Source organism: Hypanus sabinus, chromosome 10 (assembly GCF_030144855.1).
Source record: "Hypanus sabinus isolate sHypSab1 chromosome 10, sHypSab1.hap1, whole genome shotgun sequence".
Lineage (NCBI taxonomy): Eukaryota > Metazoa > Chordata > Chondrichthyes > Myliobatiformes > Dasyatidae > Hypanus > Hypanus sabinus.
In genome coordinates this window covers 63,111,247-63,255,425 of record NC_082715.1, presented here as the reverse complement: position 1 = coordinate 63,255,425, position 144,179 = coordinate 63,111,247, and the positions used below count along the sequence as shown (strand labels likewise).

The window sequence follows — 144,179 nt, the reverse complement described above, 5'->3', positions numbered from 1 at the left end:
ATTCTTTATTCTGGACATTTTGGCAACGTGCTACAATCTGGGTCATATCGGACAGGAGCGAAAGACACGGACGAAGAGCTGTTTCCTTATCCCCTCACTGATGGACAGGAACAGAGACGCACGGCGCGTAGTTGCCATGGCAACACTCTCAGGCTACTTCCTATGACGCTTTGCCGCGCGAGAGCAGTGGTGTGCTATTAAAGCCAAGTCTCGCGATACCTGACCCTCTTCCTCGGCCGCTGTTCGCTCAGGTTGGTGTCAGCATTTGTGGCGGTTCGATCTTTTTGTCAAATTGTGGCGTCTTTTCGCCTGATATCAGCGGCAATGTGGCGGGCATCAGGCGATGGGGTTGAGATGGTTCGGATTCGAGTGGTCGGGCCGCCGGATGGCGGCTATGACGGGGGAAGAAAGGTTGTTTAATACCAGGCGGGGAGGAGGCTGCGCGGGCTGGGTTAACCCTGGGGGTTCAAGCTGGCGATTCCGGGCCGTGTTCTGTTGCGTGCAGGTTGCAGCTCTTGCCCACGACCGGGTGTCAGGCTTGCAGCTCCTGTTATCGCGACCGACCCCGGGAAGTGCCCCGGAACCATGTAGGCCGTTAATGTGATGGGGCGGTAGTGCCAATTCCAGCAGCAGCTCTACTAGTCACGATTTGCTGCAACACGTTTTGTTCCAGACTTGCAAGCGCTGTGTCTCGCACTCTTCCCATCACTGCGTGTATATCTGCGGTATTCTGTCCTTTAGCTAATTTGCTGATCATGGGCACGAAATAGTAGTTAATTGTTACTTTTTTTCTCTCAAGTAATAGGCCATGTTTAGCAGCAGCGCCAAGATAGTGAAGCCTAATGGCGAAAAGCCAGATGAATTCGAGTCTGGCATTTCTCAGGTAAGTCGGTAGGCATGTCCATCATCGTTCATATGTTGAATTTTCAATGAAGATATAAGTATTCTGGTAATGGTCTTTCACAGACTTATGAACTGTAACATGGTGGTGATGGTTTCTCTTTGTAAACAATTTTAACTTACAAGTGAACAGATTTGTCACTATATGCTTTTGCTTCCCTTCCCATACTCAGTAACTTGGCATGGCTAACTTCAATGTTTAACAAAAAAAACCTGATGATCCCTTAGTCCCAAAGTTGCACTGTTTTCCAATTTTTGTCTAACTCTGTTGTATGCTTGTCAAGTTCATGAAATGCATGTAATGCCTAGATTTTGCTCCCCTTACCTAGCTCTTAAACTTATTTTTAAATTCTGATAATTTTGAATGGGTCTGGATTGTAATCATTAGCTACCTTCAGAAAAGTGAAGTTGAGCTGTGTAAATGATGCAGCACTCCTACCTCCCTCTATTGGCATCCTTGAGGACCTATACTCCCAAGTATTTTTGCCCACCTTATCTAAATTTATTGCTTTTCTTTCCTTTCAGCAACTGGTTACAGTAGAGAGACTTATAATAATTCATTGCTAATGCTTAATGTGATTTTGGCAAAGCTTTTGGGTGCAGAATAGATCGTCAGATGTTGACACCCACAAATTTGAAGCTGTCACACATTGTACTGCTGACCCCTTAATGAGGACTGGTGTGTTGTGAATTTTCCTTTCTGTGAAGTCCACAATCAACTCCTAGATCTTGCTGACATTAAGTACAAGATGGTTGTTGAGGCACTACTCAGCCAGATGTCTGTATATTTCCTCTGTGCCATATGAGATTCTACCACATGGTGTTAGTGAATTTGTAGATGGTGCTTAGCCACATGGTCGTGAGTGTGGAGAGCAGACCATGCATCCTTGAGATTCACTTGTGTGGATTGTTCAGGATCCATTTGCAGAGGGAGCTACAGAAGTCCAGTTTGAAGTTTTATTAGTTTTGAGAGGTTGATGGTATAGAATGCTGAGCTGAAATGTTAAAACATGTCTTGGGTATCACTGAAAGCTTTGTGCTTGTTGGTCAGGAGGAAAGAATATTGGAGGATATTCCCACAAGAAGACTAATTGCACAGTTCACAATTTGTCTCTATCTGTTATGTGATGGAAATGAGATGTTGGCTACAAACTGGCTTGCATATGTAACCAGTGAAAAATTTGGTGTCTTTGGAGACCTGGAAATTAAGTGGTCATGTGCAAAATATAAGGTGTACATCCAGTACCTACACACTTGGTCTGCTATTCAATAAGGTTGTAATTGATCCTCGCCTAAATTCCAGGTTCCTGCAACTTTCATGTAACTAATGATTTCTCTGCAGTCCAAAAAAATCTAATTTCAGCCTTGAATAAGATCAGTGTCTTAGTATCCTACTTGGGTTGAAAAAAGAAATGCCACCTCATTTACACCTTGAATAGGTTAGGTCTGACAATCAATCTGGAAATCTGCCTTCAGAATCTGCAACAAAAACTGCAGGTGCTGGAAATCTGAAACAAGAACAGAAATGCTGCTAACATTCATCAGGACAAGTAGCATTAGAGGGAGAGAAGCAGAACAGATGAAATGCCAGTATTTAATGCATTTGGTGTTCATGATGTGATGACAACGTTGGTGAGGTTGAAGGCAGATTTGGTACTCAGTTTGCAGAACACTGCTTTTCAGTGGACAATCACATTTTCACATCACATCACAATCAATTCAATATCCCATTCTCATTTGATTCTATTTCATCGGTGCCTAGCATAAGTTCCAAGAGTAGGACCAATCCTTCTGGGTGTATTTTAATCCTTAAGAATTGATATTTAATTGAATAGTTTTACATAACTGCTCTTTTTTTTTGCTCTTTTCTCCACAGATGTGGCTTTAGATTTGTTTCAATTTGTTGTTTTTCAGAAGTATATTGTTTACATATCACAGCCATTACCTCTGGTCTCACCACTTTCTTATTTTCTGCAACTTAGAACTCATTAGTTCTGCCACTTTGGACCTTTTGTTTCCCTCCCCATTGGTGCTTTTGACATGATTTTGTTCTTCACCTCAGAATTTTGTCTCCATAAGATTCTGAGGGAGTTTTATATAAATTCTCAGAGGATGCTTCCTCCAAAGGTGCCTGGACTATTTGCTTAAAGTTTATCAGGTTTGCCCCTCAAGCGTGAATATTTCATGGACTTTGATTAAATATAGCTTAGTTAAATAGTATATAATTTAAAAAAAATTAAGGTCAGGGATTTGGTTTCATTGCCAAGTCCTTTGCTTCCTTTGGAGCATTTAAGAAACTCTTGAATGGGCACATGGATGATAGAAATGGAGGGTTATGACAGAGGGAGGGGTTTTTAGATTGATCTGGGAGTAATCTGGCACATTGTGGGATGAAGTGCCTGCACTTGGTTCTGTTCTATATATAATTTGCAGTCTTTAAGATGGTTGGCCTTTTTATCCTGCTACAGAGCCTGTATCCTTTAATTTGGATGGGACTGTATTTGCTTGGCTCCATTACTGGTTATAGCTATGGTCAAAGAATTGCTAATCGAGGCTTTTGTTAAACAGGCGTTGCAGATTGAAGCCTTGCTTCAGAACCTGATATGTTGCCCAACCTTTGTCCCTATGGGATGTTCCAGCTGTTTTACTCCCGATTCTGACATCTGCAGTCTTTTGTCCTTGGGTCTTTTGCATTCCTAGACTGTTCTTCTAAGTCCTGGTTTGTTCTCTTTCACAAGCATTTTTTTTTCTCGGTAATGTGAACTGAGAATACTGCTGTAAGTTCCAGATGTTTTAATGGTGCCTAGTTTAATCACCCCTGCATCAGAAGGAATTTTCTCAAATTACCTTAAGATAGTCTGCTTTCCTTGAAATAATATCCTACCTTGGGACCGATTTGGATGTGGGTAGAAAGTGCTTTTTTAACCAAAGTCAGGGCTGTGTATGACTGGAAGTGGTGTTGATGTGGAGCTGTTTTTAATTAAAATGCCTTTTCTTTTATATTGGGTAGTTAATGACTTGCCAAAATATTGGAAATTTAACTTTGATTTATCTTCTGTCCCTAGGCTCTTTTGGAGCTAGAAATGAACTCTGACCTAAAGGCACAGTTAAGGGAATTGAACATTACAGCTGCCAAGGTGAGCTTTCTACAATCTCTATAGTTGGTGTTTTACTCATGGAGAAAGAATCATACCCTCCATTATAGTGCAAAGTTATGGTAATTTCTAGTATGCAAGTTTTTTAATTTGTAGTTTTCCTGTTCACTATCCCTGCTGACAGAACTCCGTCACATTTTTTTAAAAGGTACACAATTCTGGTTAGTTGCCCTATGGGAATAGGGGAATTGTCTTAATTGGTCTTTCAAAGCCCTTCATCAGTGCTGCATCTGAATACATATTCCTAATATCTTGGTAAATTTGTTATGTCCTTGTCTGTAAGGTGGTCAAAACTTCATAACTTCTAACTGAAAGTGTTCTGTGGGTTTGATATGAAACTTGTTATAATAAGCTTGTGTTTCACCTTGAAAGAAAGAGTTGTGATTTTTTCCCCCCCTCATGGTAACAAAAATGCTTGTTCAAATTACTCTAATATAAATGATGGATTCTTGAAGTTGGGTTGTTGGGTTCCCAACCTGGGCAAGTTGGTTGCAGTCTGATGGTAGATGGCCAGTTGCATTACTTTTTCCAATCTTACTGGGTTTCTATAATTTAGTCTTCTCAGTAGATGGGATGGTAAGTTGTAACTGAAAGGTTGAACTACTGAGAGATATGGAATATCACCGGCCCATCATGCATCATTAATAGATTTCATTAAAGACACGACTCAGTGTTGTAATGGGGAGTACCACATGGATGATACTTCACATCTGTTTAGGATGAGTTGTTTCTCTTGTGTCTGGAAAATTGCCATAGTTTTGGATGTGTTCACTGTTGATTGAAGCCCTTGTGAAGTGCTTAGAATGGTTTTACTTGAAATGCAGATTGTATATTCTGAAAATAGAAAAACCTTTTTTCCTTAGATCAAGTGTTTGTAACCAGTCTTCTAAAAGGATGCACATTGAATTTTTTGAATGCATCTTAACACAAAGTAGATTATTTAAGGGCTGCCTTGCTTTCATTTTAGGAAATTGAAGTTGGCAGTGGCAGAAAGGCAATCATCATCTTTGTGCCTGTGCCCCAACTGAAATCCTTTCAAAAGATCCAAGTGCGACTTGTGCGTGAACTTGAAAAGAAATTCAGTGGTAAACACGTTGTCTTCATTGCACAGGTAAAACCTGATTCTTTTGAATATGACAGATCCTTTGATTATAATACTTAGTATATCATGTGTTGTTTTAAAATGTGAAATTTGTTTCTGTACACAGAGGAGAATTCTACCAAAGCCAACCAGAAAAAGCAGAAACAAGAATAAGCAGAAGCGTCCCAGGAGGTAAATGACTTTGTATATACTGTATAGTGAAATCAGATTTGCTTTTGTTGTTCCACATCTATGGCTTAATGTGGAAGATTTAAAGCTGTTATTACTTACTGCCCGTTTCGCCGCTGGCACTTGGGCAGCAATGAAGATCCTCATTTCTGTCTCTACAGTATGTTGCCAAGTTTTTTTTGTATTTCGTATTTCCTCTGCCCTTTGGGGTCCAGTGAAGTACTGTCTTGATAGAATTGGCTTCTCCTCATCACGTACCCAATCCATCTCCCAGCGTTTCCTCATGGTTAAGGCCATGTCCTCTTGATCACACTGAAGGAGTAGGGTTGAGATGGTTGGAGATCTTTATTGGCTAGAAAATACTGGTATTTATGATTACCTACTGGTTAGGAATGATGACAGCAAGGTTGCTCTCTTGTCGTGTGCCAGCATTCTGCTCAATGCAAGAGTGTGGCCAGAACTCAGCTCTGGCACAGTGAGGGTGCTATACTCGGTTAATCCCCGTATGTTGCTCATTTGACTCCTAGTCCAATTTATCCATCAAAGGTATGTGCTTTCATGCATGTATGTGCTGGTGTGTTTGTGATAATAATGAGGTCATCCACAAAGTCAAGTAGAGTATAGAGTCCACCTAATGTCTCTGCTTTGTAACCCAATCAATCACTGGATTAAACAATATTGCCAACATCACATAGCCTTGCCTGACACTTGACTTCAAAGCTCAAATTGGAGTCCCCAAGTGTGCAGGTAAATTTAGCATAGAAACTCTGGACAAGCTGGATAATTTTGGAAGGGATCTCAAATTTCTGAGATGGTGAAGGCAGATCTTGCACTGGTATCCTTAAGCTTCTCAACGATAAAAGGTCTTTGTACACATGTTATGGTCGCAGTGTTCCTAGCTTGAGTTTCATCACTGCTACAACAAGGTGGTGATCATTTCCTTTCTGTGCTCCTCTCTTCACTTTTACATCCTGCAAGGATTGTCTCCACATATCGTTGATCATCACATGGGCAATCTGGTATTTGTCACGTTCATTGGGTAAGCACCGTGCCAGTTTGTGGATTTCAGTGTGTGGAAAGTGTTCTTCCTATGACCAGATTGTTCGTGGTACAGAATTCCACCAGTCTTTCACTCTTGTTATTCATCATTCCCATCCATGTGTGCTCATGACCCTAGTGAAATGTGCATTATTTCCCACTTTAGTGTTTAGATTCCCATGACTATAATATAGTGTTAACTCTACCTCTGATTGTAGCTGTTCATAGAAGACATCCTTTTCTTCAAAGTCACTATCATTAGTTGGAGTGCAGTATCGGATCACTGATGTTCACTTGCTTTCCATTGGATTCCACTTTAGTAAGCACTTCTCAATGCTTTTCTAAAAAATGTCAGCTACACCATGATGCTTGACAGTCTTTCCTTCCTGAGTATAAAACTGTTTCACCAGTTGCTGCCTTTAGACTGCCAGGCCCTATCCATCTGCTTTCATTGATGTTCAAAATATGAAGGTTGTAATGAGGCATTTCTGCATTTATTTGTGCTAGCTTACCAGTGTTGCACATGGTTTGTACATTCAAAAAAGCTATTTTGGTCTTGGGTTCAGGGTTTCCTTCATTGTGCCAGTAGTTTCCTCATAGTTTTCATTACTGTCAGCCATGTAAGTCCTAGTGGAAGCTTAGGAATACAATCACACTCAGGTCTGGAAGGATTTTTCATTGCTGTTTCCATAACAATTTATTTGACCAGATGGATTGTAGGTCCTGAGCTGAACCCCCAAACCTGAAGGACTAGTGGGCCACTCTTAATCTGGCGTATACCCTTTGAACCTACCAAGAATCAAAGCATAAGACCCTTACTTCAGCCAACATGGCTCTCTGGGTCATTAAGGCATGCTGGCCTCCAAACCGAGTGACAAGTTTGTCCTCCTGGTCGAAACCTCTAGTAAGGAGAGAGAGAAATCAACATACTGGATCAGGGTAGAAAGCTTGCTAGGTCTCAGTATAGTACAAAACACTGACATGGGTTTGCATTCAATTAGTATTCCACTCAATCTTTTCAGTAAGGATTTTAGTTTGAAACTTTTGTAGAAATTTTATTTATTTGTGATTGTTAAACAGTTGATTTTATTGTCATTCTCAAGTACTGAGAGGCTTGGGGACAGTGGAAAAACTTGCTTACTGTAGCATCACAGTAACAGATTCAGACAGTATACACAGCAAAGCCAGTGAAGAAGAGAAACAATGCATTAATTGGAGACAAGTTTATAGTTTTGCAAGAAGGTGGTCTATGGTGTTTCATTGCTGAGGTGGAATAGTGTTGTGTAATTCAGTTCAAAATCTGATTGATGAAGGAAAGTAGCTGTTCCTGAACTTAGTGGTGTAGGACTTGAGACATCTGTACTACTTGGTAGCAGTGAAGAGGGTATGGATGGTGGGTATCATTGATAATAGATTCAACTGCTTGAGGCAGCGACTCGTGTAGAAACTAGGGAGGGCTGTGCCTGTGATGGACTATGCTGCCCTGTGCACACTCAGCAGGTGCTTGTGTTCCTATGTGTTCAAATTGTTCTTCTGGACAATGATACAGCCAGCTGGAATACTTCCAACAGTGCATATGAATAAGTTTGTAGAGTACTTGGTGATATGTGAAGTCTCTAGTTTCTAAAAATAACTACTGGAGTGCCATGATTACACCTCTGCTTGACTGTAGCAGCCTGGGACTGTAGGGGAAGAGAAAATTAATGGTGTCATTTTGAATAGCATAGAGCTGAAAGAGAAGTGGCTGACCAATCTTGCATAATGTCTTCAAAATCATCTTAAATATTGGTGTATGCAGAGATTTGAAAACTTTGGACAGCAGTTGTGTCAATGTTTAGGAATATTTCGGTTGGAAAAGTGAAGTTCACATTTACTGGTTTTAGATTCCAGTAGCTGAAGTAATTTTATTTTCTACAGTTTTTAGGTGCAGTAAGTAGAAATGGTGGACCTTTTCGGGTATCCACTGAAATTTCTGTCAAATAGAGACAGAGAAAATGTATTTGTTGCATTAGTTACTCTTGCAATATTGGGCACGGATAGAATTCTCAAAATAGAACTTCTGCACGCTTGGGTCAATGAATTTAAAGTTGTTTTAAAATCTGTGCAGTGATCTGTTTGAGCTCATACCTTTGTTATTATACTTTGCCTGCACCAAGAAGCGACAGAGCTCCTGTATTAATGAGCAGTACGCTGTGCATTAATAAACAGTGTACTTACTGAAGATCTAGTTTTTAAGTTTGTTCAAATGAGCCAAATTTGTATACAAACTGATCTAAAATAAAGTCGTTCTAAACACTTTAACGTTCACTTTCAGCCGTACATTGACTGCAGTACATGATGCAATTCTTGAAGACCTGGTATTCCCTAGTGAAATTGTGGGCAAAAGAATTCGTGTGAAACTGGATGGAACAAGGCTCATCAAAGTCCACTTGGACAAGGCACAACAGAACAATGTAGAACATAAAGTGAGTTTAATGTGTGCCCTTGCATGGCAAAATATACCTATATTACCATGGATCTCAGCAATGTCGCAAATTAACATAGGATTTGGGAGCAGTCCCTTTGCCACACCATATCTGCCCAAATTATAATGCCAATCTAATCCTATCTACATGCACGTGGTCTGTATCCCTTTCTTTCCTTCCTGTTTGTGCTTAATGTTATTTTTAATGTTGCTATTGTGTCTGCTTCCACTACCACTCTGGCAGCACATTCCAGGCAGTTAATGCTCTATATAATAAAAACTTAACTTCACCTTCAAACTTGTACCCTCCCTTGAATCTAGCATCCTGTAGTATCTGATGGTTGACATTTTCTCCTTGGGATAAATACTGACCACCTGCCCTATATATGCCTAATAGTCTTGTGTTTGTATGCTTCTGTCTGGTTACTGCTCTTCCTCTGATGCTCCAGAGAAAACAATCCAACCTTGTGCAACTTGTAGCAATTGCTTTCCAACGCAGGCAACATCCTCCTGCTTTTGACCTCTCAAAACATACCTCCTCTCACTTGTCCAGATTAAACTCCATCTAAAGATAAAAATTAGCTATGTCACATGTACATCAAAGCATGCAGTGAAATACTTCGTTTCTGTTAATCAACAACTCAGTCCAAAGATGTGCTGGAGGCAGCCCTCAAGTGTCACCATGCGCACAACTTACTAACCCGAATATCTTTGGAATGTGGGACAAAACTCACTGATCTAAATTCTACTGTATCCTTTGACAACCTTACTCATTATCCACAATTCTAGTTTTTGTGTAGTCTGCAAACTTGCTAGTCAGCCAGTTTGTCAGAAAGGTTCCTCTGTCTTGATGTTCATGTGATTAATCAGCCATATTACAATCTTTTGCATTAGCCATGTAGGACTTTGTAAAATGCTACAATCCACACAGTTAGCATTCACCTGCCCTATCCTCATCAATCATCTTTGTCACTTTCTCAGATATTTCAGTTTGAGACAGCATCTGCCCTGTGGACTTCCCTTAATGAATCTATAATGTTCTAAACAACGGGGAGCCTTTGATATTGAATTGTTGGTTGCCGTATTGTGAAAAATACATTTAATTCTAGAGTAAAATGTGATCTGAAGACCAATATTTTTGTACTACAGAGCGTTTGCAATGTGATGTTTTTGCTGCAGAACTGGTGTTAAATTTTAATCTTTTTACTTTCTTCCACTCAAAGGTGGCAGCTACTAGATATTAGTAGGTGATAATTGGGAGACTTTTTGTACTGTAATGTGCGGTACTGTGAACAAGTATTGGAAGGGTTTGAAACATCTTTTTTTTCCTCTTCCCACAGGTGGATACATTTTCTGCTGTATACAAGAAACTAACAGGCAAAGATGTTATATATGAATTCCCAGAGTTCCAGCTGTAAATGCTGCAGAATGATTTAAATAAAACAATTTGGACATAACTGAATGGAGATTGACCTCTTTATTTAATTGCTGTTCTTTTATGGAGATGGCGGCTAAATAAATTGGGTGAATAATTCTGTTGATCTTAACACTGATTTTATTAAGTTTTGTTGGGAATTGTTATGTATGGTATATGACTTTCCTGTTTATACAGCAGCTACTTGTTTGATGCATTGTTGCTGTTCAGCCCCCAGAAGATTGCACTTGCTATTGAATAGCTTTCCCTTCATTCTGAGAGCTTTGTTTGCTTCTCTTTCCAGTGTCAATGAAGCTTTGTAAGCATTCTCTAGTCCGAAATTGAGGAACTTTAAATCACGATCATTAAATCAGAATTTTCCAGTTTGCTGATTAACACTAGCAACAATTTGCACCTCTACCACCAATTTTGCTACCTGTTTCAAGGCGTGGTGATACTTGGCAAATAAATTTGAAGCAGCTTAATCAGACGCTTTGTAACTTACCCTCACGAATCCTCACCACTGAAGATCAAGCCAACATTTCCTGAAACATACCAACTTTGCTTCGAGATGTTTGTTTCTTGACCTCATGGCCCTAATTTAACAGAGCCTTCTCTTCCTCATGCAAAAATGTTAGAGATTCATTGTTTCCATTTTGTTCTTTTTTCATGGAAGGCAATTCTTCCCATTGACTTGTTTTTGCCCATCTTCTGATTGCGTTGGCATGCAGAGCCACAAAACTGACTTTAAAGGTTTTCATTCTGACAAACCTCAACCTCACCCTAGGTCTTTGTGCTTGTTAAAAAGACCTAACTGGAATGGAGGACCATTTCATCTGTCTTGCTTGATTGAAGATGTTTTTGCATTGAAGAAATGCACCTGCATGAAATGTAAATATTGAGAGGCTAATTTTGTGTGAATTTTTTTGTGGGGTATGCATGTTATTTCTGAATCTAGTTTTGATTGACGTTATTCTGATCTTGCTCCTGATATCCTTGCTGCTTACTGCTGCCTGGAAATGGGAGATTATGTCAACTTTGCCTCAAACTTCCATTTGTCATTGGCATGGTACATGTCTGACTTTTCATTCCAAGATTTTTATATTTTTAGCAATGGGTAATTAGTTACGTTAGCATATATTGCGCTTGCCATCCTGCTTTCTTGAAGGACCATGTTCTCTCAATTCTTGTTCCAATTGTCATGCACTTTGGTGGTAGAGATAAACACAGACTACTTTATAAATGGAGAGAAAATCCAAAAATCTGAGATGCAAAGGGACTTGAGTCCTGCAGAATACCCTAAATGTTAACTTGTGGGTAGAATTGATGGTGAGGAAGGCAAATGCAATGTTAGTTTTCAAGAAGTCTAGCGAACAAGGACAGGGATGTGATGCTGAGGCTTTATAAGGCTCTTCAAGTATTTTTATTATTTTTTTCTCTGCTAGATTATGTTAAAGATTTTTCAACAGTTTTGGTCTTACCGAAGGAAAGATGCTGGCATTGGAGAGAATTTAGAGGTTCACAAGGATGATTTCTGGAATGAAAGTTATATGAGAAATGTTCGGCTCTGGGTGTGTACTCTGGAATTCAGAAAGGTTGAGAACGAGATCTCATTGAAACCTTTCGCATGTTGAAAGGCCTAGACAGATATGGAAAGGATGGGGGAAGTCTCAGACAAGAAGGCACAGCCTCAGGATAGAGGGATGTCCATTTAAAACATGCTGGAGGCTGGTGAATTTGAGGAATTTGTTACAACAGGTAGCTGTGGAGGCCAGGTCACTGGGTGTATTTAAAGCAGAGATTGGTGGTTCTTGACTGGCCACAGCATCAAAGGTTATAGGGAGTGGGACTGAGGAAGGGGGACAAAAAGAATCAGCCATGATTGAATGAATGGCCTAATTCTCCTATGCCTTATGAAGTGTCATATCTTCCCATCTTTACTATTTTCCTAGAAAAGCAACTGAGCAAGATCTACCCAATCTGTCCTCCATGTGATTTTCTTCCCCCCAATCATATACATAGATTGTTCTTATAACATTAAATGTAATACAATTGGTAGTAGTGGTCCTAATTGTAGGAATACCAAATTTGGAATACATTATATGCTTATACCCAGATAACAAAACACAACCAAATAGTTCAACCTTGTGAAAATATAGGGCTTTGTAGGCCACAGAGGCTCCTGGATTACACCACTGTTTCTGAAAGGCGCAATAAAATAGTTTTTAAAAAAAGGGTTATCGGAAGTATAACATTCCTAGGGATAACAACCTTTCTCCTGGTTAAGTCTACCATAGTTTAATGTAACAGACGAGATACAATAAGAAAATTTGGTTTGAATATAAAAGACGCAAATTGTAAACCATGTTAACATCAATAATGGTGATGACTGTATTTATAGTCTTAAGTACTATATTGTGTAAGTTACCCAGTTAGCAAGTAAATACATAATACAGTATTCAAATAGGCGAATGAAAAATATTTGTTTGCTTGTCTTTCTGTGGAATTATCCATAAGGGACTCACCCCGGAGCCCCCTTAAAATGAGTTAAACGTATATCTATAAACAAAATTAGTGATCATGAATAGGAAAATTGAATTAAATTGATGTTATTATACCCTCAATCAGGTTTATTATCACCGGCATCTGATGTGAAATTTGTTTCACAGCAGCAATTCAATGCAATACATAATCCAGCAGAGAGAAAGAAATAATAAAATAAAACATAATAACAAGTAAATCAATTAGGTAGCGTACAAAGTTTCAAAGTCCGTTCAAGAATCGGATGGCAGAGGGGAAGAAGCTGTTCCTGAATTGCTGAGTGTGTGCCTTCAGGTTTCTGTATCTCCTACCTGATGGTAACAGTGAGAAAAGGGCATGCCCTGGGTGCTGGAGGTCTTTAATAATGGACACTACCTTTCTGAGATACTGCTCCCTAAAGATGTCATGGGTACTTTGTAGGCTAGTGCCCAAAGTGGAGCTGATTAGATTTACAACCTTTTGCAGCTTCTTTCGGTCCTGTGTAGTAGCCCCTCCATACCAGACGGTGATGCAGCCTGTCAGAATGCTCTCCACGGTGCAACTATAGAAGTTTTTGAGTGTATTTGTTAACATGCCAAATCGCTTCAAACTCCTAATAAAGTATAGTTGCTGTCTTGCCTTTGACTACATCAATGTGTTGGGACCAGGTTAGATCCTCCAATCTTGACACCCAGGAACTTTAAGCTGCTCACTTTCTCCACTTCTGATCCCTCTGAGGATTGGTATGTGTTCCTTTATCTTACCCTTCCTGAAGGCCACAATCAGCTCCTTTGTCTTACTGACATTGAGTGCCAGGTTGTTGCTGCGGCACCATTCCACTAGTTGGCATATCTCCTTCCTGTACACCCTCTTGTCACCACCTGAGATTCTACCAACAATAGTTGTATCATCAGCAAATCTGTAGATGGCATTTGAGCTAAGCCTAGCCACACAGTCATGCGTACCTAGAGAGTAAAGCAGTGGGCTAAGCACCCACCCCTGAGGTGCGCCAGTGTTGATCATCAGTGAAGAGGATATGTTATCACCAATCTGCACAGACCGTGGTCTTCCGGTTAGGAAGTTGATCCAATTACAGAGGGAGGTCCAGAGGCCCAGATTCGGCAACTTCTCAAGATTGTAGGAATGATGGTGTTAAATGCTGAGCTATAGTTGATGAACAGCATTCTGACATAAGTGTGTTGTCTAGGTAGTCTAAAGCTGTGTGAAAAGCCACGGAGGTTGCGTCCGCCGTTGACCTATTGTGAAGGTAGGCAAATTGCAATGGGTCCAAATCCTTGCTGAGGCAGGAGTTCAGTCTAGTCATGACCAACCTCCCAAAGCATTTCATCACTCAATGTGAGTGAAACCGGGTGATAGTCATTAAGGCAGCCCACATTTTTCTTCTTTGGCACTGGTATAATTGTTGCCTTTTTGAAGCAAGTGGGAGCTTCTGCCGGTAGCAATGAGAGTTTGAAAATGTCCTTGAATATTCCTGCTAGTTAGTTGGCACAGGTTTTCAGAGCCTTACCAGGTACTCCATCTGGAGCTTCTGCCTTGCGATGGGTTCACTCTCTTTAGACAGTCTAACATCGGCTTCTGAGACACAGATCACAGGGTCTTCAGGTGCAGCAGGGATCTTCACAACTCTAGTTGTATTCTCTCTTTTAAAGCGTGCGTAGAAGGTATTGAGTTCATTCGGTAGTGAAACATCGCTGCCATTCATACTGCTGGGATTCGCTTTGGAGGAAGTAATGTCTTGCAGGCCCTGCCAGAGTTGCCATGCATCTGATATCACCTCCAACCTCATTCAAAATCGTCCCTTCGCCCTTGAAATAGCCCTCTGCAAATCATACCTTGTTTTCCGGTACAGGTCTGGGTTGCCAGACTCGAATGCCACAGATCTAGTCTTCAGCAAACGACGTACTTCCTGGTTCATCCATGGCTTTTGGTTTGGGAATGTCTTTGTAGGCAGACACTCGTCTACACAGATTTTAATGAAGTCAGTAACAACTGCAGCATACTCATCCAGATTCAAAGATGAATCCCTGAATGCAGTCCAGTCCACCGATTCAATATGCATGAGTAAAAATCTTTATGTTGCATCTTCATTCAATTATAGTAATTTATAATATGTACAATAGGATGTTATGTATAACATAGAAATAGTTTCGTCAGCATGAATTAATCAGTCTGATGGCCTGATGGAAGAAGCTGTCCCGGAGCCTGTTGGTCCTGGCTTTTATGCTGCGGTACAGATTCCTGGATGATAGCAGCTGGAACAGTTTGTGGTTGGGGTGATTCACGTCTCCAATGATCCTTCAGGCCTTTTTTACACATCTGTCTTTGTAAATGTCCCGAATAGTAAGAACTTCACATCTACAGATGTGCTGGGCTGTCGCACCGCTCTGCAGAGTCCTGCAATTGAAGCAAGTGCAGTTCCCATAAGAGGCAGTGAAGCAGCCAGTCAGGATGCTTTCAATCGTGCTCCTATACAAAGTTATTAGGATTTGGGGGCCCACACCAAACTTCTTCAATTGAGATGAAAGATAGGCTGTTGTGCCTTTTTCACCACACAGCCTGTATGCACAGACTATGTGAGATCCTCGGTGATATTTCTGCAGAGGAACTTAAAGCTGTTCACCCTCTCAAACCCAGATCTGATGTCTATAGGGGTTAGCCTGTCTCCATTCCTCCTGTAGTCCACAGTCATTGTCTTTGTTTTTGCGACATTGTGGGAGAGGTTGTTTTCTGGACACCACTGTGTGAGGGTGTTGACTTCCTCTCTAGGCTGCCACATTATTATTTGAGATTAGGCCAATCAGTATTGTGTTGTCAGCAAGTTTAATTAGCAGATTGGAGCTGTGGGTGGCGACAGTCATGGGCATTTAGAGAGTAAATCAAGGGACTTTGTACACAGCCCTGAGGGGCAGAGGTGAGGGAGCCTACTCTTACTACCTGCTGGTGATCTGACAGGAAGTCCAGAATCCAGCTGCACAAAGCAGGGTGAAGGCTGAGGTCACTGAGCCTGGAGGGAATTGTGGTGTTGAATGCTAAATTGTAGTCCAAGAACAGAATTCTCACATAAGCATCCCATTTCTCCATATGTGTGAGGATGGCGTGTAAAGCTTTGGCTATTGTGTCGCCTGTCGATCAGTTATGTCAGTAGGCGAATTGTAAGAGGTCCAGCATGAGTGGCAACAAGCTGCAGATGTATTCCTTGAGTAGCCTCTTGGAGCATTTGCTTATTATTGAGCTGAGTGCGATAGGACACTAGTCATTCAGACACGTTACCAGATAATATGATAATAGTACTCCCTGCTATTCATTCTTCCAGAGTCAAGGACAAACTGGAAGAATTGGCAAAAGACTAGTACAAGGCACTGTATATTAAAAGGAAACATGCAAGAAATAAATCCAATGTAATGCAGGTAGATTTAGTCTTACATCTTTAAAAAACATGAAAAAATTTTTAAGGCTGAATAGTTATTTTCCCCATTGATGATAATACCAACTAATTGAATACATAGCAATTATTGAAGATTTGTCTTTGTGTGTAATGTTAGCCACTTGTGTGTAATGATATCAACGCAACCCCAAAGATTTGGTATTATCAATTGGCACCCAACAGTAAGACTTGTCTTCTAGTTTTACAATTTGTGGTCGTAATGTATCTGAAATATAATTGGACTCATAAGGACACCAATAGTTTGGAAGTAATTTTTGTTGTAAGCAATGATCCACGCCAAGGCACAAACTATTTGCTCATGTCTGATTAAGGGCAAATGGGAAACCTAGGTAGATACACCAGTCCATGGGAGTAAAATCATGGGAGTAAAAGTTTTATTGGAGTTGTCAGTTCCATTTGACTAGGGAGTAAAGCATTTCCATTTTATCTTACCTTCTGCTTCAGTGCCTCTTTCCATCTTATCTTCCCATGCATAAAACTGGATCAAGGGTTCCTTTAAGCCTTTTAGAATGTAAACCAGTAGTGCAGAAAATTGTCATGTTACCCTTAACATTTGACAAAGGAGTAGAATAGTAGGAATAGTCTGCAAAATGGAATCATCTAAAATCTTTGCAAAAATTTTTTCGCAATGTTCTAGTCTAATTGTCTAAATGTCATGTTTCAATGAGTGAGACCATTCAATGACATAAGTGTCTATACTTTTCTTCAACTGTTGAGGGATCCATGTTATAGGATTTCTCTATTAGTTTATCTTCAATATTTAGGCTGGAATCTTACCGTTTATTAAGTGCTTCTTGAGTGCTTCTTTGCCTTCCCATGATTCTATGTTCATTTCTTCTGCGATACAGTCAGAGTCGATGTTTAATTGGACAGGACCAATCATTTTGTCAGAGGTAAGAATTAAGGGTTCTAGTGTATTACTACACATGGCCAAGGGGTAAGGGCCATTTGATGATATTTACATTGGAATCATCATTGTTTGCAGATCTCCTTACTCTAACATTTTCTGAATCATTAAGTTCAGGGATGCCCAAGCCAGATAAAACAATTACTGTTGCAAGTATGAGCAAACACGAGGAAATCTGCAGATGTATTCCTTGAGTAGCCTCTCAGAGCTGCATTAAAGCAACACACACAAAATGCTGGTGGAACGCAGCTTTGGCTGCTAAAATGTAAGACAGCGCTGCAAAATATTTTAATAAATATAAAACGTATAGCTAGAGCAGCATTTGTTTGTAGTTTGCGTCTTTCTTACTCCGAAAGCAACAACACTTTGTACCTGCATTGGTAAATTTGGTATTGTCTTTTAACTGCTCCTTTAGGCAAACCTCACAAAACCTTCACCATCCGCTTCATACTTGCACTGTGTTGGAAATCTTTTGAGATTGGGTTTAGTAGTATCTAGAAGAATTCTGAAAACATCATTCTCGTTATTTGCTATTTGTTGCTTAGTAACTACCAAAACCCTGGCCTCCTTTACTGCATAAAGTCAATCCCAGCAGCTTTTTGCCTGTTTATCAGCGAGCCTGTTACCATAGCTGTGTAAGTGGCCTGTAGTATATCCTGTGATGTGTAACACCTGCACTAATGGTAGAGTCAATAATAATCCATAAATATTCTTCCACGTGAACAAAGGTAGAAGTAGATTGGCTATCCAGCGGTTGACCAGAAGGGAAGATCTTTCTACTGCATTCCTAGCATAATTAGATTTGGTACATATTAGGACTGGTTCTGTTGTTTTAATCATAATTAGCCTCTGTACATTGAGCAGTATGATTTCCTAAAGGATGAGCTTATAACTCATGAGTTTCAAGTTCTATTTCTGATTTAAAATCCCTGCTATCTGTAATTGAGTGGATTCATTTCTCTGCATTTTTATTGCTGGCCCATCTTAGTACCATATTTCAGCATAGTGTTTTAAAGGTTGTTGTGCTACATTGTTGGGTCTGGTACAAATTGTGATTGTCTGACTCCAGTAGGTCATAGAGTGAGGTTTGGTCAGACTAATTTACATCCTACTCTATGTTCTATCCTTTCAGAATTCGTTGTATTATCAGCAGCATGTGTCCATAATTTGCAAACATCATCATTCCAATCCCTGACTTGAAGAATAAAATATTCAATATATTCCTGGCATTGTACCAGATGACTGGAAAATTGCAAAGTTACTCTGCTATGTAAGAAGGTTGGGAGGCAGCAGAAAGGAAACTATAGACCTCTCAGCCTGACATCAATGGTTAGAAAGTTGTTGGAATTGATTGTTAGGGATGAGATTACGGAATACCTGGAGGCACATGACAAGACAGGCCAAAGCCAGCATGGTTTCCTGAAAGGAAAATCCGCCTGACTAACTTACTGCAATTTTTTGAGGAAATTACAAGTAGGGTAGATAAAGGAGATGTAGTAGATGTGGTGTACTTGGATTTTCAGAAGGCCTTTGACAAGGTGCCACACATGAGGCTGCTTAGCAAGATAAGAGCCCATGGAATTACAGGGAAGTTACTAGCATGGTTGATCGGTAGAAAACAGAGTAGGAATAAAGGGATCCTATTCTGGCTGGCTGTTGGTTACCAGTAGAGTTCCACAGGGGTCGATGTTGCGACCACTGCTTTTTACGATGTATGTCAATGATGCAGACGATGGGATTAATGGATTTGTGACTAAAATTGCCGGTGGAAGAATGGGTAGTGTTGAGGAAACAGAGGGCCTGCAGAAACACTTAGATAGTTTAGGGGAATGGGCAAAGAAGTGACAAATGAAATACAATGTTGGAAAGTGTATCGTTGTGCACTTTGGTGGAAGAAATAAATGGACAGACTATTATTTAGATGGGGAGAGAATTTAAAAATTCAGAGATGCAAAGGTCCTTAGGAGTCTTTGTGCAGGATACCCTAAAGGTTAACCTCCAGGTTAAGTCAGTGATGAAGAAGGCTAATGCAATGTTGGCATTCATTTCTAGAGGTATAGAATATAAGGGCAGGAATGTGATGTTGAGGCTCTATGCACTTGTGAGAGCACATTTGGAGTACTGTGTGCAGTTTTGGGCTCCTTATTTTAGAAAGGATATAATGACATTGGGAAAGGTTCAGAGAAGATTCACGAGAATGATTCCAGGAATGAAAGGGTTACCGTATGAGGAACAGCTGGCAGCTCTTGGGCTGTGTTCCCTGGAGTTCAGGAGAATGAGGGGGGATCTCATAGAAACATTGCAAATGTTAAAAGGTCTGAACAGATTAGATATGGTGAAGTTATTTCCGATGGTAGGGGATTCTAGGACAAGAGGGCATGAATTTATTATTGAAGGACATCTATTTAGAACAGTGATGCGGAGAAATTACTTTAGTCAGAGGGTGGTAGATCTGTGGAATTTGTTGCCAGAGTGACTGTGGAGGCCAAGTCATTTGGTGTATTTAAGACAGAGATAGATAGGTTCTTGATTAGCCAGGGTATCAAAGGGTATGGGGAGAAGGCAGGAGAGTTGGGATGACTGGAAGAATTGGAGTAGTCCGTGATTGAATGCTGGAGTGGACATAATGGGCTGAATGGCCTACTTCTGCTCCTATATCTTATTGTCTTATGTTCAATTTGAGGAGCCATAAGGGTATTAACTCATATTTCTGTTATGCTATCAAAACAATCATAATATCGACCATCATAATGTCTGACCTTTTTTATACTACGTGCTGCAGCACTTGTCAAGCACGTTCTGAGTTGAACTACCGCTAAATACCAATTCTTTCTGGAATATTTTTGGTAAAATATGACCATGGTGGGTGCCAAAAGTGATGGTATTGGGTTCATCGTCCACAAAGCCTAAACTTAAGAGAAGATTTTAAGCCCTACCTGATATAGATATCTAAGGGTGCCATCCCTACAGGGAGATTATACAGGATCCACCTACTCTTCAAAGCCTAGCTTTCTTCCCTGTGTAGACTCTGTGGTGAAATCAGACTGCCAATATGCAGCATGTGAGTGGTGGGTCTCCCCTCCCTACCAAGGAGGAGATGCAAAGTTGTCCAGTGAACAAAGTTGTTTAAAAACAATTTATTTTACTTTTGATAATGCACATTTGCATTTATACATTGTTCTTAATACACATTTAACACAACAGATGATTTCTGATTTAAAGAATTTACAAAAGATTTACAAATTACAAATGATTTCCAAACACAAGTACAATTTGTATGAACTAGACGAACTTACCAATGAGTTGCAGAGGAGCAAGTTGTCCATCACAGAAGTTGAAGGTTGAGGAATGAATTCTAGCTCTTTCTATTGCTCCATCTCTGTCATTCTCCTAGTCTTTCCTAACAATCCCCAATGTTTTCTAACATTTATACTGTTTTGCTGCTGGTTGACATTAACTGCAAGTGACGTTTTTCAGATACCTTTGCTAGGACAATTCACAATTCACACAGGTGTCCTAAAAGCTCCTGGGGACAAATATTCCAGGCACCAAAAAATAATGTTGTGAGGTTTGACTCTCCGAGCACACAGATCTCCCAACTACGGATTTATCAACTATACACGAGACCACGTTTGATGTGCTAAGTGACAAACTCAGTCTGCTCTATAAGTGTCTTTGAACTCGGTCTCAATGGTGCAAATAACTTAGCCAGTGTTATCTGGTTTTAATGCAGACCAGTCAACATAACTCCATTGTCTTATGTTGATTAAATATAGGCCTACAAGATTTCACTGTTTACTTTGCTTTTAAAAAAAAACAGCTCAGACCTTTTGGAAGGGTCATGTTGCTGTGCTGGTAAGCTGGGATGAGTAATAAACCTCTGGGGCCCTGGAAAGTGTATATGCATCACAGTGAGTGTTTCAGGGTTCTACTGAGCCAGCCGTTCGCTGTCAGACTATTTAGCTCTCTGGTGGAATGGGAAAGCATTGATGTGGTTAGGATAGTTGAGCATGACCACCCCAAACGTACTGTTGGTGGATCACTTGGTAGCAAGTGCTCTGCAGACTGGGAAACAATTGGGATTTCTCTTGCTTCAGAAGACCATTACTTGTTAATAATGTGGTACGAGTGTTAATTGCTTCTCATCAGCTCTCAATATCCAGCTTCTGACGTGCATTAGTAAGGGCAGCTTCATTATCTGTGGTAAGGGAGCTGAACACAAGCAGTGGCAGATCCATTTATGACCTGCTAACAAAGGAAACCTTGAAGAAGCTGAAGATAATTGGGGAAAGTGTGGCACGTCATAGTCTGATGACCTTCCTGCAAGAATTCCATGATGATTGAAACTCAACAACAGCATTTGTTATCTTTTATTTCGCCAGCTGCTGTAACATTGTCTTTTGGTCTCCACTAACCGTAGTTTTGATCAAACACATTTTTACGTATTGATACAGGGTTGACAGAGCTGCACTCTAGTTCCCTCGTCATTCAGCTTTAGCAGTCACAAGTGCAATAGTCTCAGTGCTCTGTATGAACATTACTGTTTGATTAGGATTTGTCTGACTTGGACTTACTGTAAGTTTGTTTTACCATATAGTGAAAAGAAAATCTTGTAATTATGCAGTGCTGTTCTTAACCTGTGGATGCCCCATCATTTTTTTTTTGCAGAAAGTTCTGGAAATAATCACCAGCACTGTGGGATGAGAAACAGAATTAACTTCACTACTGAGTTTTAGAGCTTCAGTTGGAATATCGCCTGCTCTTGAAGCCTTATTTTTTAGTAGGGATATGATCTTTTTGACTTGACAATTAGAAGTGGCAGCAACACACACAACATGCTGGAGGAACTCAGCAGGTTGGGCAGCATCCATGGAGACAAACAGTCAACCTTTCAGGCCGAGACCATTCATCAGGATTGAAGAGAGAGAGGGCAGAGGCCCTATCAAGAAGGTGGATGAGGGTGGGAAGGAGAAGGCTGGTTGGTGCCAGGTGAAAAACCAGTAAGGGGAAAGATCAAGGGGTTGGGGGAGGGGATAGGCAGGAAAGGTGAAGAAGGAATATAAGGGGAAAGCACTATGGGTAGTAGAAGGAGGTGGAACCATGAGGGAGGTGATAGGCAGCTGGAGGAGGAGGTAGAGTGAAACTGGGATGGGGGAAGGGAGAGGGATGGAATTACCGGAAGTTGGAGAATTCAATGTTCATGCCAAGGGGCTGGAGACTACCCAGGTGGTATATGAGGTGTTGCCCCTCCAACCCAAGTTTGGCCTCATCATGACAGTAGAGGAGGCCATGTATGGACATATCCAAATGGGAATGTGAAGCAGAGTTGAAGTGAGTGGCAACCGGGAGATCCTGTCTGTTGTGGCAGACAGAGCAGAGGTGCTCAACAAAACCGTCCCCCAATCTGCGTCAGGTCTCACCGATGTAGAGGAGGATGCATCGGATGCAATAGAAGACCCCAGCAGACTCACAAGTGAAGTGTTACTTTACTTGGAAGGTCTGTTTGGGGCCCTGAATGGTCGTAAGGGCAGTCATTGGGTTTATCTAAAGCAGAGGTTGATAGATTCTTCAAGGAATATGGGGAGCAAGTAGGAGATTGGGGCTGGGGTGGAAATAGATCAGCCATGATGAAATGGAGAAGCAGACTTGACGGGCATATGGCTTAATTCTGCTCCTATGGTGTAACATCTAACATTCATGGATTCAGGGTGTTGGACTATTTTTTTTTGTATGACTGTACTTTGCTGATGTATGTGCAGTGTGTGACTGTTGATACCGTGTTTTGCACCTTTGCCCTGGATTAAAGCTGTTTGGCTGTATTCATGTATGGTTGAATACATGAACTTGTTTTGCACTTTCTATTCTTCAGGTCACTGGATTTCTGCTGAAACTCTGCCTCAGGTGCCTATAGAGCTGTTCCTCTTCTCCAGAAAACTTCCTATTTCCAATGATCTCATTGACCTGGTCATTCTCATAAGAACTATCCTGGATCATCTTGGAGCAGAGCCAGGAGTCCCTTCACATGTAATAAATATGGTGAACAGGCACACCTTATACTGAAAACACTACCTCCTTTGAACTGCGAGTCAACAGTTAACTGCTAAGGTGTTGATTGAGAAGAGGCACCATTGTGGGATTCCTCAGATCTTCAACTTTGATTTTTTTTTTGGGGTAATATACTGATGTTTTGGGATCACAATTGGGGTGCCTCAATAACATAGCAGTTAGTCGGACACTGTTGTATCCCAGGGCTTTCCGGAGTTGGAGTTGAATTCCAACACCTCTCTGTAAGGAGCCTGTGGAATGTGTGGTAATTCCCCAGGTTTCCTCCCACAGTTCAAAGACATACCAGTTAGGTTGTTCGGTCATCGTAAAAATCATCCTATGATTAGGTTTGAGTTTATCAGGGATGTGGTGCTTAGATGATACTTTTCTCAAGGCTGAGTTAAGGTTTTCCTTGAACCCATCTGGACTTCCAGCAAATACACTGATGTGTATATATTCTATGTTAAGTCAAGTACGATGTGGAAATTGACCAGAATTGTTGAGTATCAAAAGTCTGCAGATGTTGGAAATCTGAAATAAAAAAAGAGGAAATTCATTTCTGGAAACAAATGGGGTTTTCAGAGTCGAACCTTTGGTTTCTTTTTCCACAGATGCTGACTGACCTGATGAATGTTAACTGCACTTCCCATTTTTATGACCAGAATTGTTTTTTGGTGATGAAAAACAAGCTGCTGGAGGAAATCAGCAGATCAGGCAGCATTTGGGAAGGGAAATGGACAGACAATGACTTTTTCAGTCAGCCTGAAACATTGATGGTCCATTTCCCTCCACAGATGCTTTGAGCTCCTCCAACATTTTCTTCGAAGCTCCAGATTCTAGCATCTGCAGCCTCTTGTTTGGCAGGACACTAATGATTCAAGTAAACAGGCCCTTCAACACAACCCATGCAGACCACGATGCCTAGCTATGTAGAAAATCCCAGTTGTCTACATTTGGGCCCATATCCCATTAAAACTTTCCTATCCTTGTACTTGCCCAAATATCTTTTAAGCTTTATAATTGTACCCAGCTCTATCACTTCCTCTGGCAGCTCATTCGATATGCCCACCACCCTTTGTATGGAAGCACATTCTCTTCAGATTCCCTTTGAATCTTTCCCCTCTCACCTTAATCCTATGCCCTTGAGTTTCATACTCCACTACATGGGAATAATACTGTGACTATTTAGCCTATCTATGCCCTTTATGATTTTATAAAGTTCTATACTGTCACTCCTCTGCCTTCTTGGCTCTGGGCAAGACAGGCCCAGCCTATCCAGACAAGGCCTCCAGTCCAGGAAACATTTCTATTAATCTTATCTGCAACTTCCTGAGTTAATTAAATCCTTCCTATCAGAAATGCACTCACTATTCCAGGTGTATTTTCCTCAACTCTTGTACTCAATACCTCGTCCCATTTTCATAAAACTATGTAGATTTATAGAGTTATGCAGCACGGAAACCGGTCCTTCAGGCTTTCTTGTCTATGCTAACCAAGATGCCTATCCTAGATCATTCCATTTTCCTGGATTTGTCCCATATCCTCTGAAACTTTTCACTATCCTCTGAATGCAAAGTTTATCCCTCAGATCTCCTTCTAATCTTTCTCCTTTCACCTTAAACTTACAGCTTTGGACTCTCTTACCCTAGAAAAAGACTGACTATTTATGCTTCCAATAATTTCAAAGATTTCATTGAAGCCACCTCTGTCTCCTTAGCTTCAGTGAAAACCGTCTCCAGCCTCTCCTCATAACTCAAGTTCTCCAGTCCAGGCAGCACCTTTGTGAAGCTTTTCTGCACCCGCTCTTGCTTAGCCACATACTTTCTATAGAGTGAACACCCACTCTGCTGTTCAGGCATCATGCCTCAGAGTCTTTTGTGTTCCCCTCAGAATGAATTGAATAATCCATTACTACTCAAAGTGATTACTAATTCAGTTTGATATTTTTGTTTTTCTGAAATGTGACCAAAATTCACTGTCAAATATCTTGAAGTTCTTCCACATGTATTGTGAAAATTAGTTGTGCACGGCCTACCCCCTCCCCTACCCCACCCCCAAAAAAAGAGAAATAAGGGGCCAAAATAAAAGGGAGAGTGGATATCAAGGTCAACATAGATGCAGAATCAAAGCTCCCCCAGGTGAAAGAAAACAAAGGGGTTACAGAAAAAACGTGAAAATCCCTTTAAAATACACCTGAGGTCGTGATGGTTCTTGTGTGCCCTCTGGCGTCCAGTCTTAGTAATGCATGGTTATCTGCATTTCAATTACTTTTGCAGACGGCTAAGTTTAATTGCATTTTTTCCCTTGGAAACCCAGTCACTAAGAGTGCAGTGATTTCAGATTTTCTATTGGTAACCATATGTTTTTTTTTGTGGTGTTGGATTATTTCATGCCTCTCATCATTTCACCACTCCTCGACACACATCAGCAGAAGAATTAAATGAGATGCTGCATGTATTCTCCTGAGCCTGGTTGTGCAAGTTGATCTCCTGAGAACGAAGTTGGAGTAGCTGGAAGCTAAGTAATGTGATTGGCAGTAGGTCAGTCAGGAGGCTGCCTTGGCAGATAAGATGCTTGCCTGTGTTTGAAGCTGATAGGAGTTTGGGCCCCAAGGGAGAGCTCTAATTAAAAAATATAACATATACTTTAAACTCCATTACATAAAATGAATCTACCCATCTGACAGATCTTCACTTTTCAACATTAACAATAGGCACTATATTGTAAAATTATTCCAAATTAGAATTTCCTAATTCTCGATTGAAGCTCATTCACCTTTTGTATATCATATTTGATTTGATTCCTTGACAGTATTTTGGCTTTGTATGAACATGATACTCTGCATTGTTTAGCAGTTCATTCCTGTTGTTAACATTAACATGGGTCTTCACTTGTAACTAGTCTGATTCTTCAAGGATTGTTGTAAAGACTGGGTGTTAGGATGATGATTTGTTTCACCCTACATTTCTTTTCCACTCTACCATTACATTTTCTCATAACTTTTAGCCAAAGTTAACAGGAACCTGGAAATAGTTGTTGTTTAACAGTCTCATGTGAGGTCATGAAGAGAACCTGGAGAAATCAAACCATCTTCTGAATGATGTAGGCAATTTGGTCCCTTCTTTCAATGTCAGTTTTTCTTATAATAACCATGTTGAAATTGCCATGAGAAGTTCTGCGATATCTTGTGGTTTGGAAATTTGATGTAAAAATCAAGCATGCATCCCAAACCATAAAAACCCAGTAAAATGGCAGCCTTAACATAGCCATTAGATTGGGGTAAATTGGAGAACCGCTTCATAAACTGCACCATCCACCACACGTGGGACTTCTTGGAGGCCAAACATTTTAATTCTGTTTCCCATTCCCATTCCAGCATCTTGATCCATGATCTCCTTTTGTGCCAAGATGAAGCCACCCTTAGGGTACAGGAGCAACACCTTATATTCCATCTGGATTGTCTCCAGCCTGATTGCATGAAAATTGATTAAATAAATTTCAGTAAATACATTTCTCTCCCCCCCCACCCCCTTCCTCTATTTCCCACTCTGACTTTTCATTTCTTCTCATTTGCCTATTACTTCCCCTAGTGTCCCCTCCTCCTTCCCTTTCTCCTATGGTCCACTCTCCTCTCATATTGGATTCTTTCTTCTCCAGCTCTTGACGTTCCCCACCCACCTGGCTTCACCCATCACCTTCCAGCCAGCCTCTTTCTTCTCCCTCAACCTTTTTATTCTTGCATCTTCCCCCTTTCCAGTCTGGATGAAGGGTCTCAGCCCTAAATATCGACTGTTTATTCTTTTCCATAGATGCTATCTGACCTGTTAAGTTCCTCCAACATTTTGTGTGTGTTGCTTTGGATTTCCAGCATCTGCAGACTTTCTCATGTTTCGTTATTAGAAAGATGGAAGTAGAAATAGACCAGTGACAGAGCTAGTAAAGGTGCAGTCACTCAGCAACAGCGAGCCTGGTTCGATACCGACCTTGGGTGCTATGTGTGTGGAGATTACTCTTCTCCCTGTGACTACTTGAATACCCTCCAGGTGCTCCAGTCACCTCCCACATCTCAAAGCGTGCAGATGAGTGGTATAATAGGAGGGAGCTGCTGTGAGTTTGGGGAGAATTGAAATAAAAAGTAGGATGAATGTAAAAGGGTGGATGATGGTCAACAGCGAGTTAGCATGCTGAGAGGTCTGTTTCGTGCCATGCCTATGACCATCTGTTTCCTCATGGATGGGAGGGGTATGGAGAGCTATGATCTGGGTTTGAGTCAGTGGGACTAAGCAAAATAACTGTTCAGCATGGACCAAATGGGCCAAAGGGTCTATTGCAAGACTGTAATACTCAATGACATTAATACGTTGAGTTCTCCCAGTGTTCAGCATTTTTTCTGATTCCCTCTGTCCTATCTTGACATTTAATTAGATCCAAGTTGAACTTGTCCTTCAATATTATTTTTGGTCTTTTGGCTTTCGTCATTATCCTTTGATTATTAATTCATATCCCATAGAATACCTAGTTTGAGCAGATAATCAAGCACTCATCTATATATAATCCGATTTTATAGGTCCTGCATTCCCCTCCGATCCTACCAGACTAGAGGGAGCTTGTTCTGATCAATTCATCCACAAGCCCTCATCTTTCTGGCAGTGACACTGGAGTACCCAGGGAGTCTATGCAGTCATAAGGAGAATGTGTGACTACCACACAGATAGCACCATGGGTGATCATTGACCTGGGTCTCTGGCATTCCGAGGTTCTGCTATCTTAGTCGTTTGACAAAATCCACTGATCCAGCTCGTTAATACATTCTCTGACTAAGCAACAACTGCCCTGCTGCTTTAATGGAGAATAGCAAGGAATCTGAGTTACAGAACAGTGGATGAGTATTAGACCAACCCATGATGTGTTACCCTCCCTGTGTAATGGATGAACAAAGGCTGTGATGTTTTAGAGCAAGATAAGAAAAAAGCTTGAGCAAGCACAGTCTGGGATTTTGGACAAAGCTAGGGAACAACTACATCTACTTTCCTGTGGATAGGACACTTTTCTAGGCCAGGTAGGAAATAAACATAGAAACATAGGTGCAGGAGTAGGCCATTCGGCCCTTCGAGCCTGCTCCACCATTCAGTATGATCATGGCTGATCATCCAACTCAAAACCCTGTACCTGCTTTCTCTCCATACCCCCTGATCCCTTTAGCCACAAGGGCCATATCTAACTTCCTCTTAAATATAGCCAATGAACAGGCCTCAACTGTTTCCTGTGGCTGAGAGTTCCACAGATTCACCACTCTCTGTGTGGAGAAGTTTTTCCTCATCTCGGTCCTAAAAGGCTTCCCCTTTATCCTTAAACTGTGACCCCTCATTCTGGACTTTCCCAACATCGGAAACAATCTTCCAGCATCTAGCCTGTCCTATCCCTTTAGAATTTTATATGTTCCAATAAGATCCCCCCTCAATCTTCTAAATTCCAGTGAGTATAACCCTAGTCGATCCAGACTTTCTTCATATGAAAGTCCTGCCATCCCAGGAATCAATTTGGCAAACCTTCTCTGTACTCCCTCTATGGCAAGAATGTCTTTCCTCAGATTAGGGGACCAAAACTGCACACAATATTCTAGGTGTGGTCTCAACAAGGCCTTGTACAACTGCAGTAGAACCTCCCTGCTCCTGTACTCAAATCCTTTTGCTATGAATGCCAACATACCATTTGCCTTTTTCACCGCCTGCTGTACCTGCATGCCCACCTTCAATGACTGGTGTACAATGACACCCAGGTCTCGTTGCATCTCCCCTTTTCCTAATCGGCCACCGTTCAGATAATAATCTGTTTTCCTGCTCTTGCAACCAGAGTGGATAACCTCACATTTATCCACATTAAATTGTATCTGCCATGAATTTGCCCACTCACCTAACCTATCCACGCTGCATCATCTTAACATCCTCCTCACAGCTAACACTGCCGCCCAGCTTCATGTCATCCGCAAACTTGGAGATGCTGCAGTTAATTCCCTCATCTAAATCATTAATATATATTGTAAACAACTGAGGTCCCAGCACTGAGCCTAGCAGAACCCACTAGTCACTGCCTGCCATTCTGAAAAGGTCCCGTTTACTCCCACTCTTTGTTTCCTGTCTGCCAACCAATTCTCTATCCACATCAATACTATACCCCCAATACCATGTGCTTTAAGTTTGCACACTAATCTCCTGTGTGGGACCTTGTCAAAAGCCTTTTGAAAATCTAAATATACCACATCCACTGGCTCTCCCCTATCCACTCTACTAGTTACATCTTCAAAAAATTCTATAAGATTCGTCAGACATGATTTTCCTTTCACAAATCCATGCTGACTTTGTCCGATGATTTCACCTCTTTCCAAATGTGCTGTTATCACATCTTTGATAACCGACTCTAGCATTTTCCCCACCACTGATGTCAGACTAACCGGTCTATAATTCCCTGGTTTCTCTCTCCCTCCTTTTTTAAAAAGTGGGATTACATTAGCCACCCTCCAATCCTCAGGAACTAATCCAGAATCTAAGGAGTTTTGAAAAATTATCACTAATGCATCCACTATTTCTTGGGCTACTTCCTTAAGCACTCTGGGATGCAGACCATCTGGCCCTGGGGATTTATCTGCCTTTAATCCCTTCAATTTACCTAACACTACTTCCCTACTAACATGAATTTCCCTCAGTTCCTCCATCTCACTAGACCCTCGGTCCCTTACTATTTCCAGAAGATTATTTATGTCCTCCTTAGTGAAGATAGAACCAAAGTAGTTATTCAATTGGTCTGCCATGTCTTTGTTCCCTATGATTAATTCACCTGTTCCAGACAGTAAAGGACCTACATTTGTCTTGACCAATCTTTTTCTTTTTGCGTATCTATAAAAGCTTTTACAGTCAGTTTTTATGTTCCCTGCCAGCTTTCTCTCATCATCTTTTTTTCCCTTTCCTAATTAAGCCCTTTGTCCTCCTCTACTGGTCTCTGAATTTCTCCCAGTCCTCAGGTGTGCAGCTTTTATTTTTTTTTGCTAACTTATACGTTTCTTCTTTGGACTTGACATTATCCATAATTTCCCTTGTCAGCCATGGATGCACTACCCTCCCTGGTTTATTCTTTTGCCAAATTGGGATGAACAATTGTTGCAGTTCATCCATGCGATCATTAAATGCTTGCCATTGCATATCCACCATCAACCCTTTAAGTATAATTTGCCAGTCTATCTTAGCTAATTCACGTCTCATACCTTCAAAGTTACCGTTCTTTAAGTTCAGAACCTTTGTTCCTGAATTAACTGTGTCACTCTCCATTTTAATGAAGAATTCCACCATATTATGGTCACTCTTACCCAAGGGGCCACGCACGACAAGATTGCTAACTAACCCTTCCTCATTGCTCAATACCCAATCTAGAATGGTCTGCTATCTAGTTGGTTCCTCGACATGTTGGTACAGAAAACCATCCCGCATACATTCCAAGAAATCCTCTTCCTCAGCACCCTTACCAATTTGGTTCACTCAATCTATATGTAGATTGAAGTCACCCATTATAACTACTGTTCCTTTATTGCACGCATTTCTAATTTCCTGTTTAATGCCATCCCCAACCTCACTACTACTGTTAGGTGGCTTGTACACAACTCCCACCAGTGTTTTCTGCCCCTTAGTATTATGCAGCTCTACCCATATCGATTCCACATCTTCCAGGCTAATGTCCTTCCTTTCTATTGTGTTAATCTCCTCTCTAACCAGCAATGCTACCCCACCTCCTTTTCTTTCCTGTCTATCCCTCCTGAATATTGAATATCCCTGGATGTTGAGCTCCCATCCTTGGTCACCCTGGAGCCATGTCTCTGTGATCCCAACTATATCATATTCATTAATAACTATCTGCACATTCAATTCATCCACCTTGTTACGAATGCTCCTCGCATTGACACACAAAGCCTTCAGGCTTGTTTTTACAACACTCTTAGCCTTTATACAATTATGTTGAAAAGTGGCTCTTTTTGCTTTTTGCCCTTGATTTGCCTGCCTGCCACTTTTACTTTTCACCTTACTACTTTTTGCTTCTACCCTCATTTTACACCCCTCTGTCTCTCTGCACTTGTTCCCATCCCCCTGCCACATTAGTTCAAAGCCTCCTGAACAGCAGTGGCAAACACTCCCACTAGGACATTGGTTCCAGTCCAGCCCTGGTGCAGACTGTCCTGTTTATGCCAGTCCCACCTCCCCCAGAACTGGTTCCAATGCCCCAGAAATTTGAATCCCTCCCCCTTGCACCATTTTTCAAGCCACATATTCATCTGAAATATCCTCCGATTTCTACTCTGACTAGCACATGGCACTGGTCGTAATCCAGAGATTATTACCTTTGTCGTTCTACTTTTTAGTTTATCTCCTAACTCACTAAATTCACCTTGCAGGACCTCATCCCATTTTTAACCTGTATCGTTGGTACCTATGTGCTGTTCACCCTCCCATTCCAGAATGTCCTACAGCCGCTCAGAGACATCCTTGACCCTTGCACCAGAGAGGCAACATACCATCCTGGAGTCTCGTTTGCGGCTGCAGAAACACCTATCTATTCCCCTTACAATCGAATCCCCTGTCACTATTGCTCTCCCACTCCTTTTCCTTCCCTCCTGTGCCGCAGAGCCACCCATGGTGCAATGAACTCAGCTGCTGCTGCCTTCCCCTGATGAGACATCTGCCCCAACAGTATCCAAAACAGTATATCTGTTTAGGAGGGAGATGACCTCAGGGGACTCCTGCACTACCTGCCTACTGCTATGCTGTCTAGTGGCCACCCCTTCCCTTTTTGCCTGTGTAGCCTTTACCTGCCGTGTGGCCAACTCACTGAACGTGCTGTTCACGACTTTCTCAGCATCATGGATGCTCCAGTATGAATCCAATCGCAGCTCCAGATGCTCACTGCGGTCTGCCAGAAGCTGCAGTTGGACACACTTCCTGCACACATGGTTGTCAGGGACACTGGAAGTATCCCTGATTTCCCACATGCTGCAGGATGAACAAACCACAGGGCCGATCTCAGCTGCCATGACCTACCCAATACTTGCCTCAACTTTAGAAACTTTCTCTTTTGAAAGGAACTTACCCAGCCTCACCTCACTTGGAGTGAAGCTCGTCCTCAGCCTCTTCTCGTCAAAGCCTCAAATCTCCACTCCTTCACTGGCCGCTACGCTTGAGGTAACCCTCTATTTATTTGTTTGAGCTTTTCAAACTGCTTGGTCACCTGACCTCAAATGCCCAATCAGCTGTTTTCTGCTGAGTCTGAGCTATTCAATTCTTGATTGTCTGATCAACGGCTTTCTGCTGAGCTATTCAAATCTTGATTGACTTGATTGCACAGTCCAACTGCCAAAACTGCCAGAATCTCTCGAGTCAAAGCCTCAAACCTCCACTCCTTCACTGGCCCACTCACTCACTGGCCGCTTTCCATAAATAGTTATGATTCATGGTACTGAGTGAAGTGTCCAGCGTCAATATCACTATGTTATTGATTTTCCCCTCTCTGAATCTTATTTTGTGCAAGTTATGTTTTAAAAATAAATCTCTAGTATGTGGTCAATTTGCACACACAAAATTAAGGAGTTTACTGATTTGTTAAAATCAATGTTTAAATCAGTCACATCTAAACTATGTTAGTGGGTGTGTTCCAGTGAGAGTGACTACTGACAATGTGCACGTACACAGACTTGTAATATGGAGAAGGGCCTACCAAGGAGCACAATATCCAAAGAAAGAAAATTCTAAAATCTCGCTGAAGGAATAAAAATCTTGAGATTTTCCCCCCTATGGTTAGTCTCAGAACACCTCGGCAATTAGGAGTGTTGTTTGTAACGTCAGACATGTGACCAGATGTCTGTGGAAGCTATGCTTTGAGATGGAGGCTGTTCAGTTTCTATGGTGACTGTTCATTGATTAGTTGTAATGGTGTTCATAGTTACTTCTCCTGTCTCTCACTCTCCTATGGATCTGAAGTGCTTCAGCTGAACGCCTGCGGCCTGACAGCAGGGAAAATTCATCTTCTCTGCTTTCTAAGACAAGGGATATAATAGAAGCAGTCATTACAAGATTGGGTAGATTTTGTACATTTTACCAAGATCATTTGTCTAAAATTAACAGTTTTCTTCTTTCATTATCTGCACAAATAATCGTGAATGATGAAGGTGCCAAACATGCTGGGAAATGTAGTAAAAATATTTGTTTATACACTATATTTATTTTTTTAAAGGGTTGCCTCTTAACTGCCAAAGGACTCCCACTGGATTCTAGTCCTCATCAATGCATAGATAGTTACTGACAGTGGGTTATTTGATTGTGAAAGGCATTCATGGCTGAGTTTTAACAGTACAGTGGCTCTTATTAGTCAATCTCTGTATACAAAAGCCTTCAATTATCTCTCCCAGTCCCAGCGTGAACTGCAGAAATCAATTGTAGGATTTAATTTGGTGTGTATAGCCTGCAGCATAATTGTGCAGCTAGTGGAGCTGCTGGCTCACAGGTCCATTGCCCCGTGTTTAATCCCACACTGTCTACGTGGAGTTTGCACATTCTCTCTCTCTGACTGTGCCAGTTTTCCCTCGACTGCTCTGGTTATCTGCCCCATCCCAGATGCTTTCTGGCTAGTTGGCTACTGTAAATCGTCCCTAGCTCACTGCTGGATGGTAGGATCTGGGGAGAATAAAAAAAAGCAAGGTTAATGTAGGATTGGTGTAAAATGGGTGGCGGATGGTTAGTGTGGCGTTAGTGGGCTGAAGGGCTTGTTTCTCAACCAAATTACAATAAAGTAGGAAGAACCTTGGGGCTGAATGCTTTAATTTTGGACTTTTATGATGTTATAGTCTGTTCAGGGAGCCTAAACGAGTACAATTCTTTTCATCCTTTTACCAAAAAAACTACTTGCAGAATGTGATTGAGATTAGGAGTCTCACATTTTAAAAGTTATGTTATGTGTGTGATTTTCAATTTCCGTGTTATGGAACATTAATTTTACATCAGGAAGGGGTATAGGAAAAGTATGCATTTTTTTCCAGATGCCTTAGGAAGAATAAACTGGCAAATTCTTCAGTAACTTTCTGAAAATGGAATTCTAGAGCCACAGACCTCTTAGAGCCCTCGGTATTTTATTGAGATGAGGCACCGCTCTATTAAAGGTATTTTGTAACAATCTGCCGCAATGTGATTTTCTGAAGCCACACCATACAAACAAGATATTGGCAAAACAATTGTTTCTAGATAATCATAACAGAACGTTGCAAAAAGCCAGAAGGATGTTAAGTAAACCCTCAGTAGTTTGATTACTGAGAGATTAAAAAAAAATCTCAATTCAAAGCCCATATGACTTGGAAAATCTCTGAGAGTTCTCTACTGTTCATATTGCTGGAGATCTTTATGTGTTGCATGCAAAGAAGTTTATTTTATTCTTAAAAAAACAAAAATTAAACAAATATTGAAGATTTTATTTTTGCACTATTCTATCTTGGATTTTCCCATAGTTATCTCTTACAGCTGCAAGTTCCCCAGCTGACATTTGTCAAACAGGATGTTATTTATGGGTCATACTTACAATTTTTCTCTCTTGATTTGCTGAGCCGATTCCTTGGGCAGGCTATATCAACCAGTCAACCTAAAAAAAATCTGTCAAGCATTGGTAAACAAGAACAGCAATAAAGTTCATCTGTGCGATGGGAGAAGAAGCTCAGGATGATTCCTTGCTCACTGTTCCATCTTCCATCATAAGGTAAGGGGAATTTTTCAGTCTGATTTTCATTCCATTCTTAGTTTAAAACCTGCTGTATTACATTCCAAATGACAGTCCTTGCTACCATCTGTTAATAAATGGGGAGAAAGAGTTCAGCAAATGGACTGTATTAGAGTGCATCATTTAACTCTTAAAACGCTTCAGAATTTTGTTCTGTTGAAGCATCAGCTGCTGACCAAGAATTGACTGGTGATGGGCTTACTTTTTTTCAACAACTGTACAAATCATTTAGCAAACTAATGGAATGTGCTAAACTCTAATCAGTAAAATGTAATTCAGATCTGCATCACAAGTAGCGACTGTTAACCATTGAATTTTTAAAGTGAAGTGTGGAGTTTGATTAAGGTATGGCTTCTATTTAGCAATTATCATTAATCTATTAATGCTGTTTGCCAGCCAGCATGAACAGGAATTTCTTTCTGAATTCAAATTGAGGAGTGAAATCCATTGTGCATGGCACTGGTTGATATAAGCTAAGGTCAGAGAAATTCAGAATAACTATTAGCCTCTGGAAATTCCTTACAGATTCTCCTGTGGGACACAGTCTTGGGTGGTGTGGAGCTTCTGTTCATGTTGTACAGACACACATAGCATTGGATAAGGCTGAGTGGGAGGGGTGGGGGAGGGGGGTTTGGTTAGATGTGTGACTAGCGGGAATTCTGGTCGATGACATCATCTTCCCAGCCCTTTCTCATGCTGTCACATCTTCTCTGATGGGGCCAAGCTCAGGGAGAAAATGCCAACATTTATTCTGGAATGTTAATTGAAAGAAATTGGAATAAAGACCCAGCAAAACTGAATCCCATTTCTTCCTTCTCCCACATTTACTTGCATAATCCAGACCTAGGTAACTGCAAACTGGACAAGCAAAAGCTTAGATTAAAAAGAGACTTGAATTTGCTTTGGGTGATAGCTGTGGGTGGTGTGGGGGATGTACATTGAAACAGAAGCTGGAATGGATGGTCTCATTCCTAACACATTGAGGGTGCAGGGAGAAGTAGTTTTGAGCATAATTTTTCACATTGCTTATTTTTAATTTAAGAAATGTTGTTTTGTCTTAATTGTAATAGTTATTTATTAAAGGAATTTCTGTCTTTAGGAGTCAATGAACTTCTTGTGGACATTATGAACAGTGGACTGTTTTTACTGGTGTTGCTAATTGGCCTGCTGTTCCTGTCCTTGCTCCGATCTGGAGAATCTCAACACATAGCAGATGAATCATGCTCAGTACAGATCCTAGTCCCTGGTCTGAAAGGTATACTCAGTTCAAACCTCATCATTTGTGAATTACAGTGGACTGCTTACTATTACTGTTGCACATTTTTGTTACATTAACTTATATTAGTGCTCTCCTTGCAGTTTATTGGGTGCAATATATATATAGTACTTTTAATTAACAATGGTGCAGGATTATTCCATGGTGCAGCAAGATGGATGGAGATTATCAGAGTGCCTGTTTAGTTAATTCAATGCCCATCTGTAAACTAAACACAACAGTTCCTTATCTGTGCTGAATTATTTGATCTTAAACTTACCTCAGTGTAACATGGAGTTAGTTACGTTGCTGCATCCTGTTTCTGCTCACTGCTCAATGATGCTTGTTGGAAGATAGATTCATGTTGGGTGAGGACTAGGATTAGTTCAGCTGCAAGGCCCCCTCGACGTTGAACAGCCTGCTGGTACTTACCTCAGAGCAAAATATTGATGCTCTGTCGGACCATCATACTGTTAAGTCATTAATCTGAGGTAAAAATATCAGGAGAGATGGTAAAAAAAAATTGCAATTCTGCAATGTTTAGTTAAAGTCATATTCGTATAATGATGCTATACCAAACAGGGAATGCAAACTCAACTACTAATAAGGGAAAGGTGAGTTTACTAAGGCATTGCCTTTGTTAAATTAAAGTTACTTGAGACAAGAAACATCTGCTAAAATCAAAACTGAATTTACCGTCATAGAAATAGATTTATGTCTGCATAGATGCAATGAAAAACTGATTTGTATCAGCATCATGGGCTCATGGTATCAGATATACAACATTCACAAGAAGAACATAAATTATAAGACCATAATACAGAGGAGCAGAATTAGGCCATTTGGCCCATCGAGTCTACTCTGCCATTCAATCTTGGCTGATCATTTTTTCCCCTCCTCAGCTCCATTCCCCGGCATTCTCCCCGTAACGTTTGATGTCGTGTCCAATCAAGGATCGATCAATCAACTGATCAAGAACACCCAATGAACTGGCCTCCACAATTCCACAATTTCAATAATCTCTGGCTAAAGAAATGTCTTCACTTCTCTGTTTTAAATGGATGCCCCCTATCCTGAGGCTGTGCCCTCTTGTCCTAGATTCCCCCACCATGGGAAGCATCCTATTCACATCAACTCGATCTAGACCTTTGAAGATTCAAAAGGTTTCAGTGAGACCCCCCCATCTGAAACTCCAGTGAGTACAGAACCAGAGCCATCAAACATTCCCTGTACGATAACCCTTTCACTCCCAAAATCATCCATGTGAACCTTCTCTAAACCCTCTCCAATGCTAACACATCTTTTGTTAGATGAGGAGCTCAAAACTATTCATAATACTCAAGCTGAGACCTCACTAGTGTCTTATAAAGCCTTGGACGTTCCTCTCCCAACTACAACCATCCATCAGCCATGATTCAGTGATGGCCACAACATCATACCCAACAAACTGTAAAAATGCAACAAGATCATCCACCTTTTCCTCTGTGCATTGAGATATAACACTTTGAGTGCTGTATTTGCTACCTTTTTTGATTCTGCATCTCTAATGCACTGATACTCACCCTGCTGGCTGCAATGATATCCTATCTTCTGCCTGCCCTTCCTGAGAGTCTGACTGCCTGTCATCTTTGCTTTTTTACCATCTGTCCTATCCTGGGTCCCTTCACTCCATTTCCCACCCCCCCACCACCAAATTAGTTTAAACCCTTCCCAACCGCTCTAACAAACCTGTCCATGAGAATATTGGCTCCCCTTGGATTCAGGTGCAACCAGTAACTTTTGAACAGATCACACTTCACCAGAAGAGATCCCTGTCCCCCGCACCACGCATTTATCTGCCAGATCATCCCGTTTCTACCCTCACTGGTGTGTGGCACAGGCAGCAATCCAGAAATTACTACCCGGCAAACATGCAAGATTATTCATGATCATGAAGCTTGCAATTTTAAAGTCAAATTTTCAAGTTCCAACTGTGCTCTATGGATTATGTGCTTTGTCACACCGTAGAACTCCGCATGAATGTTGATGGATATGTTGGTGTGTGTTCTGTGATTGCACACGTGCATGACTTGGGATTAATAGTAGTCTTGGTTGAGATGGATATGAAAAGTTTCATTCACTGGCACAACTAGCATACGTCAGATGCAGCCCCAAGTCCTCATCCTCGACATGTCACCTATAGATTGCATTAATTAGTCAAGGACCTATATCACAGTAGTACTTTCACTTTGATACTATTGGAACCGCACCACAGAGGTGACAAAGAACTCCGATGTCCAGTAACTAAACAAAAGGATAGAAACAGCCTCTGGCACTAAATGCACAGCTGATAAAATATTTTTGAAGTCTTACAATTCTGATATGTAAACTAATTTATTTCCTGATTTTCAACTGATTCCTAGCACATTGATTAGAGTATGCTAGATCAGTACAAGGAACTGTAATCTATAATCTTTAAATTTCATTGTTCCAGTGACGATCAACAATTAAATTGAGATTAAAACAAATACGTTTATTGTTTAGTTTTCTCTTACCACATCTCTAGACTCTTCTAGACATCTAGACTCTAGACATCTGTTGACTCTTCTGCTGAAGGTGCATGTACTATCTTCATCTAATACATTCAAAATTACACTGCTAATAGTGAGTGCGTGGAATTATGTTCCTTCTCTTCATCCCTTTTCCATTATCACAATGAAATATGCTGCACCTAGCAAGCTGTGAGATCAGGTGACTAGTGATATGATTGTGGTCCAGATTGTGTTACCTGGAACTATTATACAATAGATGAAGGAAAGGGTGAGAGCCAATTCCACTCACTCTCCATGATGGTCACTCCTCTCTGTGCCGCTGAGGCTATGAAGACTGTCCTGTCTGCGAGGCTTTAGGCCTACTCTAGTTTGCTTTGCGGTTCGGATCTGAGGATGCAATTTGGTTTGGAATGTTGTTGTTCACTTCAATTGTTTGCATGATGTGTATTTTTTTTACCTTTCTCTTGCACATCAGGTGTTGGTCTTTTATTTTATTTTTCTTTAATTAGATTCTTTCGGGTTTCTTGCTTTGTGGCTACCTGTAAGCTAACCAATCCCAACGTTGTATAATATAAATATTCTTTGATAATACATGTATTTTGAATCTGAACATGTATAAATGCTTATTGAAACTCAAGTGTGAAAGTGTATTTCAGCAATGTAGAAATGCCCTGGAAAGATGTTCATTAATCAAAAGATAAAATATCTAACTAATGAAAGTTACTGTATGAATAATTAAGTAATAATTGTATCTTAAGCACAAGTGATTATGAAAAAAATTAGTTTTCACCATATAAGTTTCATGGAAAAGTTTACTATACCCTCAAAGGGAGGAATTGTATTTATGTAGAACATACACAACAAATCTTAAGGAACTTCATTTCCAGATAGTGATGTCTCATGTAGCAATTCTTACATTAGTAAAGCAAAAACAGAAATGAATATTTATACCTTACCTTTGTAGAAGTGAAGCATCCTGAGTCATTCAGAGTAGCATTTGCCACAGAGCAACACATGAAAAAATTAAGGGCAGATCACAAAAACTTGGACAACAGGTACGTTTTGAGGATCATTTTATAAGGGGGGGGGAATTAATGGGGTAGAAAGAATTAGAGAGAAAATTCCAGATCTTAGGTAACTGAAGGCATGGGGACTCTAGAGCAATTAAATTTGTAGTTGATGAAAGGAAGACAGATGTGGAGATGGGTGTCAGTTGTGCATAACCAGGTCCTGTAAAGACTGAAGAGATGAGTTAGCCTGTTATTGGCTGCTTTTTCAGATTGTTTAATGAGGTGTTTCAAATCCCTATTGAATGGGCAAACTGATGTTTCATCTGAAGGATAACACCTCTGAAATTTCTCCTGCAATGACTCAGTAAAGTGTCAGAAACCTTGAGTTGAAGCCCTTAAGCTCAAAGCAAAAAGTGCTACCACTGCATCCAAGTCAAAACATTGTCAAAGCCTTGAAAGGATATAAATGATTTGGTGAACAGTTCAAAGAAATGCAACAGGGATGATATAAAAGAGAGAGTTCAATCTATAGAAAGGTACTGATGGATCTAAATTTGATTCAGGGTATTAACTATCTCTTTAAAAAAGGAACAGCATAAACAACAGATTTAGCAGTAATTATATTTATAATCACCAACGAAGGGAGGAAGTGCTTCCAGGCCAGTCAAATTTGAGCTCCTTGAAAAAGAAAAGAATTAATATCCTGCTCCTCACCAAAGGCATTGTCACTTTGGAGGAAAGAATAAGGAAAACGACAATTGAAGCAAAAATTGCAGCTTGCTTTTATTTAATAAACTCCTGAGACGATTCATGGATGAACAAAAAAAGACATTCAGGCAAAAAGTTAAAGCTATTTTTTATGAGAAGAAGAGGGACATTAATTTTCCAAATGAAATGGAAGTGTTTTTGAAAAATATCATTTTGTTTGGAATTCACTTCACAAGGTTATCATGTTATCTTAATATGTTGTAGGAAGTTTTCTCAAGTGGTTGATTCATTTAAGAGACCATTTTTTAAGCACATTAATCTAAATAAAATAGTTTCCTAGTGAGGAAGTGTTTTTGGAAATGCTTCCCTGTGGTTGGAAGCACTTCCATGGATGTGGAAACTATTGGTGGTGGAAAGGAAGTGTTTAGCATAGACTGCTAACCAGTAGTTGTGTCTGGTGCTGTGAGCTAGGATTTAATGCACAAAGGCAGAGCTGGAGCACTTTTGGAGAATGCCTTTTGCAGCTACACAATTCATCTTTGCAGTTAATCCATACCTTTCAAAATCTTCAATTTTATTCCTTTTCATTGCCTGGAAGTGAAGTAGCCCAACACTAGAGAATGGAGATCTTTCCATTTTTAGGTAGGGTATGCCAGCATCAAGTCCAATCAGAATCAGTCTTTTACCTCAAGATGTAAAGTTCCCCATACTCTTTCCCTGACAATGTACATTTGATTCTGAATCCAACACTCAGCCCAGAAAATAAACAGTAGCATTCTGAATCTTCAGTCAATCATCACGCTAGCTATGCTGCAGCTTGAATTGACACTGAGTGATTGGTAGTCCATCAGGGTTCGAGGTTGAAATAGTTCCATCTACATATGGAAGAACATTATTTCCTTGCAGTGACTCTACAAACAATGGGTACAATCACTATTTACATTCTGTTGCAGGTGAACCAGGAGAAAAGGGGGAGAAAGGAGAACCTGGAAGGATAGGGAAAGTTGGCCCAGTTGGACAACCAGGTAATTATACCAGCTCATCTGCAGCTGGGTGAATAATTAATTCATAAATATTCTCAATACCATTCAGCATGCTGCCTCCATTACATTGGATATCTAGTTAAGAATTACCAGAACCTTTCTGATGCAAGCTATACTTTGCTTTGGAATGAAAAATCATACCAAGCTGATATGGATTCTTGTTTCATTTTAAGCTGCTCTAAAATTAGTAAAAAAAACTTACATTGGAATAAAACAAACAAGAAAGGAAACTGGATGTGATATCAAGCTTGTAATTTTTTTCTTTTGTCATGTTTCCAGTTGGGATCTGGGTGGAGATGGTAACTGGCTTCATGGGTAAATAAAGAAAATTTGGGTGTGCTTTACCCTAAGAATGAATGATAAGTTTGTCTAACTCTATTCTCAAAGAAAGTTCAATTGAATGATCAGAGAGCTAACAAGTGAAGTAGATAAGGAACTTTTAATATTCTTCTGGTATAAGGCATAAATCATTGTCCACATTGACATTCAAATGCGGTGTGGGTAAGATCACTTTCCACCTGGAACCTGGCTAGATTGTAGGTTTTCAAAATGCTTTTCTGATTTCCATTAAGCTGGCTCATTCATTCCAATTTTGCTCAGAAAACTGGATAAGTATGCGACATACATCACTTAAAATGAGTTAAAATTGTCTGCAGTTTTGTAGACACATTGATTTTGTTTTACATATTGACAGGAGGATTTGTTTTGATTGACAGGTGATAAAAATCCAAATATTTGTGAGCAAGTCTTTCTTACTAAGAAAGTTAATTATCCCCATCTGTTGAAAATGAGTTGCCATCAGAATTGTTGATGCAAGTTAATTAATTGAGTTGTAAATTCCTCTGGGCAAATTTTATTTTTTTTAATTAAATTTGTTACTAACTGTAAAAACACAATATAACCCTTTCTGTGCAGAAATGGTTCAAATCAAAGATTCACATAACTAAAAATTAAATCCTTGAGTGTTGATGCCAACTTCAATGGAAGGGTGCATTATTTTCTAGACATAAAATATCACATTCAAATTTCAGTGACTCATGATGAGGTCCTCTCCCTGTTTAAATTAAATACTGATGCATGGACTTCCATTTTTCCAATTTTGGCATAACATACCCAACTACATTGACGGGAAGCTTGTCTGTATAATATAATATAATATGTAACATGTTAATGTATATTCCATGATGTACAATGTATAACTGAGCATGGAAACACTTTAGCACATGAAGGTAGGTCTAATCATTGCATCTATTTGGCCTCAATAAAGTCTATTTTTGGAATTAAAAAAAAAGAGTTAATTTGAGGCATGCAAAAGATTTTGTCAATGCTGGAAATCTTATCTTTTTATTTCTTTCATCAATCAACTTCCCAGCTCTTTACTTCACCCCTCCCCTCTCCTGAATTGGCCTATCACTACCCTGTATGTCTTCCCTTCCTCCCCCATCTTCTTACTCTGACTTCTCATCTCTTTTTTCCCGGTCCTGACGAAGGGTCTTGGCCTGAAATGTCCATTGTTTACTCTTTTCCATGGATGCTTCTTGGCCTGCTGAGTTCCTCCAGCATGTTGTGTGTATTACTTTGATTTCCAGCATCTGCAGAATTTCTCTTGTTTGTCATTAACCTTGTACTTTGCCTTCAAGTTCAGCCTTCCAAAGTGCATCTCTTCACACTTTTTTGTGTTGAACTCCTTCTGTCACTTCTCAGCCCAGTTCTGCATCCCTTTCAATGTCCCACTGTGACCCATGACAACCTTCTACACCATCCACAACACCCCAAGCTTTGTGTCATCTGCAGTCTTACTAACCCACCCTTCCACTTCCTCATCCAAGCCATTTGTAAAAATCAGAGAGAGCAGCAGTTCCAGAGCAGATCCCTGCAGAACAGCACTGGTCACAGCCCTGCAGCCAGAATGCACTCCAGCAGTTAGCACCCTCTGACTTCTGTGGACAAGCCAATTCTGAGTGCATGCAGCCAAGTTTTCCTGGATCCCATGCCTTCTGACTTCAAATGAGCCTTCCATGGGGAGGCTTGTCAAACACCTTACTAAAATTCACATACATCACATCCATTGTACATCAATCAGGTTTTTTAACTTCCTCAAAAATGTGAAAAAAGGCTCGTGAGGTACAACCTGCTCCTCACAAAGCCATGCTATCCCTAATCAGATTATGCTTCTCCAAATGCCTGTAAATCCTGACTCTAACAATCGCTTCCAATATTTTTCCCACCTTTGATGTAACACTTACTGGTTTAGTCAGCAAGGTCTATATTGAAGTAAAGTATTCAGTAAGAACCCCCCGATCCAGGAGGTTTTTTTAAATCCCTGATTGGTCCTACCCTCACTCTAGTCATCCTTCTGTTCTTCATGTATGTGTAGGAACCATTAGGATTTTTCTTAATCCTACTCACAAAACCTTCTTATATCCCTTCTCACTCTCCTTATAAGTTTCAAGATCCCTGTTTCATCTTTGTTTCCTAAATCTTAAGTATGCTTCCTTCTTTCTCTTGAGTTCCACTTCTCTTATTAACCATGGTTCCTTTGTGCTTCCATCTTTTTCCTGCTTCAATGGGGCAACCCTATCCATAACCCCATGCAAGTGCTCTCTAAACAACCTCCACCTTTCCCTGGGAATACTAGCTCCTAACATACAGTCCCAAGTTCCTTGGTTATCAAAGAAGGTTATCACTGATTGCACAGGAACCTTGACCAATTAAGGAAGTGGTCAACAAGTGATTTCATTACAAGTAAGATGATGTGTTTTGGAAAGCTAAACCAATGTACGACTGATGGTATGAATGGTAGGGCACTGGGGAATGTAATGGAAAAGCCGGACCTAGGGATACAAGTGGATGGTTTGTTGAAAGCAGCATCACAGGTAGACAGGCTGGTGCAAGAAGCGTTTTGTATGCTGGCCTTCATCAGTCAGGACATTGAGCATAGGAGCTGAGACATGTTGCATCTGTTTAAGTTACTAAGTAGTGAGGCTGCACTTGGAGCACTGTTTACAGTTTTTGCACCTTGTTAGAGGCAAGATGTGGTTAAACTGGACAGAGTGCAGAAAATATTTATGAGGATGTTGACAGGACTAGAACACTTGGATTATAGGGAGCTGATCCACACTGCTTAGTTCTGGAAAGGGTGTGGATTCCTCTATCTGTGTACTCAGCAGGTGTGTTATAATGCCCAATGATAATGCAGCTCCATTTCCAAAGTCCAGGCACAGTGTATTTTCTTTATTCTCAGGAAGAACACAGTACCAGCTGGATTTCATTTGGCACAACAAACGAAAGGGTTGCTGTTTGGTAACCAGGACTGAAGTGTGCCAGATGAATTTGATTTTCATCTCCTAAGCCCATGGCATATAGCAAAAGCCACAGAGAATGTAGTGAAGTAGATGATTGGCTCACTGAAATTAACTACTATTTGGGCTGTTCAGGAGAAAGGTTTGTGCAACATACACAAATGCTGCAAGAACTCAGCGCATCAGGCAGCATGTATGGAGGGGAATACAGTGTCGACATTTTAGTCTGAGGCCCCTGCTCAGGAGTGGAAAGGAAGGGGGTAGAAGCCAGAATAAGAGGGTGGGGAGAGAGGAAGGAGAACAAGCTGGCAGGTGATGGGAGAGACCAAGTGAAGGGGAAGATGGGTGGGCAGGGGGGAGGTAGAGTAAGAAGCTGGGAGGTGATAGGTGGAAGAAGTAAAGAGCTGAAACAGAAAAAAATCCATTCAGAAAGGATGACATACCATAAAAGAAAGGGAAGGAGGAGGGAAGGGGTGAGACAGTAACCAGAATGGAAAATGGAAAAAAAGTGAGGGGTGGAGTAATTACTAGAAGTTAGAGAATTGATATTCATGCCATTGGGTTGGAGGCTATTCAGACAGAACATGAGGCATTGTTCTTCCAAGCTGAGTGTGGCCTCATCATGGCAGTAGAGGAGGTCATGGACTGACATGTCAGAATGGCAATGGGAAGACAAATCAAAAAAAGCCTTGAAAAATGGGAAGACAAATCGAAAAAAATAGCCTCTTTGAAAAAAGAGGCTATTTTGGATATTCTTGAATTCAAAGCATCATCCTGAGAGCAGATGCAGTGAAGACAGAGGAACAGAAAGAAGGCCAAAGAGGTAGAGTTGACAGTGGAAGTGGTAAGGATAGAATAATGAGCACCATTTGCCTAGGTTATCTTTGAATGACTATTATAAATGTAATACCAGGAACAGCAACCCAATTTCCCTGTCACTAGCAGCCCTGTGATTTACCTCTCTCCAGAATCTGTTTTGTCACAATACAAAAAGAGGTAACCTGAAATAGATATTCCAATGCGAATTTATAACTTAGAATGTGTAAATGAGTGGGGGTGGCACATTGGAAAAGCAAGTAGATCCGCTGTCACATTCTACAGAGAGCTGGGTTCAACTGTGATTTCAGGCACTGTCTCTGTGGAGTTTGCACGCACTTCTTCTAATTGTATGGGTTCCAGCCAGTTGCTTGGATTTCCCCGGCATCTCAAAGACCACTGGTAAACTGGCCACTGTAAATTATGTGTGGGTGAAGGGTAGAGCCAGTGGGGTTGGGGGTGGGTGGGGGGAGTTGGTGGGAATGTGAAGGGAACAAAATATGATGCAGGTGTAGATGTAAACTCCACGAACCAGGGCCTGTTGCTGACTCCATGAAATCATATCATATTGCAGATCAAAGCTGACTATTATTGATCCTTGTAACTATGGCCTTTGGAAGAGCTCGTTTAGGTTGGCCTTAATGAAGTGCAAATATCAAACTCATGTTCTTAGCTGAAGTTTTGGTAATCATGCTGTGTGGTTATGGTTGCTGGTGGAGAATATCTCCCACCTGCCACTTTTTCCTCTGTGCAATTGCTCTGCCTTTCTCTCAGTCATGGGCTTTGCTCAAGTGGGAGCAGTTAATTTCTAGAGAAGCCTTGACGTCCGCGTGAGATGCAGAGCTTTGCAAATCTAAGTATCCCCACAAAAATAGCAAATTTTTCCTGATGCACAGCAAGCTCGACTGTTGCACAGTAGCAACAGCCAGAAGATCCCAACCAACAACTACATAGTAATTTAAACACTGGTGATGCTGTTTTGTCCATCATGGAGTGTTAACAGAAAGTACTTGAGTGCTGAGCTCCAGGATAGAACTGGCATCAGATCAGCGTAATTTCAGGCAGATATTCATGACATACTCATTATCAAAATGGTGCCTGGAACAATTTGTCTTGCAAATGTGGTCATTTGCCAAAGATAACACACAAAATGCTGGTGGATCTCAGTGGGTCAGTCAGTATCTATGGAAATGAATAATCAGTCAATATTTCAGTCAGAAAAGGAAGGGGAAAGACAGCAGAATATAAAGTTGGGGGGGGGGGAGGTGTAGGAAGTTAGCTAGAAGGTGATAGCTGAAGCCATGTGGGTGGGAAAAGTGAAGAGCAGAAGAAGAAAGAACCTGATAGGAGAGGAGAGTGGACCGTAGGAGAAAGGGAAGGAGGAAGGAGATCAAGTAGAAGTGATAAGCAGGAGAGAAGAAGTAAAAAGTCAGAGTAAGGATGAGATGAAGAGCAGAAGGGGAGAGGGAAACTACCAGAAGGAGAAATCGGTGTTCATGCCATTGGGTTGGAGGCCACCCAGACAGAATATAAGACGTTGCTCCTCAACTCTGAGGGTGGCCATTTTTGAGTTAGTAAACTTGATGCAGTAAACTTGATAAACTTTACTAACTTGCCTGTAGTAAAGTATATGATTGTTAACAAAAGTAGAGAAGAAAACCGAGGTTTATTTTAATATTTACCAACCTTAGAATAAACAATAACACAGTTGCCAATTATTTTGTCTGGTGTAGAGCTGGGAATGAGGGATAAATAGGGTTACCCCTATATCACAGGTAGATAGGTTAGTTAAGAAAGCTTATGGGGTGTTAGCTTTCATAAGTCGAGGGATAGAGTTTCAGAGACGCGATGTAATGATGAAGCTCTATAAAACTCTAGTTAGGCCACACTTGGAGTACTGTGTCCAGTTCTGGTTGCCTCAGTATAGGAAGGATGTGGAAGCTTTGGACAGGGTATAGGGGAGATTTACCAGCATGCTGCCTGGTTTAGAGAGTAGGAATAATGATCAGAGATTAAGGGAGCTAGGGCTTTACTCTTTGGAGAGAAGGAGGATGAGAGGAGACATGATAGAGGTGTACAAGATATTAAGAGGAATAGATAGAGTGGACAGCCCGCGCCTCTTCCCCAGGGCACCACTGCTCAGTACAAGAGGACATAGCTTTAAGGTAAGGGGAGGGATGTTCAAGGGGGATATTAGAGGAAGGATTTTCACTCAGAGAGTGGTTGGTGCATGGAATGCACTGCCTGAGTGGAGGCAGATACACTAGTGAAGTTTAAGAGACTACTGGACAGGTATATGGGGGAATTTAAGGTGGGGGATTATATGGGAGGCAGGGTTTGAGGGTCGGCACAACATTGTGGGCCGAAGGGCTTGTAATGTGCTGTACTATTCTATGTTCTATGTAAATTATTAAATTGGAATTAGATCAATAAAGAGAAAGGGATACCTTCTTATGCAAAATTGAATAGAAATTCACAGTTTTGGGCCCTGAAGGCCATGAATGATTATAAGACCTTAAGATATAAGAGCGAGGACATTTGGTTCATCAATTCTGTTCCACTATTCAGTCAAGCCCATTTTTTTTCTAACTCATTCTGCTGCCTTTTCACTATAGCCATTCATCAACCTCTGAAGAAATTCCTCCTCATATCTGTTTTAAAGGGATCTGCCTTTATTCTGAGGTAGTGCCCTCAGATCCTAGTATCTCCAACTAATGGAAACCTTGTCTCCACATCCACTCTATCCATGCCTTTCAATACCCAGTAAGTTTCCATGAGATTTCTCCCTCATTTCTTTGAAATCCATTGAGTACATCCTCAGAAACATCAAATGCTCCACATATTTTGAATTTTTAATTCCTAGGGTTATTCCTGTGAATCTCCACTAGAACCTGTGCAGAGTTGGGTTTGTTGGGATAATTGGGGCCTTCAACGAACGTGTCTGCAGGCCATCAACCACTCATTTGCACTAATTCTACACTAATTCAATTTTTAGGATTGGCACAATTTTTGTTGTTAGGTCCCAGCTATTAGGAAGCATGAATCTATGTTAGGTTGGAGTTGAGATAGGTGTCAGCCATGATCAAACTAGTCAGAAGCAGAGTCAGAAATTCCTTTTTATCTGTTCCTGATTTTTCAGTGCTTGGAAAAGCCTGAGCAGAAAATCATGAGTTTCTTGTTAGTAACTAAAGAAAATATAAAATTAGTTGAGATGGGGGGGGGGGCACTGATTCCATTGTAACTATTCACACTGAATGAGGATGAATCCTTTGTACTTATGGAAGAGTTGGTATATTTAAATCTACTTGCAGCCTGGTTCATTAGTGAATAATTATTTTTCAATGTCTTTTGAATTCTGATATATCAACACATTCCCACAAACTGTGCCTCTTTCTTTTTACCTCCCAAGCAGTCTAACCACCACTGCGTGTCATCTGAACATAAATTAATCTTCAAAGGTCATTAGCCCACCAGCTACAACAAGAGCTTGTTTTAGAAAACACTGCTTGTAAGTGGTCTGGCACTCTGTTTCAAACAAAGGACAGGAAGTTGTCACTAACATAGCCAGAGAATGATTTTTTATGACTAGCTGGCTATTCCATGTGTTTATATGTATTTGTATTTGTGGATCAAATGTCAGTTTTTGAATTATTTCTGTTTAAATCTGTGTGGACCTCCAAAGTTTTGGAACAAAAGTTCAAACCTCAGCTATCGCTACTTTTTAACAGAAGTGGCAAGGCTCTGGCAGAGGGAAGATCATTAACTTAGTTTCTGTAAAGTCCTAAGATACTGTTAGTGAAAGTGTTTAGCCGTTTCAAAGAACTAGGGACCACCATCAACTCCAGTTTCTTCTAAGTCATTGTTCTAAAATTCTCTCTCTGTTATAATTGTACGAACACTTCCAGCACAAGTGTAAGAGCAGTTCGTTGGGTTGTTTTTCCACATTCTGAAGAAAGGGAAATAGAAGTCTGGCTTTGAAAACTTCTTTCATTAGTTCTTAATTGAGTCAGTTAAGATCACCTAAAGCAGGGCTTTCCAACTTTTTATATGTCATGGACCAATACCATTAAGCAAGGGGTCTATGGACCCCAGGTTGGGAAGCCCTGACCTAAAGGATATGGCTTTGACAGGATTTATTGTTAGTAAAATGTCTCGGCACGGACTAGCTGGGTGAAAGGGCCTGTTTCTGTGCTCTACTTTTTAATGACTCTATGACTCTAAAATGAAGTTATATTCATGTACATAATTCACAGAAACCTCCAACTTTAGTTTTGTGATGCACCTATTCTTTGCAAAGACCAGAGTACCTATCTCATTGATTATCCCTGTGTGTACATACCCCAGAAGTTTAGGGTTCTAGTAATCAGAAATGTAGATTTATCCTTCAAATTTACTTCTAGAGCTTGGAGTGGTTTTATGTATGCACATTTCCCCCCAAAAAAACACAAACACACTAAATATGCTAGATCACAATGTATAGGAGCAGAATTAGGTCATTTGGCCCATCGTCTGCTCTGCCATTTCATCATGACTGATCCAATTTTCTTCTCAGCCCCAATCTCCTGCCTTCTCCTTGTATCCCTTCATGCCCTGACCAATCAAGAATCTTAAATATACATCCGTGCCTTAAACATGCATAAAGACTAAAGAAATTCCTCCTCATCTCCTCATGCTCTTGATAAACATCTCTGAAATTTCTGAAGAATGAAGAAATTTAATCCCATGAGTTGGAAAGCTTATATTGAATGACCTATGACTTTTTTTTTCCAGGTCCTGTGGGTGAAAAAGGCTCTAAAGGCATGATGGGTCGCCATGGTAAAATTGGCCCAGCTGGGTTAAAAGGTATTTTATTTATTATGTCGAGGTCAGAGACATGGCATTGGGCTGAACACCGAGTGTGTTATTACCTCTGCTAAGTGATGTGATTCTCTTAGCTATAAGCTTCCTCAAATCATTTTTGCTACATTGGTCATTGATTTATTTCTATCAGTGATGATTTTCACTCTCACAACTGCTATCCATTCTAATGATTAAACCGCTGTCTCACTCATAGCTTGACTAGAGTTGGTGAAAATGAGGTGGAAAAACACATAAACAGAATCTGCTAAGCTTTGTTCCCAGAGTGAAAGTTATGTTGGGATGATACTTGTTGGCAATGTTCACTAACTAGTTTTTACATCATCCTTTTCTCTGCTTGTGTTGAAGTTTTGTTTGAAAGATACCAGCTGTTCTCTGCTATCTCATTCAAATTGCCACTTATGACAAGCCTAACCTCGAGTATATGAGGCTGTTTACCCCATTGTGCCATCAGAGTTCATTCCTCCTTCCACCAGCTGCCACTTTTTCTGTAAGTGTTTTTGCTTTGCATGTCTTGCCATCCTTATAAATGAAACTGATATGATACTGCTGTCAACATTATTACCCCAGAGATTATTAATCTTAATATGAACTAGGAACAGTTCATGACTTCTCTCAATTTATGTGGAATGGTCTGTACTGGGTCATTACTGGAGAGTTTGATAATACTTTGACTACATAGTTTTGCCTCTATATGCAATATTGAACCAATACAGATAAATTTAAGACCCTCTCTGTCCTACTTAGAGGCTTGACCATTAAGCATATTTTCCTTCAAATTTACTGAGATGAAGGAACTTCTCATCCAACATGGGATGATTTCCATCATGTTATGTTTCCCAAGATTTCTCAATCGATTTCTTTTTCAGAAAACCATGAAATGCTTTATGTCAGATTTTAAAGTACACTGTGACTGTTATCCGGAGAACTTTTCTAAAATTGGTAAATTGGTTTATTATTAGTACATACCAAGGTACAGTAAAAAACTGGTCTTGCATACCATCCATACAGATCAATTCATTACAATGTTGCATCTCAGTAATGCAAAGGCAAAACGATAGCAGACTGCAGAATAAGTACAGAGGAATGCAGAGCAGCTGAGCAGTCAGGTACAAGATCACATTAAGGCAGTTCATGAGGTCTAGTGCTACCTTGTAGTACAAGGGAAACATTCAATAGTTCTGTAACAAACAAGAGAAAATCTGCAGCTGCTGGAAAACAAAATGCTGGAGGAACTCAGCATGCTAGGATGGAAAGTATTGTGTCTGTGCACAACTACATTCGAATTAAAGGAAGGCATGCACACAGGAGGTGGCTTTAACTGGTCTATTCACATTGCAGCGAGAGAGAGAGAGAGAGAGAGATACACACACACACACACACACACGCACACGCATGGAGCATTGCTCTAAAAGAAATATATCTGTATATTACACTTCCTTCCCCTTTAGATTAATGAAACATAAAACTGTATATGTATAAAATGTGCAATTTCCCTTTCGTAAACCATATTCCAAATTAACATGCTTTCACAATTACAGTCCATAACTAATTTCACTATACTAAAGATACAGTCTTCTGGGTGGTGCTCTGTTTCTTTCACTCTGGACTTGTGGACTGCCATCAGGTTTGGAAGGTATCTTATCAACAACAACGTTCTTGTAGCGCTTCTGGACCTGTGGAGCAGCCTCAGGTTTAGTAAGTGTCTTGTCTAAGACAATGTTCTCAACTGTCAGAGTCATGTTGTTGTCAGTGACATGGCTATCACTGAGAGGTAAGTCTAGTGGCTATAATGTATCCATCTTGTTGGATGCACTCAACTAAGGTATGTTCTTCGGTTGAGCATTCATGATCTGGTCCACATGAAGTCTCCATGTATGATCTCCAACATCCACTGATTACATCAGTGGGCCAATTCTTACCGTTATCATACCTGGTGTCTATTTATCTTCTCAGTAATCAGATGCTAGGACTTCCTGTCCAACCTCAAAGCTCCTGGCTGATGCACTTGACAACTGGATGAACTGTTTATTCTATACTTCCCTCCATCAGTTTGGTTTCTGGAGGATTGTGCGAGATCTCAGATTTCTGTTCATGAGCAGAAAGGAAGTCAACGCATTAACAGAGTTCTGTATGTCATCGCATTAACCGAGTTGTGATGCACAGAAAGGAAGTTGTCAACCTTGTGCTGTAGAGAAATGTCCTCCATGTCCATAGGTTTAATGGATTTGTTGAAGGTTTGTATAAACCTTTCAGTTAACCCATTCATTGCTGGATGGCGAGAAGATGATTTGATATGTCTGATGTTATTTTTCTTCAAGAGCAGCTGGAATTCTTCTGACTTGTATTGTGGCCCCTTTGTCACTCACAATTTGTTCTGGTAAGCCATTTTTGGTGAAAATGGTCCTCAGGGTTGAACCAATCTTTGCTGATTTATTTGACTTCATTGGTATCGCCTCTGGCCACTTTGAATGAGGGTCCACTGCAACCAGAAACATGAAGTCTGTGAATGGAATAGCAAAGTCAATATGTACTCCTTGCCATGGTGAAGCTGGCCACTTCCATGGGTGTAACGCTGACTGTGGGGGTGCATTTTGAACCTTTTGGCATCCCGTACAGCTTTTGGCTAAGTCTTCAATCTGTTTATCTATTTCCTTCTCAAACACCTTCTCATTAGCATTACACAGCTGTGACAAGTCTCTGGTTAGAGCTAAAATTTGGGCTGAAGTTGCCTGTTGATGCTATACTGAGAGCTTTGACTCAGTGTCAGTCTAGTTGGATTGTTCTCAAACATTCACATTGTCTCTAATGGTATCTTAGAAAACAATCTGTTCTAATCAGCCTTTGGAATTATAGATAAAGCTGACCCAGTACCCATCTCCATTTTCAGTTTTACACCAGACACACCTATTGTGATCCATATTATATTGTGATCTGCTTCAGTAATACTATACAGTTCTAGGCATGACACATCACATTTGTCAGACTCTTTTGTCTGATTCTGTTTCACACTCAGTCATTTTATGCAGTTCTTTAGTTTTGAGTTTCAAACCTTTCACTTGGTTGTGCTTTTTGTCTACCGTGCACACTTACTCTATGTGACCTTGTCTGTTATACTTCCTGCAAACTTTTTCCTTGAACCAACGGTCATTTTCATCAGGGGAAGATTTGCCACATCAATAACATTTTTGGCCTTTTGCACCATTCAGGGACGTTCTGTGCATTTCACATTCTAACCTTTTCTGTAGTTCTGCTGCATCCTTTGCTGCAGTCTCTAACAATATTGCTATAACCAATGCCCATTCTAAAGTTAGGTCTCTTTTTGCCAGTAGCCCCTTCTGAGTGCTTTGACTATGCATGACAAATACAAAGGCTGTTCCTTAATTCATCAGAAAGTCCATCTCTAAAATCACAGTACTGGGAAAGTTTGCACAGTCATATTCAGAAATGCTTTCATCCTTTGACTGGTTTCTTTTGCAAAATCTAAATCTCTCAGCTATTACCAGAGGTCTACCAGTGGTTTAAGGCTCAAGTGATTTTGTAAAACTGTAATAAGTTTGTTGAATGTCTTGCTTGTTGGGTAAGAGTCCATACATCGTAGGACACATTAAGCTAAGGAGTGGGGGGGGGATTTCTTTTGTTCCTCCATGTTGTTCACATTACACTACATTTCCACCCTCTCAATATATAATTCCCAGTCTTCATTAGCACCATCAAATTTGTCAACTTTCTAGACTAAAGCTATCACCACATTATTTTCACTTTAACTTTGCTGGTTGTGTGTCTTTCACTGTCTACTGTGCTGTACTCATGCATCCCTTTGTTGGGATCCGTGACTATTCAACTCTTACCTCTCACTGTATCATCCTGTAACTGTTTGTGATAATTTCTGACATTCAAGTTCATACTTGTTGCCAATTTGTTGTGTCTGTGCAATATTAAATTGAATAAAGGCACACCCGCTGGAGATGGCTTTAACTGATGTATTCACATTGCAGCGAGAGAGAACGCAATACACATGCACAAACAACAGATCAAGACGCATGCATAGCATTGCTCTAAAAGAAATAGATCCATACATTACAGAAACTGTCCTTGAGCATAGTGTTATGTGCTTTCCTGCTTTTGCATCTTCCTCCCAGTGGGTAGAGGGGGAAGAGAAAATGTCCATGGGGGGCAGGATCTTTGATTATGTGTCACACATGGTGTGAAGACAAAATATTATCTTCAAATGGGGCAAGGTTTGAAAACTGTCTACGATATACGGATAAAAGTTAGTCCCGATTAAAATCTATGCAATTTGCCCTTATCTTTGTACAAAGGTTTGAGGTGACATCATAATTTATTGTTAAAGAATAAAAGCAAGAGAAATTTAGAAAACAGAGAAGCCCAGTTGATTAAAGAATGGGCCCCTTGTTGTGTATCTAATATTTAAATAATATTTGGGTAATCTTGTAAATATATATATATATATATATATATATATAGTTTGATTAAGCATTCTTGTTCATTACGGTTATATGTAAAATATGTGAATTGCGAAAAGTAAACTTGAAATTAGACCCGCATTCCCAGACCCCTGTGTCTTCCTTTGAAATAACTTAATGTTTTGTAACTTTGAAACATAACATTGGTGACAAGGTATTTTTAAAATGACCCAGAGACAGCACCGACCTGTTGAAGCACAGTGAGATGCTCAAAAAAAAATTCAGCTAAGAGCTATTTTTGAATGCTTTCTTGTAAGATTCCACAAACTAACCGATCTCTCAAAGCATCATTAAGCCCATTACTGAAGTAATGCTCAGACAATCACTTTAGTTCAGCCACGTACACTGAAGTGGACTGCCCTTTCTTTTGTTTTCACTTTTGAAACCTAAGGCATTCTGCAATCAGCAATGGCTTTGGTTCAAAATGTTTCTGCATTATTTCAACAATATCTTCTAAGCTCATTTCTGCTGATTTGTTGGAGCATTTTCAAAGTTTCAAAGCAAACTATGCCTTTAAACCCAATGCACTCAACAAAAATGGTACTTGTTTCCATTGCCTATTTCATTTGCTTCAAAGTTTTGTTGAATTAGCTTAGTATATATGAGCCAGTTACTCATGTAATCTACCTTGTCAATCTTTCCAATGTAGCCAGCCATTTCTGCTTTAATTTATGATTATTATCACCCAGTAATTAACTCTTTATGAACCCATGAATTCTTCTGTTTACTGCCTTTTTTAACCGTCAGTTCAGTAATGGACTTAATAATACACTAAAAGATTGCTTAGTTTGTGGAACAAACTAGGACATAAACAGAACAAAGAGCATTTCGGGCAGATAAAAATACGTGGACTGCATAGAGAAGGGAACAATATAAAAAGTCAAGTTTCAAAAAGAGCATGCTGTTGATAAAAGATGCAATGATGAGAATGTCACAGAACTGCGCAGCCTCGAAATTTACAGTGGGAATGCTAACAATGGACAAGTTATAAGGCTTACACCAGAAATGAATGGCAAATTAATTAAACAGGAATTGGACACTGGTTCAGTTGCTTCAGTCATTCCACAAAGTGACTAGTGGTTTTCCACAGGGGTCTGTGTTGGAACTGCTTCTTTTTACATCATATGTCAATAACTTTGATGATGGAATAGATGGTTTTATGGCCAAATTTGTGAATGATATGAAGATAGGTGGAGGTGCTGATAGCTTTGAGGAAGTAGAGAGGCTACAGAAGGACTTAGACCGATTAGGAAAATGGGCAAAGAAGTGGCAGGTAGAATACAGTTTTGGGAAGTATATGCTTATGTACTTTAGTAGAAGAAATAAAATGGTACACTACTTTCTAAATGGTGAGAACACTCAAAAATCTGAGGTGATAAAGGACATGGGCATCCTTGTCCAGGATTCCCTGAAGGTTAATTTGCAGGTTGAGTCAGTGGTGAGGAAGGCAAATATGATGTTAGCATTCATTTCAAGAGGACTAGAATATAAAAGCAAGGACGTAATGCTGAGATTCTATAAAGCACTAGTGAGCACTAATGATACTTGAAGTATTGTGAGCATGTCTGGGTCCATTATCTTAGAAAGGATGTTAACTAACATTCACAAAAATGAATCCAGGACTGAAAGGCTTCTCATGTGAGGAGTGTTTGATGGCTTCTACTTACTGGAATTAAGAAAAATAAGAGGTGATCTACTGAAACTGATCAAATAGTGGAAGGCCTTGATAGAGTAGATGTGGAGAGGATGTTTCCTATGGTGGGGGAGTCTAAGAACTGAAGATACAGCCTCAGAATAGAGGGGTATCCTTTTTGAACAGAGATGAGGAGGAATTTCTTTAGCCAGAGAGTGATGAATCTGTGAAATTCACAAATTCAGCTTTGGAGCCCAAGTCATTGAGTATATTTAAGGAAGAGGTTGATAGATACTTGATTAATCAGGGCATGACCAGACAGGGAGAAGGCACAAAATTGGGGCTGAAAAGGAAAAAGGATCAGCCATAATGAAATGGTGGCGGAAACTTGATGGGCTAAATGGCCTAATTCTGTTCCTATATCTTATGGTCTTCTGGATTTCACAGACACTAAACTGAAGCCCGCAGATATCCAACTAAGAACTTATACTGGATAAAAGATAATTCCTTTGGGAATGAGATTTGTAGCAATGAAATATAACAACCAAGAGGCTACAGTGGGCTTGTATGTTCTAAAAACAGGAGGACCAGCATTGTGCAGATGTGAGTGGCTAAGAGAACTACAACTTCACTGGAGATCCATCCTCCATTTGCATGCCATATCCCCAGCAATGAAACCCAATGAAAGTTAATTAAGAAAGGCACTGGATGATGCCACGATTTTCCATGCTGTACACCATCAACTATTCCCCAACAGGTGTTGGTGCCTTTGGATGGAAAGCACGTTGGGCCGAGGAAGGACATGCTGCTGAGAAGAATCATGAAAGTGACAAAAGCAGTGGAGCGGCTACAACAGTTTTTGTCGATAACATATCTGAGAAAGGTTCTGATATGTTAATCAGGCAGTTACTTGCAAAATGTGATTAAGTTTTAAGCTGGAAGAGAATTCAAGGAGCTTACAAAAATTGCAAGCTTTCAGCTTTTGTGAGTATAAAGAACCAGAATCTACTCTGTATGCATGAACTTCAAGTGGGAAACAAAAAGCTGCTTGTAAAGTAGATACAAAGACCAAAGGCCAGCTGGACGAATGGGAGGCTAAAAAGAAAAGAGTCAAAGGAATTCTGAAAGCAGAAGATTTGTCAAAATCGAAATCTAGAAAACCAAGAGGAGAGATTAGATTATAAAGGGAGCAATAGAAGGATTAATAAGAGAATACTCCAGTGAACTAAATGCACAAACCAAGATCAAGATGCACAAACTAAAAGAAAAAGGAAGAAGAAAGGTGTTGAAAGCTCTCAGAATCAGTTCCTGCAATCTCAAGATCAACTCTTACAACTACCATGGAGGAGGCCCAGAATCTGAGATTGTTTTCGCAGCCACAAGTCTTGCCTGTCAAACTCTTGTCAGAGAAGATGTTATCCTAGAAGAGTAAGAAAGCCTCCATAGCCATTAAATCTTTTAGCTCTGAATGGGACAATTTACTATGGATGTCTGTATATAGTAGTTGTACAATATAACATACTGTGTATATATTTGATTTATTTTCTATTGATTTGGAGTTTATAGCTAAATCATTGTGTATTTAATATTTAAGTAATAATCATGTATATATATTGTTTGATTAAGCATTCGTGTTTGTTTAAATAATTCAGTATGGGTTATATGTAAAAATATGTGGATTGCATATATCATCGCGCTACCACATGATACGCGCACCTCACTAAAAGTAAGCTCGATGTTAGGCCCACATTCTCAGATATCCATGCCTTCCTTTGAATAAGTTACAAAACATAACACCTTTCTTTTTTGATTAATGAACTAGAAAATGGAAGTCTCAGGTGGCAAAATATCACTGCTGGTGAGAGAATGTACCCAGTGTCCATTATCAAAGACAGTTCCCATCACAAATGTGGACAAAAACCTTTTATGATGAGATATGTTGACAAAAGGAAATGCAGCTCTTTAGTGATAAAGAGTATGAAGATGTGACATCAAATAAGTAGATCTTTTACCTGTTATATCATCATTTACATTCAACTGTGATTACACCTTAAGTAGTGTGGGCATTAACCTTTGAAGCTATATTATGGCTGAGGAACAGTTGAGAAAAATGTGCTCTTATTGTTGAGAGGTTGTAGTTCTGAATGGAACATTGATAACTTCAGAACGTTATTTTTTAATCAATTATTAGGAAGCAAAGGTGATGCTGGCGATATGGGCTTGAAGGGGGAAGCTGGTGTCCCAGGTAGAGTCATAAATTCTTCTCTTGGCTATAGTCCACATTATTTTAATCTGTGGATTTTATTCTATGCCTGAATGCTTTTTTATATAATATCCTCAGGCTTACCCTGTGAATGTGGCCAACTAAGAAAGGTAATTGGAGAAATGGATATCCTTGTGACAAAGCTAACCAATGAACTCAATTTCATCAAAAATGGTAAGTTTGATCATTTACATTAACAAAGACATCCTTTCATACGATTTGCATTTTCTCTTCCATCAGCTGTAGGTAAATTAATTTTGAATCACTAAAAATGATTTAACAAAAATATTATACAAACACATTTAATAGTTCAATACCTGTTCACTAATTCAGGTCCATTGTAAATCAGGAAAGTATGAATATTTAAGCTACATTAAAATGTGCCTGAGTGACCTAACTCTAGTAACTAAGATTAATTTAAAGAACTTCCTGCAACAGTTTCATACTCATTTATTTAGCCTCAGGTCTTGGCTAGTTTGTGATAGAATCAGCTTCAAATTTATTTTTCTAAGTCAGATTATAGGGTATGGAAATTTGACATGTAGCTATATAATATGTTTAGCATTCCATGTTCCTTTCCATTAATTTGACCATATTCATCACACACTAGTGTATTCTATTGCCAATAAAGTTGAATTTAAGTGTAGAGGTATTTTATTAATTTTCCTTACTGAAGAAAATGAAAGTGACAGCATAGAAAAGGCCATTTGGCCTAATACATTAACACTGGAACTATGAACGAGGTACTTGCTACACTGATTAACCATAGCCTTTTTGCTTGTTTCAATTATTTATCCATCTCACTTTCATAGCTTTGATACCAGAAGCTTCCATTTTAACCATGGTGCTGTATTCAGACCTATATTCCATATCCGTATGTAAAATCAATCTCATCTTTTCTTCACTTTTGGCAATGGAGATTTGTTGATCACTGCAAACAATCTTACCTGATTTTTGCTTTGAGCTGCTGCTGCTAAGTTAACAAATTTCTCCGGCATGTGTCATGAACTCTAACCCTAACCCAATCAGCAGTGAGTCTGATTCTAAATGAAGCTCCATCATTTAAAATATCTCAAACAAATCCTAACTTAAACTTATTTGGTCTGATGAGAAATATATAGTTTCTCTACATATCATGCCTCTTATCTTTTGGCCTTTCTAAGCTATTTCTTCTGAAGAATTACCTCACCTGTTTCTTAAATAAATGTCTTAATTCAGACCTGATCACTTGTCTGAATATGTTTAATGTTTTAACTCTTTATCTTTGTATTCTATGCAGCAATCAAAAAATTGATAATCATTTATAATCTTTGCTTCCTCAATTTTAAAAGGTTTGTGTACACGGTGAATATCAATTTGCAGCCATAAAATATCTTTCACAAATGCAAATATTTATAAAGTGGTTTGATCAGTAAAGCAGTTTTGAAGTGATGGCCTGTAGTAATACCAACATTGCCAAGTCTCTCTGTTTCCCCATTCCTTATGTTAAATACTTGTCTCTTTTTAAATTCTTCTTCAACATAGAACATAGAACAGTACAGCCCAGGACACGAATTGGACTATTGACACACAATGTTGTGTGAAACTATTTTAAGTGGTAATTCAATGGTTTATGAAAATACTCCAGTCTACCTACATAATATGCCTGTCTTTCCAGCCTCTGTACATCCATGTGCCTGTCTAAGAGCCTCTTAGATGCCTCAGTCATATCTATCTCCACAACCACCCACTGGCAGTGCATTCTCTGTATCAAAAAAAGACTTGCTCAGCACAACTCCTTAAAACTTGTCCACTTTCGTCTTAAATGCATGCCCTCTATTATTAGATATTACAATCCTGGGGATAAAGAAACCAGATGTCTATTCTGTCTATGATCTCATAATTTTATAAACTTCCATCCAATCTCCTTCAGCCTCCACAGCTCTCGAGAAAACAACCTAAGTTTGCTTAACTTCTTATAGCACATGTCATCTAATCCAGAAAACATGCTGGTAAATCTCTTCTGAACCTTCTCCAAAGTCCTACAATAGAGTGCCCACAATTGAATGAAATGCTCCAGATGCGGGTTTATAAAGCTGCAACATAACTTCCCACTCTTGAACTCAGTGCTTAGACTAATAAAGGCAAGCATGTCTTCTCTTCCACCTTACCAGTCTTTCAGGATGCTGCTTACAGGGAGCTATGGATCTGGACCCCAAGGATCCCTCTGTACAGTTAAAGTACCATTAACAGTGTATTGTCTTTTTACGTTTCATCTCCCAAAATGCTGCAAGTCATATTTGGATGGGTTGAACTCCATCTGCCATTTCTCCATCCATATATACAATGATCTAATGTTGTTGTATCTTTTGGCAATCTTCTACACTATCCACAATGCCAACAACCCTCTCTTCTTCCTAAAATATTTCATTCATCACATTAATTACCTTTTAATGAAATTTTGTTACTTTGCAAATGTGTATAAATTTAAGTACTGGTGTTTTGGGAAACACTGATTCAAAGAAAACTTTCCAGTAAGCTCATTCCATTAACTTTTATCTATCTATCTACTCTATTAACGTCACATCCCTTCATTTTTTAAAATCAGGATGCCAATGAGACGCATTATCAAATGCTATTTTTAATTTACAGAGGCAATTTAAACAGGCTTTCCTTTATCTCAGTTTCCATTATATATTTTTAAAAAGCTATGTTTTGTTCAATTAATCTGTAATATGCCTGATAATTCTCACTGTACTGAGAAACTTAAGAACGAATGTAAGTATATTCTAAATCTATAAGACCATAAAATATGGGAGCAGAATTAGACAATTCAGCCCATTAAATCTGCTTTAAGATTCCATCATGGTTGATTCATTTTCCCTCTCAACTCCATTCTCCAGTCTTCTCCCTGTAATGTTGATGCCCTGACTAATCAAAAACCTATCAACCTCTGCTTTAAATATACTCAATCACTTTCCCTCCACAGTCATCCATGACAATGAATTGCACAGATTTACCACTCTCTGGCTAAAGAAATTCCTCCTCATCTCTGTTCTAAATGGACATCCCTCTATCCTGAATCTGTGCCTATGATCCTAGACTCACCTACTACAGGAAACAGCCTCTCCACATTCATTCTATCTAGGCCTCTATCACTCCTCGTTCTTCTAAATCAGGGGTGCAGTGCTAGCCGGAGCACACCCGGCACATCTTTAAGAAAAAAAGCTGAACTAAACAAGCTAATTAATTAGGTGCTGCACAGGGTGTCAGAATCTGCTGATCTCCTGGGATTTTTACGCACAACATCCAGCAAGTGGATTTAACAAGATGTTTTCGCTCACAGAACAGCCACTCGCTGCATGTTTTTTTTGTTTTTGGCACCGTTCTTTTGTAAACTCCAGAGTCTGTTGTGCGTAAAAATCCCAGGAGATCAGCAGTTTCTGAGGTACTCAAATCACCCTGGGTGCCACCTTATTTATTAGCTTGTTTAGTTCGGCTTTTTTCTTAAAGATGTGCCGGGTGTGCTCCAGCTAGCACTGTGCCCTGTTCTAAACTCCTGCAAGTACTTGGCCCAGTGCCAGCAAATGAGCCATGACCTGACTAGATGGTGACAGCGAGTTCAGTGATCTCACAGCCTGGGGAAGAAACTGTTTCCCAATCTGACAGTCATTGTCCTAATATAGTGATATGCTTGATTCCTTTCTCCCCCCCCCCCCCCAGAATGCAGCTCTACCCTATTCATCCTTCCAGACATATAGCCTGACATCCACACTGAGTGAACTTTGAGACATTGTGGTCTGGCCTTTTTCCTTTGTACTGAAAATCAATTAACATGATGATTAGGTTCAAGTTCAAGTGTAAGTTTATTGTCATTTCAACAGTATATATACTTACCACCAAACAAAATAATGTTCCTCCAGACTAAGGTGCACAATACAATACAATACATATAAATGACATACAACGCAAGGTAAAATCACAACAAATGAATTAACATATAATAAGGTGCATTTATCACAAGTTAAGAAATAAACAGTATAATGCTACTGATGCTTCATACATGGTGAGTCCTGGGTGGTGGCAGGGAGTTCAGTACTCTCATGGCCTGGGGGAAGATGCTTTTTCCCATCCAAAAAGTCTTTATCCTAATGCTATAGTACCTCCTGCCTGATGGTAAAAGGGCAAAGAGTTAGTTGGACAGATGGGAGGGATGTTTGACAATGCCATGGGCCTTGCCTGAAACGCATCACTCCTGTTAAGTATCTTGGAAGGGTGGAAGAGAGACCCTGATGATCCTCTCAGCAGTACTCACAACCCTTTGTTTGTAGGGTCATCTGGACAGATGCCTTACAATTCCCATTCCAGACAGTGATAGTGATGGTACCGGTCAGTACACTCTCAATAGTGCTCCTGTAAAAATTGGTTAGAACAGAAGGAAGGGAGAGCTTCATTCACTTCTATCTGCTCAGGAAGTAGAGATGCTGCTGTGCTTTCTTGGCCAAAGAGGTGATTTTGAGGGACCAGGTGAGATTATCCATTATGTGCACTCCCAGAAACTTGGTGCTCCTAACTCTCTCCACGTAAGGGGTGAGTGAGGAATGGTCAGCCCGCATATTTCTAAAATCCACAAACATCTTTTTAGAATTGTTCATATTAAGACTCAAGTTGTTGTGCTTCCACCATTCTGCTACCTCTCTGCAAGCTGTCTCATCATTGTTGTTGATAAGGCACTGTTGTGTCATCAGCAAACTTCATTCGGTTTGAACTGGATCTCGTAGTACAGTCATGTGTCAAGCTTTGGGGTTCTGATGTTACTATCATTCGTTCCTTAGTGTTTCTTGTTTTGTGGATAGTAACCATGGAAACATAGAAAACCTACAGCAAATACAGGCCCTTCGGCCCACAAAGCTTTGTGGAACATGTCCTTACCTTAGAAATTACCTAGGGTCAAGGAGAAACCTTTTTCCCCATAGTGTGGTGAATCTGTGGAATTCTCTGACCAGGGAAGCAGTCGAGGCTTCTTCACTAAATATATTTAAGATACAGTTAGTAGATCTTTACATAGTAGGGGAATTAAGGGTTATGGGGAAAAGGCAGATAGATGGAGCTGAGTTTACGGACAGATCAGCCATGATCTTATTGAATGGCGGGGCAGGCCCGATGGGCGAGCTGGTCTACTCCTGCTCCTATTTCTTATGTTCTTACAGGCTATTGATTGAAGTGATCATTTTTGAGAAAAAAATGTGATTAATAAAGTAGGTTATAGTTTTGTTTGCTGCCAGCAAGTCATCGCGCCATCTTAAACTAGAAGTGTGGGCCAGACAGAATGCCTCCCCTTGGGGTGGAGGGGGTCCTGTTCATCAACCTGTGTGTAAAAGACATTCAGCCTATCAGGAAGAGAGGTGTGTCTATCGTTGATGCACTGCCTCGACATAGTCCATAATAGTCTGAATGCCCTGCCACATCACCTCGTATCCTTGGTGTCACAGAAATGGCTGCATATTCTCTGTGAATAATCCTGTTTTGGTTTCCTGATGGCATGGGAAAGTCCAGCTCTTGCTGACCCAAGAGCTGTCTTATCCTCTGATCTGAAGGCAGCATCCCATTGTATCAGCAGTGCCTGGACCTCTGCTCTCAACCCTGTCTTCTGATTTGTCTTCACAAAGATGTGTTCAATAACAGTGCACTTCTCTACATAGCCAGTCACAGATCCTGCATATTCATTGATGCTAATCTGATAATCTTAGGTAGCTATCTCCCTCAACGTGCTCCAGTCCATATATTCAACATAACCCTTCTGGTCAGACCCTTAGTTTCCTTTGAATTAGTTTGACACATTTAATGAGTGGTCTATACACAGGGATTAGCACAAAAGATAAATGGTCAGAATATCCAAGGTGGGGTGAGGAGCTGCATTGTAAACACCGTGGATATTACTTATTCTCTTTACCGAACCAGCAATACTTGTGTATTGCTGCATTTGTGTTTGCTACCTGTTATTGTCCCTTCCTTCTCCAGAACTAATTACTGAGTGAAGTTCATAAACCTGAGGAATTTCAGCAATTCTGAATTTTCAGTCACATCTCTCCAAATACACAGGCACTTTACATCATTTACATTTATTGTAAACTGACAAGAGATGTTTAACTTAGCTTTGATACTGATGCCCATTGAAGGGTTCAACATCAAGCCTAGGATTGCTACACTTCATACGCAAGAGGAGTATTGCCACATTGCTGTTGGACCACAATATTTTTAGGGACCACTAGCAGTTTTGTCCTTTTTAAATGTACAAGGCTGGACCTTGAACTTATTATATACTTCAAACAGGACATTGTCGCTGCACAGTCTAACTAGCTGTCCAAGTCAATATTACTTTCTATTTATTATATAGTCAAAGTGGCTGGAAAAAAAGTATCCTGCTTTTAAAAATTTGTTTATCAAGGAAATGATAAACAGCAACGCTCTTAAAACATGGTTGAAACTGTATGCTGTATTTTAAGACTGCAACATATCTGACAGGTTTGTCACCACATTGGTGAATGTGATAACATGGGGAAGAGTGCAGAGAAAGATATGAAGATATTGGCAAAGCTGATGAACTGTGATGAGTGAAAATCCACCTGTGCTCGGTTTCATTTATTTTTGAAGCAGAGACCTTTTAAGTTTACGACAGCGATACACAAAATAAATAAGAGAAACGTTTTGCAGTAAGCTCAATAACTAGCCTGATCACAGGAGAATTTACAATGACCAATTGAACTACTAACTGGTACCAGATGGCACAGACTCAGAATTGAGGGGCATCCTTTTAGAACGGAGATGAGAATGAATTTCTTTAGCCAGGGAGTGGTGAATCTGTGGACTTCATTGCCACAGGCGGCCATACCAATATTTGGTATATTTAAGGCAAGAGGTTGATAGATTCTCGATTAGTCAGGGCATGAAGGGATATGGGGAGAAGACAGGAGATTGGGCTGAGAAGGAAAATGTTAGAGCAGACTTGATGGGCCAATTTGTCTAATTCTGCTCCTATATCTGATGGGCTTAATGTCTAACTAGCAATTGGTCAAAAAATCCAAGGGGTACTGAGGAAAACTATTTTTACTGCTGAATGGATGGTGAAGACAGAAACTTTCCTTACATTTAAAGGTTACCCAAATCAGCACTTGAAAAGTGATAAGCCTCAAGTTTATGAAGGGAATGCTGGGAAATGTGAATAATCTGGTCCATTTTTTAGGCTTTGTCACAATGTGCTGGATGGCTGCCTCCATTCATGTGATTTTATGCCATGTCACCATCACTATGGAAAAAGATCTTGGCAATTGTAGGGATGATTTACAGTGGATTGAAAAGCTTGAGCATATAGACATTAAGCAAGAGGATGTGCTGGAGCTTTTGGACAGACAAACAGACAGACATACTTTATCTCCGGGACTGGATGAAATGTACCCCAGGCTACTGTGGGAGGTGAGGGAGGAAATTGCTGAGATTCTGGCGATGACCTTTACACCATCAATGGGGACGGTAGAGGTTCCAGAGGATTGGAGGGTTGTAGATGTTGTTCCCTTATTCAAGAAAGGGAGTTGAGATAGCCCAGGAAATTAAAGACCAGTGAATTTTACCTCAATGGTTGGTAAGTTGATGGAGAAGATCCTGAGAGGTAGGATTTATGAGCATTTGGAGAGGCATAAAATTATTAGGAATAGTCAGCATGGCTTTGTCAAAGGCAGGTCGTGTCTTAAGTGCTTGATTGAATTTTTTGCAGATGTGACTAAACACATTGATGAAGGTAAAGCAGTAGGTGTGATGTATATGGATATCAGCAAGGCATTTGATAAGGTACCCCATGCAAGGCTTATTGAGAAAGTAAGGAGGCATGGGATCCAAGGGGACATTGCTTTGTGGATCCAGAACTGGCTTGCCCACAGAAGGCAAAGAGTGGTTGTCGACGGGTCATATTCTGCATGGAGTTCGGTGATCAGTGGTGTGCCTCAGGGATCTGTTCTGGGACCCCTTCTCTTCGTGATTTTTATAAATGACCTGGATGAGGAAGTGAAGGGATGGGTTAGTAAATTTGCTGATGACACATAGGTTGGGGGTGTTGTGGATTGTGTGGAGGGCTGTCAGAGGTTACAGTGGGAGATTGATAGGATGCAAAACTGGGCTGAGAAGTGGCAGATGGAGTTCAACCCAGTTAAGTGTGAGGTGGTTCATTTTGGTAGGTCAAATATTCATAGAAATAAAAAATAGGTGCAGGAGTAGGCCATTCGGCCCTTCGAGCCAGCATTGCCATTCAGTATGATCATGGCTGATCATCCAACTCAGAACCCTGTACCTGCTTTCTCTCCATACCCCCGATCCCTTTAGCCACAAGGGCCATATCTAACTCCCTCTTAAATATAGCCAATGAACTGGCCTCAACTGTTTCCTGTGGCAGAGAATTCCACAGATTCACCACTCTCTGTGTGAAGAAGTTTCTCCTCATCTCGGTCCTAAAAGGCTTCCCCTTTATCCTTAAACTGGGACCCCTCGTTCTGGACTTCCCCAACATTGGGAGCCATCTTCCTGCATCTAGTCTGTCCAATTCCTTTAGAATTTTATACGTTTCAATAATATCCCCCCCAATCTTCTAAATTCCAGCGAGTATAAGCCCAGTCGATCCAGTCTTTCTTCATATGTAAGTCCTGCCATCCCAGAAATCAATCTGGTGAACCTTCTTTGTACTCCCTCTATGGCAAGAATGTCTTTCCTCAGATTAGGGGACCAAAACTGCACACAATATTCTAGGTGCGGTCTCACCAAGGCCTTGAACAACTGTAGTAGAACCTCCCTGCTCCTGTATGCGAATCCTCTTGCTATGAATGCCAACTTACGATTCATCTTTTTCAGCGCCTGCTGTACCTGCATGCCCACTTTCAATGACTGGTGTACAATGATACCCAGGTCTCATTGCACCTCCCCTTTTCCTAATTGGTTACCATTCAGATAACAATCTGTTTTCCGGTTCTTGCCACCAAAGTGGATAACCTCACATTTATCCACATTAAATTGCATCTGCCCTGAATTTGCCCACTCACCTAACCTATCCAAGTCACCCTGCATCCTCTTAGCATCCTCCTCACAGCTAACACTGCCGCCCAGCTTCATGTCATCTGCAAACTTGGAGATGCTGCATTTAATTCCCTCATCTAAATCATTAATATATATTGTAAACAACTGGGGTCCCATCACTGAGCCTTGCGGTACCCCACTAGTCACTGCCTGCAATTCTGAAAAGGTCCTGTTTATTCCCACTCTTTGCTTCCTATCTGCCAACCAATTCTCTATCCACATCAATACCATACCCCCAATACTGTGTGCTTTAAGTTTGCACACTAATCTCCTGATGGCAGAATATAGTATTAATGGTAAGCCTGTTTGACAGTGTGGAGGATCAGAGGGATCTTGGGGTCTGAGTTCATAGGACGCTCAAAACTGCAATGCAGGTTGACTCAGTGGTTAAGAAAGCATACAGTGCATTGGCATTCATCAATTCTGGGACTGAGTTTGAGGGCCGAGAGGTAATGTTACAGCTATATAGGACCCTGGTCAGGCCCCACTTGGAATACTGTGCTCAGTTCTGGTCACCTCACTACAAGAAAGATGTGAAAACTATAGAAAAATGCAGAGGAGATTTACAAGGATGTTGCCTGGATTGACGAGCATGCCTTTTGAGAGTAGGTTGAGTGAACTTGGCCTTTTCTCCTTGGAGCATCAGAGGATGAGAGGTGACCTGATAGAGGTGTATAAGATGATGAGAGGCATTGATCGTGTGGATGGTCAGAGACTTTTTCCCAGGGCTGAAATGGCTAACACAAGAGGGCACAGTTTTAAGGTGCTTGGAAGTAGGTACAGAGGAGGTGTCAGATGTATTTTAACCAGAGATTGGTGAGTGTGTGGAATGGGCTGCCGGCAATGGTGTTGGAGGCAGATACAATAGGGTCTTTATGAGGCTCCTGGATTGGTCATGACGCTTAGAAAAATAGAGGGCTATGGGTAACCCTAGGTAATTTCTAAGGTAAATACATGTTCGGCACAGCTTTGTGGGCTGCATGGCCTCATTGTGCTGTAGGTTTTCTAAGTTTCTAATACCTAATCCTATTCACATTTAAAATTATGCAACATCAAGGTTAAGATTTATTACAGATGAACAAACATCACAACGGTGGTGAAATCTTTTCACATTACCCCTCCAGTAGCATTTGCATAAATGCATTTGAACATGTGAGTAGCCACATTAGGTCACATAATAATTTGTATGGGGGAAGCGTGTCTTTATAAAGCTGTTTATGTCTTATTAAGTATAACAGAAATCAAAGTGCTCACTTTTCAGCACTGCCCTCCCCTGCAGCTGTTGCTGGAGTACGAGAGGTAGAAAATAAGATTTACCTGCTGGTGAAGGAAGAGAAAAGGTACGCTGATGCCCATGTGTACTGTCGTGATCGAGGAGGACTTCTCACAATGCCTAAAGATGAGGCAACCAATAGCCTCATTGCATCTTATATCAGTGAAGCAGGGCTCAGCAGAGTATTCATTGGCGTAAATGATCTGGAGGAGGAAGGCCAGTTCACCTTTTCAGATGGGTCGCCCCTGCTGTCCTTCAACAAGTGGCGGAACGGAGAGCCAAACAATGCCTACGATGAAGAAGATTGTGCAGAAATGGTATCTTCTGGGGGGTGGAATGATGTTGCCTGTCATATTACAATGTATTTTGTCTGTGAATTTGACAAAGATGCACCTTAATTCCTGATGTACAGTAGTATTGCAATGGATGAATTGGTATTAGTTTTATAAGCTATGATACCTCAATGAAGATGGTAAAACCACCAGAGTTTCAGTCTAAATTTTATTTCTCACTATTATTAGATATACAGCACAACTAAGATAAATGTATTAAACTATTAGCAGACCAGATTTCTTCTTTATCTTTACTGAAAAGAATATTGAAGATAATTTGGACTTTACAGAATAGTGTTTAAAGGCAAAGTTTTCTGGAATGTTGAGTAATAAAAAATGAGAGGTGCATATAAGCAGATATAAAATCATTTGTTTCACAACATCGCATCAAGTCAAAATACCACTTTTTATTAAAATTAAATTACATTAAAATAAATAATTGCACTGCTTGTAATACAAATTTAAACACAAATGAAGCCAAAATGGCACTTATTTTGGTACTTAAATTTATATTCCAAATAATGTCAGAAATGAGGGGGTTTAGTTTTGTGAACAGACTGAAGAATCCGTGGTAGTTATCCTTGGAACAGAAGTGGTTGCTTGGAAAGCTGGGAAGGGGATTTAAAATTATGAAGAGTATGGACAGAGTAGATCAGGAAAAACTTCTTCTATTGAGGGTTCAAGAACAGGAGGAACATGGAATGAAGATGGCAGCAAAAAAAAAACATCACAAAGAAGATTTGTTTTACAGCGCAAATAGCTAGGGTCTGCCATGTATTGCCAGATAGTAGTGAAAGCAGTTTCAGCTGTAGCATTGAAAAGAGAACAGATAGATATTAATTCATTGGGGAAAGGCAGGGCAGTGAGACCAATTGGATTAATTCTACCTACAGCTGGTGCAAAATAGGAAGGCTGTGTGGCCTTGTCCTGTGTTGTAACAATTTTGTTATTCAGTGAACTTCTATAGTCTCAGAATGCACAATAAGCAATTAACTTTTTAAAAGGAAATTAAAGGCTTGTCAGTTCTTGTGTCTCCTTCAGTTCAAATCTGTTCCCTCTGAATTTTCTAACATTATGTTTTACCTTCAGAGCTGAGCATACACATGACAATCATGGGCTTGATGCAGATTCATCATTTCCCCTGTAAATTAAATCTCTTATTGAACTTCCCTTCATACACCCACACTCTGCTCCAGTAGGTGTGGATCATGTCAATACTGCAAAAGATTTGGCAGCTTGATATCTCTGCATTTTATCTAAATCTCACTGTGTAGTTGGCTTTCTGTAATCTTGCTTTCATTGTGGCCAGTGCCACTGATTCACTGCTGATCTGCTACACCAACAATACTAACAAATATTTAGTACACAACTGAAACTATTTTTATATTAGATTAGTTGACGTGGCTTAACCACAATGCTCACTGAAACAGCACGATTAAAAATGCTTCTAATTAGAAATGAACTGCAATCCAAACAAATAAATCCTGAAATCAAAAACTAGCACAAACTATGGTGCATTCATAATACACCAAGAGCTGTCCATTGCATGTAATGGGCATGGAATAACAAAAATTGACATCCAACCAAGACTATATCTGTAATGTGCAATAGCATTTGCAAATTGGATAAGACAAAATGTACAAGGTAAGATAAATTCAAAAGAAACGTACTAAATACTATAAATACACTAAACTATTTCTTTATTCTGTATTTATTTCAAAACATGGAAATAAAAGCTGTTCTTTCTTTTATTGTTATACTTTTCAGAAATGTATGATTTATTTTATGTAATATGGAAAAATACTATTATATGCTTTCTGAATGTAAAATTGCCTCAGAACTGTTATACCTTTACACTCCACTGTGTTCCTCAACCAGCTATCGTCACTTTTATTTGATGGACTGATTTTTAATTTTTCATCTTACATTCACTAATATTCTTACTCAAATAAAATGCATATACCCTGCAATTGCTAAAGCTGCCTTCAAGGTCACTTTCCACTTTCTGATGAAATTTCAAATTGCCCACATCAATTTGCTATTTCTGTTTACTGTGATTAAGGGCTGTGTTGACAGGTGAGAGGAAGATGGAATTTGAAGAAGATTCGCAGGCTCTGCTCGAGTTTCTTGGTACAAATTGTTTGCACCTGACTTTGCCCCTTCTTGATTCCTCTGCTTTATTGTTCACATCCCACTCTGAGAGTCCCCATTCCATTCCTTACTCATTTAGCTCTCTTTTCAACCCTCAATTCAGCTCCACAGTTCTAAGTTTGAAAAATCTCTTGTTATTGTTCCAAGAATCTCTAAACTGCATCCCTTTAAGTAGATTGAGCTTTTGTTGACACCTCATAATTCCCAGTTCTTTGAACAGACATTAAGTACTTCACCAAAGTGCTTTGTCATCCTTTGATATTAATTTTAATAGCAATACATATTGTACCATGCTTAAGAAAAAGTACACACAACATTGTTCTTCTTAATTAGCCTCCCAGGACCGAGGATGATTTGCTTCCACTTAGATTTTGTTGCTTCTAAGAGACCAATCTGTGAATGAGTTCCTTCCACATACTGTAAGGAGCAGTACGTTCCAGGTGCATGGCAGGCATCTGTGAACTCCTGATGCATGCATTTTAAATACTCTGTACCATTCCCAAATGACCTTTCTCCACTTTGAGTTGTCAGAGACAAAGGATTCCAGAAATCAAGGATGTGCTTTCTACATTGACGCTTCAAACACTTGAATATTTCCTTAGTCCATGTAGTTCTCTCTTCCTGTGAGATCGTCTGTTTCAGATTCTGGTATCAGGCAAGTAAGCAATGTGGCCGACCCAATGGAACAAACAGAAGATAACTATTGCTTTGATACTGAACGTGATGATCCTAGGGAACCTTATTTAAGATAATGGAAACAGAATGTTTAACAGAGGCATTACTAAACAAAATTGGACATGAAAGTGTATGAGTTACTAGGTTAGATGAAGTTGAAAAAGCACTTCTTAAAGAAGCAGCTTAAAAGAAGAAAGAAAAATTTAGAGAGGATTCCAGAACCTTATTCACAGAGGTGTCTTTAGCTATTGTATAACGCCAAATAGCAATCACTGCCTCCTTTCCTATGCTGAAGGCACGGTTGGTATCTCAACCAGGGTGAGAAAATGTTTTTGAAGTTTCTGTGATAATCTTGCTATTGGGATGAAGCATCACTCTTGTGCTTGAGGAAGCAAAATTTTGTATTTTTTTTGCTATTGGATGTGGGCCAGGCACAAGTTGGCCTCAAATAAAGTGACCTCATCAGTGGAATTTAAAGGTCATACGATACTTGGTAAAGAAGAGCAAAAGAGCTTTGCTGATGCCTTGGCCAGCACTTTTTATTCCCCAACTAATGTCACCAAGAATAGACTTTCTGGATGTTTACATTATTCTGATTCCAGGAGTTTGGTGGGCAAAAGCAGGCTGAAATATTTTCCCACATTACAACAGTACGTGCAGTATATTTAAAATATATGTCATTGACCGTGAATCACTTAGGGACATCCTAGGGTGAGGAAAGGTCAAGCAGGAATTCCATTGTATTATTTTTTTCCACCCTGACCCAGTGGAATGTTCAGCTCTGCACAACCACAATATATGGTTTGCACAATTGTATACTATCTGGTTGTGCAGACAGTATAGTCTAGAGGAGATAGTAAAGGGCAAAAAAAAGTGCAAATATTGTGGCCGACGGAAGGCTCAGGAGCAGCTGTTGCCCTGCATCAGGCTCCTGAATGGGCCTCTCTTAATGCTGAATGGCTTCCACAGCTGCCAACTCTCTTTCAGGGACTCTGCAGTTCATGTCCCAAGTGCTTTGTTCACAATTTTTTCACTATTTGCAGAGTTTGATCAAGGCTGAGGGTAAAGGGTGAACCGGAGTTCAGCTCACTACTTTGCGAGGCACTGAACTGATTTTGGCTGTGCCCTGCAACCATTGGTGCTTGCCTCAGCTCTGAGCTGGCTCTGTGGCTGCGGATTCACGTTTCGGGGCTCCATGGTTAATGTTCGGTGTGTTATTTGTCTACTTTCTTATCGTTAGCACAATTTGTTCTTTTTGACCATTGGGTGTTTGACAGTCTTTGTTGTGTAGGGTTTTTTTATGTGTTCTATTGTGCTTCTTCATTTAGTGGCTGCCTGCAAGAAGATCAATCTCAAGTATGTATACAGTAGACATACTTTGACATTGGATTATAAAGAAAGAAGAGGGGAAACAATGTCAGGCAGGAAATAATGAACAATGAAAGTACAAATTGTGGGAGAGTGGGTGAGAAGGACAGACTGCAAAATGAGTAGATCCAATAGAGGTATTGAAGGATTATAAGTAAATGAAGTATGGACAATGTCAGAGGATGGATGGATACTTTGGGTAACCAACAGCAATGTACACAGGTGAGGAGGATGGAACAAGTTACGCAGAGAACTACAGTCAGCAATTTTTCATCTGTGCACCCTTGATAAACTAGTCTTAGTAGGAATGGGGCGAGACTGAATCTAAGAGAATGAATCTGGGGCCCCTGATTGAAAAGTCAGAGGAATTAAGTAAAAAGGATGGTCTAGAATTTAATGGATCGAAAGTCAGTAAATGTCACTTCACAAATGTAGATGGGGAGCAGTTACTTATTGGTAGATATATTTTTGGAGGTGGGAGTCTTTTGGATTAGGCTTTCCATTGATCAGGGTCAACCAAGGATTTTGCTTCCTAGATGTCTATGAAATTCCGGGCAGTATGATATGGAGAGCAAGCTTTTAGGGAGTCTTTTAAAAGTGAAAGCCAATGTTTTTCCATAAGGACGAAAGGTAAGGACAGTAATTCCAGGGGGTGCTGAATTCAAGCAGCATTGAAGAATTGATTACATGGGCATAGAGTACTAAAACTGGGAGAGATCTTTCAGAAGTACAGACTTGTAGGTGTATCCTTAAGAAAGAAGCTCAGAGAGCAGATAGAGACCATGAAATATCACATGCTGGTAAGATTAAAGAAAATCCCAAGGCACTTTATGTATATTAAGAGCAAGCCAGGGTAAAATTGCAGCTCGTGAGGAGCCAAAGATGTAATCTGTGCATGGAGCCACAAAGAAAGTGGGCAAGGCCTGAAGTGAATATTTCTCTTCTGTATTCACAGAGAATTTGGACATTCCAGCTGGAGGATTTGGAGAGGGAAATGTTGATCTTAGAGCATTAAAGGAAGGGAAGTATCAGATGTCTTCATGAACATAAATCTGGATAAATGCCAGATACTGTTGATATTTAAGAATTTTGAATGCTTGAATCAATAGTGCATAGAAGGCTATAAACCAAAGTCTGGTAAATCGATTAACATAGATGGATAATTGATGGTCAGGGTGTTCAGAAGGGACTGTTTCCTGCTGTATAACTCTCTGATTTTAATATCCTATTGAAGTTTTACTTCCATTCTATCACACGTTAATTCCCCTGTCATGTATTTTATTGAATCAGCTTCTGAGTTCAGCCCCTTCCTTTCCCCCTGCATAATACCTCCTCACCTTAGACCTCATCAATCTGGCCACTTCAGCAGGCTTTCTTCATGCCAAGCGGTTGCTTGTTGGTGAGTGAGTGTGAGGCTTAAAAAGAGCTCGGGGGCTTTCAGCAAGCTTAATTCATCATGAGCAGACACTTGTTGGTGAGACGGCATGAGATTTAAACAGAGCTTGGGAACTTTCAGTACTTTTCGTGGACTTCAATCATCAGGAGCAGGCACTTGCTGGTGAAGCGACACAAGATTTAAAAATAGCCTGGAGCCTTTTGAGACTTCTCACTGCTCTTCAATCATAACTATTTATTAGGCACTTTGCAAAGTCCAATATAAAGAAGTTAGCTTTAAGCGGAGCGGCCATTGTGGGAGCTCCTTATGTGCCATGTTAGGGACCAGGGAGTGCAGCTGGATGACTTTTAGCTCATACAGAAGAATGAGGAGGTGATAGATAGGAGGAACAGGGAGGTAGCCACTCCTGAGTTGCAGGAGACTGGCAAATGCATGACTTTCAGGAGAGGGAAGGAGCATTGGAAGACAGTGCAGAGTACCCCTGTGGTACTTCCCCTTGATAATAAGTATATTGTTTTGGGTCGTAGAGGGGAGGGGCCTACCAGGGGAAAGCTGCAGCATCTCTGGTACTGAGCCTGGTTCTGTGGTTTAGAAGGGAAGACCTGAGGAGTTCAGTGGTGATGGGGGTTTCCATAATTAGAGGAACAGACAGATGATTTTGTTGATGTAAAAGAGATAACTGGATGGTATGTTGCCTCCTGGGTGGTAGGGTCAAGGATGTCTCAGATTGGGTCTATAGCATTCTCAAGGAGGAGAGCAAATATCCAGAAGTTGGGGTACATATCGGTACCAATGACATCTGTAGGAAAAGGGAGGAGGTCCTGAAGAGAGAATGCAGGGAGTTAGGTAGATGGCTGAAAAGAATCACAAAGATTGCTGCTGTGCCACTCTCCAGTGAGAGTAAGAAGAGGGTAATTTGGCAGATGAATGCATGGCTGAAGAACTGGTGCAGGGGACAGTGTTTCAGCTTTCTGGATCATTGGGATTTCTTTTGGGGAGGGTACGACCAGTACAAAAACAATGGGTTACACCTGAACTAGAGTGGAACCAATATCTCTGAGGGCAGCTTTGCTAGAGTTGTTGGGGAGGGTTTAAACTAATTTGGTAGGGAGATAGGAACAGGAGTTATAGGGCAGAGAATAAGGCAATTATTGTACATGGGCAATTATTATACAAGGGCAACATGGGGGCAAAATAGAAAAAGCTGGTGAGTATTGGACTGAAGGTGTTATATTTGAATGCAAGCAATGTATGGAATTACCTAAATGATCTTGTAGTGCCGTTAGAAACTGGCAGGTATGATGTCATTGGCATCACTGATTCATGGCTGAAAGAAGATCATAGATGGGAGCTTAACAGTCAAGGATACACGGTGTATCAAAATAACAGGCAGGTAGCCAGAGTGGATCAGATGGCTCTGTTGGCAAAAAATGAAATCAAACCTTTATAAAGAGATGGCATAGGATCCGAAGATATAGTATCTTTGTGGATAGAATTAAGAAACTGCAAGGATAAAATGACCCTGATGAGAGTTATAAACAGAAATCTGACGAGTAGCCAGGATATGGGGTACAAATTACAATGGGAGATTTTAAAAAAGCATGTATAATAAGACCAATGGTATAATAAGATATAAGACATAGGAGCAGAATTAGGCCAGCTGGCCCATCGAGCCTACTCTGCCATTCAATCATGGCCAATTTTTTTTCTATCTCCTCCCCAACCCTGTTTCCTGGCCTTCTCCCTGTAACCTTTGATGCCTTGTCCAATCAAGAATCTATCAATCTTTGCCTTAAATACACCCAGCGACCTGGCCTCCACTGCTGTATGCGGCAACAAATTACACAAATTCTCCACCCTTTGGCTAAATGAATTTCTCCACATCTCTGTTTTGAAAGGGTACCCCTCTATCCAGAGGATGTGCCCTCTCATCCTAGACTCTCCCACCATGGGAAACATCCTTTCCACATCTACTCTGTCTAGGCCTTTCAACATTTGAAAGGTTTCAATGAGATCCCCCCTCATCCTCTGAATTCCAGCGAGTACAGACCCAGAGCCATCAAACATTCCTCATATGATTAACCCTTTCATTCCTGGAATCATCCTTGTGACCCCCTCTGGACCCTCTCCAATGCCAGCATATCTTTTCTAGGATGAAGGGCCCCAAACTGTTCTTAATACTCAAGGAGAGGCCTCACCAGTGCCTTATAAAGCCTCAGCATCACATCCTTGCTCTTGTCTTCTAGACTTTTTGAAATGAATGCTAACATGCCTTCCACAACATTGACTCAACCTGCAAGTTAACCTTCAGGGTGTTCTGCACAAGGACTCCCAAGTCCCTTTGCATCGCAGATATTTGGATTTTCTCCTCACTTAGAAAATAGTCTGCATGTTTATTTTTACTACCAAAGTGCACGACCATGCATTTTCCAACATTATATTTCATTGGCCACTTTCTTGCCTATTCTCCTAATCTGTCTAAGACCTTTTGCATCCTAGCTGTTTCCTCAACACTACCTGCCCCTCCACCAATCTTCATATCATCTACAAACCTGACAACAAAGCCATCTATTCTGTCATCTGAATCATTGATATACTGCATAAAAATAAGTGGTCCCAACTCTGAGCCCAGCGGAACACCACTAGTCTCTGGCAGCCAACCAGAAAAGGATCTTTTTATTCCCACTCACTGCCTCCTACCAATCAGCCAATGTTCTAACCATGTTGGTAATTTTCCTGAAATACCATGTGCTCTTAACTTGGTAAGCAGACTCATGTGTGGCACCTTGACAAGTGCCTTCTTAAAGTCCAAATATACAACATCCACTGCATACCCTTTCTCTATCCTACTTATAATCTCTTCAAAGTATTGCAACAGGATTTTCCCTGAAGGGAAGCATGCTTTGTATTATCTTGTTCTTTGTCACCAAGTACTCCATCACCTCATCCTTAACAATTGACATCTTCCCAACCACTGAGGTCAGATTAACTGGTCTATAATTTCCTGTCTGCTGCCTTGCTCCTTTCTTAAAGAGTGGAGTGACATTTGCAATTTTCCAGTCCTCTGGCATTATGTCCGAGTCCAATGATTTTTGAAAGATCATTTCTAATGCCACCACAATCTCTAACCCTAGGGTGCAGTTCCTCTGGAACGGGTGACTTATGTACCTTTAGGTCTTCCAGCTTTCTGAGCACCTTCTCTCTTGTAACAGTAACTGCACCCACTTCTTTTCTTTCACACACCAGAACAGGCATACTGCAAGTCTCCTCTCTCAATGCCACCAATGTTGTCCAAGGGAAGGGCAAGGGCTGATTCAGCTTGGCACCGGTGTCATCGTAGAGCAATGTGTGGTTAAGTGCCTTGCTCAAGGACACAACACGATGCCTTAGCTGAGGCTTGAACTAGTGACCTTCAGATCGCTAGACCACGCCTTGACCACTTGGCCACGGACCAACACAGTGATGGTCACAGGGGTTTTCAATATGTCAGTAACTGGGAAAATCAGATTGGTTTTGGATCCCAAGAGAAGAAATTTGTAGAATGCCTACAAGATGGCTTTTTAGAGGAGGTTATAGTTGAACCTATTAAGGAAAAGGCAATTTTGGATTGGGTGAAGTGTCATGTACCAGATTTGATTAGGGAGCTTACAGCAAAGGAACGGTAATCATAATATGATAGAATTCACCCTGCAGTTTGATTTGGAGAAGCTAAAATAAGATGTATCAGTATTACAGTGGAGTGAAGGGAATTACAGAGGCTTGAGAGAGGAGCTGGCCAAAGTTGATGGGAAGGGAACATTATCAGGGATGATGACAGGACAGCAATGACTGGGGATTTTGGAAGCAATTGAGAAGGAGTAGGATTCATACAGGTACATCCCAAAGAAGAATTATCTTAAAGGGAAGATAAGGGAATTGTGGCTGATGAGGGAAGTCAAGGACATATAAAGAGAGAGCATATAAATAGCAAAAATTAGTGGGAATCTAGAGGATTGGAAAGTTTTTAAAAACAACAGAAGGAAACTAAAAAGCAATAAGGAAAGAAAAGATGATATATGAGAGCAAGCTAGCCAATACATGACAAAGTGATAGCAAAAGTGTTTTCAGTAGAATATAAGGAAGAAAAGATAAGTGAGTCCAATCACAAAAAAGAGAACATCTGCAGATGCCAGAAATCCAAGCAATACACACAAAATGCTGAAGGAACCAGGCAGACTAGGCAGCATCTATGAAAATGAATTAACAGTTGATGCTTAGGGTTGAGACCCTTCATCGGGACTGGAAAGAAAGCAATGTTATCCTCACTCCATCTTCCCACTGCCATCAACAGGGATACCATTCCTTTTGTTCTTACCTACCACACCATGAACTGCCACATCCAACACATCATTCTCCACAACTTCCACCACCTTTAATGGGACCCAAAAGACAAGACAACACCATAAGATGTTGGAGCAGAAGTAGGGCATTCGGCCCATCGAGTCTGCTCTGTCATTCAATCATGGGCTGATCCAATTCTTCCAGTCGTCCCCACTCTCCTGCCTTCTCCCATACCCCTTGATGCCCTGGCTAATCAAGACCCTATCTATCTCTGCCTTAAATGCACCCAATGACTTGGCCTCTATAGCCATTTGTGGCAACAAATTCCACAGATTTACTACCCTCTGACTAAAGTAATTTCTCCACGTCTCTGTTCTAAATGGACGTCCTCCAATCCTGAAGTTGTGCTGTCTTGTCCCAGAGACCCCTACCATGGGAAATAACTTTGCCATATCTAATCTGTTCAGGCCTTTTAGCATTCGGAATGTATCTTTGAGATCCCCCCTCATCTCCTGAACTCCAGGGAATACAGCCCAAGAGCTGCCAGATGTTCCTCATATGGAAACCCTTTCATTCCTGGAATCATTCTCGTGAATCTTCTCTGAACCCTCTCCAATGTCAGTATATCCTTTTCAAAATAAGGAGCCCAAAACCGCACACAATACTCCAAGTGTTGTCTCACAAGTTCCTTATAGAGCTTCAACATCACATCCCGCTCTTATACGCTATACCTCTAGAAATGAATGTCAGATTGCATTCACCTTCTTTACCACCAACTCAACCTGGAGTTAACCTGTAGGGTATCCTGCACAAGGACTCCCAAATCTCTTTGCATCTCTGCATTTTGAATTCTCTTCCCATCCAAATAATAGTCTGCCCGTTTATTTCTTCCACCAAAGTGCATAACCATACACTTTCTAACATTGTTTTTCATTTACCACTTCTTTACCCATTCCCCTAAACTCCGTAAGTCTCTCTGCAGGCTCTCTGTTTCCTCAACACTACCCGCTCCTCCACCTATCTTTGTATCATTGGCAAATTTAGCCACAAATCCATTAATCCCATTGTCTAAATCATTGACATACATTGTTAAAAGCAGTGGTCCCAACACTGACCCCTGTGAAACTCCATTGGTAACTGGCAGCCAGCCAGAATAGGATCCCTTTATTCCCACTCTCTGTTTTCTGTTGATCAGCCAATGCTCCACCTATGCTAGTAACTCCCCTGTAATTCCATGGGCTCTTATCTTGCTAAGCAGCCTCATGTGTGGCACCTTGTCAAAGGCCTTCTGAAAATCCAAGTACACCACATCTACTACATCTCCTTTGTCTACCCTGCTTGTAATTTCCTCAAAACATTGCAGTAGGTTAATCAGGCAGGATTTTCCTTTCACAAAACCATGCTGGCTCTGGCCTATCTTGTCATGTACCTTCAGGTATTCCATAATCTCATCCCTAATAATCGATTCCAACAACTTCCCAACCACTGATGTCAGGCTAACAGGTCTATAGTTTCCTTTCTGCTGCCTCCCACCTTTTTTAAATAGCAGAGTAACATTTGCAATTTTCCAGTCATCCAGTACCATGCCAGAAACTATCGATTCTTGAAAGATCATTGTTAATGCCTTTGCAATCTCTCCAGCTACTTCCTTTCCTGCAGAACCCGAGGGTGCATTCCATCAGGACCAGGAGTTTTATCCACCCTCAGACCATTAAGCACCCTGAGCATCTTCTCACTCATAATTTTAACTGCACATACTTCACTTCCCTGACACTCTTGACTGTCTGGTATACTCCAGATGTCTTCTATTGTGAAGACTGATGCAAAATATACATTCAGGTCCTCTGCCATCTCTGCATTTCTCATTACAATATCTCCAATGTCATTTTCTATTGGTCTTATATCTACCTTCAACTCTCTTTTCCCCTTTATATACTTAAAAAAGCTTTTAGTATCTTCTTTGATATTAGTCACCAGCTTCCTTTCATAATTAATCTTTTCCTTCCTAATGCCCTTCTTAGTTTCCTTCTTCAAGTTTTTAAAAGCTTCCCATTCCTCTATCTTGCCACTAGCTCTGGCTTCCTTGTATGCCCTTTCTTTTGCATTTACTTTTGCTCTGGCTTCACTTGTCAGCCACGGTAGTGTCCTTCTAACATTTGAAAATTTTTTCCTATTTGGAATATATCTGTCTTGCATTTCCTTCATTTTTCACAGAAACTCCAGCCATTGCTGCTCTGGTGTCCTTCCTGCTAGTGTCCCTTTCCAGTTAACCTTGGCCAGATCCCCTCTCATGCCATTGTAATTTCTTTTATTCCACTGAAATACCAACACATTGGAATTTAGTTTCTCCTTCTCAAGTTTCAAAGTGAACGTGATCATATTGTGATCACTGTCCCCAAAGGGTTCCTTAACTTTAAGCTCTCTTATGATCTCTGGATCATTGCACAATACCCAATCAAGCACAGCCAATCTCCTAGTGGGCTCAACAACATGTTACAAGGGGGCATTGGGAGCAGAACCAAGTGCAAGACACTAACACTGAGATTGTATAAACTGAACTGTATTTATTGAGAATTACTAGGAAGGCCAGGAATGAGGACAAAATGTCAACATGGACATAAACGCTGGATAACACACTGGTAAAAACTGGATTTGACTTGGACTTAACTTGGATTCGGGACTTGGATCTTGACTCGGACTCGGGACTTGGATCTTGACTCGGACTCAGGATTTGGATCTTGACTCGGACTCAGGATTTGGATCTTGGCTTGGACTCGGGACTTGGATCTTGACTCGGAGTCGGGACTTGGATCTTGACTCGGACTCAAGACTTGGATCTTGACTCGGACTCAAGACTTGGGTCTTGACTCGGACTTGGGACTTGGATCTCAACTTGACTTGAGACTCGGACTTGTCTTGACTAGACTTGGAACTCGGACTTGACTGGACTGGAACACAGACTTGGACAACGAAAAGACAGAATACCTAACTCAGAGCTGCGGCAAAGGGGCTGACCCACTCAGCTGGAGGGACTCGGATAACGAAGAGACAGAATACCCAACTCGGAGCAGTGGTGAACAGCCAGACCCACTCAACTGGACAGGACTTGGACAACTAGGACACAAAACCACACGACAGCAAACAACCAGCAAATCTCAGCCGGCCATGAAAACGACTGAATTCGCTAAGCAGCCACAGGCACCAAAGCAACTTAGAGTCCATGATTCACAACGGCTCTGCTGATGGTCCAGACTTCTCGGCAGCCTGGAGCCTGAATCTGCTGGCCTGGCTTCTGGTGACAAGCTTCCGGTAACCGGCCTCTGGTGACAAGCTTCCGGTAACCGGCCTCTGGTAATGAGCTTCTTGGTGTGAGTTTCTGATGACAGTCCAGCAAAGGAATAGCTGAATCCCGGAGCTATTTATGTTACAGGCTCAAAATGAGGATCAGGAGCCTCAATCAAGGTGCCCAACAGATCACAGGGAACAGGAAATAACTAGAATGCGGAGTCCACAGACCGGACCATGACACAACAAGCTGTTCTAAAAAGCCTTCCCTTAGACATTCTACAAGTTCTCTCTCTTGAGGTCCAGTACTAGTGGTTTTCTTGATCCACTTTCATGTTAAAATCCCCAACGATTATCATGACATTGCCCTTCTGACACGTCTTTTCTATCTCCTGCTGTAATTTGTAATCCACATTCCGGCTGCTGTTTGGAGGCCTGTATACAACTGCCAATAGGGTCCTTTTACCCTTGCCATTTCTTAACTCAACCCATAGACGCTCTGATCGTATGTCATCTCTTTCTAATGATTTAATATTATTTCTTATACACCTACCGTCAAACACATTTTACCTCCCTCCCCTTCCCTCATTCACCACTTTCTGCAGGGATCACTTCCTCATTCAATACCTTGTCCATTTGTCCCTCCCAACTAATCTCCTACCTGGCACTTATATCTGCAGTCAGTAGAAATGATACACCTGTCCATTTGCCTCCTCCTCCATCTCCATTTATTCAAAACAGTCCTCCTAGGCTAGGCAACACTTAGCTGTGAATCTGTTGGGGTCATGTACTGTATCTGGTGCTTCTGATGTGGTCTCCTTTCAATTAGTGAGACATGAGATGGATTGGGGGGCCATATTGTTGAGCAACTCTGCTGCATCTGCAAAAAGCAGACTTTCCCTTTGGCCAAACAGTTTAACTCTATGCCCATTCCCATTCTGCCAATTCAGTCCAGGTTCATGAAAATAATTCCAGGATTGAATTGCTTGTCATATGAAGAGCGTCTGATGGCTCAGTGGCTTTTTTCAATGAGGGGTGACCTCATTGATACCTACCAGCTGGTGAAAAGAAGACTCTAGTATTTATGGTCACTAGATTCTGGAATGGTTCCAGAATTTTGATAGAGTGAATGTGGAAAGGATATTTCCTACAATGGGAGGGTCTAAAAACACAGCCTCAGAACAGAGGGGTGTACTTTTAGAATGGAAATAAGGAGGAATATTTTTAGCTAGGGAGTGGTGAATCTGTGGAATTTGTTGCCACAGGCAGCTGTGGAGGCCAAGTCTTTATGTATATTTAAGGCAGAGGTTGACAGATTCTTGGCATGAATGGGTATGGGAAGAAAGCAGGAGATTGGAGCTGAGAGGAAAATTGGATCAGCCATGATGAAATGGCGGAGAAGACTCATTGGGCCAAATGGCCCAATTCTGTCCCTATATCTTATAGTCTCTTCTGCCATGATGAAGCCAATTTCAGGTTGGAGAAGCAACACCTCATATTCTGTCTAGATAGCCTCCAACCTGATGGCATGAACATTGAATTTTCCAATAACGGGTGATTTTCTCCCTCCCCCTTCCCTCTTCTTCTTTTCCCCAGTTGGGCCTCACACTGCTTCTCCTGCCTATCATCTTCCCCCCTCCAACCCTCCCCTTCCTTCTGATTCACTCTCCTCTCCTATCATCCCTTTGCCTTTTCCACCTATCACCTCCTAACCTCTTACCTCATCCAGCCTCCCTCACCCACATTGCTTTACCTCTCATTTTCTAGCTTGTCCTTCTTCTTATCCCTCCCCCCCCACTTGCTTATTCTGGCATCTTCCTCATTTCTTTCCAGTCCTGATGAAGGGTCTCAGCCCAAAATGTCGACTGTTCGTTCATTTTTTCATTGATAGAGCCTGGCCTTCTGAATTCTTCTAGTTTGTAGGATTTCCAGCATCTGCAGAATCAAGAGTTTATGATCACTAGATTCTGAAATGCTTCTGGAGGACTGAAAAATTGTCACCCCACTATTTAAGAGGGAAGGGAGGCAAAAGGCAAGAAATTATAGATCAGTTAGTTTGACTTCAGTGGCTGGTAAGATATTGGAGTCCATTATTTAGTGTGAAGAATGGGGGTACTTGGAAGTCCACGATAAATAAAAATCAGTAAAGTTTCTGCAAAGGGAAATCTTGCCTAACAAATCTGTTGGAATTCTTTGAGGAAATAACAGGGAGGTAGATAAAGGTGAATCAGTATATGTTGTTTATTTTGATTTTAGAAGGCTTTTGACAAGGTGTCACACTTTAGGCTGCTAAACAAGAACCCAGGAAAGATACTAGCACAGGTAGAAGATTGGCTGACTGTCTGGAGGCAAAGAGTGGGAATAAAGGGATCTTTTTTTGGACTGGCGACTAGTGGTGTTCCACAGGGTCAGTGTTAGGACTGCTTCTACTCATTTTATATGCCAATGATTGAGATAATTGAATTGTGTTTTTAGCCAAGATTGCAGATGATATGAAGATAGTTGGAAGGGTGAGTCTGCAGAAGGATTTAGTCAGATTAGGAGAAGGGGCAAAAAATGGCAGACTGAATACAGTGTAGGGAAATGTAGTGATTGGTCGTGCACTTTGATAGAAGGCATGGGCTATTTCCTAAATGGGCAGAAAATTAAGAAATCAGAGGTGCAAAAGGACTTGAGAGTCCTCGTGAAAAGTTCCCTACAGGTTAACTTGTAGGTTGAGCAGGCGGTAAGGTAGGCGAATACAATGTTATCATTTATTTCGAGAGGTCAAGAATATAAAAGCAAGAATGTAATCATGAGGCTTAATAAGGCATTGGTCAGGCTGCACTTGGAGTATTATGGGCAGTTTTGGGCCCCTTGTCTGAGAAAGGATGTGCTGGCATTGGAGAGGGTCCAGAAGAGGTCCATGTGAATGATGCCAGGAATGAAAGACTCAGCTAGTTAATGAGGAGCGCTTGTTGCTCTCGGCCTGTACTCAATGGAGTTTAGAAGAAAAGGGGGGAGCGTGGGGAACATCTCACAGAAGCCTATCGAATATTGAAAGTCCGAGATAGAGAGGACAAGGAGGAAAGGTAGGGGAGCCTAGGACCAGAGGGCAGAAGCTCAGAATAGAAGGATGTTCTTTCAGAACATAGATGAGGAGGAATTTCTTTCGCCAGAGAGTTGTGAGTCTGGGGAGGCTACATCATTGGAATTATTTAAAGTAGAAATTGATAGTCAGGGTTAGTCAAGATGTTGAAGATAATGAGGAGAAAGCAGAAGAATGGGATTGAGAGAAATAATAAATCGGTCATGATCAGTAGAGCAAACTTAATGGGCCAACTGACTTTGTTTTGCTCCTATATCTTGTTAAATATTATCCAGCCATAATATTTTGGCCAGATTTTGCAATTCACCATCCATAGAGGTTTTCTGAAGTATGAGCCACAGACTTTCCCCTTTTCTAACCTGGCCTTCACTCCTGCCCTATTAATGGGAGTCCCGTTGTCAGATGAGTGAAGCCATCAAACAAACTGAGCAGCCAATCTGACTGAAGAATCCTCAAGGGAATGAGGAATTCAGAGAGCATAACTTTTAATAACATTTTCATAATTTTTCAGAAAATGAAATAAACTGGGCATGTATATGGAATTTAAATAAAACAAATATAATTATAACAAGTCTTTTAAAAAATCATTAGACTTTAACTATCATATTTGAGGAACTAGTACTTCATACAAAAAATAATTTTGCAGAGCCTATGAATTTGTGGAACTGCAGAATGATTACACTTGGCATTAAAACCTCTGTCAACTCTCAACTCAACGAATTGTTAATGTTTTATATAATGTAAACATTGCATAAATCCCCATCATACTTTGTGCACGAAACCACCATGTGTACATGCCCATTAATTACTTGCATATAGAAGTTCTAAGTTTGCAACTTAGAACTTCATAATCCCTAAAAATTCAACGAAGAGTACATCTGTTAAAATAGTGAACTTGATGATATTCTCTCTTCCCAGCCTAGATAAAACTTTTTTTTTTGTGTAGAAATGATGCTAAGTAACTTTTACTTGTCTGAAATTATGTTGCCGTCTGCCTGACTGAGAGATCTGTGAATTAATAACCACAGGTCACAGACCTCTCAATCTGTGAACCAATGTTAATAATTCCTTAAAGCAAGAAAATACCAAATTTCATGATGTTTCTGGCCACTGCTGATCAGATGTAGATATCACCGGTTCTTCTATTTCAACCCTAACTTCCAAAGAGCTTCAGAAATATTTGAACAGTTACCATCAGTCAGGACTGGTATTGTGCAGATCACAGACTCCTGGTTTAAATGATAAATTAACCCCGCAAGAATCTTGCTGCAGAGAAATTGCCTCTTCATTGTAATTGGGCAGTTGGTGAGAAATTTTAATATCACACAACTTTAATTAAAATATTTGATGAAAATGAGGGACCTAGCATCATGGAAGTTTCTGTGTTTGAATGTGTAAGCAAGATATTTATGTATTGTATAAGCCTACCATATCATTTGATGAAGGTGGTATGTAGACTTGTAGACTTGAAGTTGTATTAGAAGAACATTTACTCCCAATTATCTGTGGTAATGTTATCAACATACACTAATAGCTCATAGCTCCAAAGGTTGCCACTCAAGACCTTGATAGATAACTCACTCTATCATAGTAGATTTTATTGGTGTTTTCAGATTTGGCAAAAACTGCCATTTTATTACCAGAACAAGTTCCCATTCAATTCCTGGGTATACATTTTGAACCTGTATGAGAAAACTAATCTGTTTTCCATTTAGAAATTTGAAATGCTCAATAATGCAGCTAGCTACCTTTAGGTCATCAACTTTGTGATCTTAAGTTCAATCTGCAGGTTTACAGTTTTGCTGTTCAACTTTTTTTTTGCACTTTAAACTCACTGGCTGCTTGGTACAGTTGCAAACTAGCTTGTCAGAAGGAAAACTGGTAAGTCATTGATCAAATGTACATTTGCAAGTTCCAGCTTAACAACTTAATCGAGAGTCAGTGGACCTGCAATTTGCACATATCCAAATATAACTAGACACTAGGCTTTGAATTTGTGATGTGATTTTTCTTTCTTTAGGATTTTAAGTGATGCAAAACCTTTCTTTAATTCTGTTCCTTTGTTTAACTTTTATTTAGATTTATAAGCAACCTACTTTTATAGAAAGTTGGAAAAAACTATTTGAAGTCTATTTTTCTTGGAACAGCACCTGCTGAATATTATATCTTATATTTGCATTGCATTTCATATTTTGGTTAATGCATAACTAAAGAGTTAAAACAAACTTAGTAACAGCTGTAAAGTACTGTGGGAAGTGACATATTAGGTAAGAAAGCTTGCACATGGATACTACTTTTAAGGTGAAAAACTGTTTCATGGAGAGGGTTGTCTAAGAGTCATGCTCAGCCAGAAAGTGTCCATGCATTTTTAAAAGGTTCCTTTGTCACAATCTTTGTATTTCAGCAAACAAAGTAAAAACAGCATTTAATCTGTTAGAATAGATTGAAGAATGGCAGCTCGTCCAATCCAGAGCAACGTAGAAAAACTTCCAGACTTTGTCCATATGAATGACCTGGCTTGTGAAATAACTGGAGCAAAGGTAAGCTACATGGCACAAATGAATTTTGGAAGGGCTTAGAGCAGCATGGTAGCATAGTGGTTAGCACCACGTTACAGTACAGGCAACCTGGGTTCAGCTCCTGCCGTTGCCTTTTAGAAGTATGTTCTCTCTGGGACCACGTGTGTTTCCTTTGGACACCCTTGTTTCCTCCCACTGTTCAAAGATATATTGGTAGGTAGATTAATTGGTCATTGTAAATTGTCCCTTGATTAGCTAGGAATAAATCCGGGGATTGGTGGGCGGCATGGCTCAAAGGGCTAGAAGGACCTATTCTGCGCTGTAAGTTTCATTTATATAGATGCTTCCATGTCCTCAATTTCCCAAAGTGATTTAACTGGAACAGTTTGAAAGGGCATTTATTGCTGTATAGAGAAATGGTTCAACTACTTAGCTTAATGTCAGATCAATGAATAAATTTTTAAGTAATATGTTATTAGAACTTTGGATAGGTCAATTTGTGGAATGGAATTTTTAATATTTAAGTATTTTGGTTTAATATCTGATTCAAAAAATAAGCACTTCTGACAATAAAGCAATTTTCTACCAAAATTTGAATTTAGATAAGTGTTAAATTAACATGAGGATCAAACATAAGCCTGAAGCTTTGGCAAATTTGGGCTAAGACAATTAACCTTCTGAGTTTATCTTCACAGGTGCCAATAGATAATCCAATTTATGCTGTGACAATGAGCCCACACAGCAAAGATGAGGAAAAGGCTCTAAGAATGAAGCATGTGTCCTAGAATTAGGCACCCCATATTTTCTGTGAAGTTGTTCTAGATCAATGATAACATTGATAATTATTGACCATATGAAAATTGCCCTGGTGGAATTGGCAGAAACAGAAAAGGAATAAAAATAATGCAGATGTCAGAAGTCAGAAACAAACCCAGAAAATGAGAGAAAAGAAATCTCTGCAGGTTAGGCATGGTCTGTGGAGAAGCAAGCAATCTGTAGGAGACACTCAGAAGGTCAAGTGGCAAGTGGCATCTGTAAGAGGAAAGGAATTGCCGTTGTTTCTAGTCGAAACCCTGCATCAAGTTTCATCAACAGTGAAATGACAACAATTCCTTTCCACCCACAGATTCTGCTTGACCAGCTGAGTTCCTCTAGTGGATTGATTGTTGCTCTAGATTCCAGTACCTTCAATCTTTTGTTTCAGGATCTGAGGAGCTAATGTTTCAGGCTAATAACTTTTCATCTGAATTGATGCTCCGTCAATCATCAGGGAAATGATAACTGAAATTAACAGCAATTTTTTTCAATGTGCACATTCACCATATAACCTACACTGGGTTTCACTCTTCCCAGAACTATTTATAAATGATCTAAATGAGGATAAAACCAATCTTATTCCAGAAAAATGATGATCTTGAATGCCTTTGACTTTACAGCAGATGTTGGCTGAGTATAGTGCCAAGAATTTTAATAAAACCAAAGTCAGTAGACAACAATGGAAAGTTTGCCAATTGATGCATTCAAATGTGATGATAGAGAATGGAAATTCTTGCAGGCTTATATTATTGCTGAAAATTTACAGAATTCATTGCATTTATGTTAATAGACAAATTATTATCAGTAATTATTTACAATAATTGTGTAAAAGGTAATGACTTGCAATGTTTTTTTGCAGAAGAAAGCATGTCACATATGTTTGAGTAGATTTCATTTCTTTTTTTTCTTCTTGATGTCCGCAGTAACTGTTTTTGTCTTTTCTAATGTGAGATCCTTCCACTTGGCACCAACTTCTCTACTTTAAGACATTCCTTATTATCTATCACTCTGCTCAAGCTTTTAGTTATCTGCCTGTGGCTCAGTTTCTTTTTCTGAATAGTTTATTACGTTAAAGATGGTGCATAGACACGGGTTGTTTCTATTGTAATGAACATTTGATGAGTTTATGGTCCCAGTCTCACAAAATCAAGATAACCAGAGTCAGAATGGTACAAATACCATTAATTTCATCGCCAGTTCATTCTACCATTCCCAATGAGTTAGCCTCATACAATGATTGAATTAAATTGTCAATGTTAGATTGAATGGGATTAGTTGGATGGGTAACTGACAGCAGCATGGATTATTGGACAGAATGACATGTTTCTGTGTTGTCTGATTCTAAATTGTTGTCTGACTCTAAATTTCACAAACAGCAAATCAATATATGATCTATAAAATTCCAAGATAATTTGAATGACAAGATTTAGATGAGTTGGCCACAGTTTATACAATATTGCACTACTATGTGTGTTGTTTTGAGATACATTAATGATGTTCTGAGTCCTCAGATCACTCTAAGTTATTGCTGGTGCTTTCATTGTAAAATTATTTCCAGCATAGAAGAAGAGTGAAACTATGTGAGACAGATGCCACACTGAAAGCACCTAATAAATGAAAGTTAACTCCACACATTGTGGTGCTCCTAGCCCATAAGATTATAGGAGTAGAATTAGGCCATTTAGCCCATTGAGTCTGCTCCGCCATTCCATCATGGCTGATCCGCATCCCATTCAAATCCATACACCTACCTTCTTATTGTACTCTTTGCTACCCTGGCAAATCAGAAAATGATCCACTTCTGCCTTAAATATACCTACGGACTTGGCCTCCACAGCTGGTTGTGGCAGAGCATTCCAGAGATTCAACATTCTCTGGCTAAAAAAAATCCTCCTTAACTCTGTTGTAACAGGTCGCCCTTCAATTCTGAGCCTGTGCCCTCTGATTCTGGATACCCACACCATAGGGAACATCCTCTCCACATACACTTTATCTAGTCCTTTCACCATTCTGTATGTTTCAATGAGAACCCCCCACATTCTTCAAGAGTCCATTGATTACAGGCCTAAAGCTGGCAAATGCCCCTCATATGTTAACCCATTCATTCCCAGAATAATCATCATGTACCTCCTCTGGGCTCTCTTCAATGACGATGCATCCTTTTTGAAATATGGGGCCCAAAACTGTTGACAATTCTCCAAGTGGGGCCTGATTTCTTATAAAGCTTCAGCATTATTTCTTTGTTTTTACAATCATATAACCACATAACAATTACAGCATGGAAACAGGCCATCTCGGCCCTTCTAGTCCGTGATGAACGCTTAATCTCACCTAATCCCACTGACCCGCACTCAGCCCATAACCCTCCATTTCTTTCCTGTCCATATACCTATCCAATTTTACTTTAAATGACATTACTGAACCTGCCTCTACAACTTCTACTGGAAGCTCATTCCACACAGCTACCACTCTCTGAGTAAAGAAATTCCCCCTCATGTTACCCTTAAACTTTTGCCCCCTAAGTCTCAACTCATGTCCTCTTGTTTGAATCTCCCCTACTCTCAATGGAAAAAGTCTATCCACGTCAACTCTATCTATCCCCCTCATAATTTTAAATACCTCTATCAAATCCCCCCTCAACCTTCTACGCTCCAAAGAATAAAGACCTAACCTGTTCAACCTTTCCCTGTAACTTAGGTGCTGAAACCCAGGTAACATTCTAGTAACAACACACACAAAATGCTGGTGGAACACAGCAGGCCAGACAGCCGTTCCTCTATCCATGCCAGTATATTTCTTGTAATATCATAGGATTTTATCTTGTTAAGCAGCCTCATGCGTGGTACCTTATCAAATGCCTTCTGAAAATCCAGGTAAATGACATCCACTGCCTCTCCTTTGTCCACCCTGCTTGTAATTTCCTCGAAGAACTGTAACAGATTCGCCAGGCAAGATTTCCCTTTACAAAAACCATGCTGACTTTGACTTATTTTATCATTAATCTCCAAGTACCCCGAAATGTCGTCCTTAATAATGGACTGCAACACTTTCCTTACCACTGAGGTAACATTCTAGTAAATCTTCTCTGTACTCTCTCTATTTTGTTGACATCTTTCCCATAATTCGGTGACCGGAGCTGTGGACAATACTCCAAATTTGGCCTTAACAATGCCTTGTACAATTTTAACATTACATCCCAACTCCTATACTCAATGCTCTGATTTATAAAGGCCAACATACCAAAAGTTGTCTTCACCACCCTATCCACATGAGATTCCACCTTCAGGGAAGTATGCACCATTATTCTAGTCCCCTTGAAATAAATGCCAACATTGCAGTTGCCTTCTTTACCACAGACTCAACCTGTAAATTAACCTTCTGGGAGTCTTTCATTAGGACTCCTAAGTCCCTTTGTACCTCTGATGTTTGAATTTTCTCCCCATTTAGATAATGGTCTCCACTTTTGTTCCTTTTACCAAAATGCATATTCATACATTTCCCAACAATATACTCCATCTGCCACTTTCTTGCCCATTATTCCAATTTGTCTAAGTCCTCTGCAATTGCATTAGTTCCTCAGCACTGCCTACCCTTCCACCTATTTTGTATCATCTGAAAACTTTCCCACAAAGCCATCAATTCCATTATCCACATCACTGACAAATAGTGTGAAAAGCAGTGGTCCCAATGAACACCACTAGTCACTGGCAGCCAACGAGAAAAGTCCCCCTTTATTCCCGCTTGCTGCCTCCTGCCTGTCAGCTGTTCCTCTATCCATGCCAGTATATTTCTCGTAACATCATAGGATTTTATCTTCTTAAGCAGCCTCATGCGTGGTACCTTATCAAATGCCTTCTGAAAATTCAGGTAAATGACATCCACTGCCTCCCCATTGTCCACCCTGCTTGTAACTTCCTCGAAGAACTCTAACAGATTTGTCAGACAAGATTTCCCTTTACAAAAACCATGCTGACTTTGACTTATTTTATCATTAGTCTCCAAGTACCCTGAAACGTCATCCTTAATGATGGACTGCAACATTTCCCTTACCACTGAGGTAAGGCTAACTGGCCAATAAATACCTTTCTTTTGCTTTCCTCCTTTCTTAAAGAGTTGAATGATATTTGCAATTTTCCAGTTCTCTGGAACCATGCCAGAATCAAGTGATTCTTGAAAGATCTTAAGCAATGCATCTGTTATCGCTTCAGCAACATTTTTCAGAACTCTGGGATGTAATCAGTCTGGTCCAGGTGACTTATCCACCTTAAGACCTTTGAGTTTGCCTAGCACTTTTTCCTTTGTAATAGCAATGGCACTCACTCCTGCTCCCTGACATTCACAGACCTCTGGCATGCTCCTAGTGTCTTCCACAGTGAAGACAGAAGCTAAGTACTTGTTCAATTCATCTGCAGTTTCTTTGTTCCCCCATTATTACCTCGCCAACATCATTTTTCAGTGGTTCAATATCAACTCTCACCTCCTTTTTACTCTTTATCCTTTAGCATCCTGCTTTATATTATTGGATAGTTGCCCCTCATATTTCATCTTTTCCCTTCTTATGGCTTTTTAGTTGCCTTTTGTTGGATTTTAAAAGCTTCCCAGTTGTCCAACTTCTCACTCACTTTTGCTACATTATATGTCCTTTCCTTGGCTTTTTTTGAGCCCTCAACTTCTCTTGTCAGCCATGGTTGCCTACCACTGCCATTTGAGAACAACCTATTCTGTAGGACATATCTATCCTGTGCCTTGTGAACTATTCCCAGAAACTTCAGCCATCTCCACTCAGCCACCATCCCCATCAGTATCCTTCTCCAATCCACCTGGGCAAGCTCCTCTCTCATGCCTCTGCAATGTCCTTTATTCCATCGCGATACTGATATATCTGACTTATGCTTCCCCCTCTCAAATTGCAGAATGAATTTAATCACATTATGATCACTAAATCCTAAGGATTCCTTTAAACTCCTAATAGAATCTGGATTATTACACTACACCCAATCTAAGATCACCTTTCCCCTAGCAGCTCATTGTTGTAATGTGAGTGTTATTAACAATAAGTTAATACTAATCGGGAAGCTGTTGGTAACAAGAGATGGGTTCTGGGGTTGGCGGGATTTTATTTCCAGTATGCATTGTATGTAGTTCTAATACCCATGCCGCACGAGGTACCTGTAATCCTCTGTATTGTAAATATCATTTGCCGTCCCTGATAAAGATGTTCTTTTAGCCATGAAATTGTTGAGTGGTCCTGTTGTAAAGTAGAAGTTACCACACTCATGAAACAAGCTGTTCTAAAAACACAGCTCATAGGCATTCAACAAATTCCCCGTCTTGCGATCTGACACCAACCTGATGCTTCCAATTCCCTTACATATTGAAGCCCTCCATTACATGCCCTTTTCAGCTCCCGTTGCAATCTCAACCTCACAACTTGGCTACTATTTGGATGCCTATGTACGATTCCCAAAATGGTTTTTTACCCTCGCAGTTTCTTAACTCCACCCACAAAGATTCAACATTTTCTGACCCTATGACACCTCTTTCTAAAGATGTAATTCCATCTCTTCTCAACAGAGCCACACCATCACCTATGCCTTTCTGCCTCTCCTTTCAATGCAAAGTATATCCTTTGATGTTAAGCTCTTAACTATGATCTGCTTTTTCATGACTCAGTGATGCCCACACCATCATACCCTTTAATTTCTAATTGCAGCACAAGTTCATCCACCTTATTCTGAATGCTACATGCATTTAAATACAGCACCTTCAGTCCTGCATTCTTCACCCTTGTAAACGTTGCCTCTGTAGTACATTTTAATTCCTTGCACTGTTTGCATTTGTACCCAATCATTGGCTTGTCCTTCCTTACACTCATGTTACAACATCATCTACTTGTAAACCTGCTGGCTCATCCTCAGCTCTATCATGCTGATTCCCATCCCCCTGCTGTAGTAGTTTAAACCATTATTTTAGCCTGAATTCTAACCCAAACCCTAACCCTTTTCAATTCTCTTTCACATTTGTTGTGCTTTTTCCTTTCTTTATTTTGGTTTGTTTAATTTGCACCGCTAACTTCAAGACACTAGTCTACATGTGACCTTTTCCAAGACTCTCCCAGAAAGTTCTAGTGCTTATAATGAGAGCAGCCTGGAATGGGGACCCAGGAGACTGCAGATGCAGAAATATGGAGTAACCACCAGTCTACTGATGGATCTCAATGGATTGAGTAGCATCTATGGGAGGCAAGGCATTGCTGACAAGCACTACAAATGAAACATCAATATTTAATTGCTGCTTGACTTGTTGAGTCCCTCTAGCTGATTGTTTGTTACATTCTGCAGGGACTCTGGCAGATACTTCCCACCACCTACAGGAAAATGCCTTTCCCTGTTCAGTCTCTTCCCTTGTTGATAGATTTAAAAATAATCTATCTACACTAGGGACAAATTCGCTATTTCAACCTTTCTGTCTTCCAGGTCCTATTTGCAACAGATGATTGGTTTGCAGCTGCAGAGAATCTTTTGAAGGTAAGTGAAAAAGCACGGAACATATTGGTTTATTTTACAGGTGCTGAAATGGCTGTACATTGAAGTAATCCGTTTACTCCTTGTGCCCTGCATTACAATAAGATAGTAAATCATAGAAGTAGAATTCAGCCATTTGGACCAGCAAGTCTGCTCTGCCTTTCGATCATGGCTGATTTATTATCTGTCCTGCTCTCTCCCCATAAACTTTGACACCCTAAATAATCAACAACCTGTCAACCTTCAATTCCAATGACATGGCCTCCATAGCCTTCTACGGCAATTAATTTCACGGATTCACCACCCGCTATCAAAAAAAAATTCCTCCTCAGCTCTGTTCTGAAGGAACATCCTTCTATACTGAAGCTGTGCTGTCTGATTTTAGACCCTCCCATTATTGGAAATACAATCTCCATTTCCACTCTGTATAGGCTTTTCAATATTCCGTAGGTTTCAATGAGATTTCTCCTCATTCTTCTAGACTACAGTGAATACAGGCCCAAAGCCATCAAATGTTCCTAATACATTAACCTTTTATTCCAGGGATCTTTCTAGTTAACCTCCTCTGGACCCTCTCCAATTCTAACACTTCCTTTCTTCAATACATGACTTAAACTACTCACAACTCTCCAAATGTCATCTGACCAATTCTTTATAAAGCCTCAGCATTACATCCTTGCTTTTATATTCTAGGCCTCTGGAAGTGAATACTGCCTTCCTTACTAAACATTTAGCCTACAAGTTAACCTTTGGAGAACCGGCAGTAGGATTTCCACATCCCTTTGAACTTCCAATTTCTAAATTTGCTCCCTGATTAGAAAATAGTTTATGGCTTTATTCCTTTGGCCATAAGAATTCACTGTATTCAATCTGGAAGTGCAAATTCACCCTGCAGATCAACGACAGTGAGACCAACCTTCCCGATAGGCTGAATTCCTTCTATGCACAATTTGATGCAATGAGTGACATAACTTTCATTGACATTCTGAATGTTAAAAGGCCTGAACAGATTACATATGGCAAAGTTATTTCCCATGGTAGGGGTGTCTAGGACAAGAGGGCACAACTTCAAGATTGAAGGATGTCCATTTAGAACAGAGATGTGGAGAAATAACTTCAGTCAGAAGGTATTAAATCTGTGGAATTTGTTACCATGAGCGGCTGTGGAGGCCAAGTCGTTGGGTGCATTTAAGGCAGAGATAGATGGGTTCATGATTAGCCAGGGCATCAAGAGGTGTGGGGATGACTGGAAAAATTGGATCAGCCCATGATTGAATGGCGGTGCAAACTCAATGGGCTGAAGGCCTACTTCTGCTCCTATATCTTATGATCTTATGGTCTTTCATCAAGGAAAACCCCTCCACCACCAAGGGACAGGCTTCCTGTCTGGATGCAGCTGAGGCGAGGAGGATCCTAGCTAGGGTAAACCCCAGAAAGTTTTGGGTCTGGCTGTGGTCAGGTGCAGAGGGATTGTGTGGCCCATCTGAAAGGCGTCTTAACAAACACCTTTAACATTTCTTTACAACAGTTCCTTGTCCCTGCAGGCTTCAAGGCAGCTACCATCATTCTGGTTCCCAAGGGAGGGATGGCAACAGGCCTAAACAATTACAACCCAGTTGCACAAACCTCAACATTAATGAAATGCTTTATTGGACCTTTTCCAGTTTATTACCACTTAAACCAATCCACTGACGACGCCATAGCCTCGGCCCTCCATTTTCTCATGTCCCACCAAGAAAATGGTGCCTCAGACAGCAGGATATTGTTCATCAACTTCAGCTCCAAGTTTAACATGGTCATCCCTCAGAGGCTAGGGGGTAAACTGTCCTCACTGGGACTCAACATCCCTCGTCGTAACTGATTCTAGGACTTTTAAGCAGAAAATCCACCCTTGCATCAATATCACTGCTGGTCCCCCCTGTCCCCAGGGATGTGTACTCAGCCTGCTGCTGGTCATCTTGCTAACTCATGACTGCACTGCCAAACTCAGCTCAAACCACATCATCAAGTTCACTGATGGTTATGACAGTTGGCCTCGTCAGCAACAATGAGTTGGCATACAGAGAGGATGTAGGGAAGCTTGTCAAATGTGAGGACAACAACTGGAGTCTTAACATAGACTTGGCAAAAGAGATAATTGTGTACTTTAGGAAGGTACAGGTTGACCACTCTCCAGTGCACATCAATAGCTCTGCTGTGGAGGGAGTAATGAGCACAAAGTTCCTTGGTGTGCACTTAATGGATGATCTATCTGACCCACAACACCTCCTCGTTAGACAAGAAGGCACAGCATTTGTCTACACTTTCTGACAAAATTCCAATAGCTTTCTACAGGACCATCATTGAGAGCATCTTGTCCGGCTGAATCATTGGATGTTGTAAGGCATTGGACTACAAGACCCCAGAGAGGGTAGTAAAAATCACTGATGTCTGTCTCCCTCATCCCCCATCAGGATCAGGACTAGGACTGGCAGACTGGGTAACTGCTTCTTCCTCCAGCTGTGAGACCAATGAATACCCTGCCATCACCAAGGTCTTGTTACTAGGACAGTGAGCTGCAGAGATATACACCAGAGATATCTGGGGTATACACCATCAGCTCTAGGTGACTTACCTACCTTCAGAACTTTCAGCTTACAAAGAATCTTCTCTCTAGTTATGGTAACTTCACACACTTCATGCCCCCCCCCACCCCGACACCTGGAACTTTCACCATACTGCTAGTATCTTCCAAAGTGAAGACTGATGCAAAATTGTTATTTAGTCCATCCGCTATTTCATTGTCTTCCATTATTACCTCTCTAGCAATGTTCTCCAGCAATCCAAAATCCACTCTCACCTCTCTTTTACACTTTGTGTATCTGAAGAAACTTTTGGTATTCCTGTTAATATTATTGGCTAGTTTACTTTCATATTCCATCTGTACCTTCTTAATGACTTTTATAGTTGCTTTCTGTTAGTTTTGAAAAGGTTTCCAATCCTCTAACCTCCATGAATCTTTGCTCTATTATATGCACTCTCTTTGGTTTTCATGTTGGTTTTGACCTCTCTTGTTAGCCATGGTTGTGTCATCTCTCCTTCCTCCCTAGGATGTATGTGTGGTATGCTTTCCAAATTGCTTTCAGAAATTCCTGCCATTGCTGCTCTGCTGTCATCCCTGCCAGTGTTCTTTTCCAATCAATTCTGACCAACTCCTCTCATGCCTCTGTAAATTCCTTTACTCCACTGTAATATTGAAACATCTGAATTTAGCTTCTCCTTCTCACATTTCAGGGTGAATTCGATCATATTATGATCACTTATCCCAAAGGGTTCTTTTACCTTAAGTTCTCTAATCAATTCTAATTAATTGCACAACACCCAATCCAGAATAGTTGATCCTCTAGTGGGTTCAACCACAGGCTCTAAAAAGCCATCTCTAGGCACTCCAGAAATTCCCCCTCCTGTAAAGCAGCACCAATCCTCCACCACTATTGTAACATTGTCCTTTAGGCATGCATTTTCTATCTCCCGTTTACTTTGTTGGTCACATGCTTACTATTGTTTGGAGGTCTGTATATAACTCCCATCAGAGTCTTTTTACTTTTGTAATTCCTTAGCCCTATCCACAATGATTAAGTACCTTCTGATCCTATGGCCCCTCTTTCTAATGAATTGATTTTATTTTTTAACAGCAGAGCAATGCTGCACCCTCTGCTTTCCTGCCTATCCTTTCAAAACGATGTGTATCCTTGGACATTAAGCTCCCAGTTATAATCTTTCAGCCATGATTCCGTAATGCCTATAATATCATATCTGCCAAACTGCAACTGTTCTGCAAGTTCATCTACCTTATTCCGTATACTGCGCACATTCAGATACAACAGCTTCAGGCCTGTGTTCACTCCTCGATTGTGTCACACCACGTTCAACTTTTGGATTCCTAACTTTGTCTTAAGCATTACATTAACCACTACACCATCGTGGTGTCTAAAACTTGCATCCCACCTATTGTTCCTCCTTCAGCATATCTACTTACATCTTTGCATCTTTGAACTGGTAGATTTAAGACAAATTCCATTTGTCCACACTGTTAGGAGCACAGTGTGATGGTAACAGAGACAATCTGAATGTCATTCAGTTTCCAGATGACCAAAAATTTGGAGGCATATATTAAAGGTGTGCACTCCAAACTTCTCAGTTATTTCATGAATGTTCTGCCTGTACAATGATTTATTTCCCAAGCTCTAACAACAAAAATATTCCTCGGAGCTTTTAGCATTTTAGTAAATCTCTGGAACAAAAAGAGAATATTTCAGTATGACATCTTATTCAGAGAACTGCACTTCTGACATTGTAGCAATTTCTCAGCACTGAACAAAAATGTAAACATCAAATTGGAACAACAGTCACAGAAGTATATTTAGTGTAGAAAACATAGCGGCCATTTTTGTTCGATGGACATCAATGTAATATTGTGCACATAATAATACTGGGTACCGTAGCATAGTGACTGCTAATGAAAGAGCAGTGAGAGATTTGGACTGTTGATCCAAAGATTTGGTTTACATTCCACCACTGACAGATGCTGAAATCTGAAGTAGAAAAGTATTGCTGGTGGAACTTGGGGTTGAGTGGGTGGGGGGTGTCAAGCAACATCACCCAGTTTCTCACCCAGCCCTGTATAAAGACTGAAACTGTAGAGGGAAAATAGCCAATATATAGATGTGAGAGGAAGGGATGTGGCAGAGGCTGGTAGGTGATAGGTGGAACCAGACAAGATGCGGGAATGATACATCGATACACAGATAGTAGGGGATGCAGGGAGGGGATTGTTAAGACACAGACTCATAGGTGACAGGTGGAAACAGATGAGGGAAACAAAAATACTGGTGAAACCAGGTACAGGTATTTAAGTTCAAATACTGAAACAAACCTGGACTTAACAAGAACATCAGTAACATCGGGTTGCAAAAAATATTGCAAAAATCTGCCTGTGTTACTAACGTCCTTCAGAGATCTCCCATCCTTACACTTTCTGTAGGTAACTCCAGAGTAAACTATCAATTGCCTCTCTGTTCAGAGTCTTAGGTGAGAAATCAGAAGCAAAATCTAGAGCGTGGCAACAAATAAATGTGCTTGTGCTGCTGACTGAATGGTGAGTATTGGACACTAGGGATAACTTACCTGATCTTTGAGAAAAGCACATTGGAGAGTCAATGCTGTTCTGGTGCCAGCTTGAATCCTGTGCTCACAAAACTAAAATTGAACACGGTGAACATTTACTTCAGGAGAACAGCCCGCCCGAGTGATATTCCCTTGTCCCATGCCCATCAATACTTCCTTGTTAATATAGATGAAGATCTTGTTGTTCTGTATGCTTCTGATTAGAGGGAGTATTGGAGAAAATTTCTGAGGGTACTCCCCTAGACTACCTTTGACATCTGTCCACCAGCCATTCACTACAATAGGAGCAGGCAATTGACACCCGTTGGACAAACAGTTCTTAAAGATGATAACTTCATTCTGTGAACAGAGCCGGTACAAGGGAAATGTATGGAATACCACACACTCAGACTGCATATCTTAATTTTTAAAACATATTTTTAGTCTGAAGCACCACAGTGGAAGTCTCAAGAATTTACAAATTTTGGCAAATGGATGGATGGATGGGAAACTAGGAGAAAGCGAATTCCAGGTGGGTCAAAATCTAGAATATATACATATTTAAAACTGATCAATATATGTCCTACTAGAATCTTACCAGGTAGAACTCTATAACATACTGTATATTTATTTGATAAAACAGGAACTCTTATTTAATCTAAAGCATGACAAATGCTTTAGACTTTGCAGCTAACATGCTAGAAAGTACAGGTGAGAGAAAAGATTGCCCCTTATGGCCCATTTGGGTAGGCACTAACAGAGTGTAAAGACAAAGAACAGGCAGAATCAGGAATAAAGATTCATGCTCCAGTCATCTGTTAAATGCACAATGGAGTACTGTGTGATCTAGTGTTTTGAAGTCGGAGAAGAAATATTATTCAGCGTTAAAAATATAAAATATCTTCAATCAATGCAGCAGAGCTCTTTGCTTCTGGTAAAGCACAGTATGACTGCATTTCAAATGACATTTGATCATGACAGCTTTTGAATCTGGATCATGGTTTCTGAAAGCTTCAATCAAGCTGATGCCTCATATTATGGCAGAAGCTAATTGTTCAGGCCGTTCAGGGTGGAAACTGGTTGAAGAGACAGACTCTCTCTTGTCCCTGTGAATAAACCCAAGGATGGCACAGTGGTGCATCGAGGAGAGCCACTACGCCGTAACACCAGCATCCCAAGATCAATTCCGCTCTTGAGTACTTTCTTTAGGTTCCTCTTGTGACTGGATTGATCTTCTCTGGATGTTCCAGTTTCCTTCCCCATATCTGGAAGATATGTGGTTTGGTAGATTAACCGGGAAATTTAAACTATCCACAGTGTGCATGTGAGAGATTAACTGGAGAGACATTAATGTGAGTAAGAGGAGAATTTGTGGTTGATGGAAGGCAAGCACACTGTGCCCTGATGAACCTGTAGCCATGACTCCAATCCTACCTTGAATTCTTGAGCATGTAAGACAGTAGGAGGTTGTGCATCACTCCTAAGGAGGGTTCAAATCATCAGCTGACAATTTTGTTTTCTTTATCTTCCTTAACTCTGCATTCACATCCCCAGCATCCTGATGTCTAACGTCATCTGGCATTCTTTTGCTGTACTGTAAAGGAGCTTGTGGTGAACTATGTGCCTGTCTGGACACGCCCCTGCTGACTGCTCCTGTGGCTCCTCCCACAGGCCCCTGTATAAAGGAGATCTGCGGCCTGACGCTCGGCCTCAGTCTCCAAGACATTGTTTGATAGACACTCACACCTGGTTCCTTCTTCCAGTCAATAAAAGCCGATATCTCGCCTTACGTCTCAGTGTGAGTTATTGATGGTGCATCAGAGCTATGAAGTTTCCCTGAAACCTAAAATTCCACAATGTGCATGTTTTCATTTAAGCTGATTCCCTGCCTGGAGGCTTGTCCTGATTGATAAATTTAGCTCCTGGTTGGGTGGTGAACGCTCCAGAAAAGAACAATGAGAGTAGAAAGTTGAGACCCATTTTTGCCAGTTTATTTGTTAGACCAGGAGGAAGTTTCTTCTGACCCAAAAATACAGCTGTACAGTTCTGAGATGATGGTTCCAGTTCTTTTCAAATGAGATATAGAAACACTTAAATTGAAGGAACAGAGCTTCTCTAAGAGTTTTCAACAATCACTCTCTGGAAAACAAATTGGAAGTGTGCTACTTAGCGGAAATAGGCCAGTAATTTCTATACTTCTTAACCAACCACGTACACCATTTTAAAGGGTTAAATTTACTCTCCATACTTTTACTTGTCAACGACCTGCACTGCATTTTTCTTGAAGGACTCCTTTTCTACTTGACTTGAATGTAATAGAAATTTATCTCTGGTTAGTAGTGCTAAGATCTCTTTTATGGTGTTCAGTTGCAGTCATTAGTCAGTTAGTTTTGGAAGTAAATTTGAACAATTGTACTTTGTTTAGCACCAAGCCCTCCAAGACACACATCTACTTGAACATTTTTTTATTAATTAAAATTGATCAGAATTGGACAATTTTATAGATTTTTCCTCTAATATGTAAATAATGTAATAGAGTGAGTTGGGCTTTCAAGTGGCCAATTTTATTTTCAGACAGGAAGTTGTGCCTTAATACTGGCTTTCCAGGAATTCCCATCATTCAAAAAGTCGAATCCTTCAAATTGTGTTTGATTCTGAGCATACTCTTAACTTTTCTTACCTCCAGCATAATGAAGCCTAACTTTCATACCTCAGTTTATGTTTGTATTTCATAGGTCACGACTGGTGTGTTATCCAGCTGGGCGTTCCTGGAGTCATCCATGGAATTGATATAGATACTTCTTACTTCACTGGCAATTATGCGCCTCGTATGTCAATTCAAGCAGCCTGCTTAAATGCTGGTTAGTAAGCTGTAATTTACTAAAACTCCTACATAATTTCAATACATTGAAAAGCAATGGAAGTTCTGCACACTAATTAAAACTTTCATTTATTCTTACTATGTTTTGGACCTCTAAAAAGCATGTGCCACTTTTATGCAGACGGGTGGGAAAATGGTTAGAAACACACCTTTGCATATGACACTGGTAGACTATAGGTCAGTCTGATTTCCCAAGGTATCTCTGAGATTCCAGGCTGTGAACTGTTCCAACTGCTCTGGGCTCTGTGCCCATGGGCTCCGCAATGTTTACTTGGCTCTGTGCTGAATGGAGACTGAAGTTGTGATCCGTACTGGGCTTCGTGCCTGTGGACTCATTTTTGTTCTGAATGCTATTTGCTTACTCTTACTATTTGCATGATTTGTTTTTTCTCTCTGCGCTTTGGGTGTTTGATGGTCTTTTTTATGGGTTCTTTTGAGTTTCTGTTTTGTGGTGGCCTGTAAGGAGACAAATCTCAAAGTTGTATAATGTATACATAATTTGATAATAAATATTTTGAACTTGAACTTTGAAGTACCCCTTTGCTTCACCATTTGAAATCAGGAACTCCTTCTGTGACCATTGTTGTACTGATATGGTGCATCAATGTGTTTGCCTGATTCATTGAAGTATACTTCATCATCAAGTGAACTGGTTTAAATACATTATGGTTATAATTCAGAGTTAACAGTACTTGTAACTTATTTTAAATCTGCCACTGACTTCTGTGCTTCACACATATTTAAGTTATTTTCTATTTTCAACAATGGATGTTACACATTGTGAAGCATCTATTTAACCTTTTTGACCAATGTATTTTTGGTTTAAAGCACAAAATAAACATTCAGTGGTACTATTCGTCAGTATTTTAATAATTTCAGAATGTGACCACACATACTGAACAAGCAAATATGTATAACCATAAAAAAGCTCTGAGACATCAAAAAAGGTACTAACAATTAACAACTTACTTGCAATATGGAATAAGTTGCACACAATGTCCTTCTAAGTTTTAAAAAAATCTCCTTATGACAGAGAGTGGCACAATAGCATCGTCAGTAATGCTGTTGATTCACAACTCTAGCAACACAAGTTCAATCCAGGCCTCCCATACCTTCAATGGGTGGGTGTTTGTATGTTCTCCCTATTACTACATGGGTCTCCTCCAACATCCCAAATATCTGCATGTTGTCAGGTTAAATAACCATTGTAAATTGCCCTTAGGGTATAGCTGGGTGGAAGAATCTTGATAGGAATGTGAGAATAGAAAACATTGTGTAGACAGCCAGGATTCGTTTAGCTTGGGATTTACTAATTTAATCAGTTCAGCTCAACACTGTGGGCAAAGGGCCTATCCTTTGTGCTACACTGTTCTGTGCGCTAGTATAAGTGAGTGTCTAATGGATGGTGCAAACTCAGTGAGCTGAGAGGGTCTGTTTCTGTGATGCATCAACCACTGGTTACAGAGTCCTAGAATTATACAAAACAGAAACAGGCCCTTTAGCTCAACTTGTCCATGCCGAAGAGTGCATTTACCTGAATCCTCTAAACCTTTCCTATTTACAGATATGCACCTGCCTAAATGTTTTTCTGCTGTTGTAATTGTACCCTGCCTCTACCACTTTTGAGTTTCATCTCCTTACAGGTAGCCACAAAATAAAGAAACCCAACAGAGTCCATTAAAAAAAGACCAAAACACACAATGTGCAGAAAAAATTGTGTAAACAATAAAAGTAAGTAAAATAACACTCAGAACTGAAGGTCATGAAAGTGAGCCCACAGTATGTGGCCAGTCATCCAAGAGCCTGTCATTGCAGACCACAGCCTCGGTTCAGTGCAGAGACGTGTAAACCTCATGGAGCAGTGAGCTGAATACAGGCCTGGCCCTCTCTCTGGCCCTGACACCCTGACCTCTTCAATCTTCTCTGACACTTAAATCGGCCAAACTTCAAGTCATTCCTTGCTCTCAGATTCGAGTCCTGCCACTTCGATTTGGCTCATAGCCAACCTGTTCAATTTGGCCTGGCATTTAAAATCGGACAAACAGCAGGTCATTCCTTGCTCTTGGACCCAGGCCCTGCTGCTTTGGTACACTCTTGGGTCTGGGCCCTGCTGGCTCAATGCAACCCATATACGACCTTTTCAACATTGTACAGGTTGATAAGACCATAAGATATAGGAGCAGAAGTAGGTCATTCTGCTCTGCTGTTCAATCATGGGTTGATCCAATTCTTCGAGTCATACCCACTCCCCTGCCTTCTCTCCATACTCTTTGATGCCCTGGCTAATCAAGAACCCATATATCTCTGCCTTAAATGCACCCAATGACTTGGCCTCCACAGCCGCTCGTGGCAACAAATTCCACAGATTTACCACCCTCTGAATAAAGTAATTTCTCCGCATCTCTGTTCTAAATGGACGCCCTTCAATCCTGAAGTCGTGTTGGTTCATGAACTTAATGGTTGAAGAGAAGTAGCTGTTGGTGTAGCATTTCAGGTTTCTGTATCTCCTGGTAGTTATGAAAAGAAGCCATGGCCTGGCTGGTGGGGATGTTCGATGTTGCCTTCCAGAATCAGTGCCTCATGTAGATGATTACCAATGGTGGGCAGGGATATGTCTTGATGCATTGGGCTGAGTCATTTACTCTCTGCAGTTTATGATGTTCCTGTACATTCAAATTACTGCACCTTGATGCAACCAGTCAGGCTACTTCCAATAGTACATATGTAGAAGTTTGATAGTGTTTGGTGATAGTCTGAACCTTCTTAACCTTCTAAGAAAGCAAAGACCCTGGCACATCTTACTTGTGATTATATTACATCTACAGTATGTTCTGAGCCCAGGACAGGTCATCTGATATGTTAATGCTCAGAAATTTAAAGCTGCTGACCCTCTCTGTCATCAATTCGCTAATGTAGGTGGACTCATATTCCTTCTCCTTCAACTTCCTGAAGTCAACAACCAGTTTTTTTAGTTGTATTGACCTTAAGTAAGAGGTTGTTGTAGTAACACCACTCAAAAATAGAGGAGGAGGCAAAGCACACAGCCTTGAGACAACTTAAGAGTGCCAAATTTACCTACTAACCAGTGAGCTTCTGTGACGTGAGGAAACTCATGCAATCATGTCCACAAAGCATCTGAGGTCGGGATCGAATCAGGCTTGTATGAGCAGATTTTACATATTACAGCTCCATTGCCCAAGTTGTTTTTGATTTTACAATAATTGCCACTTCTCCCAGTTTATTTATTTTCCACTGTTGCAGACATGTGCCACAGGGAGCTGATGTCCTTCATTGTACATGCTAAGTACTCCTGGTGTAATGTGATGTTGTGAAATATGGTTTTTGAACCCTGCTTCTGTAATTGCGTTCCAGGAATGTGAAAAGAATTGAATTTCAGGAAAAATAATTAAACAGGCACACATTCCTACATTATGTATCTCATGTTCATAATAGATTATTTTTCTTAATTCCTAATTACACGTGTGTCCCCCCTTTACAATGGTAGAGCGTTACTATGAAACTTTTCTTAAGACGAAATGGAGTAAAGCGAAGAACCATTAATTTATATGGGAGAAATTTTTGTAAAAACGAAAATCCTCTTTGTAATGTGAAAACAGGTTACTAATGTAGTTCTTTTGTAAAAGCAAAGTGGCATAAAGTGACATTCATAAAGCGGGGGACACCTAGTATGATTATGTCTGTACCTCAAAAAAAGTAGGAATTGCCTTCTGCTTATTGCTTCTCCCATTTGCAGAACAGTTGAAAGCCCTTCCTAAAAAACTTGCAAACTTCAAGGTCCTGTAAGCAAGAATAATAAATTAATCTGTTTCTTTTAGTGAATGTTAGCTCAGGAACTGTGAGAAGCTCCTGCCGCACTTTTCTGAATAGAACCGTGGGATCTTTGGTTAATTGGTTTGCTATTGCCACGTGTACTGAGGTGCAGTGAAAACATTGTTTTGCATGCCCATCCATTTGGATCATTTCACCAGATCAATGCATTGACGTCATACTGAGGAAAACAAAAACAGAATGCAGAATAAAGTATTACAGCTACCAAGCCATTTTTGTTTCTATCTGCCTGAGAGGATAAACGGGACCAGGATTAATGTTTCATTCAAAGGTACACATCCTCAGTATCACTCAGTCTAACTTGTGTGGTTTGACATGTAACTTTCTAATGCTGCTCCCTTGAGCATGAGTTATTACCAATTGTTCCCTTTCATTACAAATTCCTCAGAATTCCTCAGCTTTTCATACCCACACGGATGTAATGTCCAACTTTAACTACTCAAGTATGTATTGTTCATCAGTATGTGCATGATAGATGATATGATTAAATACTTGGGGGAAATCTTTATTGTGTTCAGCTTTACATGAGTAGTCCCCGATGTCAATCTGAAGGTAAGAAGATTCCAGAGCTACCATTTTCCATCACTAGGCATGGTCTGAAATCTCCCTTACCTTACATTTGTGCATCTTGTGCTCTTTGCATTTTATCTACAATATGATCGCATATCTGTCTATCTTACCAGATGCTGTTCCAGACCTACCTCCAAGAGGAGAAAAAATTGGAACTGCAGCTTCAGAGGAGGAATATGAAGCTATTGGAAAGGTTTGTCAAAGATGTTCTTACAATTTCCTTATTGTAGATAACCGTGTTCTCTGTTTGGCAATCTTGGTTAAAGTCTTTACAAAGTTATAAAGTAGTGAAGACTCTTCCATTAAAGTGTTTTCCTGCTGTGTGTGTGAGTAGGTCAACATAGTGAATGGTCTGTGAATATTCACATTGTATAACCAGTGGGTCAAGTGCATTATCACATGTTAAACTTCAGAAAATATAATCTTAACATCAAGATATTTCTTTTCTAATAAAGCAGAGCACTAAAAGATAGTGCTGTATATTTTCCAATGCCACTGGTGTAGAGTTTGAAGGAACTGTATCTTCTGGATATTCAAGCCAGGAAGAGTCATAGAACTCTACAGCATAGAAACAGGCCTAGCCTGTGCTGAATCATTAATCTCCCTCGTCCCAGCGACCGTCACCCTGATCATTGCTCTCCACACATCTCCCATCCATGTACAACGAGATCTAGGTGTTCTTGTACATCAGTCAATGAAAGCAAGCATGCAGGTACAGCAGGCAGTGAAGAAAGCTAATGGCATGCTGGCCTTTATAACAAGAGGAATTGAGTATAGGAGTAAAGAGGTCCTTCTGCAGCTGTACAGGGCCCTGGTGAGACACCACCTGGAGTATTGTGTGCAGTTTTGGTCTCCAAATTTGAGGACGGACATTCTTGCTATTGAGGGAGTGCAGCATAGGTTCACAAGGTTAATTCCTGGAATGGCGGGACTGTCATATGTTGAAAGATTGGAGTGACTGGGCTTGTATACACTGGAATTTAGAAGGATGAGAGGGGATCTGATTGAAACATATAAGAATATTAAGGGATTGGACACGCTGGAGGCAGGAAGCATGTTCCCGCTGATGGGTGAGTCCAGAACTAGAGGCCACAGTTTAAGAATAAGGGGTAGGCCATTTAGAACAGAGATGCGGAAAAACTTTTTCACCCAGAGAGTGGTGGATATGTTGAATGCTCTGCCCCAGAAGGTAGTGGAGGCCAAGTCTCTGGATGCATTCAAGAGAGAGTTAGATAGAGCTCTTATAGATAGTGGGGTCAAAGGATATGGGGAGAGGGCAAGAACAGGGTACTGATTGTGTATGATCAGCCATAATCACAGTGAATGGCAGTGCTGGCTAGAAGGGCCAAATGGCCTACTCCTGCACCTACAGTCTATTGTCTACATATCCAAATTTCACTTAGAATCCCATATCCACCACTTGTGCTGGCATCTTGTTTCATACTCTCACCTCCTTCTGAGTGAAGACATTCCCCCTCATGTTTCACCCTTAATCCATGGCCTTTAGTTGTGGTCTCACCTAACCTTGGTTTGAGTACCTCTATCAAATCGCCCCTCAATTTTCAATGTTGTGGGAAATAAAATCCTAACCTATTCAACCTTTCCCTGTAACTCAAGTCCCAGCAACATCCTTCTAAATTTTCTCTGCATTCTTTCAATATTATTTATGTCTTTTTTGTAGGTAGGTGACTAAAACTGCACACAATCCTCCAAATTAGGACTTACTAACATCACATACAATTTCAACATAACATCCCAGTTCCTGAACAATACTGTACATTGATTTATGAAAGCCAATATTCCAGAAGCTTTCTTTACAGCCATATCTACTTGTGATGCCACTTTCAAAGAATTATGGATCTGTATTCCCAGATCCCTTTGTTCTACTGTACTCCTCAGTGTCCTACAGGTTAAGACCTACCCTGGTTGGTGCTCACAGAATGCAACACCACACTCCTGTCTGCATTGAATTTCCTCTGCCATTTTTCGGTCCATTTTTCCAGCTGGTACAGATCCTGCTGCAAGCTTTGATAGTCTTCCTCACTGTCCACTACATCCAATTTGTTTAATTCACAAATTTAACATTCTCATCAAGATCATTGATGTATATGATGAACAACAACTGACCCAGCATCGATCTCTGTGCATACCAATTATCACAGATCTCCAGTCAGAGAGGTAACCATCTACAGCCACTCTGACTTCTTCTGGGAAACCAATGTTTAATCCAATTTACTACCACAGCTTGAATGCCAAATGACTGAAGCTTCTGACCAAGGTCACATGCGGGACTTTGTCAAAGATCTTGCTAAAGTCCATGTAGACAACATCCACTCACTTAACTTCATCAACTTTCATGGAAGCTCCTTCAAAAAACACTGTATCACTCGTTAGGCATGACTTACCATGCACAAAGCCATGCTGACTAAAGCTAATCCATCCCTGTCTGACCAAATACTTACCCCCTTATATTCGGTCCCTTAGAATACTTCCCAATATCTTTCCCACTTCTGCTGTCAGGTTCACCAGCCTATAATTCCCTAGTTTATTCTTAGAGTTTTTCTTAAACAATGGAACACCATTAACTGCCCTACAAGCCTCCGGCACCTCACCCATGTTTGAAAAATCTCTGCTATCCCCCTGCAATTTCTGCACTTGTCTCCCACAGGGTCTGAGGGAACACATTTTCAGGCCCTGGGGATTTATCCACTATAATCTGTCTCAAGACAGCAAACACCTCCTTCCCTGTAATCTGTATCAGGTCCATGACCTCACTGCTGGATTGTTAACAGCTATAGAATCTGTGTCCATCTCCTGAATAAATACAGATGCAAAAACTATATTAAAGATATCCCCCATCTCTTTTGGCTCCATGCACAGATTACTACTCTGATCTTCCAGAGGATCAATTTTGACCCCTGCTATCCTTTTACTCTTAATAAATCTGTAGAAGACCTTAAGTTTCTCTTTCAACTTGTCTTCTAGAGCAACCTCATGACTTCTTTAAGCCCTTCTGATTTCCATCTTACATGTTCTCTTGTACTACTTGTACTCTAGATGTCATTTGTTCCCTTCTATCTATATCTGCTATGCACCTCCATTTTAACTTTCCAGGGCATCAATATCTAGGTTCCCTAAATGTGTTATCTTTGCCTTTTATTCTACAGGCATGTACAAGCTTTGTACTCTCAAAACTTCACTCTTGAAGGCCTCCCACTTTCCAAGAACACCTTTGCCAGAAAATAACCTGTCCCAATCCACACTTGCCAGATCCTTTCTGATACCATCAAAATTAGCCTTTCTCCAACTTAGAATCTCAATTTGAGAACCAGACCTATCCTTTTGCATAATTATCTTGAAACTTTTGGATTATGATAAATAGATACTAAGTGTTCTCTTGTACAAACTTTTATCACCTATCTTATCTCAGCCCCTGTTATCACATTCTCTCTTGATGGGACCTTTATGTACTGATTAAGGAAACTTTTCTGAACACGTTATTCCTCAGTTATACCCATAAGCTCTCACTAGAAGAGCCCTCCAGTCTGTCCTGACAGAGCATTGCTGTGACATTTTTCCTAAGTAGTAACACCACCTCCTCCCCCTTAAATCCCTCCTGCTTTATCAGGTCTAAAACAATGGAAGTCTGGAAGACTGAGCTGCCAGTCCTGCCCCTCCTGCAAATAAGTCTTGCTAATGGCTACAATGTCATAATTCCGTGCCTGAGCTCATCTGCCTTTCCTACAATATTCTTTGAATTGAAATACGTGCAGCTCAGAACATTAGTCTCACCATGCTTGTCCTTTTGATTCCTGACTTTGTATGGAGGCTTAAAAACATAATTCTTCACAACCACTCCACTATTTGTTCTGCTGCTCTGGTTCCCATCCTCCTGCATCTCTAGTTTAACCCACTCCTGTGCAGCACTAGCAAACGTTACTGATGGGATATTAATACCCCTCCCCCCCAAATTGAATTGCAAAACATCCCTTCAGTACAGGTCCAACCTTCCCTGGAAGTGAGGCCAATGATCAAAAAATATGAAGCCCTCCCTCCTGCACCAACTCCTTAGCCATGTGTTAAACCATATGATCTTCCTATTTCTGGCCTCTTCCGCACATGGTCTAAGTAGCAATCCTGAGATCACAACCCTGGAGATCCTATACATAGCACACAACTCCCTGAACTCACTTTGTAGGACCTCATCACCCATCCTACCCATGTCATTGGTACCAACATGGGCCATGACCTTTGGCTCTTCACCCTACCACTTAAGAATGTCATAGACTCAATCAAAAATGTCCCTTATCCTGTCACCCAGGGGGTAATAAACCATCTGGGAACATCATTTTTGTCCACAAAAGCGCCTTGTTCCCCTAACCAATAAATCCTCTATCATCACAGCTCGCTTCTTCTTCCCCTTCTTCCCTTCTGAGCCACAGAACCAGACTCAGTAACAGAGACCTGACTCATGTGGCTTTCTTCTGCTAGGTCATTCTTCCCAAGAGTATCCAAAGCATTATACCTGTCGTTGAAGAAAACAACAAAAGAGTTATTACGCATTGGCTGTTTATCCCTTTCTCCCTACTGACAGTCACCAGTTACCCATGTCCTGCATCCGAGTACAACTACATCCCTGTATCTCCTGTGAGGCTCAGGCTCCCCAATGACCTGGAGTTCATCAATTCCTTAACACAGTCTGTTAGAAGCTGCAGCTGGATGCACTTGTTGCAGGTGTAGTTATTAGGGACACTGGACACCTCCCTGACTTCCCACATCACACAAGAGGAGGATTCCAGCATCCTGTCTGGCATGCCCATTGCTCTAAATGTGCAATGAGAAAGAAATAAAGATTAGATAATGAAGGAAAAAATAACTTACCTATGGCCTTTGCCTCTCCTGAGCCTCAATGAGCCAAAGTTCAACTCTTCACTCTAACAAAGGCCCACTCACATAAAGGCCACTCTGCTTAAACCTAACTTCTTTTTATTGGTCCTTGCCAAGTGCTTAATTATGCACAATTCAAAGTTTCCTCAGGAACTGTGGCATGCAAAATACACCAATTGTCCTTGCTCACTTCTTTTAAACTTTCTCTCCGTTCACGCAATCTGGTATCTCTTCAGGATAGTGGCACGCAGAAAGTGCCAACTGCCCCTACATGCTTCTTTCAAACTCTCTCTCCCTTTACTCAACCATTTGTCAAATTCAGTGACGCATTAGCACAAAATCAGTGGGTAGATTTGAGACTGTGGGGTTAATATTGTTCATGATCATTCAGTAGTAAATGGCAAATCCACTTTGAGGAAAGTTGCACAAATACATTTATATATTAAAAATATCTCTCTAAGTTAAACTACTGCAATATTAGCTTTATAACAATGGTATTCCTATTAAGAATGGAACTCCCATAACTGTATCAAATTGCCCTGTATTTGCATATTTTATTGAAATGATCGTATCTCAGTGAGTTGTCTTGTCATTACAATTTTAAAAAATGTGACAATTCCTATGTTAATCAACCTCTCTGTTATTGAAAATAAAATAGTGACGAAACTTATTCTTGCAGAAATTGTTACTGGAAATATAAAGATATAAAATTAAGACTTTTTAATTTTAAGAAAAATTAAGATTTTTCTTTCAATCATAGTTTCATATTCTGCCCTTTATCTTAATCTAATCTTTCTTTTTTCTTATCCCCACATTCCTTCTGCTGTTTATTTCTCAAGTCCTCAATCCTATCAGTCAAAGCAATTTACTGTTATTTCTTTTTTCCTTTTCCCCTCACCATACAGCATTGGCATCCCTTCTAACACACAATATAGACTGAGACTGAAACATGCTTAATCTCTAACTGTTAGCAAATTCTGTTGCAGGCCCCACTACAAGGAAGTCTGTGCCATATATAAATTATTGTACAGTTGTATGCCAAATGCTCTAATTTCTACAGAGGAACAGTTGACAGTATCCTGACTGATTGTGTTATGGCATTTTCTATACAAGAGGCTGCAGAGGTAGTAGTCACAGCTTGTTTCATCACAGGCACAGTTCTCCCTTCTATTGACCCAGATGTTAGGGTTGTTCTGCCTCAAGACCGGGCTTGTATCATTAAGCAACTCAACCATCTGGGTCACACTCTCTTCTTTCTGTTACCATTTGGCAAGAGGTACAGATGCTTGAAGTCCCTCAGCTGTTTTCCTAAAACCATCAGCTTCTTGAACCAACCTACACAACCCAAATTATTCCTCAGCATTGGAATACTTTGACCATCTCTTGCACTATATCCCTGTGATGTTGCAGCAAGCAAATTTTTCATTGCACTTGTTGCTTACTGTACTGCACATGACAATAAACTTGATTTGACTATTTAACTGTTATACTTCTGCCACAAAGGTATAGACCTTTCTGTCATTATCTTTCTTTCCTTTGGAATTTTGAAGAATGAGGGGCAACATTATTGAAACATGATTTTGAAGAGTTGTGACAAAATAGGTGTAGAGATGCTTCTATTGGTGGGAGAATATCAAATGAGGGGAAAGTTAGGGTGGTCTTTTAAAGGTGTACTACATCTCACAGAGGGTAGAGAATCTCTGGATTTCTCTACTATAGAGGGTTGTGGAAGCTAGATCATTGGTGGTATTTAAAAAGGAAGCTGATGAATTTTTGGATCATCAATGAACTGAGGACTTTAGTGAACTGTTGCAGAAGGGGAGAATGAAGCAGACTGGCAAAGAATTTTAGAACAGGGCTGAAACGATAAGTGATCTAATTCTACTCCAACTCTCTTGGGTTCTTCTGTTCAGAAATAAAAACCCCATTTCCAGAAAAGTTGGGATATTTTCCAAAATGCAATGAAAACAAAAATCTGTGATATGTTAATTCACATGAACCTTTATTTAACTGACAAAAGCACAAAGAAAAGATTTTCAATAGTTTTACTGACCAACTTAATTGTATTTTGTAAATATACACAAATTTAGAATTTGATGGCTGCAACACACTCAACAAAAGTTGGGACAGAGTTAAAATAAGATTGAAAAGTGCACAGAATATTCAGGTAACACCGGTTTGGAAGACTCCACATTAAGCAGGCTAATTGGTAGCAGGTGAGGTATCATGACTGGGTATAAAAGTAGCGTCCATCAAAGGCTCAGTCTTTGCAAGCAAGGATGGGTCATGGCTCACCCCCTTGTGCCAAAATTCGTGGGAGAATTGTTAGTCAGTTCAAAAGGAACATTTCCCAACACAAGCTTGCAGAGAATTTAGGTCTTTCAACAACTACAGTACGTAGTTTTGTGAAAAGATTCAGAGGATTCAGAGACATCTCAGTGCGTAAAGGGCAAGGTCGGAAACCACTGTTGAATGCGCGTGATCTTCGAGCCCTCAGGCGGCACTGCCTAAGAAACCGTCATGCTACTGTGACAATTATAGCCACCTGGGCTCGGGAGTACTTCGGAAAACCATTGTCACTTAACACAGTCCGTCACTACATCCAGAAATGCAACTTGAAACTGTATTACACAAGGAGGAAGCCATACATCAACTCTATGCAGAAACGCTGGCGAGTTCTCTGGGCCCGATCTCATCTTAGATGGACCGAAAGACTGTGGAACCATGTGCTGTGGTCAGATGAGTCCACATTTCAGCTAGTTTTCAGAAAAAACGAGCGTCGACTTCTCCGTGCCAAAGATGAAAACGACCATCCTGATTGTTATCGGCGAAAGGTGCAAAAGCCAGCATCTGTGATGGTATGGGGGTGCATCAGTGCCCACGGCATGGGTGAGTTGCATGTATGTGAAGGTACCATTGACACTGAGGCATATATTAAGATTTTAGAGAGACATATGTTGCCATCAAGGTGATGTCTCTTCCCGGGATATCCATGCTTATTTCAGCAGAAATATGCCAGACCACATTCTGCATGGGCTACAACAGCACGGCTTTGTAGACACAGAGTGTGTGTGCTTGACTGGCCTACTGCCAGTCCAGATCTATCTTCTATTGAAAATGTATGGCGCATCATGAAGAGGAGAATCAGACAACGGAGACCATGGACTGTTGAGCAGCTGAAGTCTTATATCAAGCAAGAATGGACAAAATTTCCAATTGCAAATCTACTACAATTAGTATCCTCAGTTCCAAAATGATTAAAAAATGTTATTAAAAGGAAAGGTGATGTAACACAATGGTAAACATGCCTCTGTCCCAACTTTTGTTGAGTGTGTTGCAGCCATCAAATTCTAAATTTGTGTATATTTATAAAGTACAATTAAGTTGGTCAGTAAAACTATTGAAAATCTTTTCTTTGTACCTTTGTCAGTTAAATAAAGGTTCATGTGAATTAACATGTCACAGATTTTTGTTTTTTATTGCATTTTGGAAAATATCCCAACTTTTCTGGAAATGGGGTTTGTCTATTAGGAAGCTCATTTGATTTTCTTTTGGTTTACCATCATTTTACAGAGGATAAGTGTTACGAACCCCGTAACTGGGTCACTTACCAGCAAAGATAGAGAGGTCCATTGAAGCCTGATGATACAATTTTTAACAGTATTTATTAGTAAAAATACACAAAAATAATGTCAATGCAAATATACAGATAATATACGTCATCAATACTAAATCTAAAAGTGCGGGTATAATAATAATCAATAAGAAATAAGCTCTATCGTTGTCTAAGGGATAATGTATTGTCCGATGGAAATATAAAAGTCACTCAGTTCATGCAGGCTGCAGCCTTTGGGGACTGCTGGGGTTTTCAATGGTTGGAGAGAGAGAGAGTTTTGGGAGAAAAACTTGCCGATTCCTTTTATGATTTCGATCCATTGGAGTCTCTTTGGTGTGGCCGTTCACTTGTGGCCTCTCCTTTAGCTAAGCCATTCTTCCATGATGAGCCCGCCCCCTGGCAAGGGAGGACGCACACAAGCCCTCACCGGCATTCGCTATAAAATGCTGTCACTGGATTTCCAGCGTTTCTCCTGGTGCATCTCAAGGGGTTGTTCCCCAGACCCTCTTTTATCCTTACTCACGGGGTCTCAGATGTCAATCAGGTTGGGATGATGCAATCCCTCAACCAGCCCACTCTGGTCGACCCCTGAGGGCTTCAATGAATAGTATAGTACTCAATACACAACTCCGTCTCCAAAAGACAATAGCTGTTATTAATGGTTTTGCTTCGCTGAGGCCAGGACACATTCCAAACCTTGTGGATTCTCTCTCATTTCCTGGGTCCCAGACCTGAATTAATAGCGATCTTGCGATTCTCAAAAAGGAGGGGGCGACTTTGTACCCTTCGGCCCCTCAGAGTTGCGGCACATTCATAACTTAAGTAAGATGGAGACTACCAGGAGAAAGCTGATAAGTCTTTCACATTTTACTCTTTCTATGTCAGTTGAAATCAGAGAGCTGGACTGAGTTAGTTCCAATGACAATTCTACAACCAGGCTACGTTGACACCTGCCATCATTACTTCCCTGTTCGGCAGCAGAAGCGATGGACTCATATCCGGCTTAACATGTACCCAGGTAACCATTCAAAGGCTTTCTAATTGAATAATGCAGTAGCGAAGTAATCCAGCATTCCCTAGAATGTCAAAGCTGAAATGAAAAAGCAAGTAAAATCAGAAAAGACCAAGTGGGCGATTCCAAATTTGTGTTTTTAAAGGATATAGTCCTAGGATGCATGAAGGATTTTGTCAGTGCCAGCTGCAATGCTATGCATCATGAAGTATTAGAGCTCATAACTAAAATTTAAATTCTTGTTCCAATGAATTGAATGTTTCTCAAGTTAATGAAAACAACATCTTTGATTTGAAATGTATCTGTCAAAACTGTAATATCACTAAAAACAATACTTCTCAAGTCTTCAAAATTCAGGGTAAATTTATTATCGAAGTACATATATAGCACCATATACTACCGTGAAATTTATTTTCTTGTGGACATTCACAGTAGATACAAAGTAACAAAATAGATACAACTACACAAAAACAACCAATGTGCAAAAGGCAACAAATTGAGCAAATACAAAAAGAAAAAAAAGAACTAAATAATATTGATAATGTGAGTTGTAGAGTCTTTGAAATGTGGAATTAGTTCAGTGTTGAGGTGAGTGAAGTTATCCACTCTGGTTCAGGAACCTGATGGTTGGTTGAAGGGTAATAACTGCTTCTGAACCTGGTGGTATGGGACCTAAGGCTCCTACCTCCTTCCCAATGGCTGCAACGAGATGAGAGTGTGTGCTGGACGATGGGAGACCTTGATGATGGATACTGCTTTACTGTGTGCTCAATGGTGAAAGGGCTTTTCTTGTGCTGACATAATAAATTGCAACAGAGCTAACTAGACACTAAATAGGAAGAAAAAAGAAGTGAGAATCCCTGGTGTGGCTCCACAGGACTCTCACTGACATATAACTGCCTCATCCTGCTTCTGCACAAAAAATGTCACTTAGTACAGCATGGCATTTCAACACAGAATTATCCTTTAAAAGTGGATAGGTGTGACTCTAATCATGGATACCGTTCCCCTAGCAATAGCTACTTGTATGAGCAGCTTTAAAACTGCTTTATCAGGAGTCAGCAGGAGACGCTCATGGAGTGAGTACTGTTTTAGATTCGCTCCATAACCTTTACTTTTTTTAACCTTTGATCACCCTTATCCAACATTTTTACCTACACCAAAAGATTCTTGCTATTTTTTGGACTTATCGTTAAGAGTTTATTGTGTATTTTTGGAGAAATGTACTCAGAAATGCCTCTTAGATCTAAAGGACGAGAACCTGGGCGGAACCTGAATGGTAATGGAAAGAAGCAAGCTCATCCGCAACGCACTGAATTAACTTATGAATTGTTTTTGGAGGTTTTGGATAAAAAATTTGATGAACTACAACAAATTTTTAAACAAGATATAAAGGCTTTTCAAGATTATGTGGATAAGGCGGATTCAGTAATTAACCAGCAGCAAGTTCTTATCGCATCTCTGCAAGAAGACGCTCGGAAACGAGATTTGATAATTGAAAAATTGCAACAGGATTTACTTTCGACCACTAAACTGGTGGAAACACTTAAAGCTAAGAGTGTCGACTTTGAGAATCGGTCCAGAAGACAGAACCTACGTATACTTGGTCTCCCGGATGGCATAGAACAAGGCGACCTTTCGAAATTCTTTGCTCAACTCTTAAAGGATGTGTTCCCGTCTGTAATTCCAGATAGCCCCCCATTACTTGATCGTGCTCATAGAATCAAGTGTCGATCACCAAGTGCTTCAGCTAAACCCTCGGTTGTAATTGTCTGGTTTCATTACGTACATGATAAAGAGCAACTTATTCGTGTGGCTCGGGGTGTAGGGATGGTTAAATTTCAGGATCACAGTTTCCGCTTAGTAGGAGATTTTAGTCCTGAAGTAATGAAGGCAAGGATTCTTTTTAAACCTCTGATGTCTGAATGTTATGAGAAAAATCTAAAACCTGCGCTCTTATACCCTGTGAAGCTCAGAATCTTGCCGCCAAACGCTCCACGCCGAGTTTTCCTTTCTACATCTGAAGCAAGAAGTTTTCTAAATGAGAACTTCCCTACTGTTACGGAATCTCATTCCTAACAAATGAGGGTTTTTGATCGTGTAGGATGGTTTTTGATTCCTCAAACCAGATTTTGTTTCTGGCTATTGGTGTGGGTTTACTCTACACTTTATATTCAAGTTAAAGTGTTCTTTCATCATATTAATCGGTTTGTTTTATACACTTTAACCATTATACTATATTGCTGACTATTATTTTTGTTCCTTCGAAGGTGTATTTTTAACCCTTTGAAGGTGAATTTTTTTTTTACTAAGATGGTGGTTTTTTGGAAAAATATTTTTGTTTTTTTTTAAGATGGCGGTATTTTTTTCTCTCGTCTTCTTCCTACAATGCATCGCTTATCACAGTCTAAATATTTTTTGGTTTGTTTGGGTTATAACCTGATTTATAAGTTCTTAGTGATTATATTCTTTTAGGTTTTTTTACAACCAAGTATATTAAGAAGTTTGGTTTTTAGTATAGTGATCATAATTTTTAAAGTTTGGGTGGATTTTTTTAATATATATCCTTTATATACGGAGTGGTCTTCCGCTGATATGGGGGTAGAATCATTTTCATGTTTTCCTTTTCCCAGCCTATTTTTGGCTGTTGTTTTTTTCTCTTTCTTGAGGGGGTGGGGGGTGGTCTTTTTTCTAACTCTATATTTCCTTATCTAGTTTGTTTTAGTTTTTTCATTTGGGCTGTTTTTGAACTACAAATATGTCTACGTCATCACTTCCGAGTCCACTCTTTATTTTTGTTCCTCTTCCAGGTGCATGAGTTTATAATTTGGTTAACCCTTTTTATACCAAAGGGTTGATTTTAGAAATATGGCTCAGACCATTAATTTTGTGTCTTGGAATATGAATGGTTTAAACCATCTGATTAAACGAAAGAAGATTTTCTAAGTATTCCAAAGACTTAATGCTCATATCATTTTTGTACAAGAAACTCATGTGAGGAAGGAGGACAATTATCACTTTTTTAGGTTTTGCCAGGGTCAACAGTACCATTCGAATTCAAATGCCAAAGTAAAGGGAGTTTCAATTTTTATTGACTCCTCTATTGCATTTGTCCAACATGATATCTTTTTGGATCCGAATGGTAGATTTTTGTTAATTATGGGCTTACTTTGTAATAAAAAGGTTGCTATGGTTAATGTTTATGCTCCAAATGTGGATTGTCCTGATTTTTTAAAGTCCTTATTTACTTCTTTACCTAATCTAAATGAATATAAGTTGATAATGGGTGGTGATTTTAATTGTTGTTTAAATCCTTTGATGGACAAATCTATATCTACTCAGATTTTACCCAATAAGTCAGCCACTTGTATCAACTCTTTCATGACTGATAATGGAGTTTTTGATATTTGGAGATTTCGGCATACCAAGGACAAGGAGTTTTCTTTTTTCTCACACGTCTATCATTCTTATTCGAGAATTGATTATTTTTTTTATTGACTCTTGTTTGATTCCTTCAGTAAATGGTTGTGATTATGATAGTATAGCTATTTCTGACCATGCTCCATTAAAACTTTCTATTAAATTTATGGATACAGTTCCTAATGCTAGACAATGGCGATTTGACTCTACCTTATTGCAAGATCCGTACTTTATTAAATTTATGAATGAACAGATCGACTTCTTCTTTTCAACCAACTCCACATAAGATATTTCTTACAGAACACTTTGGGACACTTTTAAAGCATATATACGTGGACAGATTATCTCTTACTCTGTTGGTCTGAGAAAACACATAAAGAAGGAAGCTTTTTATTGGTTGATAAAATCAAAGAGATTGACAAGAAATATTCGATCACTCCTAGTAAGGAGTTTTACAAGCAAAGGGTTGAACTTCAAACAGAATATAGTTTATTACTTACATCTTTGATTGAAAATCAACTGATGAAGTCCAGATCTGATTTTTATATACATAGTGATAAATCGGGTAAACTGCTAGCTAGTCAATTGAAGAATGCTTTGGTTAAATGTCAAATTACTAAGGTCCGTCAGCAAAATGGGGATTTGACAGTTAACCATGATGAGATAAATAAATCATTTCAAGATTTTTATACTTCCCTGTATCATTCTGAATTTCCCCGGGATTGTGGTACCATGTGTGATTTTCTTGGGAAATTGAATTTCCCAAAATTATCACTAAATGATCTTTCATTATTGGAAACTCCTATGACTGAGGCAGAAATCAAAGGGGTTATTTCCTCCATGAATTCTGGGAAAGCAACTGGTCCGGATGGGTATACAACAGAATTTTTTAAATGTTTTTCCGCTACTCTCTCTCCTTGGTTATATAAGGTTTTTGAAGAAGCAATTAGATTGGGCAACTTGCCACAATCTTTTTATAGAACTTCCATTTCTTTAATATTGAAGAAAGATAAAGACCCTACTGATTGCGCATCCTATAGACCAATATCCTTATTGTATGTAGATTCCAAGATTTTTTCCAAGTTACTTGCATCCAGGTTGGAGAAGGTATTACCCCAAATTATTTCGGAAGATCAAACTGGTCATTAAAAATCGTTATTCTTTTTTTAATGTTAGAAGGTTATTGAATATTGTGTATACTCCTTCACATAATATTTCAGAATATGTTATTTCATTAGATGCGGAGAAAGCATTTGACAGAGTTGAATGGCCATACTTATTTAATGTGTTGGAGAAGTTTAATTTTAGTCCGACATTTATTTCCTGGATTAAACTGATTTATCATACTCCAGTAGCCTCGGTGTTTACTAATAATCAAAGATTTCCCTTTTTTCATTTATTTCGGGGTACTAGACAAGGCTGTCCTCTTAGCCCACTTTTATTTGATATTGCTTTAGAACCCTTGGCAAATGCTATCAGAGAATCACAGGATATTCTTGGTATTAATCATGGGACAGATACTCATAAGTTATCTTTGGATGCAGATGATTTATTATTATTTATTTCTAATCCTGAGAAATCTATTCCTGTAGTTTTATCATTGTTGGCTCAATTTAGTGACTTTTCTGGGTATAAATTAATTCTTAATAAGAGTGAATTGTTTCCTTTAAATAGACAGGCCCCAATCTATGGAAACTTACCTTTTAAATTAATTAATGACTCTTTTATTTACTTAGGGATTAAAATCACAAAAAACCATAAAGACTTATTTAAGGTTAATTTTGTACCCTTAATTGATCACATTAAATGCTTGTTTACTAAGTGGCCACCATTATCTTTATCTCTGATAGGTAGGATTAATGCTATCAAGATGGTTATTTTACCTAAGTTTTTATATATTTTTCAAGCGGTACCAATTTTTATTCCGAAATCTTTGTTTGCTAATGTGGATTCAAAAATTTCCTCATATATATGGCAGAATAAAAATCCCAGGTTAGGTAAAATATACTTACAGAAGGCAAAGAAGGAAGGTGGACTAGCATTGCCTAATTTCAGATTTTATTATTGGGCAGTTAATATTAGATATTTGATATGTTGGTTGAAAGATTGGGATGGATCTTTTAGACCTCATTGGGTGAGCCTGGAAATTAAATCGGTACCAGGTTTTGCATTGGGTTCTATTTTGGGGACTTCTCTCCCTTTGGCTCTTTCTAAATTGCCGAAACGAATTGACAACCAGATAGTTAAACCTACTTTACGTATATGGTTTCAATTTCAGAAATTTTTTGGGTTGACTCAGTTTGTTTTAAATATTCCTATTGTATCTAATTGTTTTTTCCACCCTTCAATTATAGACCAAGCTTATTCGGCTTGGAAGACTAAGGGATTACTACGATTTTCTGATTTATTTTTGGATAATTGTTTTATGTCTTTTGAGCAATTATCTAACAAATATAATTTGCCTAGATTTCATTTTTTTAGATACTTACAGATTAGGAATTTTTTAAATACTGTACTTCCTACTTTTCCAAATTTTGTGTCTTCAGGTATTTTGGAGAGTTTGTTTGAATTAAACCCCTTTCAAAAAGGGCTTATATCAAAACTTTATAATATAATTATGAAGATACATTCAGAGCCCCTTTATAAGACAAAAAATGATTGGGAAAGAGAGCTTAACATTATTCCTATTGAGAATTGGGATAGAATTCTTCAATTAGTTAATACATCATCTATATGTGCCAAACATTCATTAATACAGTTTAAGTTTGTACATAGGGCCCATATGTCCAAGGATAAATTGGCTCATTTTTATTCCTATATAAATCCTATTTGTGATAGATGTCAATCTGAAATAGCGTATTTAACTCATACGTTTTGGTCGTGTCCGCTTTTGAAAAAATATTGGAAAAGTATTTTTGATATTATTTCTGCGGTATTGAACATTGATTTACAACCCCATACTATTACCACAATGTTTGGTTTACCAATGATGGACTCACTTCATTTATCTTCTTCTGCCTGTCGAATGATTGCGTTTCTTACACTAATGGCTAGAAGATCTATTTTGTTGAACTGGAAGGAAATTAATCCTCCTACTGTATTTCATTGGTTTTCTCAAACTATGTTATGTTTAAATTTAGAAAAAATTAGAAGTGGTGTATTTGATACTTCTATTAAATTCAAAAAGATATGGAGACCATTTATTCAATATTTTCATATGATGTAATATGACCCTGTTTCAAGCCTATTTGATTTTCCAGTTTTGATTTTATATATGTTGAAAGGATCGGAGTTGATGACACTGATGATTCTGTATTTTTATGAGACATTATAAACAGCCTTTTTTTTTCTTTTTTCAGTTTTTCTTTTTTTCTCCTTATTAGCTATTAGATTATTAGATTAGGTTTTTTTGTATTTTTTTTCTTCTTTTTTCTGTTTTTTTTTAAATTACTTATCATGATATACCTAGATTTGCCTTGTTTATTTATATATTGTATCGTTCATGATTTGGGAATACTCATTTATACTGTAATCATTGCTTATGTATTCTTTCAGGTGCAGATGAAATGTGTATGTTTGTAATCCCATTATCTATGTATCAATTGTATTTTGTTGATATTAATAACAATAATAAAAAGATTGAAAAGAAGAAGAAAACTGCTTTATCTATTTTAATAGTCTCATAGTCCACTCTAACATCCAATCTACCATAAAACTTGCTTAGAGAGTTTTTATTTATTCTATCTGCTGAACAGCTCAATTTTGGTGCACAAAGCCTGTAATAGGAAAGGCACTATTGGGGCCTATGGTTTCCCATCCTCAGTTTAGTTAGAAGTATGTGGAGCTTGTGGAGGGAAACAGAGGGTCCATAGCTCTTGCTGTAGGAGACAGCAAGACTGACATGATGAGCTCACTGGATATTGTTTTTTCTGCCAAGCCATTGACAAAACAGCTACATTATCATCCTGACTTTCCCATAAACCATGATACAGCGCAATCATATATCAGTTATCTACTTTAATACTAAATTAGAATTGCTCATTTGATCTTAGCAACACAGCAGGATGACTGTGGTGAAAGAACCAGGATAGCAGTTGCGTACTATTGGCATTTCCTATACAATTTTAGGCAGGCAACTGGCTGAGCCCGGTGCAACTTGACGAGGGAGGAGACTGAGCAACAGATTGAGGTTAGAGACACCTCAGAGTCTTGATCATTCTGAAAAATAGGAAATACCAACTTTACTTATTGCATGCCACTTGGGAAATTTGCTTACAGGTAGCAGGGCATGTTTCATAGATGCATGACGTTACACACATAGGTTTGTCATGCAATAATTTTATTTGGTGATATTGTCAGCTTTGCAAAAATCATGTAATACTATGCTTTCTTTCTTCAGACGGAGGGATTGCACGGCTGAGGGTTTATGGCATAGGCCACAATGATTGGTCAGCAATTTCACAGAGGCAAACAATAGATTTGGTTGCAATGGTCAATGGAGGTGTATGCATGGGATTCAGCAATGCTCATTTTGGACTCCCTAACAACATTATAGGTAATGTTTCATTTCATTTCATTTCAAGGAATTTTATTAAAGGAGCAGGATGATTTACTTTATTCAGTTTAATAAAATATATACTTAAAGTTCTGAGATATATATTCAATATTCTTATTATTCTTAGAAGAAATTTTCCTAACAGAATAACTTTGAGTATCAAATCCTCAAAAGCCCAACCCAACTTTACTCACATTATCATCATTTTCATGTAGATGCTCTACTGTCTAGAAAATTAAGCATAATTTGAGGCAGGGGGTGGAAATTTGGAGCTACAGCCCTTAACATAGCAATTTTGTCACACAAAATAGGCACCTTACACTGTATCTATTTATATTATCTAAAAGGATTTGTGTAATTTTATGCAACTAATTACTAGTAGAAGAATTACTCTTATCAATGATAGTAGCAATTAGTTCTACCAATGAAGCATTCATTTCATTAAAAGAACCAATATCCAGTGTCCATTATGTAAAGTTTCCAAAATTTCATTTTTGTACATGTAGCAATTTCTTTATTGTTTTGGTAATAAGATGGACATATCCAGATATAATTAGGCAATAATGTGTTTGACACAAATTAACAACAGAATTTACAGGTGTTAACATCATGTTATTTTGTAATTAGAGGTATTCTTTTCATGTAATACTCTTCCTAGAGGCAAATTAAATAACCCTTTATCAAAAAGCAGGTCAGATCGCAGCAGTAGAAGGAGAAACAGAATTAATATTTCAAGTAGTCAATCTTTCACACAAAGCCTTCTATAAATGGTCAGTGAACTTGAACACTGTTTGTCTCTCTACAGATGCTGCCTTACCCACTGTGTTTTTTCAGCATGTTCTCTTTTTGTTTTAAATAATCCTTCCTCTATTTTAATTTCTTTTTTTTTCCAACTATTTTAATATTCCTAACATTTTAAGACTTATATATGAAGGTATTGGAAGATCCAAAGTTATGTCTGATGGATGGGAAACTGCCCGAAGACTGGACAGACCAGCAATATTAAAGGTAGGAAACCAACATTTTGCCAATTGATGATAGTGATAGCAGCCTGTACGCACATACGTAATTTTCCAACCCATAACTTCTAAATAAATATGAATTGATTTGGATTTTTAAATATTTTTTTTCCAGGCAGATGACAAAGGTATTTTACAGGTACCTGGCTGTGAATGGGCCATTTTTAAGCTTGGGCATCCTGGCTTAATAACGGACATTGAGATCGACACAAACCATTTTAAAGGTATAATGAGAGGACAAAAATGAAATCCAGAAGATTCCCTTGATTATCTTGAAATCAATTTCATGCCTACTTAAGTTGCATTATATTTCCTAAACAATACACTTCTTTAAAACTGTTATGCCTATTTTGCATTTAAAGAAACTTTATATTATTATGTTCTCTCATATCCAATTTAATGAAAGATAGAATTATATTAATTGGACATCTGCCAAGATCTCAGAATGTCTTAAAACAGTTTTACTGTGAGTAAATTGATTTTCAATTGAAATTCTTGTTCCGTAAGTAACTTGGCAACTGCTTGCTGATGACAATTTCTCAAAATCCAAAAAGGTTTTGATGGTTCAGTGGGTAAATGCAGCTCAAAATCAGGTTTATTATCACTGATGTATCAGTGAAAATTGTTTTGCAGATGCAGTATAGTATCATACGTAAAGTATACTATAAATTACAGTGAGAAATATGTACAGTATATATACAAGTAGCACAAAAATAGTGAGATAATATAGAAACCTGATGGCAGTGTGAAAGAAGCTGTTCCTGAAATGCTGAGAGTACATTTTCAGGCTCCTGTACCTTCTCTTTGATGGTATTAATGAGAAGAGGTCATGTTCTGGATGGTGAGTGTCCTTAATGATGGACGCTGCCTTTTTGAGACATCAATTTTTTAAGATGTAAGAAGGTTAGTGCTCATGATAGAGCTGGCATCCCTCTGTAGCTTTTACCAATCTTGTTCAATGACCCTGTCATACCAGATGATGATGCAACCAGTTGGAATGTTCTCCATGGTCCATCTGTAGAAATTTGCTAGAGTATTTGATGACATATCCAATCTCCTCAAACTCCTAATAAACTATAGCTGCTACATGCCTTCATCCTGATTGCATCAATATTTTTGGTCCAGGGTAGATCTTCAGAGACGTTGACACCCAGGAGTTTGAAACTGCTCACCCATTCCACTGCTGTCCTCGCAATGAAGTCTGATGTGTGACTTTCCCTTCCAGAACTCCACAGTCAATCCCTTGGACTTACTGATGTTGAGTGCAAGGTTGTTGTTAGTCAGCCAGTCCTATGCATTGAGACGCTGATCAATCATGAATGGCAGACCAGGTTCATGGGGCTTAATTTATTGGCTCTGTCTCAACATAGCTGAATAATCTGTGTTAACCTGATTGAAAGATATATGGTGGCCAGGGCACTGAAAGGATCCTGCTTATGCCATGAAAATAATTTCATAGAGTCCTTTTCATTGACCTAAAAGGGTAGACATGACCAGATAGATATTTCATCCAAGCAAATCATCAGAAATACATTGGGAGCATTCAGTTTTGATATTTGCTCAAGTTTCCAAAAGAAAACTTGATCCTCTGAAACTAGAGCATCTGATATATAAGGAGAAATAAAAATGATTGGTATATTGGTAGAACGAGAAGTCTCCAGGGAGAAGCTGGTCATATTTTTAATATCTTAAAATGCATAACTAGATTAAACTCTGATGAAATTTAAAATGTCACAAATTTAAGATCTAGTTTCACAGGCTAATGTTAAGAAATAGAATGTGGGATGTTGAATGGCTGACAGTAGGGACTTAGGGAAATCATTATAGGTTTGGTTAAGAGTAGGAATAAACAGCCCTACTCATCCTAGTTCATGAAGTTTCAGAGGTTCACTCCGGATTTCATCTTCCGTGTCTCCAGACTCCCAGGAAGCCTGGACCACAGTGTTAAATCACCAACACACAAAAAGTGCTAGAGGAACTCCACAACTCAAACAGCATCTATGGAGGTAAATGAACAGTCGAGGCTTTGGCTAAGACTGTTCATCAAGGCTGTAAAAGAAGGAGGCAGAAGCCAGAATGAAAAGGTGGTGGTAGCAGGTGAGGTTGGGTGGGAGAAGCACAAGCTTGCAGGAAGAAGATGAGTCCAAGTGAGGGGGAAGGTCAGTGGTTGGGGTAGAGGATGAGAAGGAATGATGTGAGAAGCTAAGAGATGATAGGTGGTATAGGCAAAGGGCTGAAGAAGGTGAACAGTAGACCATGGACTAAAAGTGGGGAAGGAACTAGAACGAGATGACTGGCAGGTCATGAAGGCAGGGACCTGGTTGAGAAAGGTGAGAGGGTGACCAGATGTGCAAAAGTAGTGGGGGGGGGGGTGGATTGAAAAAAGCAAGGGAAACAGAGCGAAGTTGACACTGGAAGTCGTATAGATGTTGTCGCAGTTAGGTTGGTGGTGACCCAGGCAGAATATCAGATGTTCCTCCTCCAACTTGTGTCGGGCTCCATCACTGCAAAAGACGAGCCTGTGGATAGACTTTTCAGTGTGGGAATGGGAAGTGGAATTGAAATTGGCAGCTACTGGGAGATCCCGGCTGTTGCAGGGAACTGAGCAACGGTGCTTGACAAAATGTCCCCCAATTTGTTTATGGTTTCACTGATAAAGAGGAGCCATATTGGGAGTGCTGGATGCAAGAGATAACACTGATAAAATTGCAGGTCACCATGTCACCTGGAAGGATTGTTTAGGGCCCTGAATAGTAGAGAGAGAAAAGGCAACCACTAACTTCCGGTAACTACTCCCGTCTGGTCGCCTTGCTTCATGCCCCCTCCCCATTTTCCTTCATTCTGGTGGCCCTCTCACTCCTTCACTTCCCCTTCTCACCCTCATAATGTACTCATCACCTCCCTCTGGTTCCTCACCTTCTTTCCTTTATTTTGTGGTCTACTGTCCTCTCCTATCAGTTTCTTCCTCCCTCATCTTTTCTACCTATCACCTCCTAGTTTCTCACATCATTCCCTTTCATCCCTCTCCCCCCATCCACCTATCTTCCCCTCTCAACTCAATTCACCTATTGCCTGCCAGCTTGTGCCTGTCCCCTAACCATTTATTCTAGCTTCTGCCACCTTCTTCCCAGTGTTGATGAAGGGTTTCGGCCCGAAATGTCGGCTGTTCATTTCCCTCCATAGATGCTGCCTAACCTGCTAGGCTGTCAGCCATTTTGTGTGTGTTGCTCAAAATTTTTGGCACCTGCGGAATCTCTTGTGCTTCTGAATGGACCAGTACTCTGACCTCCAATTCACCTTGGCAGAGTTGTACTTGTAATGGTTTTAGAGCCAGAGGGAGGATTTTATTCTTCCAACACCTCACCCCCACCCCGTCCAGCTGGGGGTTAAAGTTCATTCCAATATATTTCAACAGCTAACCTCAGATGAGTAGACTTGTCTTATTGGATGTAGACCTGAATGGCATTGTTAAGGAAAAAGCTTTCTGTCACTAGGTAACTTCCCAGATAGTTGCCTAATTGAAGGGTGTGCCATCAGTCCAGAGGAGGAGAGAGAAAACATCAAAACAGAGGCAAAAAGCTGCATGAGCTTGAAATGGAAAATACTGCTGCCAATGACTAAGGTACGTGGTGAGAAAACTTTAATTAGTCGGCTTCAGAATGATGTGTACTTAAGACTATAGAGCCATGTGGGTGCTCAAAATTGGTGATCATGGAGGAGTGAAGACTACATGAGTTAGTATTTGCTCATGATCAAAGCAGAACATTTCAGGGCTATTTGTAAAGAGTGGGATTTGAGTCTAACCTTTCAAGGAACTGAAGTAGGCACAATAGGCTGAACTGTTTAAGTTCAAAGTTCAAAATACAAACATGTTACCTTTTACTATCATGAGATTCATTTTCTTGCAGGTATCTACAAAAAAAAAAGAGAAATACAATAGAACTGTTTGAAAAAAATTACATAAACATAGAAAGAAGACAAACTGTGAATAAGAATAATACTGAGAGCAGGAGTCTGTAAAGAGTCTTTGAAAGTGAGGTCACAGAATCAGCTCAGAGTAGTGGTGAAGGAAGTTCTCCATGCTGGTTCTGGAGCCTGTTGGTTGCAGGGTAATTTGTGCTCCATTAATCAATGGCTACACGAACCATTGAGCCAGAGTGGGCTGATGAGTAATGTAATGCAGACCTGCCCATTTGCAGTGTAACTTGGAAGTTAGGAATAAGTTACCTGTATGATGCAGGTGTATTCAAATGAACAAGCATTTGACTTAAGAGCATAAATAGGCCACTTGGACCCTCAGGTACGTTCTGCCATTGAATAAGTATGTGAGGAGCCAGAGAATGCAGGTGAGGTCTTATCTGAATATTTCTCAGCTGACTTCACCAAGATAATATGTTTGTGGATAATTTAGAACAGGTCAGCATTGAGGATGTTTTAGAAGATGTGAAATGCATAAAAATGGATAAACCCTCAGGGCCAGATGAGATAAATGCTAGTACGCTATGCGAAGTAAGGGAGGAGATAAGGGAAGAGAAGTTTGAATAAGTACACAGATAGAAGTGGTTTGGAGTGCTGTGATCCCAGTGCAGATTGATGGGAGTAGGCAGATTAAATGGTTCCGCATGGACTTGATGGGCCGAAGGGCCTGTTTCTGTGCTAGGACTCCATAGCTGGGTTGCTGATGGAGCCTAGAGTGTGTTTTTTGGCCACATGTAAGGTGGTAGAAGCATGAAGGAGAGCTAATACTCCTTTATTTAAGAAGTATAGCTAGCATAAGCCAGGTGGTCATAGGACCAGTGAGTGGTACATCTGAGGTAGAAAAATTATTGCAGAAATGCCAAAAGGATCAGATTTATATACATTTTGAAAGGCAAGAGTTGAAGACGGCTTTGTGAGGGCAAAATCCTGCCTCATTAATTTGTTGAATTTTTTTAGGCTAAATGCAATATAAATTGGCATAAAGTGGAAGGCTGCTTTACTGATTGGCTACTGTGATCAGTGGTGTACTGCAGGGATCAGTGATAGGACCCTTATCAAGAATCTATCTGAATGTACCTTGTTCAAAGATTATTTCCATTGTATTTTGTGGCAGAATATTCAAAAGACTCAAAACCCACTTACGTAGAAGAAATTAGTGTGTTAATTTAACAGCAATCCAGATTAGGCTGCACAAAGACCTGAATACTTCTCTGCTGCTGGATTTACCATTAAATCCAAGGTGCTCTGAACAAAGAAGCTTGTTGCACGTCATGTATGACCCCTTAATTTTGGGACTAGACCCCCGTGTATGTGAATTTAAAAAATATTTAATTAATTATTTGTTTACTTTTAGCTTCCTGTATATTTTTATATTGTATATTGGGTGCAGAAGAGGTTTACAAGGATGCTGATTGGATTAGAGCGGATATACTTGCTAATAAGGAGAGGCTGGACAAACTTGGGTTGTTTTCTCTGGGGCAGCAGAGACGGAGGCAGATATAATATATATTTATAAGATTATGAGAGGCATTGAGTAGATAGTTGGTATCCTTTTCCCAAGGTTTAAATGTCTAATACCAGAGGGCATGCATCTCAGATGACAGGAGATAAGTTCACAAAATGCTGGAGGAACTCAACAAGTCAGGTAACGTTGACGGGGGTGGGGGTTGTGATGGGTGGGGATAAGCAATCGATGATTTGGACTGAGAGCCCTCCCAACTCATCAACTGTTTATTCCTTTCCATAGACTTGCTGACATCTTTCAGCAATTTTTGTGCATTTTTCAAGATTTCCAGCATCTGCAGAATCTTTTTCGTGAAGTTCAAAGGAGATGTGTGGGGCAAGATTTTTACAGAGGGAATACCGAGTGCCTGGTATACATTCACAAAGGTGGTGGTGGAGGCAAATATAATAGAGGTATTTAGCCTCTTAGTCAGGCATATGAATGCATAGAGAATGGAGCGATATAGACATCGTATTGGCAGAAGAGATTAGCTTAGTTGCATTTTGTTACTAATTTAATTAGTTCAGCACAACATTGTGGGCCAAAGAATCTGTTTCGAGAGTCATAGAGAAATAGGGCACTACAACAGAGTCCCGTGCTGTACTGTTCTAAATTTCTCTGCTCTGAACAGGAGCCACAATGGGGGATCTTGTTAAATGGCTTACTAAACTTGATATAGACAATGTCCACTGCCCTGCTTTTGTCAATCCTCAGTAGGAATGTTTTTGATGTCCCATTAATGGGTTTATCATGAGATTCAAAGTTTATTTACATATTACAAAAAGAAGCAGAAATTCTTCAGAAGCTTATAAAATTTTAACTGATTTACATATTGAGAATCCTTGATTGAGGTAACACATTATTGATTTATTTAAACTGTGTAAAATATATCTTCTTCAGGAATAAGAATAGATTGCTTTTGCAGTTGTTTGTTCTGTTTGGAAATTTCTGCTTGATGCAAGCACTTCAGGGCTTTCACAAACTTATGTCTTCCTCATGGCTGTAAAGTTGATTTGGTTAGTTGAGGTGGTTAATGATTAGTTTCATATAAGGAACAGGTTAATATTTAAGTAAACATTCCTTCCCATAATTGTGGATGGGGGAGCTAGAAAAATATAAATTTACTTTGTTGGGGTCAGCAGTTTGGCTAATTCTACATCAGTATCAATAAGGAAGAATTTAGTTCCTTTGTTAAAATATAATCGCTAACTGCTCAATTCACATGACTTTAGCATTTGTTTCCCCTTGGCTATGCCCTTCCACTTTCCTTGAACAGCAAGACTCAGCTCAGATGTGCCAGGAATTGTTAAAGTCTGTTTTTGATTAACAGCTCCTTTAAACATTACAGTTTCATGCCGACAGCACAAACTGAGAAATTCTATGGCAAACCACAGACCGCAAGCCATGTTCACTTTCTGGAGGCCAAGTTTTAACAACATCAGCTACAGTCAATTATTTGGGGTTCAGGTTTGATATGTGGATTATTTCTGTTTCAAGTGGTAGTTCACTGCTCCTGGACTTTAGGCATGTCATTGCTGAAGAGAATTCTCTTTCATATATACTGGCATATCTGAGCCCAGTTTCTACTTCCTGAGGTTGCCTTCAACTGTTTGTGAATCAGTTTACAGAGTCACCTGCTATTATGTCTGTACATTGTTTGTGGAGGAAGATGTTTGATTGTCCTCCACAATCTGTGTCCTCTATTGCTTAATCGGTATATTATGATCCAATGTAAGATGATAGGGGCAGACCAATGTACTTCCACATTGCTGTTGCTTGCCACTCATTTCTGAGGATCTCTGTCTACCGCTTTTTTACTCCCAATGAATTTTAATGTCTGTTTCCTTATTTGTTGTTTTAAGATATTATTCTAATTTCTCAGGGACAAGAGAGACTGCAGATGCTGGCAAAAGCTAGAGGAAATCAGTATGTCAGGCAGCATTTATGGAGGGAAATAATACCCTGCACTGCCAGTTTCTACCTCCCACCCAAGATTCACATAAACATAATTGCCCCAGAAAGCCCATCGTTTCTGCTTGTTGCCCTACAGCGTGCGTGTCCACATACCTCAACTCCATTTTGTCCCTCTTGGCTCAGTCCCTTCCTACCTCCATCTGGGATACTTTGGATGCTCTCCATCACTCCAATCACTTTCAGTTTCCTGGCCCTTATTTTTATTCAGGACCTCCAATCCCCATATACTTCCATTGCGCACCAGGATGCTGTCTGTTTCTTTGTAGATTTTAGACCTATCTAGTTCCCCCCCAACCTCCCTCCTCTATCTGGTGGAACTGTTTCTTGTCCTTGAATAATTTCTCTTTCAGCTCCTCCCTCTTTCTCCAAACCCAAGGTGTAGCCATGGGCACCTGCATGGCCTCCAGCTACGGTACATGGAATAGTCCATGTTCCAAGCCTACAATTATAATTACTCACTTTTAATTCTCCCTGAAAAGTGACTCAACACCATTAATTCCCTTGATAAAGAAAGATTAGCTTTATTTGTCACATGTACATCAAGACACACAGTGAAATGTGATGTTTGTGTCAATGACCAACACCATCCAAGAATATGCTGGGTCAGCCTGCAAATATCACCATGGTTGCGGCCCAAGTAGCATGTCCACAACTTACTAAACCTAACTGCACATCTTCTTGGAATGTGGGGAAAGATGAGGGGAAACTAGAGCACTGCAAAGAAATCCATGTAGTCACGGGGAGAAGGTGCAAACTCCTGACACAGAGTAGTGGGCATTGAGCCCCAATCTTCTGATTGCTGATGATGTAAAGCATTATCTTTATGTAAAACCAAAACATTGCCATTCAATTATTCCAACGATAAAATATTTTAACTAACCATTTTGGTTTATTGGTGTAAATTTGTAAAGGATAATAATAAAATTAAAAGATAATGAGATTATGCAGAGATATAGGACCAAGTCGTGATTTCACTGACTCTGTGTGAAGCACTTTCCATTTGTAAAGAGTGACATGGTGAAAGAAATTTTCCTGTTCTTCCTCATCTCCACAAAAGTGTTTAATCAGTTTCTCTTGGAAAGAATGCCCCTTCCTTTCATAATCCTTTCTCTTTCAATTTTAGCTGAAACCACACCAGCAGCATTTCTTCTCCATCAAAATGCAAGATGTTGTAACTCATGTGAGGCTGACGATTAAACCAGATGGTGGGATTAGTAGGATGCGGCTAATGGGACACCCATGTTCCTTCCCTTGATGAATCTGTGAAGCTTCTCATTAATACTTTGAAAATTCTTCTCTTAGGTACCATTTCAGCCTTGTTAGACTATCATAGTCTGAAAACTTATCTTTATTGCAGAGTGTCTTATGTCATTGATGCTAATAATTGTCTCGTGTGAAAAATGTCTTTTCTCATAAATTGATCTTGACATTTACCCTTTACAAATGTATGGACTGTGGAGGCACTGAGGTTATATGCAGGCATTAGCAGACCTGATCTTGTGATTCTAAATATAGATTAAAGATCCAGATTCAAATGCATGTCTTGGTGTCAGCATTTTCTCTGCCTTGGCTGAATTCTTTGTAGGGTTTTAATTTTCTAACTGTAATTTTTGGCTCAGTTTGGTTTAGGTGTTCAACAAAATTAGTCTCTTTTGGTTATTAGAAACTGAAATGTATCAGCTTGTAGTCTATATAAAGCATAACAAATTGAAAGTGCTAATAAACAATTTAGTTCTGCCGAAGGGTCTCAGCCTGAAACGTTGACTGTACTTTTTTCCATGGATGCTGCCTGATTTGCTGAGTTCCACCAGCATTTTGTGTGTGTTGCTTGGATTTCCAGCATCTGCCGACTTTCTCTTGATTGGTCTATTAATAATTAAGCATACACATTTAAAGCCACATCAGCACTAAAATTTGTATGAGTCCATCAGATCATCGTGGGCCAACATATAACCATATAACATATAACAATCACAGCACGGAAACAGGCCATCTCGGCCCTCCTAGTCCGTGCCGAACTCTTAATCTCACCGAGTCCCACCTACCCGCATTCAGCCCATAACCCTCCACTCCTTTCCTGTCCATATGCCTATCCAATTTTACCTTAAATGACACAACTGAACTGGCCTCTACTACTTCTACAGGAAGCTCATTCCACACAGCTATCACTCTCTGAGTAAAGAAATACCCCCTCGTGTTTCCCTTAAACTTTTGCCCCCTAACTCTCAAATCATGTCCTCTCGTTTGAATCTCCCCTATTCTCAATGGAAACAGCCTATTCACGGCAACTCTATCTATCCCTCTCAAAATTTTAAATACCTCGATCAAATCCCCCCTCAACCTTCTACGCTCCAATGAATAGAGATCTAACTTGTTCAACCTTTCTCTGTAACTTAAGTGCTGACACCCAGGTAACATTCTAGTAAATCGTCTCTGCACTCTCTCTAATTTATTGATATCTTTCCTATAATTCGGTGACCAGAACTGTACACAATATTCCAAATTTGGCCTTACCAATGCCTTCTACAATTTTAACATTACATCCCAACTTCTGTACTCAATGCTCTGATTTATAAAGGCCAGCGTTCCAAAAGCCTTCTTCACCACCCTATCTACATGAGACTCCACCTTCAGGGAACTATGCACTGTTATTCCTAGATCTCTCTGTTCCACTGCATTCCTCAATGCCCTACCATTTACCCTGTATGTTCTATTTGGATTATTCCTGCCAAAATGTACAACCTCACACTTCTCAGCATTAAACTCCATCTGCCAACGTTCAGCCCATTCTTCTAACCGGCATAAATCTCCCTGCAAGCTTTGAAAACCCATCTCATTATCCACAACACCTCCTACCTTAGTATCATCGGCATACTTAGTAATCCAATTTACCACCCCATCATCCAGATCATTTATGTATATTACAAACAAAATTGGGCCCAAAACAGATCCCTGAGGCACTCCACTAGTCACCGGCCTCCATCCCGATAAACAATTATCCACCACCACTCTCTGGCATCTCCCATCTAGCAACTGTTGATCCACTTTATTACTCAAGCATTAATACCTAATGACTGAACCTTCTTAACTAACCTTCCATGTGGAACTTTGTCAAAGGCCTTGCTGAAGTCCATATAGACTACATCCACTGCCTTACCCTCGTCAACATTCCTCGTAACTTCTTCAAAAAATTCAATAAGGTTTGTCAAACATGACCTTCCCTGCACAAATCCATGCTGGCTACTCCTAATCAGATCCTGTCTATCCAGATAATTAGAAAAATACTATCTCTAAGAATACTTTCCATTAATTTACCCACCACTGATGTCAAACTGACACGTCTATAATTGCTAGGCTTACTTCTAGAACCCTTTTTAAACATATCTCACAACTAAATGGTTTAGGTTAGATGTCAGGATGAGCACTTTGAAAATCCTATGCAGCAGTCTGAAAGCAAAATCTAGTAAAATGTAAACCTGCATGCTTCACACTTATTGACAATGTACAACTTTATTCACAAAAATAGTTTTTTAAAAAGCAATTTTATTCTAATTTCATAGTGTTTGTACTTATTGGATAAAATCAAATACAAAAATGCCTCACTTGATCACTTTATAATGAGGGAACCTCCATGGAGTCTTTGTACCAGGGAGGTTCCCTCATTGAAATAAAACCAGGGGGTATTTGTGCCCAGTTGAACACCTCCTGCATCAAAAAGGACAGGTAAATGCAGCAGAATTTGCTGCTTAGTTGGGCTACATTGGCCCTGCCTCTAAATTTAATAGTGAATGGGAATATTTTTGCATAGAAATCAGATCCCCAAATGATGAGAATTCCACAGTGATTTCCACTTCTACTTGTTGGAAGATGTGGCTGGGGGACCTTTCTTCCATCCATGGAGATATTGAGGAGGTACCTAAATGAGCTATATTCATGATGGAACTGAAAGATAGATTTGAGAGTTTGATTTAAAGTACAGGCCTCTCTCCACCTTTGTCATATCTAGCCTAGCATTGAGTTGGGGCAGTCAGCAGTTTTTTGAGACAATTTCTCACAAATGAGTAACACAATTAGAATGACTGTACTGTATATAAAATATAAATTTGCCACGGTGGGAGACAATTACTATCAGGGATGTTTCTATACGAACAAGCAACGTGCCTGCAACAAAGTTACCTCTGTTAATTAGTATGAGATGATAACACCAATGGCTCTATTAAACTATCAGAGAAGATTATACAAGTGAGTTTGTGAAATAATAAAAATTTCTAAACCATTTTAGTTTATGTCTTCCCTATAAGATTATGCAACCATAATTTGTGGCAGTGAGTAATTTGTGTAATAAAACTTCCTAGTTATTTGTGTTATTTTCCTCTTTAAATGCCAGCCCTGCACCATTGCAGGGGAAGAGGAGTCAAACAAATATTTGAAAATGAGAAAAAATGTAAAAATCTCAGTTCAAAGTCTGTTGGTTTTTACATTTATCTTACATTAAAGATGTTTTATATATAATGTGGATGTTTTCTGGATTGATAAGATAGGATAAATAATCAAAATGAGGATTTTCAACACATTGATATTTTGTGGGAGACTTTTGTATTTTCCACATTAGACCAGTGATGACACTTCAAGAGGATTTTATACTTAAGAAAGGGGAGAAAGAGAGAAGTCATATCAAATTTATTTTTCCCACAGTGTGAAGCTCACCTAAGTCCATGTCTGATTTATCTTTAAAAATAAAAAACAGAAGGTGGAGTTTCACTGATTGTGTTTCAGGTTTACTAAAGAATTGGATGCTCCCTTTGTTTATGCTAAAAATATCATGTTTATCTCCAGAGTGGAAAAAAAAAGCTCGGAAGGTGTATGCTCAGGAATTATTTATTGAGTGAGGGCGTGCTGTGCTAAATAATGCAGGAATTATAAATTTTATTTTAGGATTTATTCACTGGATGTGTGTTACTGGCAATGATAATATTTAAATACTCTTGAACTAAGTAGCTGATTTTAGAGTGTAGTTAATGGAGAACTATGATGCAGTGGTAGTATAATCACATATAGCTCAGAGCTGGAAAAAGAAGGCACGATTTTATGCCTGCAGGAGAAGAGCGAATTATATTATTTTTATGATAATCCAGCAGCTTCACTATCACCATTACTTACACAGGTTTTAAATTCTAGATTTTATCGAATTTTAATTAATCAATAAACTGCATTGAAATTCCCCAGCTACTGTGATGGAACTTGCATTTTGGATCCATATTATGAGTTAAGTACCTTAACCGCTGCACTGCATCCATCCAAGTGAAGTAAGGTAGATATTTATTGATATTCTCCAATGTGAAATGGTGAAGAACAATGCAGAATTTTAATTATTCTCGTGGCTTTCAGGGGTCCAGAAGGAATTTTGTTCCGGATCTCAGCAGCATTTGTACATGAAAAGAAACATAGATCAGTTACCGAGTTTGATGGTCATCATGTTTTGAATGAACATTGACTGAATGTTCAGTGTGACAACCAGATTAGTTGGGAGGACGCCATGCACACTTAGAGTGCTCATTTCAAGATCAACATATCTTTCACATTCCTCACTACATAAAAAAAGGTTATTCAGCCCTTTGAGTCTACGCCCACTGTTAGAGAAATCCCATTAATCTCAATCCCCCATTTATTTCACTGCAGACTTCTCTCTCTCATGTGGTCATCAACTCCACTCTGACCTTCTTGTCCATTCTGGGGTCATTTACAGCAGCCAATTTGTTTATCAAGCTGTCCATCTATGGGATGTGGAAGGAAACCATGACGCCTATGCAGCCACAGGGAGAAAGTACAGGAGGCTGCACCATTCATCAGGACTGAACTCAGCATCCTGCAGCTTTGATGGACCACTCTGCCAAACTTACTTTGGATAGATGTCAAACAATAAAAGTTGCTGCATCTTTTGTGAATTAATCAGCTACATTTGATCTGGTAGGATTAAGAAATTTCCCCGACTCGATGTACGGAAATAACCTTGAGCATTGTTCTAAATGGAGACTTACAAAACACATCAGGTACTGAATAACAAACATCCAATGTGGAAAATTGCTTTTGCATTTACGTGATATTTTAGTATTCCTGTAAAGAGCAGAGAAAACAAAAGAGGCAACCAGAGATTCTGAAGCAATTGCTCACACCTCACTAATCCACTGATATTCTTTGAGGAGGTAACTAAAATTAGAACACAGTTTTCCAGTGGGTGTAATGTACCTGAACTTGCAGAAAACATTTCATCAGGTTCTCAAGCACAAACTATTAAAGAAGGTAGTGAACCTTGGATTTGAATGCATTTTAGCGTGCTGTGTTGAATCTGGCTGGGCAATTGAAAGCAAGTGATGAGTGAAATACAGCATACGCTCAAGATCAAAATAAAAAAAATTGCTTGGCCACACAGCAGATTAATCAGAATATGTAGGAGGCTGAGAACTTTGATGTTTCAGGACAATGTGTTTTTTTCTCATAAGACAGAGAAATGCCTATCCATTCATTTTAATTAATAGAAACACACGTGCTCACAAATGGGATATACTCCCAAATTCCTGAAAGACCTCTTGATACTATGAATGCCACAGTTACCAAAAATACATTTATAATTTTTTTTAAATACAGTGGATTCTATTTAATTGGGTTATCGGTTAATTGGGGCATCAGTTGATTGGGGCAGCTACATTCGTGACAACACAAAGAATAAAAATTAATCAAGAAAATTATTCTCGATTAGGATTCCCTTTGTTTATTTGGGACACCATGCTGCTTAATTAGGACAGCAGACTGTTGCCGAACCATCTACTGGCCACACAAGCATGTGTAGACTAACTAGCATCAGCTGTGTGCACTTGTGTGACAGTTAGACCCTACACTGCGCTTAGAGCAAACAGTTTTTAAATAGCAGCAGTAGCGTGTGTTTGTATTTAAAAAGCAGTGATCTTTGTCACTGGTAGTTGGTGAAAAATAAGCAGTACGACAATTCAGAACTGTTCTGTTCATTGTGTTTTCAAGCATTCAGGCTTGGAGTTTCTAGAAACTGCTGTGAGTGAACAACTTTACTACTTCAACAAGTTAGGAACTACAGAGAATTTGAAGGTATTGACAATCATTCTTGAATGTTATAGTGAAAATGAAGATTTTGAGGATGCAATCATTGTATGAAGGCAGTCTATTATCTGCACTAGGTGCATGTGCTGATTTTAATCATTCTGTACACTAGATGAATTTCTCCATTGAAAACTATTAGGAATTAATACACAGTTTAATAGTACTATAGTGATATTGGTAGTGTTATCATTTGTTCTGTATTTAATATTATACACAATTTGTTATTTGTTTTTTTTATACCTTTTCAATTATTTCCATGAAACTTTGGCTAATTGGTTTAGTCTCTAAATTGGGCCAAAATGCAGTAGTCCCGATGTGTTCCATTTCACTGCAATCCACTCTATATAATACAAGAACTTCAAATACGATCATTTATAATGCAGGACAGATCTCTCTAATAATGTACAATATTTCTATTATATATGCATGTCACCAAGATTTCCTCTGCATAATTTTATGGTCAAACAGTTGGTGGGTTTTGCATAGGTTCCAGCTGTGCCATGACAAGAGGATCCTTGACACTGGATTTTCTACATAGAACTTACATTTAGGATGGTGGTGAGTATTGGGAGCTTGGTTTGAGGTGTTTAACGTTGTGATGTTCATCGAGCTTGGCAATTAGCTTGCAGACATTTCATCACCAGTTGAGACATTCTTAATGCACAGTTGTGGGTGTTTTTCCATGGGAGTGCTCACATTTATATAGGCTCCCTTACATTTGCCTCAGTCCAGATTGGCTACCTCTTCAGTTGCTTTGAATTCTATTGGCTCATGTTTCTTTGGCTCTTAAGGGTTTGTAGATGGCATTTATTTTGCTATGTTTGTTTATGGAGTTATCAAAAGAGAACCACGTTTTTAAAAAATTCTTGTGCCTGCTTCATGTTTGCCTGAGGCAGAATTTCCACAGTGTGCCAGTTAAAGTGGCGTGCTTCTCGGTCTTCATGTATCGAGATCAGCAAACTTATGTGGATAATACACACCAACCTTCCCCATATGAGAAGTATAATGAAGAAGTCAGCAGGTGGTATGGAACCTAGCCTTATGTTTTCCAGGAGGATGAAGGATTTTGACTTCAAGAAGATATAGGTGGTTGGTCAGTTGAACAGAAAAATGACAGACAGACTTTAATCAAAGCACATGTGAGATAATACATTTGGGGAGGTGCAACAAAATATATTAATTAGCATGATTTTGCCAAGTGTGAAGGAAAGAGCTAGGTGATTGTAGACTAAGTGTCCATACATCCTTAAAGGCAGCAGGCCAGGTAGATAATGTTGTTAAAAAAGCTTAGAGATGTTTTCCTTTATTAGCTGAGGCAAAAAATACAAACATAAAGAGATGTCATTAGAATATAACAGGAATTGGACCATAGCCTCATCCATTCAGCTCTGGTATAAAATTACAGGAAAGTACAATTACACTGCAAAAGACCCAGAGAAATTTATGAAGATGTTTCTAGGTGTAGAAAATTATAGCAATGAGGAAGGATTTGATGGAGTAGCATTTTGTTTTCTTTGTAAGAAGGCAGATCGAAACCAGACTTAACTAAGATGTATAAAATTCCAATATACCTAAATTGACTAAGTAGGAAGGATCTACATCCCTGAGCAAAGTGATCAAAAAACCACACGTTTAAAGTGATTGTTAAAAGAATTAAAGGGGAAATGAAAAAAAGTTGGATGTAATTACTTGAGGGTGCAATGGAGTCAGAAATTCTCATCATACCTCTGTAGTGCTAGGATTTGTATTTAAAATCTGTGACCTGCAGGGCTGTAGGCCAACAACTGGAAGACTGAATTAAGTCCAGTGACTTTTTTTTCAAATAGCTCTGAAATGATGGTTTGAAAGCTCTCGTGGTTATATGATTCAACAGAGTAGAGGACCTTTTACCACAGCAATCTGCAACATTCGGTCATGAACAGCACGATGTACTGGAAGACCGGCAGATCAAAGTGCATCTTTTACCAAATTAAGAATCTTCCAGCAGCAACTGCTGTTTGTCTCAATGTGTGTTCCTGGGACTAACCCCTAGAACGGGGAGTTCTGTGTTACACGCCTGTTCCGAACGGACCTCAACAAAGATCATGGCACACCTTTCTATATCTTTTTGGCAAATGGACATTTTGCTGGTAGATGGATGATATCAATATCCTTAGTGAAAATATGTGGTGAGATGTAGACTCAGATTGTTCATGAAGGATCTGAGTGAGGAAGCTCTTCCCACCAACAGTCAAGCAAGATATTGGAGCTAGGTTAAAAGTTTTAATAATGATGCACTCATCTACTGGCTCTCTAAACCTGCTTAGAGAATGATCTGACAGGATCAACCATCTTCTTTCCTGTTGGGTCATGAGAATACTCTGTGCAGTCCGCTGTTTCATTAATTTGTGGTCAAAGTGGTCTTCTGCAGAAGTATTTCCACTAAATAAACATGCAGCAAAATGGAATGATCCATCCTTTACAACATACTTTTTGTTAGATGGAACCTCAACATGTGGTAGCACTTGGTGCTTGCTTCTCCAGGGTCTATTCACAGCTTGATGAAGGTAACCATTGGGACATGGGCCATACTGGGGACATGCTTCTCCCCTTTCTCTGGAGATCTGTATGTCTTGTTTCTCTGGAAACAATCTAAAGAATCTGAAAGTGGCTTTACTGACAGTCACGACATGGTAGTGAGCCCACCTGCAACATTGCTTTGCACCCATTGACCAGGTTGCTTCCTATAACGGAGATAATTTTTGCCTCCATTTTGCTATATTGTTCTTTGTGGATTTTCTCATTAATTTTCCACAAGCTAATTTAATTTTTTGACAATTTCTCCCTTAGTACTCCTTTATACAAGAAAATTGGATTTACTAGTTTAGCAAGAAACTAAATCAAAGATATTGATCACCATGCCACTGATTCGT

General features: G+C 39.9%; 3 protein-coding genes and 2 long non-coding RNA genes across 11 annotated transcripts; 3 read left to right on the top strand and 2 right to left on the bottom strand.

Annotated features, from left to right (window-relative positions):
• Window positions 1-197: 197 nt before the first annotated feature.
• Window positions 198-10,284, top strand: rps7 (ribosomal protein S7). The gene is made up of 7 exons (XM_059981985.1): window positions 198-251; window positions 800-883; window positions 3,966-4,037; window positions 5,023-5,166; window positions 5,264-5,328; window positions 8,678-8,828; window positions 10,168-10,284. The coding sequence occupies exons 2-7, from the start codon at window positions 809-811 to the stop codon at window positions 10,243-10,245; spliced, it is 585 nt and encodes a 194-aa protein (XP_059837968.1). The 5' UTR covers window positions 198-251; window positions 800-808; the 3' UTR covers window positions 10,246-10,284.
• A 14,971-nt stretch (window positions 10,285-25,255) lies between these two features.
• LOC132400709 (uncharacterized) lies at window positions 25,256-38,676 on the bottom strand. The gene is made up of 3 exons (XR_009514344.1): window positions 36,514-38,676; window positions 34,784-35,045; window positions 25,256-33,251 (listed from the first exon to the last, which is right to left on the bottom strand). It is a non-coding gene; the product is annotated as an uncharacterized LOC132400709 (long non-coding RNA).
• On the top strand, window positions 34,835-71,341 carry colec11 (collectin sub-family member 11). 2 transcript variants are annotated; one of them, XM_059981983.1, is made up of 7 exons: window positions 34,835-34,957; window positions 36,078-36,233; window positions 41,436-41,507; window positions 50,414-50,485; window positions 58,812-58,865; window positions 58,962-59,057; window positions 69,241-71,341. In XM_059981983.1, exons 2-7 carry the CDS (start codon window positions 36,104-36,106, stop codon window positions 69,648-69,650), a joined length of 834 nt encoding a protein of 277 aa, XP_059837966.1. In that variant the 5' UTR covers window positions 34,835-34,957; window positions 36,078-36,103; the 3' UTR covers window positions 69,651-71,341. The 2 variants fall into 2 exon arrangements, with proteins under 2 accessions (XP_059837966.1, XP_059837967.1); XM_059981984.1 differs by having other exon boundaries at window positions 34,836-34,957; window positions 69,259-71,341.
• A 15,650-nt stretch (window positions 71,342-86,991) lies between these two features.
• allc (allantoicase) lies at window positions 86,992-135,881 on the top strand. 6 transcript variants are annotated; one of them, XM_059981981.1, is made up of 12 exons: window positions 86,992-87,172; window positions 88,310-88,407; window positions 95,679-95,729; window positions 101,316-101,403; window positions 103,607-103,732; window positions 108,285-108,364; window positions 117,560-117,692; window positions 125,506-125,661; window positions 126,596-126,669; window positions 126,796-126,904; window positions 130,175-130,302; window positions 135,260-135,881. In XM_059981981.1, exons 2-12 carry the CDS (start codon window positions 88,318-88,320, stop codon window positions 135,389-135,391), a joined length of 1,167 nt encoding a protein of 388 aa, XP_059837964.1. In that variant the 5' UTR covers window positions 86,992-87,172; window positions 88,310-88,317; the 3' UTR covers window positions 135,392-135,881. The 6 variants fall into 6 exon arrangements, with proteins under 6 accessions (XP_059837964.1, XP_059837963.1, XP_059837959.1 ...); XM_059981980.1 differs by having other exon boundaries at window positions 88,305-88,407; XM_059981976.1 differs by having other exon boundaries at window positions 86,993-87,172; window positions 88,272-88,407.
• Window positions 126,957-139,551, bottom strand: LOC132400707 (uncharacterized). The gene is made up of 3 exons (XR_009514342.1): window positions 139,411-139,551; window positions 130,557-130,592; window positions 126,957-128,155 (listed from the first exon to the last, which is right to left on the bottom strand). It is a non-coding gene; the product is annotated as an uncharacterized LOC132400707 (long non-coding RNA).
• Between the last annotated feature and the right edge of the window lie 4,628 nt (window positions 139,552-144,179).

Bases quoted from the DNA above. Each gene is read 5' to 3' on its own strand.
- rps7 (XM_059981985.1), top strand. From the start codon at position 809: ATGTTTAGCAGCAGCGCCAAGATAGTGAAGCCTAATGGCGAAAAGCCA. The intron at 884-3,965 runs GTAAGTCGGTAG...TTCTGTCCCTAG, and splicing joins TCGAGTCTGGCATTTCTCAG to GCTCTTTTGGAGCTAGAAAT. The intron at 4,038-5,022 runs GTGAGCTTTCTA...CTTTCATTTTAG, and splicing joins TGAACATTACAGCTGCCAAG to GAAATTGAAGTTGGCAGTGG.
- colec11 (XM_059981983.1), top strand. From the start codon at position 36,104: ATGAACAGTGGACTGTTTTTACTGGTGTTGCTAATTGGCCTGCTGTTC. The intron at 50,486-58,811 runs GTATTTTATTTA...ATCAATTATTAG, and splicing joins TGGCCCAGCTGGGTTAAAAG to GAAGCAAAGGTGATGCTGGC. The intron at 59,058-69,240 runs GTAAGTTTGATC...CTCACTTTTCAG, and splicing joins ACTCAATTTCATCAAAAATG to CACTGCCCTCCCCTGCAGCT.
- allc (XM_059981981.1), top strand. From the start codon at position 88,318: ATGGCAGCTCGTCCAATCCAGAGCAACGTAGAAAAACTTCCAGACTTT. The intron at 88,408-95,678 runs GTAAGCTACATG...TCTGTCTTCCAG, and splicing joins GTGAAATAACTGGAGCAAAG to GTCCTATTTGCAACAGATGA. The intron at 101,404-103,606 runs GTGGGTCAAAAT...TGTATTTCATAG, and splicing joins TAGGAGAAAGCGAATTCCAG to GTCACGACTGGTGTGTTATC.